Consider the following 141,675-nt stretch of genomic DNA (forward strand, 5'->3'; position numbering starts at 1 on the left):
ACCGTTGTCGGTACATTTCGGGGGTGAGTCCGTACCGGCCCACGAGGGCTTCCTTCATGTGGCTGTAGGAGTTCATGACCGTGGAGGGCAGATCTAGCAGAGTGTCTCTTCCTTCGCTTAAGAACCGGCCCCATAGGCCAGCCCCCCAATCCTTCTGCGGGACTCGGTGAGAGGTCATGGCGACTTCGTAGGCCTTAAACCACTGCTGGATATCATCGTTCTTGTAATACTCCTTTACCACATCCTTGGGGATGTGAACTTTGGTTTCCCCGGTGGGAGCGGACGGTGGATTCCCGGGTGGCTGTGACTTTTCGCTTCTAGCCCGCCACTCAATCTCCTTCAGGCCGCGTTCATGTTCTAGCTGGAGTTTCTTTTCGTCGTGCTCCCTTTGGAGTCTCTTCTCTTCGAGTTCCCCTCGTAGCCGTAACTGCTCGACGGCCAACTTCTTCACTGCCAGTTTTATTTCTCCCTCGATTTTTAGTTTTGCCAGTTCAAGTTCGTGGTTGCGGCTTCTCTCTCGGTCCGCTAGTTCCTCGGGGGACAGGTTCCCCTCTGGCCCGTTGTTTCTCGCCGGGATGCTTGGTGGTTCATGGGTAGGGTCTCCTTCCGTTTGGGTCGGGGGCGCCCCCGTCTCGACCCAGGTTTTCAGTACTTTCTGGAAGTCTTCCTTTGTGCTTAGTCCGGTGGTAGCGATGCCAAGGTCTTTGCAAAACTGTTTTAATTCTCTATGCGTGTAATAGTCCAATTGATCCTCTCGGAACGGTGAGCTTATTTCGGTACCTGCGGCACCCAGGGAGGTTTCTCCTTCCATCTCTGTTTGGTAGTGCGTCAGTCGTTCACTGCACGCTCTCTTTCGGTGTCGGCTCGGATCCCGTCGTCTGCCACCAAATGTTGGAAAGGCGTTCGCCGGAGGGGGGTTCGATACACGTCCTGCCCACCCCTTTGACCCACCTCTCCCAAGTAGGCCGAACCAGGCGCGCACACCCTGAGATACACTACGAACAGAGTGACACCACACGTGTTCTTTGTAGGACGAAGGTTCTTTTATCGATGATTTCAAGGGATCTTTATGATCCAAGATGCAAGCAGTACAGCAGTGGCACACGTACCACAAATCGGTCGGGGGGAATGGGGGTAGCGGGACAGTCTTTCAAGATAGTGTCTCTGTGAAATACCCTGCGGAAAGCTCACAATCCTCGAGCTGGAGGGTGTCGTGTCTCTGGGCGATCTCTTACCGAGTCATCCTCAAGGGGGAGCGCCGCGAGTCTCTCAGCAGGCACAGGTGGTCGGAGTTTGGGAGCCGCGATTCCGTCAGCAGGCTCAGATGGTTCAATAGCTGGGGGCCGCGAGTCACTCAGCAGGCCTAGGTGGTTCAGTGTTCGGGAGCCGCGACCTCGTCCGCAGGGCTCAGATGGTTCAATAGCAAGAGGCCGCGAGTCACTCAGCAGGCCCAGGTAACTTCAGCATTCAGGAGCCGCAACAGCGTCTGCAGGCTCGAATGGTTCCAGGTCTTCTCTGCACTCGTTTCTCCGGCACCCCTTGTTATACTCCGCTGGTTCTTTGAAGTCCGGAGTGCTCGCAGAGGGGGGACTGGGGTGACGGAGGGGGTTCGGCGGGATTTCCTGCCGCTCACTTCTTTGGTCTTTTCAGGTGGGTCTGGGAGGGACCCCAGACGCTCGGCAGGGGAGGCGCCCGCTCCCCAGGGGCCTGGTGGCCGGTCAAGTCCTCCCGGGGAAGGCGACCCGAGGTGTGACTGGGCTGGCGCCTCTGGGTCTGGCTCGAGGGTTCCCGCTCCCTCGGTTGGACATGCGTGGTAGGGTGTTGAGTCTGTCAGGCCTCTGGCCGGCCCGCGGATCGGGGGTGGCTGGGGCGGCCGGAGTCGGAGATGTCGTGTCTTGAGGGTGGTTGCAGGTTGGCTGGGTGATGGAGAGGGCAACGCCGTGAGGCCGGTCTCACAGGTGCGCTTCGCCGCGCTTCCCTCTTTCTTCTGTCAAGGATCGGCTCGGACCCTAACGTGGCTCACGCATCGGGCGTGAGCACGCCTGCGCCGCGTACGGCTCTTCCCAGCGGCTCGGAGGCAGAACTGGAGGCGAGACGGGCTTGCGGTGCGGTGGGGGCTACGGGGAGCAGGGCGCCTGTCAGAGGGCTCGAGGTCCCAGGAATGACGGCGGGGATATACACTCGCTCTCACTCACCCGGGGAGATTCTGCAGACAGCACAGCCCTCTGGCCCGATCGGCTCTGGATGACGGGGAAATAAGGCGTTGCGGGCCCCGAGCCCGATGCTGGAACTTTAAGGAACGTTGTAGTTGCTTTGGGAGTCGGCACGGGACAGTGCGACTCAGTGATGATGGGGGCACCTTTGGATCTTACGTCAGCGGGTGCATGCACTCAGGCAGGCGCGGCCCACGACCCTCAGCACGGCGGTGCGGGGGTCTCCACAGCGGGGGCGGCGCGGCCTGGTCCCAGTCCGGGTTAGCGAAGCGGGGTCACAGGGCATGGTCCGTGCAGCTGATGACCCGGCGGGGATCACAATCGTCGGGGAGGAATTCTGGCGGGAGGGGCGATAGCGCTTCAGCGTGCTCCAGTAGCGGACGGTGGCAGAGGAGCAGGTAGCCTAGCCCGGGGGCAGAGAGCGACTCCGGTCGGAGCGAGGCTCTCACGGGAACAAAGGCAGGCAAGCTCCCGAGTGTCACGGCCCTAGGAGGGGGCGATGAGGGGCGAAGTCTTTCTCCAGCTGGATGCACACACGGCTCGAGTTTCAGGACGAGCAAAGGCACAAAGAACCCACTGGTCCTGGGGTTCAGTTCAGGGGGCAAGCTCAGATCAAACCCTTGGAGAATGTTTAAAGCACAAAGCAGCAAAGTCTTTTCAGCAAGTCTCTTCCTCTCCTTTCTCAGCAAGGCAAGCAGCAGGCCAGTCCTTCCAGCGTCTTCTTCTCCTTCTAGTCGGGCAGAGGTTCTTTGTGGTAAAACAGGATTCTGATTTCTTAGGAGCCAGGCTCCTACTTTTATACAGTGATTCTTTTGTTCTTTAGCGCCAGGGGGCCTGGGCCTGGCTCAGTCCAGTTCTGGAGCACTTTGTTATGGTGACTCTGCTCTTTCCTTTCAGCAGCAGGGCAGAGACATCAGCCGCTCCACAGGGGGCGGAGCCGGCTTTGTGGTGGCAGAGCACAGGTCTATTCAAGAGTCAAGGTGTACTCCTCCCACCCATCCTGGTGTAATCTCTCTACCCACCACCTGGCAGCCAGCCTGTCTCTGGGGATTCCCCAACCCTGCTCCCTACTGTTGCTAGGCAGAACACACACACACAGCAGGCGGACTGAAATGGCCAGGTCAGTAAATACTAACTTTCTAAAAGTAGTATTTACAAACGCAGGACATTAAAATAAACTTTACTAAAAGAAGTATTTTATTATTCTGAGTTCAGGCATACTAAACTTGACATTCTACCATGCTCTATGAGTCCACTGGGGTCACAGCGTGTAGTGACTCCAGCAGCCCATTCTGGCCTATGGAGAGCAGGTAGCCTTCAATAGTGAAAAACGAAAATGGCTGTAATTCACTATTAGGACATGCCACACACTCAGGGCTTGTCCTACCTTACACCTACAATGCACCCTGCCCGTGGGCCTACCATAGAGGTGACTAACATGAGGCAAAGGGAAGGTTTGGAGGCTGGCAAGTGTGTGCACTTGCCCAGCCAGCATGACAGTACCAGACTGCACGCAGGTTCTGCAGTGGCAGACCCTAGACACATTTTACAAGGCCGCTTCAGTGGGTGGCACAACCAGTGCTGCAAGCCCACCAGCAGCATTCGTATTTACAAGCCCTGGCACTCCTGGTGCACTTTACTAGGGGCTGATAGTGAACCGAATAAGCCAAACATGGACACCAATCAATGTATACATTTTACCATAGGGAGAGCATATGCACCTTAGCACTGATCAGCAGTGGTAAGGTGCCCAGAGTCATAAAACAGCCAACAACAGGTCAGAAAAAATACTGGAGGAAGGCAAAAAGTTTAGGGATGACCCTGCAAAAAGGGCCAAGTCCAACAGCGCCTGCCTCCCTCTGGGTTGGGCTCTGCTTATTACTGGGTGAGTCTGCGCCTGCATCCCCCTAGTTTTGGCTTTGCTTGCTACTGGGTGAGTCTGCCCCTGCCTCCCTCTGGGTTGGGCTCTGCTCGCTACTGGGTGAGTAAGCGCCTGCCTCCCTCTGGTTTAGGCTCTGCTCATTACTGGGTGAGTCTGCGTCTGCATCCCCTAGTTTTGGCTTTGCTTGCTACTGGGTGAGTCTGTGCCAGCTTCCCCCTGGGTTGGGCTCTGCTCGCTACTCGGTGAGTCTGTGCAGCCTACCCCTGTGTTGGGCTCTGTTCGCTTCTGGGTGAGTCAGCGTCTGCCTCCCTCTGGGTTGAGCTCTGCTTGCTACTGGGTGAGTCTGTGCCAGCTTCCCCCTGGGTTGGGCTCTGCTTGCTACCGGGTGAGTCTGGTGCCAGCTTCCCCTTGAGTTGGGCTCTGCTTGCTTCTAGGTGAGACATTGCCTGATTCCCTCTGGGTTGGGCTCTGCTTGCTACTGTGGGAGTCTGTGCCCACCTACCCCTGGGTGGGGCTTTGCTCACTTCTAGGTGAGATAGCGCCTGCCTCCCTCTGGGTTGGGCTCTGCTTATTACTGGGTGAATCTGCGCTTGCCTTCCCCTGGGTTTGGCTCTGCTTTCTACTGGGTGAGTCTGTGCCAGCTTCCCCCTGGTTTGGGCTCTGCTCGCTACTAGGTGGGTCTGTGCCAGCCTACCTCTGTGTTGGGCTCTGTTTGCTTCTAGGTGAGTCAGCGGCTGCCTCCCTCTGGGTTGAGTTCTGCTTGCTACTGGGGGAATCTGTGCCTGCTTCCCCCTAGGTTGGGCTCTGCTTGCTACTGGGTGAGTCTGTGCCAGCTTCCCCCTGAGTTGGGCTCTGCTTGCTTCTAGGTGAGACAGTGCATGACTTCCTCTGGGTTGGGCTCTGCTTGCTACTGGGTGAGTCTGCGCCTGCCTCCCTCTGGGTGGGCTCTGCTCGCTACTGGGTGAGTAAGCGCCAGCCTCCCCCTGGGTGGGCTCTGCTCGCTACTGGAGGATTCTGTGCCCATCTCTCCCTGGGTGGGGCTCTGCTCACTTCTAGGTGAGACAGCGCCTGCCTCCCTCTGGGCTGGGCTCTGCTCATTACTGGCTGAGTCTGCGCCTGCATCCCACTAGTTTTGGCTTTGCTTGCTACTGGGTGAGTCTGTGCCAGCCTCCCCTTGGGTTGGGCTCTGCTCGCTGCTGGGTGAGACTGCGTCTGCCTACCCCTGGGTTTGGCTCTGTTCGCTTCTGGGTGAGTAAGAGCCTGCCTCCCTCTGGGTTGAGCTCTGCTTGCTACTGGGTGAGTCTGTGCCAGCTTCCCCCTGGGTTGGGCTCTGCTCGCTCCTTGGTGAGTCTGTGCAGCCTACCCCTGTGTTGGGCTCTGTTCGCTTCTGGGTGAGTCAGCGCCTGCCTCCCTCTGGGTTGAGCTCTGCTTGCTACTGGGGGAGTCTGTGCCCACCTACCCCTGGGTGGGGCTTTGCTCACTTCTAGGTGAGATAGCGCCTGCCTCCCTCTGGGTTGGGCTCTGCTTATTACTGGGTGAATCTGCGCTTGCCTTCCCCTGGGTTTGGCTCTGCTTTCTACTGGGTGAGTCTGTGCCAGCTTCCCCCTGGTTTGGGCTCTGCTCGCTACTAGGTGGGTCTGTGCCAGCCTACCTCTGTGTTGGGCTCTGTTTGCTTCTAGGTGAGTCAGCGGCTGCCTCCCTCTGGGTTGAGTTCTGCTTGCTACTGGGGGAATCTGTGCCTGCTTCCCCCTGGGTTGGGCTCTGCTTGCTACTGGGTGAGTCTGTGCCAGCTTCCCCCTGAGTTGGGCTCTGCTTGCTTCTAGGTGAGACAGTGCATGACTTCCTCTGGGTTGGGCTCTGCTTGCTACTGGGTGAGTCTGCGCCTGCCTCCCTCTGGGTGGGCTCTGCTCGCTACTGGGTGAGTAAGCGCCAGCCTCCCCCTGGGTGGGCTCTGCTCGCTACTGGAGCATTCTGTGCCCACCTCTCCCTGGGTGGGGCTCTGCTCACTTCTAGGTGAGACAGCGCCTGCCTCCCTCTGGGCTGGGCTCTGCTCATTACTGGCTGAGTCTGCGCCTGCATCCCACTAGTTTTGGCTTTGCTTGCTACTGGGTGAGTCTGTGCCAGCCTCCCCTTGGGTTGGGCTCTGCTCGCTGCTGGGTGAGACTGCGTCTGCCTACCCCTGGGTTTGGCTCTGTTCGCTTCTGGGTGAGTAAGAGCCTGCCTCCCTCTGGGTTGAGCTCTGCTTGCTACTGGGTGAGTCTGTGCCAGCTTCCCCCTGGGTTGGGCTCTGCTCGCTCCTTGGTGAGTCTGTGCAGCCTACCCCTGTGTTGGGCTCTGTTCGCTTCTGGGTGAGTCAGCGCCTGCCTCCCTCTGGGTTGAGCTCTGCTTGCTACTGGGGGAGTGTTGGACCCGGCCTCGTAGCATGGCTCGACTTGTCCCCGCACCACCTAACCTGGTACCTGCAGCCCCGAGCCCATGGCCTAGCCGATCCTTTCCACCAGAACACACGCACCCGACCCGGACATCCTCGTCCATGGCCTCTCTCCCTTCGGCCACCCCGGGCCCGCGTGCCCACTTCATGCACCAAGATGGCCGCCCGGCCCCAGCGCGACCCGGGCCTAGCGGCGCCACTCCGGCTGGAGGACACCACGCTTGCCAGGGGATGAGAGAGGGAGGAGCAGTTTCTATTGCACCTCTGAACTCCCCTGGGACGATGAGTTTCGATCGGCCCTCCGGCCTCCCTGAGAGCTGGCTCCACGCCTGCTGGGTGTCTGGGACTCCTTCCGACCCGGCCCTGAGAGGATCAAAAGACAATGGCAGGAAACCCCGACAAGCGACCCCCAGGTGACAAGACCCCTGCCTGCACAGACTCCGGACATCAAAGAGGGGTTGACCTATAACAAGGGGTGCTCTGAAACTGTCCGGCAGATTCGACGCTGGAACAACGAGAGCCTGCTGATGCGGTCGCGGCTCCTGGAACTTAGAACCCCCTGAGCCCTGCTGAGTGACTCGCGGCTCCCTGAAGATCGTAAGACCTCCGAACTGTAACTGAGCCCTGCTGAGTGACTCGCGGCTCCCTGAAGATTGTAAGACCTCCGAACTGTACCTGAGCCCTGCTGAGTGACTCGCGGCTCCCGGAAGATCGTAAGACCTCCGAACTTGTACCTGAGCCCTGCTGAGTGACTCGCGGCTCCCCGAAGATCGTAAGACCTCCGAACTTGTACTTGAGCCCTGCTGAGTGACTCGCGGCTCCCTGAAGATCGTAAGACCTCCGAACTTGTACCTGAGCCCGCTGAGTGACTCGCGGCTTCCACAGACTCCACTGGTCCCGCCGGACCCCAATGACAACAAGCCTACCCCCCAGCTCGAGGATTGTGAGCTGTGCGCCAGGTACGTCCTTGCCTTGAACCTTTTACCAGAGACTGTCCCGCTACCCCCTGTCCCTTCCGAGACTCGGTGAGCCCGCGCTCTCCTTGTACATATTTGCAGTGCTAACCTGTTTGATAAAGAGTGATTCCTAAGAACGCACGGTGTGGTGTTTCTGTGTCGTGTGGTGCCAGAAGTACGATCCTCGATACGGGATTCCTCCTCCTGAGGAGTCTCCCGCCAGTGCCTGGCTACGATACTTTGAGGATGGGTCTCAGGGTAGTCAGGACCTCCTTTCCGGGCTCCTCTGAGGTCGCCGTCTAACATTGGTGGCAAGCGACGGGATTCGGGCCCATCACCTAGAGATCGTACCGTGAACGACGGACGCACTACCGACAAAGATGGCAGAAGGAAACGCCATGATCCCCGCAGAAACCAACGCCAACAGGGTGTTCCAGGTGGAACAACTAGAAGAATACACGCACAAAGAACTAAAGCAATTCTGCAAAGAACTTAAAATCGCTACCACCGGTCTCAACACCAAAGAAGATTTGCAGAAAGCACTGAAAGCTTGGGTGGATGCCGGGGCCTCCCGCCCAGAAGGCATGGGGGAGCGCCCCGACGAAGCCGAACCCCCCCAAGGCGAAAGCAGCAGCAATCAGGTGCGAGGCATCGTACCAGACGGGGGCCTATCCCCGGAAGAACTCGCGGACAGAGAGAGAAGCCGCAATCACGAACTCGAGTTAGCCAAACTCAAAATCGAAGGCGAATTAAAGTTAGCGGAAAAAAAGCTAGCAGTAGAGCAAATGCGCGTGCAAGGCGAGCTAGAAGAGAAGAAGCTCCAACGGGAACACGAAGGAAGGAAGCTCCAACTAGAGCACGAACGCAGCTTGAAGGAAATCGAGCTCAAGGCCAGAAGCGAGGAAGGGAGGCCCCCGGGAAACCGAGAGGCGGCCTCCCCAGCGGAGCAGAAGGTCCACATCCCCAAGGACGTGGTCAAAGAATATTATAAAAACGATGACATTTAACAATGGTTCAGGGCCTACGAGGTCGCCATGACCTCCCATCGGGTCCCGCAGAAGGACTGGGGGGCAGGGTTGTGGGGACGGTTTCTGAGCGAAGGAAGAGACACCCTGCTCGACCTACCCCTCTCTCTGCAGACCTCCTACAGCCACATGAAAGAGGCTCAACTCACAAGGTACGGTCTCACCCCCGAGATGTACCGTCAGCGATTCCGGGACTGCAGGAAAATCCCGGGCACCACCTGGGTGGAATATGTAAACTTTTTCAGTCGGGCCTTTGATGGGTGGATCAAGGGCAGCAAAGTCACCACCCTTGAGGAACTCACCAATCTCATTTTGTGGGAACACCTGGCTGCGAACTGCTTTGTGGAACTACGCCAGCATCTGCTCGACAGCAAACTCACCGATCCCAGGAAGCTGGCGGTGGAAGCAGACCGCTGGACCAACACCCGGGTCCCCCGGGGCATGGTAGGAGAATACCCCCGAGCCAGTCAGGGACCACCCCGCCAGAGAGGAGGAGGGAACCAGGGAGGGCAGCGAGAGTCCCAGCCTAGCCCCCCAAAGACCCAACCTCCACCTTTTCCAGCGCCCCCCCCCACCAGTAACCGGACCCCCCGGGAGACGGGGACACCGGGTAACCGTCACTTGCTTTCGTTGCCAGAAGCCCGGGCACTACGCCAATGACCCAGAGTGCCCCATGGCCACCCAAATCACCCCTGCAAGACAGATAGCCAACATAGCTCTGGGGGAGGAGGTTGAGGAAACCGGGGAGTGGGAACCCGCAGCTATGGCCCTAGTATCCCTGGGAGATAGAGAGATGGTCCCTGGTAGCCTCCTGCCCTCCAACACGAAGAAATACGGGCAGCTCGTCAAGATCAATGGCCACCAAATAGAGGCCCTGCGGGACACCGGGCCAGCATCACCGGTGTCCTCAGGCACTTAGTCCCCGAGGAGCAGATCCTCCCCAACATCTTTTGCCCGGTAATTTACGCAGATAATAGAGAGAGTATGTGTCAGGTAGCCCTGGTGCCGTTTGAGTGGGGTGGGGTGACAGGTAAACTGAGGGTCGCCGTAAGAACCTCCCAGCCGGTCGACTGCCTCTTAGGGAACGACCTGGAGAGTTCTCCCTGGAAGCACGTTGAGCGCAAGGCCCACCTAGGAATGATGGGGCTCCCCGAGTGGGTGTGCGCCACCACCCGATCTATGTCAGCTCGACTTCCCCCCCTGGGAGAAGTCGAGGACGCCCCGACCGAAGAAGTCAGAACAGTAACCCCCGAGGGTCCTCCCGTCCCCCCATCGGAAGGGTCAGTCGCCAGCGACGAACCCTCACCGTCCGACACCGCCCCAGTCCCCGAGTTAGGCGATCTACCCGAATTGGCCCAATGGCGCCACGAGGGCGGGCCCACCCGGGAGGAATTTTGCCGGGAGCAAGCCACTTGTCCTTCCCTGGGCGGACTGCGGCGCCAGGCCGAGGGCCAAGCCGCAGGCGACCAAACTGGAACGCACCGAATTTATTGGGAGAATAACATTTTGTACAGTGAGCAGAAGTCGGTGGAGCTGGGATCCGGACGGGTGCTGGTGGTACCCCTCCGCTTCCGAGACTTCCTCCTGGGCTTAGCCCACGACATCCCCCTAGCCGGCCACCTGGGTCAAGACAAGACCTACAGCCGTCTCGTGACCCATTTTTACTGGCCTAGAATGAGAGCCGCTGTAGAAGCCCACTGTAAGTCCTGTCCCACGTGCCAAGCTAGTGGGAAGAATGGGGGGAAGCGCAAGGCTCCCCTCCAACCCTTCCCGGTCATCAGTACCCCCTTCGAACGAGTCGGGATCGACATCGTGGGGCCCCTGGACCCCCCCACCTCCCAAGGTCACCGTTTAATCCTTGTCCTAGTGGATCACGCCACCCGATACCCTGAGGCTATCCCCCTACGCACCGTCACGGCCCCCGTGGTGGGCCGGGCCCTGATGGGGATCTTTTCCCGGGTGGGTTTTCCCCGCGAGGTCGTGAGCGATCGCGGCACTAATTTTATCTCGAAGTACATGACGTCCCTGTGGCAACAATGTGGAGTGTCCTATAAGTTCACCACCCCGTACCATCCCCAAGGGAACGGCCTAGTAGAGAGGTTTAACAGGACTCTGAAAGGGATGATCACCGGCCTAGAAGAGCCCCTCCGGCGTAAGTGGGACGTCCTGCTCCCCTTCCTCTTGTTCGCTTACCGGGAAGTCCCCCAGAAGTCCCTAGGGTTCAGCCCGTTTGAGTTGCTCTATGGACACCCCGTCCGAGGTCCCCTCAGTTTGGTTAAGGAAGGGTGGGAGGCGGCACCCCAGACCACCCCACGAGATGTGTTCCAATATGTTCTGACCCTCCGGAACCAGACCAGGAAGTTCCGAGCACTGGCCGAGGCCAACCTAGAGGCAAGCCAAGAAGAGATGAAGCGCTGGTACGACCAGAATGCCACTCTGGTCGAGTTCCAGCCGGGCCAACAAGTATGGGTCATGGCCCCCGTGAAGCCAGGCGCCCTCCAGGACAGGTGGACCGGGCCCTACAAAGTGATTGAGCGGAAGAGTCAAGTCACATACTTGGTGGACGTCCAGTCGCCTCGGGATCCCCTTCGGGTCCTTCACGTGAACCGCCTCAAGCCTCACTTCGTGCGGACAGAACTGAGCCTCCTGCTGGCCACCGATGACAGGGCCGAAGAGGAGTCCGATCCCCTCCCGGACCTCCTGTGTGTCAAGGAGCAGGATGGCTCCATGGAAGGAGTGAACCTCTCCCCAGCTCTCACTGCCCAGCAACAAGGGGACTGCCGCCAGCTCCTAGGACAATTTGCCGACCTCTTCTCCCTGATCCCCCGAGTCACCTACTGGTGTGTCCATGACGTGGACACCGGGGACAGCCCGCCGGTGCGACACCGAACCTACCGGGTCCGGTCCTGCATTCAAGCTGAAGTCTCGAAGATGTTGACCATGGGGGTGATCGAGCCATCTGACAGTCCCTGGGCCAGCCCCGTGGTCCTAGTCCCGAAAGCAGCGGCCCCCGGTGTCGCCCCCGAGCTCCGATTCTGTGTGGACTACCGGGGGCTCAATGACGTCACCCGAGCCGATGCCCACCCCATTCCACGGGCCGACGAGCTCATTGACCGACTCGGGGCAGCCCGGTTCCTCAGCACATTCGACCTCACCTGCGGATACTGGCAGATTGCGCTCACCGAGGGAGCCAAGGAGCGGTCCGCCTTCTCCACCCCAGATGGGCATTACCGCTTCCGCGTAATGCCCTTCGGAATGAAAAATGCCCCGGCCACCTTCCAGCGACTGGTGAATAGAGTCCTGGCCGGGCTGGAACAGTTCAGCGCGGCCTATCTAGACGACATCGCCGTTTTCAGTTCCGAATGGAGTGAGCACCTCCAGCACCTCCGGAGGGTGCTAACCGCCCTGCGCCAGGCAGGCCTCACAGTAAAAGCCAGCAAGTGCCAGATTGGGCAAGGATCAGTAGTCTACCTGGGGCACCAGGTCGGGAGCGGTCAGGTCGCCCCTCTACAGCCAAAGATCGACGCCATCCTCGCCTGGGAACCACCCACCACCCAAACAGAGGTCCGAGCCTTCCTGGGCCTCACTGGCTACTACCGAAGATTCATCCGGGGGTATGGCAGCCTTGTCGGCCCCCTCACAGAACTCACATCCAAAAAACAGCCAAAGAAGGTGCAGTGGACGACTGCCTGCCAGGAGGCGTTCGATGCCCTAAAGAAGGCCATGTGTACTGCCCCCGTCCTCCAGGCTCCCGACTACTCCAAGGAGTTTGTAGTCCAAACCGATGCCTCTGAGCATGGCATTGGGGCCGTCCTGTCCCAGGTGAATGACCAAGGCCTAGACCAGCCCATCGCCTTCCTCAGCCGGCGGCTGTTGCCCAGAGAACAGAGATGGAGCACTATTGAGCGCGAAGCCTTTGCCGTGGTCTGGGCACTCAAGAAACTACGCCCCTACCTGTTCGGCACCCATTTCAAAGTCCAAACCGACCATCGGCCCTTGCGATGGCTCATGCAGATGCGAGGAGAAAACCCCAAGCTACTGCGGTGGTCAATCTCCCTCCAGGGGATGGATTTCACCGTAGAACATCGCCCTGGTACGGACCACGCCAACGCTGACGGCCTCTCCCGGTTCTTCCGCCTCAGCGAAGAGAACCCCCCAAGATGATGGGCAGTTCTCTCCGGCTTTCAGCTGGGGGGGGGACGCGTGTTGGACCCGGCCTCGTAGCATGGCTCGACTTGTCCCCGCACCACCTAACCTGCTACCTGCAGCCCCGAGCCCACGGCCTAGCCGATCCTTTCCACCAGAACACACGCACCCGACCCGGACATCCTCGTCCATGGCCTCTCTCCCTTCGGCCACCCCAGGCCCGCGTGCCCACTTCATGCACCAAGATGGCCGCCCGGCCCCAGCGCGACCCGGGCCTAGCGGCGCCACTCCGGCTGGAGGACACCACGCTTGCCAGGGGATGAGAGAGGGAGGAGCAGTTTCTATCGCACCTCTGAACTCCCCTGGGACGATGAGTTTCGATCGGCCCTCCGGCCTCCCTGAGAGCTGGCTCCACGCCTGCTGGGTGTCTGGGACTCCTTCCGACCCGGCCCTGAGAGGATCAAAAGACAATGGCAGGAAACCCCGACAAGCAACCCCCAGGTGACAAGACCCCTGCCTGTACAGACTCCGGACATCAAAGAGGGGTCGACCTATAACAAGGGGTGCTCTGAAACTGTCCGGCAGATTCGACGCTGGAACAACGAGAGCCTGCTGACGCGGTCGCGGCTCCTGGAACTTAGAACCCCTGAGCCCTGCTGAGTGACTCGCGGCTCCCTGAAGATCGTAAGACCTCCGAACTGTACCTGAGCCCTGCTGAGTGACTCGCGGCTCCCTGAAGATCGTAAGACCTCCGAACTGTGCCTGAGCCCTGCTGAGTGACTCGCGGCTCCCGGAAGATCGTAAGACCTCCGAACTTGTACCTGAGCCCTGCTGAGTGACTCGCGGCTCCCCGAAGATCGTAAGACCTCCGAACTTGTACTTGAGCCCTGCTGAGTGACTCGCGGCTCCCTGAAGATCGTAAGACCTCCGAACTTGTACCTGAGCCCGCTGAGTGACTCGCGGCTTCCACAGACTCCACTGGTCCCGCCGGACCCCAACGACAACAAGCCTACCCCCCAGCTCGAGGATTGTGAGCTGTGCGCCGGGTACGTCCTTGCCTTGAACCTTTTACCAGAGACTGTCCCGCTACCCCCTGTCCCTTCCGAGACTCAGTGAGCCCGCACTCTCCTTGTACATATTTGCAGTGCTAACCTGTTTGATAAAGAGTGATTCCTAAGAACGCACGGTGTGGTGTTTCTGTGTCGTGTGGTGCCAGAAGTACGATCCTCGATACGGGATTCCTCCTCCTGAGGAGTCTCCCGCCAGTGCCCGGCTACGATACTTTGAGGGTGGGTCTCAGGGTAGTCAGGACCTCCTTTCCGGTCTCCTCTGAGGTCGCCGTCTAACAGGGAGTCTGTGCCCACCTACCCCTGGGTGGGGCTTTGCTCACTTCTAGGTGAGATAGCGCCTGCCTCCCTCTGGGTTGGGCTCTGCTTATTACTGGGTGAATCTGCGCTTGCCTTCCCCTGGGTTTGGCTCTGCTTTCTACTGGGTGAGTCTGTGCCAGCTTCCCCCTGGTTTGGGCTCTGCTGGCTACTAGGTGGGTCTGTGCCAGCCTACCTCTGTGTTGGGCTCTGTTTGCTTCTAGGTGAGTCAGCGGCTGCCTCCCTCTGGGTTGAGTTCTGCTTGCTACTGGGGGAATCTGTGCCTGCTTCCCCCTGGGTTGGGCTCTGCTTGCTACTGGGTGAGTCTGTGCCAGCTTCCCCCTGAGTTGGGCTCTGCTTGCTTCTAGGTGAGACAGTGCATGACTTCCTCTGGGTTGGGCTCTGCTTGCTACTGGGTGAGTCTGCGCCTGCCTCCCTCTGGGTGGGCTCTGCTCGCTTTCTGGGTGAGTAAGCGCCAGCCTCCCCCTGGGTGGGCTCTGCTCGCTACTGGAGGATTCTGTGCCCACCTCTCCCTGGGTGGGGCTCTGCTCACTTATAGGTGAGACAGCGCCTGCCTCCCTCTGGGCTGGGCTCTGCTCATTACTGGCTGAGTCTGCGCCTGCATCCCACTAGTTTTGGCTTTGCTTGCTACTGGGTGAGTCTGTGCCAGCCTCCCCTTGGGTTGGGCTCTGCTCGCTGCTGGGTGAGACTGCGTCTGCCTACCCCTGGGTTTGGCTCTGTTCGCTTCTGGGTGAGTAAGAGCCTGCCTCCCTCTGGGTTGAGCTCTGCTTGCTACTGGGTGAGTCTGTGCCAGCTTCCCCCTGGGTTGGGCTCTGCTCGCTCCTTGGTGAGTCTGTGCAGCCTACCCCTGTGTTGGGCTCTGTTCGCTTCTGGGTGAGTCAGCGCCTGCCTCCCTCTGGGTTGAGCTCTGCTTGCTACTGGGTGAGTCTGTGCCAGCTTCCCCCTGGGTTGGGCTCTGCTTGCTACTGGGTGAGTCTGTTGCCAGCTTCCCCCTGAGTTGGGCTCTGCTTGCTTCCAGGTGAGACAGTGCCTGACTCCCTCTAGGTTGGGCTTTGCTTGCTACTGGGTGAGTCTGTGCCAGCTTCCACGTGATTTGGGCTCTGCTCGCTACTGGGGGAGTCTGTGCCCACCTCTCCCTGGGTGGGGCTCTGCTCACTTCTAGGTAAGACAGCGCCTGCCTCCTCTGGGTTGGGCTCTGCTCATTACTGGGTGAATCTGCGCCTGCATCCCCCTAGTTTTGGCTTTGCTTGCTACTGGGTGAGTCTGTGCCAGCCTCCCCTTGGATTGGGCTCTGCTCGCTGCTGGGTGAGTCTGCGTCTGCCTTCCCCTGGGTTTGGCTCTGTTCGCTTCTGGGTGAGTCAGCACCTGCCTTCCTCTGGGTTGAGCTCTGCTTGCTACTGGGTGAGTCTGTGCCAGCTTCCCCCTAGGTTGGGCTCTGCTCACTACTCGGTGAGTCTGTGCAGCCTATCCCTGTGTTGGGCTCTGTTTGCTTCTGGGTGAGTCAGCGCCTGCCTCCCTCTGGGTTGAGCTCTGCTTGCTACTGGGTGAGTCTGTGCCAGCTTCCCCCTGGGTTGGGCTCTGCTTGCTACCGGGTGAGTCTGGTGCCAGCTTCCCCCTGAGTTGGGCTCTACTTGCTTCTAGGTAAGACATTGCCTGACTCCCTCTGGGTTGGGCTCTGCTTACTACTGTGGGAGTCTGTGCCCACCTACCTCTAGGTGGGGCTTTGCTCACTTCTAGGTGAGACAGCGCCTGCCTCCCTCTGGGTTGGGCTCTGCTTATTACTGGGTGAATCTGCCCCTGCATCCCCCTGGTTTTGGCTTTGCTAGCTACTGGGTGAGTCTGCGCCAGACTCCCCCTGGGTTGGGTTCTCCTCGCTGCTGGATGAGTCTGTGCCTGCCTTCCCCTTGGTTTGGCTCTGTTCGCTTCTGGATGAGTCAGCATCTGCCTCCCTCTGGTTCGAGCTCTGCTTGCTACTGGGTGAGTCTGTGCCAGCTTCCCCCTGGGTTGGGCTCTGCTCGCTACTGGGTGAGTCTGTGCCAGCTTCCCCCCTGAGTTGGGCTCTGCTTGCTTCTAGGTGAGACAGTGCATGACTTCCTCTGGGTTGGGCTCTGCTTGCTACTGGGTGAGTCTGCGCCTGCCTCCCTCTGGGTTGAGTTCTGCTTGCTACTAGGTGAGTCTGTGCCAGCTTCCCCCTGGGTTGGGCTCTGCTTGCTACTGGGTGAGTGTGTGCCAGCTTCCCCCTGAGTTGAGCTCTGCTTGCTTCTAGGTGAAATAGTGCATGACTTCCTCTGGGTTGGGCTCTGCTTGCTGCTGGGTGAGTGTGCGCCTGCCTTCCCCTGGGTTTGGCTCTGTTAGCTTCTGGGTGAGTAAGCGCCTGCCTCCCTCTGGGTTGAGCTCTGCTTGCTACTGGTTGAGTCTGTGCCAGCTTCCCCCTGGGTTGGGCTCTGCTTGCTACTGGGTGAGTCTGTGCCAGCTTCCCCCTGGGTTGGACTTTGCTTGCTTCTAGGTGAGACAGTGCCTGACACCCTCTGGGTTGGGCTCTGCTCACTACTGGGTGAGTCTGTGCCTTCCTCTACGTGATTTGGGCTCTGCTCACTGCTGGGCGATTATGCGCCTGCCTCCCACTTGGTTGGGCTTTTCTCGGTGCTGGGTGAGTCTGCGCTTGCCTCCTCCTGGGTTGGGCCCTGCTCGCTACTGGGTGAGTCTGCACCAGCCTCCCCCTGGGTGGGCTCTGCTCGCTACTGGGGGTGTCTGTGCCCACCTCCCCCTGTTTGGGGAATCGCTCACTTCTAGGTGAGACAGCACCTGCCTCCATCTGGGTTGGGCTCTGCTTATTACTGGGTGAGTCTGAGCTTGCATCCCCCTAGTTTTGGCTTTGCTTGCTACTGGGTGAGTCTGCGTCTGCCTCCCTCTGGGTTGGGCTCTGCTCGCTACTGGGTGAGTAAGTGCCTGCCTCCCTCTGGGTTGTGCTCTGCTCATTACTGGGTGAGTCTGTGCCAGCCTCCCCTTCGGTTGGGCTCTGCTCGCTGCTGGGTGAGTCTACGCCTACCTTCCCCTGGGTTTTGCTCTGTTCGTTTCTGGGTGAGTCAGTGACTGCCTCCATCTGGGTTGAGCTCTGCTTGCTATTGGGTGAGTCTGTGCCAGCTTCCCCCTGGGTTGGGCTCTGCTTGCTACCGGGTGAGTCTGTGTCAGCTTCCCCCCGAGTTGGGCTCTGCTTGCTTCTAGGTGAGACAGTGCCTGACTCCCTCTGGGTTGGGCTCTGCTTGCTACTGGGTGAGTCTGTGCCAGCTTCCACGTGATTTGGGCTCTGCTTGCTACTGTGGGAGTCTGTACCCACCTACCCCTGGGTGGGGCTTTGCTCACTTCTAGGTGAGACAGCGCCTGCCTCCCTCTGGGTTGGGCTCTGCTTATTACTGGGTGAATCTGTGCCTGCATCCCCCTGGTTTGGGCTTTGCTTGCTGCTGGGTGAGTCTGCGCCAGCCTCCCCCTGGGTTGTGCTCTCCTCGTTGCTGGATTAGTGTGCGCCTGCCTTCCCCTGGGTTTGGCTCTGTTCGCTTCTGGGTGAGTCAGCACCTGCCTCCCTCTGGTTTGAGCTCTGCTTGCTACTGGGTGAGTCTGTGCCAGCTTCCCCCTGGGTTGGGCTCTGCTTGCTACTGGGTGAGTCTGTGCCAGCTTCCCCCTGAGTTTGGGCATCTGCTTGCTTCTAGGTGAGACAGTGCCTGACACCCTCTGGGTTGTGGTCTGCTCACTACTGGGTGAGTCTGTGCCTTCCTCTACATGATTTGGGCTCTGCTCACTGCTGGGCGATTATGCGCCTGCCTCCCACTGGGTTGGGCTTTAATCGGTGCTGGGTGAGTCTGCGCTTGCCTCCTCCTGGGTTGGACTCTGCTCGCTACTGGGTGAGTATGCACCAGCCTCCCCCTGGGTGGGCTCTGCTCGCTACTGGGGGAGTCTGTGCCCACCTCCCCCTGTTTGGGGAATCGCTCACTTCTAGGTGAGACAGCGCCTGCCTCCATCTGGGTTGGGCTCTGCTTATTACTGGGTGAATCTGCCCCTGCATCCCCCTGGTTTTGGCTTTGCTAGCTACTGGGTGAGTCTGCGCCAGACTCCCCCTGGGTTGGGTTCTCCTCGCTGCTGGATGAGTCTGTGCCTGCCTTCCCCTTGGTTTGGCTCTGTTCGCTTCTGGATGAGTCAGCATCTGCCTCCCTCTGGTTCGAGCTCTGCTTGCTACTGGGTGAGTCTGTGCCAGCTTCCCCCTGGGTTGGGCTCTGCTTGCTACTGGGTGAGTCTGTGTCAGCTTCCCCCTGAGTTGGGCGTCTGCTTGCTTCTAGGTGAGACAGTGCATGACTTCCTCTGGCTTGGGCTCTGCTTGCTACTGGGTGAGTCTGCGCCTGCCTCCCTCTGGGTGGGCTCTGCTCGCTACTGGGTGAGTAAGCACCTGCCTCCCTCTGGGTTGGGCTCTGCTCATTACTGGGTGAGTCTGCACCTGCATTCCCCTAGTTTTGACTTTGCTTGCTACTGGGTGAGTCTGCGCCAGCCTCCCCTTGGGTTGGGCGCTGCTCGCTGCTGGGTGAGTCTGCGTCTGCCTTCCCCTGGGTTTGGCTCTGTTCGCTTTTTTGTGAGTCAGCGCCTGCCTCCCTCTGGGTTGGGCTCTGCTCGCTGCTGGGTGAGTCTGCGCCTGCCTTCCCCTGGGTTTGGCTCTGTTCGCTTTTTTGTGAGTCAGCGCCTGCCTCCCTCTGGGTTGGGCTCTGCTTGCTACTGGGTGAGTCTGTGTCAGCTTCCCCCTGAGTTGGGCTCTGCTTGCTTCTAGGTGAGACAGTGACTGACACCCTCTGGTTTGGGCTCTGCTCACTACTGGGTGAGTCTGCGCCAGCCTCCACGTGATTTGGGCTCTGCTCACTGCTGGGCGAATATGCGCCTGCCTCCCACTGGGTTGGGGTTTTCTTGGTGCTGGGTGAGTCTGCGCTTGCCTCCTCCTGGGTTGAGCTCTGCTCGCTACTGGGTGAGTCTGCACCAGCCTCCCCATGGGTGGGCTCTGCTCGCTACTGGGGGAGTCTGTGCCCACCTCCCCCTGTTTGGGGAATCGCTCACTTCTAGGTGAGACAGGGCCTGCCTCCATCTGGGTTGGGCTCTGCTTATTACTGGGTGAGTCTGCGCTTGCATCCCTCTGGGTTGAGTTCTACTTGCTACTGGGTGAGTCTGTGCCAGCTTCCCCCTGGGTTGGGCTCTGCTTGCTTCTGGGTGAGTCTGTGCCAGCCTACCCCTGTGTTTGGCTCTGTTCGCTTCTGGGTGAGTCAGCGCCTGCCTCCCTCTGGGTTGAGCTCTGCTTGCTACTGGGTGAGTCTGTGCCAGCTTTCCCCTGAGTGGGGCGTCTGCTTGCTTCTAGGTGAGACAGTGCATGACTTCCTCTGGCTTGGGCTCTGCTTGCTACTGGGTGAGTCTGCGCCTGCCTCCCTCTGGGTGGGCTCTGCTCACTACTGGGTGAGTAAGCGCCTGCCTCCCTCTGGGTTGGGCTCTGCTCATTACTGGGTGAGTCTGCGCCTGCATCCCCCTAGTTTTGGCTTTGCTTGCTACTGGGTGAGTCCGCGCCAGCCTTCCCCTGGGTTTTGCTCTGTTTGCTTCTTTGTGAGTCAGCGCCTGCCTCCCTCTGGGTTGAGCTCTGCTTGCTACTGGGTGAGTCTGTGCCAGCTTCCCCCTGGGTTGGGCTCTGCGTGCTACTGGGTGAGTCTGTGTCAGCTTCCCCCTGAGTTGGGCTCTGTTTTCTTCTAGTGAGACAGTGACTGACACCCTCTGGGTTGGGCTCTGCTCACTACTGGGTGAGTCTGTGCCAGCCTCCACGTGATTTGGGCTCTGCTCACTGCTGGGCGAATATGCGCCTGCCTCCCACTGGGTTGGGGTTTTCTTGGTGCTGGGTGAGTCTGCTCATGCCTCCTCCTGGGTTGGGCTCTGATCGCTACTGGGTGAGTCTGCACCAGCCTCCCCATGGGTGGGCTCTGCTCGCTACTGGGGGAGTCTGTGTCCACCTCCCCCTGGTTGGGGAATCGCTCACTTCTAGGTGAGAGAGCGCCTGCCTCCCTCTGGGTTGGGCTCTGCTTATTACTAGGTGAGTCTGCGCCTGCATCCCCCTGGTTTTGGCTTTGCTTGCTACTGTGTGAGTCTGCGCCTGCCTTCCCCTGGGTTTGGCTCTGTTCGCTTCTGGGTGAGTCAGCATCTGCCTCCCTCTGGTTTGAGCTCTGCTTGCTACTGGGTGAGTCTGTGCCAGCCTACCCCTGTGTTGGGCTCTGTTTGCTTCTGGGTGAGTAAGCGCCTGCCTCCCCTTGGGTTGGTCTCTGCTCGCTGCTGGGAGAGTCTACGCCTGCCTTCCCCTGGGTTTGGCTCTGTTCGCTTCTGGGTGAGTCAGCTCCTGCCTCCCTCTGGGTTGAGCTCTGATTGCTACTGGGTGAGTCTGTGCCAGCTTCCCCCTAGGTTGGGCTCTGCTTGCTACTGGGTGAGTCTGTGCCAGCTTCCCCCTGGGTTGGGCTCTGCTTGCTACTGGGTGAGTTTGTGCCAGCTTCCCCCTGAGTTGGGCTCTGCTTGCTTCTAGGTGAGACAGTGCACGACTCCCTCTGGGTTGGGCTCTGCTCGCTACTGGGTGAGTCTGTGCCAGCTTCCCCCTGAGTTGGGCTCTGCTTGCTTCTAGGTGAGACAGTGCACGACTCCCTCTGGGTTGAGCTCTGATTGCTACTGGGTGAGTCTGTGCCAGCTTCCCCCTAGGTTGAGCTCTGATTGCTACTGGGTGAGTCTGTGCCAGCTTCCCCCTAGGTTGGGCTCTGCTTGCTACTGGGTGAGTCTGTGCCAGCTTCCCCCTGGGTTGGGCTCTGCTTGCTACTGGGTGAGTTTGTGCCAGCTTCCCCCTGAGTTGGGCTCTGCTTGCTTCTAGGTGAGACAGTGCACGACTCCCTCTGGGTTGGGCTCTGCTCGCTACTGGGTGAGTCTGCGCCGGCCTCCACGTGAGTTGTACTCTGCTCACTGCTGGGCGATTCTGCGCCTGCCTCCCATTGGGTTGGGCTTTTGTCGATGCTGGGTGAGTCTGCGCTTGCCTCCCCCTTGGTTGAACTCTGCTCGCTACTGGGTGAGTCTGCACCAGCTTTCCCCTGGGTGGGCTCTGCTCGCTATTAGGGTAGTCTGTGCCCACCTCCCCCTGGGTGGGGTCTGCTCACTTCTAGGTGATACAGCGCCTGCCTCCCTCTGGGTTGGACTCTGCTCGCTACTGGGTGAGTCTGCACCAGCCTCCCCCTGGGTTGGGCTCTGTTCGCTACTGGATGAGTCTATGCCAGCCTCCCCCTGGGTTGGGCTCTGTTCGCTTCTGGGTGAGTCTGCACCTTATACACTTGGTTTCGGCTCTGCTTGCTACTGGGTGAGTCTGCGCCAGCCTTCCTCTAGGTTGGGTTCTGCTCACTACTGGGTGAGTCTGCACCTCCCTCCCCTTGGGTTGGGCTCTGCTCGCTACTGGGTGAGTCTGTGCCTGAATTCCTCTGGGTTGGGCTCTGCTCGCTACTGGTTGTCTGCGCCAGCCTCTACGTGAGTTGGGCTCTGGTCACTGCTGGGCGATTCTGCGCCTGCTGCACACTGGGTTTGGCTTTTCTCGGTGCTGGGTGAGTCTGCGCTTTCCTCCCCCTGGGTTGGGCTTTGCTCACTACTGGGTGAGTCTGTGCCAGCCTCCCCCTGGGTTGGGCTCTGTTCGCTTCTGGGTGAGTCAGTGCCCGTCTCCCTCTGGGTTGAGCTCTGCTAGCTACTGGGTGAGTCTGTGCCAGCTTCCCCCTGGGTTGGGCTCTGCTCGCTACTGGGTGAGTCTGTGCCAGCCTCCCCCTGGGTTGGGCTCTGTTCTCTTCTGGGTGAGTCAGTGCCCGTCTCTCTCTGGGTTGAGCTCTGCTAGCTACTGGTTGAGTCTGTGCCAGCGTCCCCCTTGGTTAGGCTCTGCTTGCTACTGGGTGAGTTTGCGCCAGCCTCCACCTGAGTTGGGCTCTGCTCACTGCTGGGCGAGTCTTTGCCTGCCTCACCCTAGGGTTGGCTCTGCTCATGGCTGGGTGAGTCTGTGCCTGCCTCCCCCTGGGTTGGGCTCTGCTTGCTGCTGGGTGAGTCTATCCTTGTCTCCTTCTGGCTTAGGCTCTTTTTGCTACTAGGTGAGTCTGCCCCTGCATCCCCCTGGGTTGGGCCCTGCTCACTACCTGGTGAGTCTGCACCTGCCTCCCTCTACCTTAGGTTCTGCTCACTACTGGGTGAGTCTGTGCCTGGTTCCCCTTAGATTAGGCTCGGTTTGCTACTTGGTAAGTCTGTGCCTGTATCCCTCTGAGTTGGGCTCTGCTCGCTGCTGGGTGAGACTTTGCCTGCCTCACCCTAGGTTTGGCTCTGGTCATGGCTGGGTGAGTCTGCGCCTGCCTCCCCCTGGGTTGGGCTCTGCTCGCTACTGGGTGAGTCTGTGCCAGTATCCACCTGGTTTCAGCTCTGCTCGCTACTGAGCGAGTCTGCGCCAATATTCTCGTGGGTTGGTGCGCCAGTATTCCCGTGGGTTGGGTTCTGCTCGCTACTGGGTGAGTCTGCACGTGCGTCCCCTTGGGTTGGGCTCTGCTCGCTGCGTCTGCACCTTCCTTCCCCTGGGTTTGGCTCTTTTCACTTCTGGGTGAGTCAGCGCCTGTCTCCCTCTGGGTTGAGCTCTGCTTGCTACTGGGTGAGTCGGTGCCAGCTTCCCCCTGGGTTGGGCTCTGCTTACTACTGGGTGAGTCTGTGCCAGCTTCCACGTGATTTGGGCTCTGCTCACTGCTGGGCGATTATGCACCTGCCTCCCACTGGGTTGGGCTTTTCTCGGTGCTGGGTGAGTCTGCGCTTGCCTCCTCCTGGGTTGGGCTCTGCTCACTGCTGGGTGAGTCTGCGCCTGCTTCCCACTGGGATGGACTCTGTTAGCTTCTGGGTAAGTCAGTGCCTGCCTCACTCTGGGTTGGGCTCTACTCGCTACTGTGTGAGTCTGCGCCTTTATCCACCTTGTTTTGACTACTCTCTACTGGGTGAGTCAGTGCCAGCCTTCCCCTGGGTTGGGTTCTGCTCGCTACTGGGTGAGTCTGCATGTGCCTCCCCTTGGATTGGGCTGTGCTTGCTGCTGGGTGAGTCTGCACCTGCCTTTTGGCTCTGTTCGCTTCTGGGTGAGTCAGCGACTGCCTCCCTCTGGGTTGAGCTCTGCTTGCTGCTGGGTGAGTCTGTGCCTGCCTCCCCCTGGGTTGGGCTCTGGTCGCTACTGGGTGAGTAAGCTCCTTCGACCCCCTGGGTAGGGCTCTGCTTGCTGCTGGGTGAGTCTGTGCCTGCTTCCCCATAGATTAGGCTTGGTTTGCTTCTGGGTGAGTATGTGCCTGTATCCCCCTGAGTTGGGCTCTGCTCGCTGCTGGGTGAGACAGCATCTGCCTACCTCTGGGTTGGGCTTTGCTCGCTACTGGGTGAGTCTGACCCAGCTGTGCCTACCTCCTACTGGGTTGGGCTCTTCTCGCTGCTGGGTGAGTCTGCGCCAGTCTCCCCCTGTGTTGGGCTCTGCTCGCTGCTGGGTGAGACAGCATCTGCCTACCTTTGGGTTGGACTCTGCTCGCTACTGGGTGAGTCTGACCCAGTCGTGCCTACCTCCTACTGGGTTGGGCTCTTCTGGCTGCTGGGTGAGTCTGCGCCAGTCTCCCCCTGTGTTGGGCTTGCTTGTTACTTGTTATCTTTTTGCCAGTCTCCTCTGGGTTAGGCTCTGCTTGTTGCTGGGTGAGTCGGTGCCTGCCTCCCCCTGGCATGGGCTCTGCTCGCTACTGGGCGAGTATTCCCCTGGGTTGGGTTCTGCTAGCTACTGGTTGAGTCTCACGTGCCTCCCCTTGGGTTGGGCTCTGCTCGCTGCTGGGTGAATCTGCGCTTGCCTTCCCCATGGGTTGGGCTCTGCTCGCTACTGGGTGAGTCTGCCTCCCCTTGGTTAGGGCTGTGCTTGCTGCTGGGTGAGTCTATCCCTGTCTCCTTCTGGCTTAGGCTCTGCTCGGTACTAGGTGAGTCTGTGCCTGCATCCCCTTGGGTTGGGCCCTGCTCACTACTTGTTGAGTCTGCACCTGCCTCCCCCTAGCTTAGGTTCTGCACACTACTGGGTGAGTCTGTGCCTGCTTCCCCATATATTAGGCTTGGTTTGCCTCTGGGTGAGTCTCTGCCTGTATCCCCCTGAGTTGGGCTCTGCTTGCTGCTGGGTGAGACAGCATCTGCCTACCTCTGGGTTGGGCTCTGCTCGCTACTGGATGAGTCTGACCCAGCCGTGCCTACCTCCTACTGGGTTGGGCTCTTCTCGCTGATAAGTGAGTCTGCGCCAGTCTCCCCCTGTGTTGGGCTTTGCTTGTTACTTGTTATCTTTTTGCCTGTCTCCTCTGGGTTGAGCTCTGCTTGCTACTGGGTGAGTCTGTGCCAGCTTCCCCCTGGGTTGGGCTCTGCTTGCTACTGGGTGAGTCTGTGCCAGCTTCCTCCTGAGTTCGGCTCTGATTGCTTCTAGGTGACAGTGCTAGCTTCCCCCTGGTATGGGCTCTGCTCACTACTGGGTGAGTCTGTGCCAGCCTCCACGTGATTTGGGCTCTGCTCACTGCTGGGCGATTCTGCGCCTGCCTCCCACTGGGTTGGGCTTTTCTCAGTGCTGGGTGAGTCTGACCCAGCCGCGCCTACCTCCTTTGGGTTGGGTTCTACTTGCTGCTGGGTGAGTCTATCCCTGTCTCCTTCTGGCTTAGGCTCTGCTTGCTACTAGGTGAGTCTGCCCCTGCATCCCCCTGGGTTGGGCCCTGCTCACTACCTGGTGAGTCTGCACCTGCCTCCCGATAGCTTAGATTCTCCTCACTACTGGGTGAGTCTGTGCCTGCTTCCCCTTAGATTAGGCTCGCTTTGCTTCTGGGTGAGTCTGTGCCTGTATCCCACTGAGTTGGCCACTGTTCGCTGCTGGGTGAGACTTTGCCTGCCTCACCCTAGGTTTGGCTCTGCTCACAGCTGGATGAGTCTGCGCCTGCCTCCCCCTGAGTTGGGCTCTGCTTGCTTCTCGGTGAGTCAGTGCATGTCTCCCTCTGGGTTGAGCTCTGCTTGCTACTAGGTGAGTCTGTGCCAGCTTCCCCCTGGTTTGGGCTCTGCTCACTACTGGGTGAGTCTGTGCCAGCCTCCACGTGATTTGGGCTCTGCTCACAGCTGGGCGATTCTGCGCCTGCCTCCCACTGGGTTGGGCTTTTCTCTGTGCTGGGTGAGTCTGCGCTTGCCTCCCCCTAGGTTGGGCTCTGCTCGCTTCTGGGTGAGTCAGCACCAGCCTCCCCCTGGGTGGGCTCTGTTCGCTACTGGGGAAGTCTGTGCCCACCTCCCCCTGGGTGGGGCTCTGCTCACTTCTAGGTGAGACAGCGCCTGCCTCCCTCTGGGTTCGGCTCTGCTCATTACTTGGTGAGTCTGCGCCTGCATCCCCCTAGTTTTGGCTTTGCTTGCTACTGGGTGAGTCTGTGCCAGCCTCCCCTTGGGTTGTGCTCTGCTCGCTGCTGGGTGAGTCTGCGTCAGCCTCTACCTGAGTTGGGCTCTGCTCACTGCTGGGCGATTCTGAGCCTGCCTCACACTGGGTTGGGCTTTTCTTGGTGCTGAGTGAGTCTGCGCTTTCCTCCCCCTGGGTTGGGCTTTGCTCACTACTGGGTGAGTCTGCACCAGCCTCCCCCTGGGTCGGGCTTTGCTCGTTACTTGGCGAGTCTGTGCCAGCTTCCCCCTGGGTTGGGCTCTGCTCGCTACTGGGTGAGTCTGTGCCAGCCTCCCCCTGGGTTGGGCTCTGTTCGCTTCTGGGTGAGTCAGTGCATGTCTCTCTCTGGGTTGAGCTCTGCTTGCTACTAGGTGAGTCTGTGCCAGCTTCCCCCTTGGTTAGTGTTGGACCCGGCCTCGTGGCATGGTCCTTACCCCCGTGGATTGTGCCCGTTCCCCGCCCCGGCCTTCACGGGCCACCCTTCGAAACTGCACAGAGGCCCTTCATCCTGGGCTGCACGAGGTCGCATACCCCTCGTGGCTCCGCCATCTTGTTGGCACCCACGTGACTCTGTGCACCAGCCAGCGCGACCCCGCTCAACCCGGCCTCGACCCCAGCGAAGCCCCGACATCGAGGCACCACGAACTGGCCAGGGGGTGCCGCAGGTACCATTCATCGCCCCCGGCGGAGGACAGTATCGATGGGACCCCCAACTGTCCTCCCCTCTCGAGGTGTGATCGCCCTGCAACTCCCTTGGGCCTGGCGCCTCTCCTGCTGGGCGTCTGGCCACCTCCACCCGGCCTCTCCGCCCCCACCGGGCGCCTGGGTCCGGACATCAAAGGGCTCCAGACCTATATCTGGGGCGACCCCGCCACAGATCGGCAGTTGTATCCCGGAGTCGAGATCCCTGCTGATTGAATCGCGGCTGACCCTACGGAGAAGAACTCTTGTCGGAACCATCACGAGCCCTGCTGACTGCGTCGCGGCTCCTTCTTGAACACTTTGAAGCCACCTGGAACATCGGAGCCCTGCTGACGCTGTCGCGGCCCAACCTCGCTTAAACCTCCCTCGGAGCCCTGCTGACGACGTCGCGGCTCGAGCTGAGCAGAAACCATCTTGAGAGCCCTGCTGATTGGATCGCGGCTCTCCACGAACTGTACGCCGGAGCCCTGCTGACGCCGTCGCGGCTCGACCCCTCCGAGATCCGGAGGTCCTCCAGCTTGAGGATAAGAACTGGGCCCCAGGTACCCTCGTACCGCACTCCTGCCAAAGACTGTCCCGCTACCCCTACCCTTCCAAAGAGACACTGAGACTTTTGGTGGATCCCTCGATCCCTTCGTGTAAATATTGACCTCGTAACCTTTTTATTGCTGATAAAGAATTGCTTGTCTTGAGACAACCTCCTTGAGTCCTGTGTGGTGGTGTTACTGTGCTAGTACGTGATAGGAGAAGGATCTCTCAGGAGACTTCTCGGCAGCGCTCGGCTACTTCGTACCAGTGTGAGGGCCCCCCTTGGTGGTCTCGCCGACTCCTCGGGGTCCGCCTTCCAACAGTTAGGCTCTGCTCGCTACTGGGTGGATCTGTGTCCACATCCCCCTGGGTTGGGCTCTGCGCGCTTCTAGATGAGACAGTGCCTGCCTCCCTCTGGGTTGGGCTCTGTTCGCTACTGGGTGAGTTTGCACCAGCCGCCACCTGAGTTGGGCTCTGCTCACTGCTGGGCGAGTCTGCGCCTGCTTCCCACTGGGATGGATTCTGTTAGCTTCTGGGTAAGTCAGCACCTGCCTCACTCTGGGTTGGGCTCTGCTCGCTACTGTGTGAGTCTGCGCCTTTATCCACTTGGTTTCGGCTCTGCTTGCTACTGGGTGAGTCTGCACCAGCCTTCCTCTGGGTTGGGTTCTGCTCGCTACTGGGTGAGTCTGCACCTCCCTCCCCTTGGGTTGTGCTATGCTCCCTGCTGGGTGAGTCTGCACCTGCCTTCATCAGGGCTGGGCTCTGTTCGCTTCTGGGTGAGACCGCATCTGCCTCCCTCTGGGTTGAGCTCTGCTTGCTACTGGGTGAGTCTGTGCCTGTATCCCCCTGAGTTGGGCTCTGCTCACTGCTTGGTGAGTCTTTGCCTGCCTCACCCTAGGGTTGGCTCTGCTCATGGCTTGGTGAGTCTGAGACAGCATCTGCCTACCTCTGGGTTGGGCTCTGCTCGCTACTGGGTGAGTCTGACCAAGCCGCGCCTACCTCCTCTGGGTTGGGTTCTGCTTGCTGCTGGGTGAGTCTATCCCTGTCTCCTTCTGGCTTAGGCTCTGCTTGCTACTAGGTGAGTCTGCCCCTGCATCCCCCTGGGTTGGGCCCTGCTCACTACCTGGTGAGTCTGCACCTGCCTCCCGATAGCTTAGATTCTGCTCACTACTGGGTGAGTCTGTGCCTGCTTCCCCTTAGATTAGGCTCGCTTTGCTTCTGGGTGAGTCTGCGCCTGCCTCCCCCTGAGTTGGGCTCTGCTTGCTTCTCGGTGAGTCAGTGCATGTCTCCCTCTGGGTTGAGCTCTGCTTGCTACTAGGTGAGTCTGTGCCAGCTTCCCCCTGGTTTGGGCTCTGCTCACTACTGGGTGAGTCTGTGCCAGCCTCCACGTGATTTGGGCTCTGCTCACTGCTGGGCGAATCTGCGCCTGCCTCCCACTGGGTTGGGCTTTTCTCGGTGTTGGGTGAGTCTGCGCTTGCCTCCTCCTGGGTTGGGCTCTGCTTGCTACTGGGAGAGTCTGCAGCAGCCTCCCCCTGGGTGTGCTTTGCTTGCTACTGTGGGAGTCTGTGCCCACCCACCCCTGGGTGGGGCTTTGCTCACTTCTAGGTGAGACAGCGCCAGCCTCCCCCTGGGTTGGGCTCTCCTTGTTGCTGGGTGAGTCTGCGCCTGCCTTCCCCTGGGTTTGGCTCTGTTTGCTTCTGGGTGAGTCAGCACCTGCCTCCCTCTCGTTTGAGCTCTGCTTGCTACTGGGTGAGTCTGTGCCAGCTTCCCCCTGGTTTGGGCTCTGCTCACTACTGGGTCAGTCTGCGCCTGCCTCCCTCTGGGTTGGGCTCTGCTCGCTACTGGGTAGGCGCCTGCCTCCCTCTGGGTTGGGCTCTCCTCGCTGCTGGGTGAGTTTGCACCAGCCTCCCCCTGGGTTGGGCTCTCCTCGCTGCTGGGTGAGTCTGCGCCTGCCTTCCCCTGGGTTTGGCTCTGTTCGCTTCTGGGTGAGTCAGCACCTGCCTCCCTCTGGTTTGAGCTCTGCTTGCTACTGGGTGAGTCTGTGCCAGCTTCCCCCTTGTTTGGGCTCTGCTCGCTACTGGGTCAGTCTGCGCCTGCCTCCCTCTGGTTGGGCTCTGCTTGCTTCTAGGTGAGACAGTGCCTGACACCCTCTGGGTTGGGCTCTGCTCACTACTGGGTGAGTCTGTGCCAGCCTCCACGTGAAGGTGAGACAGTGCCTGACACCCTCTGGGTTGGGCTCTGCTCAATACTGGGTGAGTCTGTGCCAGCCTCCACGTGATTTGGGCTCTGCTCACTGCTGGGCGATTATGCGCCTGCCTCCCACTGGGTTGGGCTTTTGTCGGTGCTGGGTGAGTCTGCGCTTGCCTCCTCCTGGGTTGGGCTCTGCTCGCTACTGGGTGAGTCTGCACCAGCCTCCCCCTGGGTGGGCTCTACTCGCTACTGGGGGAGTCTGTGCCCACCTCCCCCTGGGTGGGGAATCGCTCACTTCTAGGTGAGACAGCGCCTGCCTCCCTCTGGGTTGGGCTCTGCTTATTACTGGGTGAGTCTGCGCCTGCATCCCCCTGGTTTTGGCTTTGCATGCTACTGGGTGTGTCTGTGCCTGCCTTCCCCTGGGTTTGGCTCTGTTTGCTTCTGGGTGAGTCAGCGCCTGCCTCCCCTGGGTTGGCCTCTGCTTGCTACTGGGTGAGTCTGTGCCAGCTTGCCCCTGGGTTGGGCTCTGCTTGCTACTGGGTGAGTCTGTGCCAGCCTACCCCTGTGTTTGGCTCTGTTCGCTTCAGGGTGAGTCAGCGCCTTCCTCCCTCTGGGTTGAGCTCTGCTTGCTACTGGGTGAGTCTATGCCAGCTTCCCCCTGGATTGGGCTCTGCTTGCTACTGGGTGAGTCTGTGCCAGCTTCCCCCTGAGTTGGGCTCTGCTTGCTACTGGGTGAGTCTGTGCCAGCTTCCCCCTGAGTTGGGCTCTGCTTGCTTCTAGGTGAGACAGTGCATGACTCCCTCTGGGTTGGGCTCTGCTCGCTACTGGGTGAGTCTGCGCCGGCCTCCACGTGAGTTGTGCTCTGCTCGCTGCTGGGTGAGTCTGCACTTGCCTCCCCCTGGGTTGGGCTCTGCTCATTAGCGGGTGAGTCTGCGCCTGCCTTCACCTGGGTTTGGCTCTGTTCGCTTCTGGGTGAGTCAGCACCTGCCTCCCTCTGGGTTGAGCTCTGCTTGCTACTGGGTGAGTCTGTGTTAGAATTGGGGGTCTCTGGTTGGCACAGGTAGGTACTTGTGACTAGCAGGGACCCTCTCCTCTAGTCAGCGTAAGGGGTTACACTCCTACCACAGCCCCAGCTCACCCTCTAGGTAGCTTGGCGCGAGCAGACAAGACTTATCTCAGAGCGTTATAGGTTAAGCATTTGTGACCACATACAGTAACTCAGTGACAACCCCACAAATGGACTCCACACTGGGATTATCAAAAATAAGTATTTTATATCAGGCTTAGCACAAGACCAAATAACGATAAAAAGGCCCACAATACTATGAGCAATAAACAGTTCTTTGTTACAGCGTACTTTAAAAGTTCTGTGCGCTTCGTTCTTTTTGGTTCGGCCCGTACAGGGATGAACTGGCCTACAGAATCAGTCTATAAGCGCTGCGGACGCTCCGGTGCGAAGCGTACACCCTACGGGGCGATACGTACACAGTACCTTAGCTTTGAAGAGTTCGTCACGGATGCTGCTGTGAAGGCAATATGTTGTACGCTGCGATGTCCTCCTTTCGCGGTGCGAGCTTACGGCTCGTTGGGGCCCTGAGTCGCGTTGCTTGAGGGGACGGGACGTTGCAAGCTCACTCACAAGCCCTTGGAGATCTTAAGCAAAGTTTCTTTGTAGTCTTTCTCCTCTCGTTCAGCAGCAAGGCAACCACTGCAGGCCAGTGTCCCATGGACAGTACTCCTCCTTACAGCTTTCCCAGTTCCTTCTCCTCAGGCAGAGGTCCTTCTTGTCAAGCAGGATCTAATTTCTTGGGAGCAGGGTCCCAATACTTATACCCCTAATTCCTTTGTTCCTCTGGGGTAGAGGGGCCTTTACCCAGCCAGAACCAGTTCCTGAGCACTTTGTTGACATGACTCTGACTTTCTATTCAAGGTGCAGGGCAATGACATCAGCCGCTCCACAGGAGGTGGAGCCAGCATTGTGGTGGCAGAGCACAGCCCTATTCAGAGTCCAGGTGTACTCCTCCCACCCATCTGGATGTTGTTGCAGGGATTCTGCATATGCACAAAACTATGCGCAGGAACCCAGGCCCTCAGTGAATTGTGGTGTACCAAAAATTCACCCCAGAACCCCTTATCCGACCAGCATCAGTGTCCCATTCGTTATCCGGGGTTTAGCTCGGCGGTCCCAATGTATTATCAACCCAGAACAAGCGACTTAGTGTATTTCTCAGGAATGGTGGGAATCAGAAATACCTGTTCATAAATATTCTCAGATCAGTCCGCAACAGAATAAACAGAGACACGGTAAAGTTTAAAGAGTTTATTTTATAAGCCTCGTGTCCTAAGATGTAGCAGTTTGGCTAACATAAGCAGACAAACTATTAAAATCAAAACCATCAGCATAGTTACAATACCATAGAGAATGAAAGGAGTACTCATACTAACATGACAGTGGATCTAAGCCACCTTCCTTTCGCTAGCAAACTAATAGTATTATATTAGACTAGTAAAAGGTCTCTAGGCTTAAATGGGGAACCCCATACCGTAAAGATCAGCTCAGTGAGATCACATCACAGGATCAGCTACGTTCTGCTCCTGGGAAAGCTCTTCTTCCGAATGTAATGAAAACATGTAACACTGCAATATTAAAAGCACCCGACTTTCAGGTATTTGCAGCTGCGTGCGTGTTATGGCTAAATAGTGGGCCGATCAACCGGAACCCAACAACATGCACCGTCTAGCGACCCAGACTGTTTCTTTACACTGTGTACAGACCAAGGTCGCTGCTCACTGTTTGGGATGTTAACAACAGACAGTTCTCATGTGAAACAAAGTCGAGTAAGCATTTCTCAATTTAATAACATGTGACTACAGTGTCGTGTGCAAAAGCAGCAAAAGCGGCAAGATGGCTTTCTCACATCTAACGCGGTTGTGCTAACTTAGCATTGTGTATATATTTAGATAACGATCTTCACTACACCCCCCCTTGATCGGACCACTAACCAGTAGGGGCGCACTTGCAAGAGTGCAGAGTTCAAGTATGATAGAACGGAACCAAGGGCATGAACTATAAGTCCATATAAGGTAAGTGAAAAAGTTTGAAGGAAAAAAATAAAGAAAAACTAAAAAGGAGTGGAAAAAAAAAACATGTAGAGGATAAAATAAAAAAAAACATCATTGAAGGATGTAGGACGAAATGATAGTACAAAAGTCAATCCATCAATGTATAAGCACAATAAGTTGCAACAGCTTCCAAGAGAAAATCATTGGAACGTTCCGCAATATTATCTTCCATCCAGTTCAGGACGGGGAAGGAACATACATGCTCCTCAACCACAGGAGCCTCCAGCACCAGACGAGGACAACTGGCGTGTTCTTCAAGATAACTTCTCGCTAAGAAGTCAATCGCAGCCGTTCCGATGTCCCAATTCCCAAGGACTCCATGTGCTGCTCCACAGGCCATAATCCCGACGCCAGAACAGTCCAACTCATGAGCCACTAAGGGGCTCATCAGCCGATCATAATCCGAGGCAGGAGACACCGAGTTCGACAGGCACAAATCCAGAGCCCATTGGAACGGACAATCTAGGCAATGAAAGACTGGCTGCACACAAGTAAAGTAGGAAAACCGGAAGGACAATCCATAGGCAATGCTTAGAGTCGCCAGTGGTAAAGTGCCATAGTATTCAAGCATCCGGTTACGAAGATGGAGCAGCCGGGACAGGTTGTCGTGTGGCGCAAGTTGTGCATCCATAGCGCAGTGCGCAGATCAACAAAAGTATTCCAGCTATGAGGGCGAGAAGTAAAGGGAGACCTCCGAAGACGCTGGAAAAAATAGAATGAAAAAATGCCGGGATCACACCAAAAATAGTTTGAAAGGAGGTCACGAGGCCGGAGCCCACAATTTTAAAAAAATGAGCCAGGCCACTTGTTGACGAGGCATTAAAGATAGTCTGAATCAGGGTCCCAAAATGAAGTGGGAGATCAGTATTCAAAAGCGCTTGCACCTCAGTGCGGGTGTTTGCTACGTGATGGACAAATGTTTCCCGGGACTTCTTTTTGAGACAATAGAGCCCTTATTCTGCTCATCTTGTTGAACTCTGCTTTCAAGGTTGGAATGGAAGGCCAGATGGATACATCGAGCCGGCCATGCGGGGGTGGGAAAAGGACGTTATTACAGAAAACTACCCTCTGTGATACAGTTACTATGTAGGGAATTCCCACTAACATCCCACAGCAAGCTTCATTATTTAATAGCAAATAACTACCGTTAGCAAGCAGCGTAAAAGACGGTGTTATAACTGGCACAGGAATCCCTTTCAGGACGCAAGCTAAATTAGGAGCGTGCACATTACACGCACCATGCAATTGAATGTGCCTACACACTACAGAGTGATCCGGAGTGGAAGTGCACTCTTCACCTTTCAAGTATACCTCTTTGCCGTCTCTCACACATCTATACGTGAATGGGAGTGACCAAACTACGTGCAGGAAGGCAGTACCAAGTTGTTCATATCTGCCTAGAGCATAATGTTTCATGCACGAACTGAACTTAAACAGGGGGAACGGTAACGTGATTAACCCATGTATAAAGCCACACAGCAGAATTCAATTCAGCAACAGAGAAAGGCAAAGGTTCTAATTTCTCAATGTGTAGTAATGAATATGTAGCGTCTTTCATGGACATGAACTGTTGTTTCGCAGTTAAATTAAAAGGAAGGAACAAAGATGAAGTGTTCATGTAATCCCAAGGGACTTACCCTGCCTTTAACGTTTGCAACGTCCATGCAAACTGCATAATAGAACGCAATTGATTTTGACCATGATACAATACAGACAAATCATCCTGCACAATGTCTACCACAGATGATACAATATTATCTAAGGTATAAATTCTAGAAGATAGGGTGTTAATACTATTATATATTACAGCCAACACCTTTTCCATATTGGCTTGATCAATAGCATGTAATCGTGATGCAGCCTCAATTTGTGGTAACTTCCAAACTTCGTTGTAAACAGCATACACCCATCTTTTGGACCTGCCAACTGCAGGACCCTTAACAAAATCATTCAAATCTATTTTGTTGTTTAATCGTGCTAAATGAAGTTTAACCGATGCTAAAGTGGAATGTTGCAGCCAGGACTGACATAACTTCCCTACTGAGTAGGTAGTTACAGTGTGAGAAGATTCAAAACGGGGGTCTACACAAACCTGTGTATACCCCTGCTTTAAATCCAAAAACCGATGTTGACAGGAGTCCGAACTCGTCTGCCACACCAACCACCCTTCCGTATTCAATTCAGAAATATTGAAGGATGTGTTGGAAACATATGTCTGCAACATAGCAAGGGACAGATCCGTATGATTACCCCAATTGGGATAAGCACCCAGACCCGGAATGGAGGGAGAATTTAATTTTTTAGACGTAGCCAATCCAAAACAGGTGGTCTGAAAAATGGACGAATTTAAAAAATAACATGTGATTCGGGATAAGACAGGCACGATGCAAAGCTTCTGTTCCCTGTACTTGGCACGGTTTGGAGCCCCAAACCGATTTGAGATCGATAGTAGCTTTCCACAGATCATACCCGCCAATTGCCAACTCGTCCATAAAGGACTTGGAATACAACAATTTGGTGTGTGTCAGTCTAACTTTAGAAGCAGACTCAGGCGCAACCTTAAAATAAAAAGAGGCCGGATTCGACACACTAAAATCAGAAAAATAGGTGAATTTGTCCACTAACGTGGCAGAGCTGCCCATCTTAGGGGCGGGACAGTGTTCCCATTGAGTATAATTTACCAAATTTCTAAACGTATTTGCTTTGTGCAGGAAATGCGTGCCATAATGTTGATAACAGAACTGTTCATCATAATTAGCAGTATCTAAATACAAATCCTCAGCATCAAATGCAGCATAATATTTCAAATCAGAAAACAGTGCTTCTATGGCTTGAACATCCCAGTCATCTGAGTGGATGTTCTGCTTAACGACATCACCCATAGAAACACAAAATACATTTGGCACATTAATTACTTCAGTGGGGCCATGAATTTGAAATTTAACAGCATCCCAAGCGATCCCATCACGTACAGGCCAGGCAGTAATGTTCACAAAAGTCTGGTCCCTTTTCATGATATGTGATGAGGAGTGGGGGGCCAAAGTTCCATCAATAAGTCGAATTGTAGACCTTTCTTTCCGGTAGTGTCCATTGATAAGTCTAAAAAACACTACCACAAAGCCAATGGACATAAACAAAAAAATACATATGAACACCAGCCAAATGTAAGTCCAAGGGGGAATTAAAAAATGCCTTTTGAACCAGGCCACAAAAATCGAAACTTTGGACGGGGCAATGGAAGTCATTGAATTAGAGTCAAAAGAGTCTTGTGAGTGGGCAACTGTGGTGGATTGTAAAACAGGCAATGTAACATCCGCAGGCAATAAAGGACCAGTAACTGTATGCATCTCGACGGCAACATCAGGCACGGTGTTAGAAGCTCGGGCCACAACAGAATTTCTCAGCATCGAAGGGCAAGAAAGCGCCGGTGTCATACTAAGAAGAATCGGCCACTCGCTGTAGCTTGACATTGTCAATAGAGATGTACCTGTTATCCTTACGACCAGGAAGTGGAGGTAAAATGACTGTTCGAGTACCCTGTACTCCAAGCACTGGAACTGGTGCACGATAAGAGGGGCCAAACTCCTTCTTGTTCTCCACCTTCTCACGGACCAGATCACCAACTCGAGGTAGCCAGCCGACTACCGGAACCTGAAGCGCAGCATCAGATGAGGGTACGTGCTCCTTCGCTAGACTGTCTCTGGCTTCTTGAAGATTCTGCAATACAGCACAGTGTTCATCTACGTCAAAGGGTGCGGCTGACGCCGCCATGTCTAGACCATCAAGGTCGGGGACAAACATTCGTACACCAAAGAGCATCATGTATGGGGTCCGCCCACCCAGAGACCTTCTAGTGAGATTATTAAGTGCACGTTGCACGTCATATAAGTGGGCTAGCCAGTTCCGGCCAGTACCTAAAACCCTGGCTGTCAAAGATTGCTTTAAGTCACGGTTCATTCGCTCCACCACATTATTACCCTCAGGTCGGTATGGAGACGAACATTTGACTTGGACCCCCAAATGTCTCATGGCTTCTTTGTACGCCTTAGAGGCGAACGCAGGGCCCTGATCAGAATGAAAGGTACCACATGCAAAACTTCCAACAAAGACACGCAAATCCTTTGACAGTGCGAGAATCAGCACTCCTTTGTGACCACACCCACAGAAAACGTGTGCACGAATCAACTGCAACCAAGATGTATTTGTACGCAGTATCAGAGGTAAATGGACCGCAATGATCTAAATAAACACAACCCATTGGCTTATTAGATATGTGCAACTGAGTTTGTGGTGGGCGCGCCGCAGTTGAAGGTTTAATCTGCTGGCAAATGTCACAATTAAGAACATAAGCTCTGGCTTGTTTATACAAACCGCACCACCAGTAATGTTGTTGTAGCAGAGATACAGTAGGTGCAACGCCGGCATGCGCGGACGCCATGCCCTCGTGAGCTGCTAATATCAAAGATGGTCTGCAGTCCGCGTTGGGAATCAATCTGTCACCAACGTCATTAATCCTCACTAATGGGACGTTATCAGGACTTAAGCGATAATGGTAACGAGAAGGGAAACTTCTTGGAAATTTAGTTCCCTGCTCTGTAGCAGCAATAGCTGCCAAGATGTCATCATCGATCTTACTTTTGGATCTTGTAACTGCTGCTACTAAGTATGTTGCCACTGCTGTTCTTGCTGCCTCGTCAGCCAGGCTGTTGCCGACAGCATGGACACCAACTCGTTGGTGACCAAGAGTGTGAATAACATTCACGAGAGGCAGATAGTCTTTAAGATCTGCCACTCGAACCCAAAGCAGTTTATGCTTAATCGTGCTACCTTTGGAATCATGGTAGTCATTCTGAGACCAAAAATGTAGATTGTCGTTGTAAGATTGAACACAATAAAAGGAGTCACTCACTATAAGGGTAGTGACTCGGGGATCAGCAAACTCTAGCGCTAGCACTAGAGCACGAAGCTCCGCCAACTGTGCGGTACAATCACCCAATGACTGAGTATGCACGACATCAGACTGGAATTCACCATTCACGAAAGTACCGACTACAATTGCGCAAGCTGCTGAATAGGCGTGCTTTGATCCAGTTGCCGGTTGCGCAGAACCGTCAGTGTAAATGACACAATGGTAATCCTCGAGTGGGCGCAAGGACAGAGGAGCCGGATGAACGAATTCATACAGCAACTGGGTGCACTTGCCCAGTCAGCATGACAGTACCAGACTGCACGCAGGTTCTGCAATGGCAGACCCTAGACACATTTTACCAGGCCGCTTCTGTGGGTGGCACAACCAGTGCTGCGAGCCCACTGGCGGCATTTGTATTTACACGCCCTGTCACTCCTGGTGCACTTTACTGGGGTCTGACAGTAAACCAAATAAGCCAATTATGGAATCCAACTAACATAGCAATTTACATCATGTTTAGGAAAAAACTGAAAACCTTCCTATTCTGATTCTCCGCGATTGGATCTCTCTAACTCTTCCCGCTCACGCCTTTTTTTTTTGTTTTTTCTCCATTTCCTTTCCCTTAGTACAGCGCCGAGATGCCCCAGGGTGATTTGCTGCGCTCTAGAAATAATCATAACATAACATAACGTAACATAACAATGGGGAGAGCATATGCACTTTAGCACTGATCAGCAGTGGTAAAGTGCCCAGAGTAATAAAACAGCCAACAACAGGTCAGAAAAAATGCAGGAGGAAGGCAAAAAGTTTAGGGCTGACCCTGCAAAAAGGGCCAAGTCCAACACTGCCTCCCCCTGGGTTGGGCTCTGCTCACTTCTGAGTGAGTCTGACCCAGCCGCGCCTACCGCCCCCTGGGTTGGGCTCTGCTTGCTGCTGGGTGAGTCTATCCCTGTCTCTTTCTGGCTTAGGCTCTGCTTGCTACTAGGTGAGTCTGCCCCTGCATCCCTCTGGGTTGGGCCCTGCTCACAACCTGGTGAGTCTGCACCTGCCTCCCGATAGCTTAGATTCTGCTCACTACTGGGTGAGCCTGTGCCTCCTTCCCCTTGGATTAAGCTCGCTTTGCTTCTGGGTGAGTCTGTGCCTGTATCCCACTGAGTTGGGCTCTGCTCGCTGCTGGGTGAGACTTTGCCTGCCTCACCCTAGGTTTGGCTCTGCTCACAGCTGGGTGAGTCTGCGCCTGCCTCCCCCTGAGTTGGGCTCTGCTTGCTTCTAGGTGAGACAGTGCCTGACTCCCTCTGGGTTGGGCTCTGCTCGCTACTGGGTGAGACCGCACCTGCCTCCCTCTGGGTTGAGCTCTGTTCGCTTCTGGGTGAGTCAGCACCTGCCTCCCTCTGGTTTGAGCTCTGCTTATTACTGGGTGAATCTGCGCCTGCATCCCCCTGGTTTTGGCTTTGCATGCTACTGGGTGAGTCTGCGCCAGCCTCCCACTGGGTTGGGCTCTCCTCGCTGCTGGGTGAATCTGCGCCTGCCTTCCCCTGGGTTTGGCTCTGTTCGCTTCTGGGTGAGTCAGCACCTGCCTCCCTCTGGTTTGAGCTCTGCTTGCTACTGGGTGAGTCTGGGCCAGCTTCCCCCTGGGTTGGGCTCTACTCGCTACTGGGTGAGTCTGTGCCAGCCTACCCCTGTGTTGGGCTCTGATCGCTTCTGGGTGAGTCAGCGCCTGTCTCCCTCTGGGTTGAGCTCTGCTTGCTATTGGGTGAGTCTGTGCCAGCTTCCCCCTGGGTAGGGCTCTGCTTGCTACTGGGTGAGTCTGTGCCAGCTTCCCCTTGAGTTGGGCTCTGCTTGCTTCTAGGTGAGACAGTGCATGACTTCCTCTGGGTTGGGCTCTGCTTGCTACTGGGTGAGTCTGCGCCTGCCTCCCTCTGGGTTGGGCTCTGCTCGCTACTAAGTGAGTAAGCGCCTGCCTCCCTCTGGGTTGGGCTCTGCTCATTACTGGGTGAGTCTGCACCTGCATCCCCCTAGTTTTGGCTTTGCTTGCTACTGGGTGAGTCTGTGCCAGCTTCCCCGTGAGTTGGGCTCTGCTTGCTTCTAGGTGAGACAGTGCCTGACACCCTCTGGGTTGGACTCTGCTCACTACTGGGTGAGTCTGTGCCAGCCTCCACGTGATTTGGGCTCTGCTCACTGCTGGGCGATTATGCGCCTGCCTCCCACTGGGTTGGGCTTTTCTCGGTGCTGGGTGAGTCTGCGCTTGCCTCCCCCTGGGTTGGGCTCTGCTCGCTACTGAGTGAGTCTGTGCCATTTTTCCCATGGGTTGGGCTCTGCTCGCCACTGGGTGAGTCTGTGCAGCCTACCCCTGTGTTGGGCACTGTTCGCTTCTGGGCGATTCTGCGCCTGCCTCCCACTGGGTTGGGCTTTTCTCGGTGGTGGGTGAGTCTGCGCTTGCCTCCTCCTGGGCTGGGCTCTGCTCGCTACTGGGTGAGTCTGCAGCAGCCTCCCCCTGGGTGGGCTCTGCTTGCTACTGGGTGAGTCTGCAGAAGCCTCCCCCTGGGTGGGCTCTGCTTGCTACTGTGGGAGTCTGTGCCCACCTACCCCTGGGTGGGGCTTTGCTCACTTCTAGGTAAGACAGCGCCTGCCTCCCTCTGGGTTGGGCTCTGCTCATTACTGGGTGAGTCTGCGCCTGCATCCCCCTAGTTTTGGCTTTGCTTGCTACTGGGTGAGTCTGTGCCAGCCTCCCCTTGGGTTTGGCTCTGCTCGCTGCTGGATGAGTCTGCGTCAGCCTCTACGTGAGTTGGGCTCTGCTCACTGCTGGGCGATTCTGTGCCTGCCTCCCACTGGGTTGGGCTTTTCTCAGTGCTGGGTGAGTCTGCGCTTGCCTCCTTTGGGTTGGGCTCTGCTCGCTACTGGGTGAGTCTGCACCAGCCTCGCCCTGGGTGGGCTCCGCTTGCTACTGTGGGAGTCTGTGCCCACCTCCCCCTGGGTGGGGCTTTGCTCTTTTCTAGGTGAGACAGCGCCTGCCTCCCTCTGGGTTGAGCTCTGCTTATTACTGGGTGAATCTGCACCTGCATCCCCCTGGTTTTGGTTTTGGCTTTGCTTGCTACTGGGTGAGTCTGCGCCAGCCTCCCCCTGGGTTGGGCTCTCCTCGCTGCTGTTTGAGTCTGCGCCTGCCTTCCCCTGGGTTTGGCTCTGTTCGCTTCTGGGTGAGTCAATACCTGCCTCCCTCTGGTTTGAGCTCTGCTTGCTACTGGGTGAGTCTGTGCCAGCTTCCCCCTGGGTTGGGCTCTGCTCGCTGCTGGGTGAGTCTGTGCCAACCTACCCCTGTGTTGGGCTCTGTTCGCTTCTGGGTGAGTCAGCGCCTGCCTCCCTCTGGGTTGAGCTCTGCTTGCTACTGGGTGAGTCTGTGCCAGCTTCACCCTGGGTTGGGCTCTGCTTGCTACTGGGTGAGTTTGTACCAGCTTCCCCCTGAGTTGGGCTCTGCTTGCTTCTAGGTGAGACAGTGCATGACTTCCTCTGGATTGAGCTCTGCTTGCTACTGGGTGAGTAAGCACCTTTCTCCCTCTGGGTTGGGCTCTGCTCATTACTGGGTGAGTCTGCGCCTGCATCCCCCTAGTTTTGGCTTTGCTTGCTACTGGGTGAGTCTGTGCCAGCTTCCTCGTGAGTTGGGCTCTGCTTGCTTCTAGGTGAGACAGTGCCTGACACCCCTTGGGTGGGGCTCTGCTCACAACTGGGCGAGTCTGTGCCAGCCTCCACGTGATTTGGGCTCTGCTCACTTCAGGGCGATTATGCGCCTGTCTCCCACTGGGTTGGGCTTTTCTCGGTGCTGGGTGAGTCTGCGCTTGCCTCTCCCTGGGTTGGGCTCTGCTCGCTACTTGGTGAGTGTTGGACCCGGCCTCGTGGCATGGTCCTTACCCCCGTGGATTGTGCCCGTTCCCCGCCCCGGCCTTCACGGGCCACCCTTCTGAACTGCACCGAGGCCCTTCATCCTGGGCTGCACGAGGTCGCATACCCCTCGTGGCTCCGCCATCTTGTTGGCACCCACGTGACTCCGTGCACCAGTCAGCGCGACCCCGCTCAACCCGGTCTTGACCCCAGCGAAGCCCCAACATCGAGGCACCACAAACTGGCCAGGGGGTGCCGCAGGAACCATTCATCGCCCCCGGCGGAGGACAGTATCGATGGGACCCCCAACTGTCCTCCCCTCTCGAGGTGTGATCACCCTGCAACTCCCTTGGGCCTGGCGCCTCTCCTGCTGGGCGTCTGGCCACCTCCACCCGGCCTCTCCGCCCCCACCGGGCGCCTGGGTCCGGACATCAAAGGGCTCCAGACCTATATCTGGGGCGACCCCGCCACAGATCGGCAGTTGTATCCCGGAGTCGAGAGCCCTGCTGATTGAATCGCGGCTGACCCTACGGAGAAGAACTCTTGTCGGAACCATCACGAGCCCTGCTGACTGCGTCGCGGCTCCTTCTTGTGAACACTTTGAAGCCACCTGGAACATCGGAGCCCTGCTGACGCTGTCGCGGCCCAACCTCGCTGAAACCTCCCTCGGAGCCCTGCTGACGACATCGCGGCTCGAGCTGAGCAGAAACCATCTGGAGAGCCCTGCTGATTGGATCGCGGCTCTCCCCGAACTGTACGCCAGAGCCCTGCTGACGCCGTCGCGGCTCGACCCCTCCGAGATCCGGAGGTCCTCCAGCTTGAGGATAAGAACTGGGCCCCAGGTACCCTCATACCGCACTCCTGCCAAAGACTGTCCCGCTACCCCTACCCTTCCAAAGAGACACTGAGACTTTTGGTGGATCCCTCGATCCCTTCGTGTAAATATTGACCTCGTAACCTTTTTATTGCTGATAAAGAATTGCTTGTCTTGAGACAACCTCCTTGAGTCCGGTGTGGTGGTGTTACTGTGCCAGTACGTGATAGGAGAAGGATCTCTCAGGAGACTTCTCGGCAGCGCTCGGCTACTTCGTACAGTATGAGGGCCCCCCCTTGGTGGTCTCGCCGACTCCTCGGGGTCCGCCTTCCAACATTTGGTGGCCAGCGACGGGATCCGAGCCGAACGCAGTACGTAACAGCCAGTACCCACTAGCTTCCCATCCAAACGTACAGTAATCATGAGCAGCCAGGAAAACAACGCGACAATGGAGTTCCAGCCCGAACGGCTGGAAGAATATACGCACAAAGAGTTAAAACAGTTCTGCAGAGACAAAGGCATTGCAACCACCGGCCTAGGTACCAAAGAGGACATGCAGAAAGCTCTGAGGACATGGCTGGAGGCCGGGGCAGGCCCCTCCCAGGAAGAAGGTCCCTTGCCCCTGACTGAGACCCCATCAACCGCACTGACTCCGGCAACCGGAGGAAGAAAGAGCCTAGAAACTGGCCTCTCCGAAGAAGAAATTCGAGAGCGGGAGAAGGTCCGGAACCACGAGCTAGAGCTCGCACGACTGCGGCTGGACGGCGAACTCCAGCTGGCGGAAAAGAAACTGGCCCTAGAGCAGCTATGGCTTCAAGAGGAGATAGAGGAGAAGAGGCGACACCGGGAGTTGGAGGAAAAGAAACTGACCGTTGAGCACGAGCGCAGTCTCAAGGAGCTCGAGATCAAGGCCAAGAACGGAGGGACCAACGCCCCCAGTACTAGAGACACTCTACTGCCTGCCGAGACCAAGGTACATATCCCGAAAGAGGTCGTCAAGGAGTACTACAAGAATGACGACATCCAACAATGGTTCAAGGCCTACGAGGTGGCCATGACCTCTCATCGGGTGCCCCGAAAAGACTGGGGCGCGGGCCTGTGGGGGCGGTTCCTGAGTGAGGGTCGAGACACACTGCTCCAGCTGCCGGAGGAGGTGATGACCTCCTACGATCACATGAAGGAGGCTCTGCTCACCCGCTACGGGCTAACCGCAGAAATGTACCGCCAGCGGTTCAGAGACTGCAAGAAAATCCCGGGCACCACCTGGGTGTAATATGTGGACTTTTTCAGTCGGGCCCTAGAAGGGTGGATCAGAGGTAGCAAAGTAACCACCTATGGCGAGCTGGTCGACCTCATCGTGTGGGAACATCTCTCCAACAATTGCTTCGTGGAACTGAGGCAGCACCTCCTCGACAGCAAAATGACCGACCCGCGAAAACTCGCGGTCGAGGCCGATCGATGGGTCAACTCCCGGGTCCCCCGGAACTCAATGGGGGAGTACCAGAGGAACCCCACCGGACCCCCCCGCCAACGCGGTGGAGGGGGAGGGCCGAACAGGAACCGAGACCCTCCCGCCGGGGCCCCCAGGAGCCCCCCTCGAGGGCCACCGCAGCAACAACTCTCCCCGAGCCTAGCCCGAAGGGGGGCGCCCCCGGCCAGGCCCGGACCACGACCACCAGTAACGTGCTACGGCTGCCAACAAACAGGACACTATGCCAGCGATCCGGTCTGCCCCCTGAACCGAAGAAGCGGGGCCGGCGGGCCCCCGCCCCGACAGCTGGCGGCCGCCGCCCTGGGAGAAGGAAAAGCGGAAGAGGAGACCCTCGACCGAGGGACCACTGAATGGGAGCCGGCAGCCATGTCCCTGGTCTGCCTGGGTAGCCGAGAAATGGTACCCTGCACCCCCATCCCAAGCAACACCCAGAAGTACCGGCAGCAGGTCACGGTCAATGGACAACGGGCCGAAGCCCTTCGTGACACCGGCGCCAGTGTCACCGCTGTCCGCTGCCACATGGTGACCCCCGAACAGATCCTACCGAATGTGCTGTGTCCCGTCCGGACGGCCGACAACAGCGAAAGCCTGTGCCAGATGGCCCTGGTCCCCTTCGAGTGGGGAGGGGTGACGGGCCTGCTGAAGGTGACGGTACGCGACGACGCCCCCGTCGACTGCCTCCTGAGGAACGACTTGGAGAGTTCCCCCTGGGCTCAAGTAGAGCGACGAGAGCACCTCCGAATGCTGGGACTATCTGACTGGGCCTGTGCCATCACCCGGTCCATGACCGCCCGGGCCCCCCGCTCATCCTCGGCCTCCGGGGCCGCCCAGCCCGAGGGGCTCGCACCACCTCCCGCCAGCAGCGAGGGGGAGGCGGACGCCGACCCTGGACCTAGTGAATCCTCCCCCAAAGAGATGGCTTCCCCGTGCGCCCTACCAGAGCTGACACAATGGCGACACGAAGGGGGCCCCACCCGGGAGCAGTTCCAACAAGAGCGGCAGTCCTGCCCCACTCTCGAAGGGGTCCGCCAACAAGCATCCGCCCAAACCAACGGGGACCAGACCGGCACCCACTGGGTCTACTGGGCCGAGGGCCTGCTATACAGTGAGCAGAAAGTGGCAGAACTCGGGGCCAGCCGAGTGTTGGTGGTCCCCCTCCGCTTCCGGGAGTTCCTGCTCAACCTGGCACATGATGTGCCCCTCGCCGGACACTTGGGGCAAGACAAAACGTACAGCCGTCTGGTGACCCACTTCTACTGGCCCCGGATGCGGAGAGACGTGGACAACCACTGCCGGTCCTGCCAGACCTGCCAAGCCAGCGGGAAGACGGGGGGTCGGGTCAAGGCCCCCCTCCAACCCTTTCCAGCTGTCAGCACCCCGTTCGAACGGGTCGGAATCGATATCGTGGGGCCCCTGGACCCCCAGACCGCCCTGGGCCACCGCTTCATCCTGGTCCTCGTGGACCACGCCACCAGGTACCCGGAGGCGGTCCCGCTAAGAACTATAACGGCCCCGTGGTAGGCCGGGCCTTAATGGGGATCTTCTCCCTAGTGGGATTTCCCCGCGAAGTGGTGAGCGACAGAGGCACGAACTTTATTTCCAGATACATGCGGTCCCTGTGGCAGCAGTGCGGGGTCACGTACAAGTTCACGACCCCCTATCACCCTCAGGGGAACGGACTGGTTGAGCGGTTCAACAGAACATTAAAGGGAATGATCCAGGGCCTAGAAGAGCCCCTCAGGCGGAGATGGGATGTCCTGCTGCCGTGCCTCCTGTTTGCCTATCGGGAGGTCCCGCAGAAGTCCCTGGGGTTCAGCCCGTTTGAACTATTGTACGGACACCCGGTCCGCGGACCGCTCAGCCTGGTCAAAGAGGGCTGGGAGACGTAGCCCCAAGGCGCCCCTCCTGACATCTACCGATACCTCCTGACCCTCCGAAACCAGACCCGCAAGTTCCGAGCCATGGCCGAAGCCAACCTCGAGGCCAGCCAGGAGGACATGAAGCGGTGGTACGATCGGAACTCCTCCACCATAGAATTCGAGCCAGGTCAGAAGGTATGGGTCATGGCCCCGGTTGAACCCGGCGCCCTCCAGGACAAATGGACCGGGCCCTTCAAGGTAGTGGAGAAGAAAAGTCCCGTCACCTACCTGGTCCACCTGGAGTCCCCCCGGAACCCCCTCCGGGTCATACATGCTAACAGGCTAAAACCCCACTTTGCCCGGACCGAACTGAGCCTGCTACTGGCGACCGGCGAGGGGGGCGAGGACGACTCCGAGCCCCTGCCCGACCTCTTGCAGTCCAACGTCCATGATGGAACAATCGAGGGTGTCCAACTCGCCTCTTCCCTGACTCCGGAACAGCGCAACGACTGCCAGCAACTGCTGCAGGACTACGCAGCCCTCTTCTCCCTCACCCCGGGGGTGACCCACTGGTGCGTCCACGACGTCGACACCGGGGAGAGCCCCCCCGTGCGACACAGAGCCTACCGGGTACCCGACCGAGTGCGGGCATGCATCCAGGCCGAAGTAACGAAGATGCTGGCCCTGGGGGTCATCGAACCCTCCGACAGCCCGTGGGCCAGTCCTGTCGTCCTGGTGCCAAAGGCCGCAGCTCCCGGCCGCCCCCCGGAGTTGCGATTCTGCGTGGACTACCGAGCCCTGAATGCAGTGACCAAGACGGACGCCCACCCTATACCCAGGGCCGACGAACTCATCGACCGCTTAGGGGCCGCTCGCTACTTGAGCACGCTGGACCTCACCGCCGGGTACTGGCAGATCCAGCTCACCCCCGGCGCCCAAGAAAGATCCGCCTTTTCAACCCCGGATGGGCATTACCACTTTCGGGTGATGCCCTTCGGAATGAAGAACGCCCCGGCCACTTTTCAAAGACTGGTAAACAGGGTTTTGGCCGGGCTTGAGGCCTTCAGCGCGGCCTACCTAGATGACATTGCCGTGTACAGCAACCACTGGGCAGAGCACCTCCTTCACATTAAAGCCGTCCTGGCCGCCCTCCAGCGGGCCGGGCTCACAATCAAGGCCAGCAAATGCCAGATCGGCCACGGATCCGTGACCTACCTGGGCCATCAAGTGGGGAGCGGGCAGGTGGCCCCTCTCCAACCGAAAATAGATGCCATCCAGGCCTGGGAACCCCCCACTACCCAGACCGCTGTCCGGGCCTTCCTGGGTCTCACCGGATACTACCGGCGGTTTATCCGGGACTATGGAAGCATTGTTGGCCCCCTCACAGAGCTAACGTCCAAAAAGCAGCCCAAAAAGGTGCACTGGACACCCCGCTGCCAAGCAGCCTTCGACACCCTAAAGACCGCAATGGGTACTGCCCCGGTGCTACAGGCCCCTGACTACAATAAGGAGTTCGTGGTGCAGACGGACGCCTCCGAGTATGGGATCGGGGCCGTCCTGTCCCAGGCCGATGAAAAGGGGCTCGACCGACCAGTGGCCTTCATCAGCCGACGGCTACTGCCCCGGGAGCAACGATGGAGCACCATCGAGCGTGAGGCCTTCGCTGTGGTGTGGGCCCTCAAGAAACTCCTACAACCTATATTGCTCAGTGGTTAAGCCAAACCCATCTATCAGAGCACTCTTCAGGACTTTGTAATTGTTTGCATCCTCATCACTGACTGTGAGGAGCTTGTCTCTACCTTTGTCAGAAAAGGAGAGCCACAAGATAGCTGCCCACTGACTCTGGGGAACCTGCTGTACTTTGCAGGCCCTCTCCAAAGCAGTCATCCACTTGTGGATGTCATCCCCATTCTGATATGGGGGGACTATCTTGCTTAGGTTTCTATGGTCATAAGACCTATCCCTATCTCTAGGAATGTTGCTGCCACCAGTGGGTTCTAACCCACTTAACTTTTGTTCTCTAGCCAGAGCAAGCTTCTCTTTGGCAAGGGCAAGTTCTTCCCTCTGAATCCTCAGATTAGCTTCCCTCATTCTGGCTTCATGCTCCTTTCTCTCATGGGAAGTCATTCCCCTGTGAGAGGAAGCATTAGAGATGTTAGAGACATGGGAGTGGATGGATTCCCTTGAAGGGGATCTGTCCCTCCTGCTTCTCTGTGTAAGCCTACTTGGGGTCTGTAAGGGGGGACCCCATGCAAACTCCAATGTAAGCTTAGGTTAGCCTGGCTAAGTCTTCCTACTTGGCCCTGGCTGTCTACCTCTTCATCTGAAGTCTCCTCTGACTCCTCTGTGGTGGGTAGACCCTCCTCTGTACCTAGGGTACCTGCCTGAGATGCCCTAATAATGTCATACTCCTCTAGGAGTTGTCTTAACTGAAGAAGGGTAGGGTTTGCACCCTGTTTTATTCCTCTGGAGGTACACAAGTGTCTCATCTCCTGGAATGTTAAGGTATCATATCTAGAGGGGGTCTTTTGCAGACCTGATCCTCCTGAGGGAGCATCTACTTGATCTCCTCTCAGAGACATGATCTAGTGAGGGTGTGGTGTGTGCACCTACCTACACTAGTTGTATCTACTAAACCTCTCTAGTAGTTGTAGTCAGGGTGTGTTACTCCCTTCAACCTACAACTACAAAGTCCAGTAGGACTTAAGTATTATAATCTATGTTATATGTACCTAGACAATATCTGTGTGATCTTTCAATTTAGTATCTCAAGATTACAATGGTATTACAACAGCAAGCTCAGATCCCAACCGCTGCTCACCAATGTGAGAAGTTGGCCTGATGTATGATGTCACTAGTTCTAGTGTACACCTTATATCAGTCCAAATACCCTTATGGTGATTGGTTGTAAAGTCAACCTTATAGACCAGCTATCCTAGTGGTAGCATGGACAAGAGCAGTCTTAGGCTAAACTCTGAATGGCATGTGAAGCCAGCTGTGATACCATATATAATCCCTTGAATACCAAATGAAAGGACACCACAACAGATATATATATTTATATAAAGTGTATTTATTCTAGTCAAACCCTCAGCACTCTTTATGAGATTAGAGGTAAGTACAACACAGTCTTATTTAAGCATACATTAAGTCACAAAGGTAATACAGTTAGGCCCTAGGGGCCACGCAAACCATATACTAAGTAAGTGGTATAAGAACCACTGTCACGGAAATAGAATAGGCCTAGGCCTAGGGAATCGCTGGGGCTACACTACACTAGCGTTAGTTAGGAAGTGGGAGGCCCACGGGATTCGTGTGCAGAGTGGAAACACTCACGCGTAATGCGTAAAAGTCAATAGCAATAGTACAGTTTAGAAAACGGTAGATTTAGGACACTTCCGGAGTAGCTAGGAAGTTGAGACTTGAAAACTAGACACTAGGATAGTCACTATCCTGATGAGCACCGGAGTACCCAAGTTACCTAGCCCACAGGCTGCGGGTGCATAGGGGTGAAGATGCGTCGTTTTCGTCGTCGACTCCTATGGATGCCTGAAGAAAGATGCTGACAGGCAGTCAGTGAAGAGTGTCCGGTGGATCCCAAGGCTGGGATCAAGAAGAGAGGAAACCTGCAAGCAGAAGGGACAGAGTCAAGGTCACTAGCCAGTGACCACGTGGAACCAGGAAGGAACCAGGCGATGTCGTGAAGATTGTAGGTGAAGGTGAAGCTTGTCGCTGCAGCCAGGAGGACCAGGAAGCGTCGAGGACGACCAGGACCAGGAGGCGAGCTGTCCCACGAAGGCTCTTGCTGTCGGCGGCGTCAAAGTTGGACTAGGACTCACCAAGCCTTGGCAAGCGGAACCCACGAAGAACGGAGGACTTGCTTCTGGTGCAGACCAGGAAGGTCTGGGGTGCTTCTTCTTTGCAGAGAAGCGGGAGCCAGTCTGGAGGAGCCAAACCAGCGCAGAAGATTTCAGGGAGCGTCGTCACAAAGGCCACTAGCCAGCGGGCAAGCAACCGGACAGACGCGGCAAGCAGGAAAATGCAGAAGGGCCCCACGCAGGACTCGTGGAGTGTGGGGGGCTGATCTTCGGTGCAGATGGTGCTTGGGGTTGGGGCTTCTCAATCCCCGGTGCACAACTTCGAGGGTACCTCAGAAGCTGCGCTTTAAGTTACTAGCCACTTTTTCCAGGTAGCCGGTCCCACGTCGCTCGTCGCCTCCACGGATCTCAGCTTTGCTGTCGATGTGGATCAGGGTCGGAGAAGTCTGGAAGTCAAGGCTCTGGTCGGGCTCTGCAGTCGGTTCCTCGTAGAACGTGGGCAAAGCAAAGGGTAGTCTCTTGATGGTGCCTGTTTGCACAGGGTAGCCACTCCTTGGCTACAAGGGAGATTCTTCAGTCTTCTTCTTTCGTCGAATGTCGAAGGTCCAGAGTTTCTGTTCAGTTTTGCAGGTTCAGGATAATCTAAAGTCTTGAGGCCCAACTCCCACTCTTATACTAATCTGGGGGGCTGGGATACCTGCTAGGTCACGCCTTATGGGTGGGACCTGGGAGGGGGTGGTTACACCCACTTCCCTTTGTCCAGTTTCGCGCCAGAGCTGGGGCTGGAGTGCCCCAGCGCCGGTTTGAACTGGACTATGCAAGGAACACCTTGTGTGCCCCAGGCATGTCTCATTCCTTTCAGCCCACCCTGCCCCAATACACTAAAGGCTGTCTGGGGAGGTGCTAGCACCTCCCCAAGCAGGAAACCTATTGTCCAGGCCTCCCTGGCTGGGATCACTCCCAGCTGCAGGAGGTCAGACTTGTGTCTGTGGCAGCAGCATCCATTTTGTGATGCTGAGGCTTTGGTTAGAGTTAAACAGCAAAGTAGGATTTTAACATGTCTCTCCCTCTAGAAGGGAGGAATAATATCCTCATCACCAGAAATGGTATGGGGGTATTATTCCAAAGTGTTAGACACCTTACACGACATGTTTTGATAAAGCCAAACCATAGTTACCATAACCGTTTAAGATTATAAGGCACTTTAAGAGTATATGGTAGGCTATATCATAGAACAGCTATAAGGACTTGGTTCCGAAAACTGCAGACAGGCTCAGCTCATGCTAGAGCACCATCTCACATGTTACCAAGCACTCTGCCTCCAGGATTGTTAAGGCCTGCCATAGGAGTGACTGATAGGTACACATGTGTCTATATATAAGGGTAGATATAGGCATACTATATCTAAGCAAGGGGTGATTACACAACCTTGCCCCAGCTGAGTGATCAGCCAGTTGTGTCTGATTGGAAGGCCAGACCAGGGGTGGCATAATACATGCTGCAGCCCCTGGGAGGCCTAGGGTACACCTATGCCCTGGGTACCTAGGGTACACTGTACAGGGTCCAATAAGGTGATCCTTACCAATTGGTTATGTACCTAGGGTACATGGAGTCCATTTTAAAGAGAGAGCAGACAGCCTGAGATCCTGAATGGCAGGATCTCAGGCCAACTAAGTCGAAAAACCAGCTAGACACTAGGCAAAAAGTTGGGGGTAACCATAGTCAGATATCCACCTTCCTACAGTGAGTCTGCGCCGGCCTCCACGTGAGTTGTGCTCTGCTCGCTGCTGGGCGATTCTGTGCCTGCCTCCCACTGGGTTGGGCTTTTCTTGGTGCTGGGTGAGTCTGCGCTTGCCTCCTCCTGGGTTGGGCACTGCTCGCTACTGGGTGAGTCTTCACCAGCCTCCCCTTGGGTGGGCGCTGCTCGGTGGGGAATCGCTCACTTCTTGGTTAGACAGCGTCTGCCTCCCTCTGGGTTGGGCTCTTGTTAGAAATGAGGGGACTCTGGTTGGCGCAGGCAAGTACCAGCGACAAGCAGGGACTCTTTACTTCTAGTCAGGGCGAAGGATGGCTCCTTAGAAAAACCCCTGCTCACCCTCTAGGTGCGTGGTGCGAGCAGTCATGGCTAAACTTCAGGGCGTACACGGTTAAGCACTTGCAATTATACACACAGTAAACACTTTGCATGCACCACAAACGGACACCAATCAGGTTGTATACAAAAATACGGCTTTTATATCTTTTCAGCAGATTTAGTACAAGGCCCAGTAACGGTGAAACGGTGGGGCCACAATCTCTATGAATACGGAAAGTTCTCTTTATACGGAAAGTTCTTATGCGGGCAACAAGGTGACTATGGGCCTTAGCGCACTTCGCACTGGGGCGGCAACCGGGAGGCACGCGTCAGACGACAGGGAAAACAGAACGTTGCGGACCCTGGATCCGATGCGAGCTTGTGGTCGAGTTCGTAAGTACAGTACCTTGTCTCTTTTCGTGAAGGCGGGTGCGGGACTTCAGTGGCTCTTTTAGAAGGGCGAGGCGGCGTCCGGGGCTCCCATACTTCCCGAGGGGTGGGACTGGTCCTTCAGGCTCACAGCAAGAGCGGGGTGTTAGTGGCAAGTGAACAAAGCGGGGCAGCCAGGCACGCTGTCTACGTCCGGGCCGTCCGAGGCTTGAAGATGCTCACAACGCCGATTCCGGCGGGAGGGGTGAAGGTGCGCAGCGAGCCTCCGGCGAGCGAGGTGACGGGGGCAGCCCAGCACGGCGTCGGGGGAGCGGCTCAGATCGAGCGAGGCTCTTCCCAAGGCATGGGCGGCTAAGCAGTCCGGTCACGGCTCAAGGAGGGGCTGGGGGGCACGAGAGTCACGGCTCCAGCGAGGGAAGGAACACCACAGTCCAGCGGTGGGCGAGTGAAGGTCAGGTTGAGCCCAATGGTCCTGGGGCTCAGTTCAGGGAACAAGCTCGCTTCCAAGCCCTTGGAGATCGTTTTGAAAAGCACAAGTTTCTTGAAAGTAAAAATAAAGCAAAGTCTCTAGCAAAAGGTTCCTCTTCTCTCATTTGGCAGCAAGGTCACCACTGCAGGCCAGTTCCCCAGGATAGGAACAGTCTTCCTCCTTACAGCTTTCCTGGCGCCTCCTCCTCAGGCAGAGATTCTTCTTGGGTCAAAAGCAGATCTGATTTCTTAGGGGCAGGGCTCCTAAATTTATACTACATTTCTCTTGTTCTCCCAGGCCAGGGGGGCCCTTGCCTAGTTCAGTCCAGTTCTGGAGCACTGGAACAGCATGTATTAACCTCTTCAGCGCTGCGCGGATTCCCGCGCAGTGCTGAAAGATCTGAGCGCGGGCGGGGCCATGACGGAACGGTTCCGTCATAAGCACAGCCCAACCGGCGTGCATGACGGAACCGTTCCGTCATCGGCATCGAAGAGGTTAAAGTCCCTGTCCCTGTATCTGGAGTCTCACCATCTACTCCATGAGCGACAGGCAGGGTTCCGAGCTCATCACAGCACCGAGTTGGTGATGTTCTCGGTGCTGGATGAATTAAGAGGCATGGCTGACTGTAAGAAACCGAGCTCCCTGATTTTGTTAGATCTATCAGCGGCGTTCGATACGGTCAGTCATACCTTACTCTTGGATAGACTGAATGACTTTGGGATCAAAGGCCTGGCCTTTAAATGGTTGCAATCCTTCCTTTTGGGAAGGACACAAAGGATACAACTGGGGGATGAAACATTTGAGGTGGGGACTTTGGAATGTGGGGTGCCGCAGGGCTCTGCCTTATCCCCACTTCTATTCAATCTCTACCTACAACCTCTGATTGCATCATTGGCCAGCAGGGGCTGTAGAGTCTTTAATTATGCGGACAACACGCAGCTGTTGCTGAGTGTCGACAATACAAGGACCGCACAACTCAAAGCCCAGAACATCTTGAGGTACACTGTACAATGGATGACCGAAAATCTGTTGAAGATCAATACTGAGGTATTGGTGATTCCATCCACCGCCTCACCTTGGAGTGACCTCTATTGGCCGGCGGAGTTAGGCCTTGCTCCAAAACCAAGTCTGACTGTAAAGAGCTTGGGGATCAAGCTGGATTGTGACCTGTCAATGGCCAGTCAAATTTCTTCCGTGGTGGGAAGCTGTACAAATATCATCCGACAGCTGCGGAAGTTAGCCCCTGTCCTCTCTCAATCGATGATGCGCTCAATCGTAGCAGCAACTGTCATGTCAAGGATAGATTACGGAAACGCCCTCTATCTCGGCCTACCTAAAACTCTGACTAACAGATTACAGGTCGTGATGAATCACGCTGCACGACTTATTTTTAGACTCCTAAGGAGAACTAAGGCCTCCCCCCTGCTACATAGCCTGCATTGGCTCCCCATTAAAGAGCGAGTGGAATTTAAGAACTTATGCACGGCTCATAAGGCAATTTACGGTCAGGCACCTGCCTACATTACAGATCGTTTGGAGGTGTACAGCCCAATGAGAACACTTAGATCCTCAGATTCTCAGCTATTGGTCTGTCCCCATTACAAACTTGTAACTAAGGGAGGAAGAGCCTTCTCTGTGTTAGTTCCTCAACTATGGAACACATTGCCTGAGGTGCTGCGCAGGGAGGGGAACCTCCTGCGGTTTCGAAAGATGTTACAAGTCTACAACATTTACATTTAAAAACATTGCTGTTTAGAAGAATCCTGAGTGTAATCTAGACCAGGGAGTGTCTTTTACTCTGTGTTCCTTTGCCAAGTTTATTGTTGATACCATCGATTTCCGAGCGCCTAGAGACCTGCAGGTGATTGGCGCGATATAAATCCAATATAACAATAACAATAACAATAACTTTGTTGACGCAATGCAGGCTTCTTCTTTCAGAGTGCAGGGCAGAGTCATCAGACGCTCCACAGGGGGCGGAGCCGGCATTGTGGTGGCAGAGCACAGTCCTATTCAGAGTCCAGGTGTACTCCTCCCACCCATCTACTTGTCAATCTTTCTATTCACCACCAGGCTACCTAGCCCTGCCCATCTGGGTTTCCCCAGCCCTGTCACTCACACAAGCCAGACAGCAGATACACATCACGCAGAGGCGGGCTGAAATGGTTAGGCAAGCAAAGGCCAACTTTCTAAAAGTGGCATTTGCAAACGCTGAATATTAAAATAAACCTTACGAAAAGATGTACCTTATTATTCTGAGTTCAAGCATACTAAACTCGATCTTCAACCATGTTTCCTGGGCCTGCTAGGGTCATAGGATGTAACAATCTTAACAGCCCATTCTGGCCTATGAGAACAGGGTAGCCTTACAATAGTGAAAAACAAAAATGGCTGTAATTCACTATTAGGACATGCCACACACATCAGGGCTTGTCCTACCTTATGCTTACAACGCACCCTGCCCTTGGGCCTACCATAGGGGTGACTAACATGAAGTTAAGGGAAGGTTTAGGGACTGGCAAGTGTGTGCACTTGCTAGTCAACATGTCAGTACAAGGCTGCACGCAGGTTCTGCAATGGCAGACCCTAGACACATTTTACCAGGCCGCTTCTGTGGGTGGCACAACCAGTGCTGCAAGCCCACCAGCGGCATTTGTATTTACAGGCCCTGGCACTCCTGGTGCACTTTACTGGGGTCTGACAGTAAACCAAATAAGCCAATCATGGAATCCAACCAACATATACATTTACAATGGGGAGAGCATATGCACTTTAGCACTGAACAGCAGTGGTAAAGTGCCCAGAGTCATAAAACAGCCAACAACAGGTCAGTAAAAATGCAGGAGGAAGGCAAAAAGTTTATGGATGACCCTGCAAAAAGGGCCAAGTCCAACAGCTCTGCTTATTACTGGGTGCGTCTGTGCCAGCCTACCCCTGTGTTTGGCTCTGTTCGCTTCTGGGTGAGACAGTGCATGACTTCCTCTGGGTTGGGCTCTGCTTGCTACTGGGTGCGTCTGCGCCTGCCTCCCTCTGGGTCTGGCTCTGCTTGCTACTGGGTGAGTCTGTGCCAGCTTTCCCCTGGGTTGGGCTCTGCTTGCTACTGGGTGAGTCTGGTACCAGCTTCCCCCTGAGTTGGTGTTAGAAATGAGGGGGCTCTGGTTGGTGCAGGCAAGTACCAGCGACAAGCAGGGACCCTCTACTTCTAGTCAGGGCGAAGGATGGCTCTTTAGAATAACCCCTGCTCACCCTCTAGGTGCGTGGCGCTAGCAGTCCAGGCTAACTTCAGGGCGTACACTGTTAAGCACTTGCAATAATACACGCAGCAAATACCTTGCATGCACCACAAACGGACACCAAGCAGGTTGTATACAAAAATAAGGCTTTTATATTTTCAGAAGATTTAGTACAAGACCCAGTAACGGTGAAACGGTGGTGCCACGATCTCTATGAATACGGAAAGTTCTTTTATACGGAAAGTCTTCTTATGCGGGGCAACAAGGGGAACTGTGGGGAGGCACGTGTCAGACGGCAGGGAAAACAGAACGTTGTGGACCCTGGATCCGATGCGAGCTCGCGGTCGAGTTCGTAAGTACAGTACCTTGTTTCTTTCAAAAGGCGGGTGCGGGACACTCAGCGGATATTCAGAAGGGCGAGGCGGCATCCGGGGCTCCCACGCTTTACGAGGGGGGTCTGGTCCTTCAGGCTCACAGCAAGAGCGGGGTGTTTCAGGTTGGCAAGTGAGCAAGGCGGGGCAGCCGGGCACGCTTTCCACATCCGGGCCGTCCGAGGCTTGGAGATGCTCACAGCGCCGATTCCGGCGGGAGGGGTGTAGGTGCGCAGCGGGCCTCTGGCGAGCGAGGTGACGGGGGCAGCCCAGCACGGCATAGGGAGAGCGGCTCAGATCGAGCGAGGCTCTTCCCAAGGCAGGGGCTGCTAAGCAGTCCGGTCACGGCTCAAGGAGGGGCTGAGAGGCACGGGAGTCACGGCTCCGGCGAGGGAAGGAACACCACAGTCCAGCGGTAGGCGAGTGAAGGTCAGGATGAGCCCAATGGTCCTGGGGCTCAGTTCAGGGGCAAGCTCGCTTCCAGGCCCTTGGGGATCGTTTTTGAAAGCACAAGTTTCTTGAACATAAAAATGAAGCAAAGTCTTTAGTAAAAGTTTCCTCTTCTCTCCTTTGGCAGCAAGGTCACCACTGCAGGCCAGTCCCCCAGGATAGGGACAGTCTTCCTCCTTACAGCTTTCCTGGCGCCTCCTCCTCAGGCACAGATTCTTCTTGGTTTAAAGCGGATCTGATTTCTTAGGAGCAGGGCTCCTACATTTATACTACATTTCTTTTGTTCTCCCAGGCCAGGGGGGCCCTTGCCTAGTTCAGTCCAGTTCTCGAGCACACTGTTGACGCGATGCAGGCTTCTTCTTTCAGAGTGCAGGGCAGAGTCATCAGACGCTCCACAGGGGACGGAGCCGGAATTGTGGTGGCAGAGGACAGTCCTATTCAGAGTCCAGGTGTACTCCTCCCACCCATCTACCTGTCAATCTTTCTATTCACCGCCAGGCTACATAGCCCTGCCCGTCTGGGTTTCCCCAGCCCTGTCACTCACACAAGCCAGACAGCAGATACACATCACGCAGAGGCGGGCTGAAATGGTTAGGCAAGCAAAGGTCAACTTTCTAAAAGTGGCATTTGCAAATGCAGAATATTAAAATAAACCTTACGAAAAGATGTACCTTATTATTCTGAGTTCAGGCATACTAAACTCGATCTTCTACCATGTTCCCTGGGCATGTTAGGATTATAGGATGTAATAATCTTAACAGCCCATTCTGGCCTATGAGAACAGGGTAGCCTTACAATAGTGAAAAATGAAAATGGCTGTAATTCACTATTAGGACATGCCACACACATCAGGGCTTATCCTACCTTATGCTTACAACGCACCCTGCCCTTGGGCCTACCATAGGGGTGACTAACATGAAGTTAAGGGAAGGTTTAGGGACTGGCAAGTGTGTGCACTTGCCAGTCAGCATGTCAGTACCAGACTGCACGCAGGTTCTGCGATGGCAGACCTAGACACATTTTACCAGGCCGCTTCTGTGGGTGGCACAACCAGTGCTGCAAGCCCACCAGCGGTATTTGTATTTACACGCCCTGGCACGCCTGGTGCACTTTGCTGGGGTCTGACAGTAAACCAAATAAGCCAATCATGGAATCCAACCAACATATACATTTTACATAGGGAGCACTTGCACTGTGGCACTGATTGGCAGTGGCACAGTGCGCTGAGCGGCCAACACCATAACAATACATGAGGCACAGCGACAAAAAGTGGAAGGGAGACTCACGCCAGGTCTAACAGTTGGGCTTCTAGGTGAGACAGTGCCTAACTCCCTCTGGGTTGGGTTCTGCTTGCTACTGTGGGAGTCTGTGCCCACCTACCCCTGGCTGGGGCTTTGCTCACTTTTAGGTGAGACAGCGCCTGCCTCCCTCTGGGTTGGGCTCTGCTTATTACTGGGTGAATCTGCGCCTGCATCCCCCTGGTTTTGACTTTGCTTGCTACTGGGTGAGTCTGCGTCAGCCTCCCCCTGAGTTGGGCTCTGCTCGCTGCTTGGGGAGTGTTTGCCTGCCTCACCCTATGGTTGGCTGTGCCTGCCTGTTAGAAATGAGGGGGCTCTGGTTGGCACAGGTAAGTACCAGCGACAAGCAGGGACCCTTTACTTCTAGTCAGGGTGAAGGATGGCTCTTTAGAATAACCCCTGCTCACCCTCTAGGTGCGTGGCGCGAGCAATCAAGGCTAAACTTCAGGGTGTACACAGTTAAGTATTTGCAATCATACACACAACAAATACATTGCATGCACCACAAATGGACACCAGGCAGGTTTTATATAAAAATAAGGCTTTTATATATATATCTTTTATGCAGACTTATTACACGACCCAGTAACGTTTGAAAGGTTGGGCCACGACATCTAATACTGCGGAAAGTTCTTTAGTGCGGAGCAACAAGGTGAACTGTGGGTCTTGGCGCGCTTCGCGCTGGTGCGGCGACCTGGTGGAACGTGTAGGACGACAGGGAAAACAAACGTTGGGGACCCTGGATCCGATGCGAGCTCGCGTCGAGTTCGTGTGTCACAGTACCTTGTTTCTTTGTAAAGGCGGGTGTGGGGCATCCAGCAGCTCTTCAGAAGGGCGAGGCGGCGTCCGGGGCTCCCAAGCTTTACGGGGGGATCTGGTCCTTCAGGCTTACAGGGGGAGTGGTGTGTCCAGGTGGCAGGTGAGCAGAGCGGGGCAGCCTGGTACGTTTTCCACGTCCGGGCCGTCCGAGGATTTTGGGATGCTCACAGCGCAGATTCCGGCGGGTGGGGTGAAGGTGCACAGCGGGCCTCCAGCGGGCGAGGTGACGGGGGGCAGCCCAGCACGGCGTAGAGAGAGCGGCTTGGATCGAGCGAGGCTCTTCTCAAGGCAGGGGCGGCCAAGCAGCCCGGTCACGGCCCACGGAGGGGCTGAAGAGCACCAGAGTCACGGCTCCGGCGAGGGAAGGAACACCACAGTCCAGCATTAGGCGGGCGAAGGTCAGGATGAGCCCAATGGTCCTGGGGCTCAGTTCAGGGGGCAAGCTCGCTTCCAGGCCCTTGGAGATTGTTTTGAAAGCACAAGGTTTTTGAAATAAAAATGGAGCAAGTCTTAGTAAAGGGTTCTTCTTCTCTCCTTTGGCAGCAAGGTCACCACTGCAGGCCAGTCCCCCAGGATAGGGACAGTATTCCTCCGTACAGCTTTCCTGGTGCCTCCTCCTCAGGCAGAGATTCTTCTTGGTTCAAAGCAGATCTGATTTCTTAGGAGCAGGGCTCCTTCTTTTATACACCATTTCTTTTGTTTTTCCAGGCCAGGGGGCCTGCGCCTGGTTCAGTCCGGATCTGGAGCACTTTGTTGACAGGACTCTGGCTTCTCCATTCAGGGTGCAGGGCAGAGACATCAGCCGCTCCGCAGGGGGGGAGCCAGCATTGTGGTGGCAGAGCACAGCCCTATTCAGAGTCAAGGCGTACTCCACCCACCCATCCTGGTGTAATCTCTCTATTCATCACCTGGCAGCCAGCCTGTCTCCTGGAATTCCCCAGCCCTGCCCCTCACTGAAACCAGACAGCACATACACACTCGAGCAGAGGCGGACTGAAATAGTTAGGCAAGTAAATACTAACTTTCTAAAAGTAGCATTTACAAACGCAGTGTTAGAATCCGGGGTCTCTTGTTGGCGCAGGTATGCACTTGCGACAAGCAGGGACCCTTTTCATCTAAGTCAGGGCGTAGGATTACCTCTTTAAAAATAACCCCTACTCACCCTCTAGGTAACGTGGCGCGAGCAGTCAGGCTAGATTCCAGAGGGCATTAGGTTAAGCATTCAAGGTGTCCCACACAATAACCACCAACCCACCACACAGAGACACAAGGCTGTATTTATGTAAAAATAAAGTTCTTTATATATAAGATTTCTTTACGAAGGCTTTCAAAAATACAGTTCTCTACTTAAATGAGGTTCCAGTTACTTGTATTGCTTTTGGGCAGTCCACAGTTCTTAAAATGGCACTTTTCTACTTAAAATAGGCTTCTTTGGGGTGTTGTGCGCTTCGTAGTGCCTCCGGTATGCTTCGTACCGCTGTTTGGACGCGTCGTGCCGTTTCTCACGCTTCTCGCGTGAGCACGTGTACGCTGGACGTGAACCATACAGACCGTACCCTCGTAGGTACACGTCCGGTACGCCTCTTGCCGAACCTCACCCTTCCCGCGTGAGCACCGTCAATGTATTTAATGCTGTACGGGCCGTACCTTCGTCGGGACGCCTCGTACACCTGGTTCGCACGTTGCCAAAGTTCACGCTTCACGTGTGTGAAGCGAAGCGGCACGATCGCCGTACACAGCGAAGGAAGCTGCGTACAGGGGCGCTGCACTGCACAGTACCTTTGCTTGGGGGCGATGTTCGTAGCGGCTCCAGAAGTCCGTCGAGGGGTGTCCCACGTCGCGGTGCTGTCCCTTGAGGTCAGTGGATGGCGATGCTTCGTGGGGCACTTCCAGGCTTCCAGGCACACAACAAACTTCAGAAGCAGGAGGGGCAGCTCGGGGGTAATCTTTCAGCGCGGCGCGCTGTCGGCGTCGCTCAGGTGACGAACAATGCGTCGCAGGTCCTTACAATGAACTCCACGGCCAGGGGACGCAGAGGCTCGGCGCTTGGAGCCTGGTCAGTCTCTTCCTTACTTTGCGGGCTACGGCTCTGGGGGCAGTTGCTTGCTGTGCTCGGGCCAGGCAGGCAGGCCTTTACTGTGCTCACAGCAGCCCCGGTGGCAGAAGTCGCGGAGCTCAGATGAGGGACACACAGGTTCTCTGGGGTCAGCGTTTGCAGAATCACCTCCAGCAGCTTCTCTTCTTCCAGGAGAAAGGTAGCGCCCACTGTTCCTGGGGCGCAGTTCAGGGGGCAAGTTCACAAGCAAGCCCTTGGAGATTGTTTGTAAAGCACAAGTTGATCAAAAGTCTTTCTCAGTCTTTTCTTCCTCTCCTTCCAGCAGTAAGGCACCCACCGCAGGCCAGTCTCTCAGGCTTAGAGACAGTACTCCTCCATACAGCTTTTCCAGGTCCTTCTCTTCAGGCAGAGTTTCTTCTTGGCGCAAACAGGATCTGATTTCTTAGGAGCAGGGCTCCTTCTTTTATAGCAAGTTTCTTTTGTTCTTTGTCGCCAGGGGGCCTGGGCCTGGCTCAGTCCGGTTTTGGAGCACTTTGTTGTGGTGACTCTGCTCTTTCCTTTCAGTAGCAGGGCAGAGACATCAGCCGCTCCACAGGGGGCGGAGCCGGCATTGTGGTGGCAGAGCACAGGTCTATTCAGAGTCAAGGTGTACTCCTCCCACCCATCCTGGTGTAATCTCTCTACCCACCACCTGGCAGCCAGCCTGTCTCCTGGAATTCCCCAGCCCTGCTCCTTACTGTTACTAGGCAGAACGCACACACACAGCAGAGGCGGACTGAAATGGCCAGGTCAGTAAATACTAACTTTCTAAAAGTAGTATTTACAAACACAGGATATTAAAATAAACTTTACTAAAAGAAGTATTTTATTATTCTGAGTTCAGGCATACTAAACTTGACTTTCGACCATGCTCTCTGAGTCCCCTGGGATTACAGCGTGTAGTAATTCCAGCAGCCAATTCTGGCCTATGGAGAGCAGGTAGCCTTCAATAGTGAAAAACGAAAATGGCTGTAATTCACTATTAGGACATGCCACACACATCAGGGCATGTCCTACCTTATGCCTACAATGCACCCTGCCCTTGGGCCTACCAGAGGGGTGACTAATATGTAGTTAAGGGAAGGTTTAGGGACTGGCAAGTGGGGGCACCTGCGCAGTCAGCGCGACAGTACCAGACTGCACGCAGGTTCTGCAGTGGCAGACCTTAGACACATTTTACTAGGCCGCTTCTGTGGGTGGCACAACCAGTGCTGCAAGCCCACCAGCAGCATTTGTATTTACAAGCCCTGGCACTCCTGGTGCACTTTACTAGGGGCTGATAGTAAACCAAATAAGCCAAACATGGACACCAATCAATGTATACATTTTACCATAGGGAGAGCATATGCACCTTAGCACTGATCAGCAGTGGTAAGGTGCCCGGAGTCATAAAACAGCAAACACCAGGTCAGAAAAAATATAGGAGGAAGGCAAAAAGTTTAGGGATGACCCTGCAAAAAGGGCCAGGTCCAACACGCAGGATATTAAAATAAACTTTACTGAAAGAAGTATTTTATTATTCTGAGTTCAGGCATACTAAACTTGACGTTCTACCATGTTCCCGGAGTCTGCTGGGATTATAGATTGTAATAATTCCAGCAGCCCATTCTGGCCTATGAGAGCAGGTAGATTACCAATAGTGAAAAACGAAAATGGGTGTAATTCACTATTAGGACATGCCACACACATCAGGGCTTGTCCTACCTTATGCTTACAATGCACCCTGCCCTTGGGCCTACCATAGGGGTGACTCATATGAAGTAAAGGGAAGGTTTAGGGACTGGCAAGTGGGTGCACTTGCCCAGTCAGCATGTGTTGGACCCGGCCTCGTAGCATGGCTCTACTGGTCCCCGCACCACCTCACCTGGTACCTGCAGCCCCGAGCATACGGCCTAACCGATCCTTTCCACCAGAACACACGCACCCGACCCGGACATCCTCGTCCATGGCCTTTCCCCCTTCGGCCACCCCGGGCCCGCGTGCCCACTTCATGCACCAAGATGGCCGCCCGGTCCCAGCGCGACCCGGGCCTAGAGGCGCCACTCCGGCTGGAGGACATCACGCTTCCAGGGGATGAGAGAGGGAGGAGCAGTTTCTGTCGCACCTCTGAACTCCCCTGGGACGATGGGTTTCGATCGGCCCTCCGGCCTCCCTGAGGGCTGGCTCCACGCCTGCTGGGTGTCTGGGACTCCTCCCGACCCGGCCCTGAAAAGATCACAAGACAATGGCAGGAAACCCCAACAAGCGACCCCCAGGTGACAAGACCCCTGCCTGCACAGACTCCGGACATCAAAGGGGGGTCGACCTATAACAAGGGGTGCTCTGGGACTGTCCGGCAGATTCAACGCTGGAACAACGAGAGCCGGCTGACGCGGTCGCGGCTCCTGGAACTTAGAACCACCTGAGCCCTGCTGAGTGACTCGCGGCTCCCTGAAGATCGTAAGACCTCCGAACTGTACCTGAGCCCTGCTGAGTGACTCGCGGCTCCCTGAAGATCGTAAGACCTCCGAACTGTACCTGAGCCCTGCTGAGTGACTCGCGGCTCCCTGAAGATCGTAAGACCTCTGAACTCGTACCTGAGCCCTGCTGAGTGACTCGCGGCTCCCTGAAGATCGTAAGACCTCCGAACTTGTACCTGAGCCCTGCTGAGTGACTCGCGGCTCCCCGAAGATCGTAAGACCTCTGAGCTAGTACCTGAGCCCGCTGAGTGACTCGCGGCTTCCACAGACTTCACCGGTCCCGCCGGACCCCACGACAACCAGCCTACCCCCCAGCTCGAGGATTGTGAGCTGTGCGCCGGGTACGGCCTTGCCTTGAACCTTTACCAGAGACTGTCCCGCTACCCCCTATCCCTTCCGAGACTCATTGAGCCCCTGCTCTCCTTGTACATATTTGCAGTGCTAACCTGTTTGATAAAGATTGATTCCTAAGGACACACGGTGTGGTGTTTCTGTGTCGTGGGGTGCCAGAAGTACGATCCTCGATATGAGATTTCTCCTCCTGAGGAGTCTCCCGCCAGTGCCCGGCTACGATACTTTGAGGGTGGGTCTCAGGGTAGTCAGGACCCCCTTTCCGGGCTCCTCTGAGGTCGCCGTCTAACATTGGTGGCAAGCGACGGGATTCGGGCCCATCACCGAGAGATCGTACCGTGAACGACGGACGCTCTACCGACAAAGATGGCAGAAGGAAACGCCATGATCCCCGCAGAAACCAACGCCAACAGGGTGTTCCAGGTGGAACAACTGGAAGAATACACACACAAAGAACTAAAGCAATTCTGCAAAGAACTTAGAATCGCTACCACCGGTCTCAACACCAAGGAAGATTTGCAGAAAGCACTGAAAGCCTGGGTGGATGCCGGGGCCTCCCGCCCGGAAGACACGGGGGAGCGCCCCGACGAGGCCGAACCCCCCCAAGGCGAAAGCAGCAGCAATCAGGTGCGAGGCATCGTACCAGACGGGGGCCTATCCCCGGAAAAACTCGCGGACAGAGAGAGAAGCCGCAATCACGAACTCGAGTTAGCTAAACTCAAAATCGAAGGCGAATTAAAGTTAGCGGAGAAAAAGCTAGCAGTAGAGCAAATGCGCGTGCAAGGCGAGCTAGAAGAGAAGAAGCTCCAACGGGAACACGAAGGAAGGAAGCTCCAACTAGAGCACGAACGCAGCTTGAAAGAAATCGAGCTCAAGGCCAGAAGCGAGGAAGGGAGGCCCCCGGGAAACCGAGAGGCGACCTCCCCAGCGGAGCAGAAGGTCCACATCCCAAAGGACGTGGTCAAGGAATATTATAAAAACGATGACATTCAACAATGGTTCAGGGCCTACGAGGTCGCCATGACCTCCCATCGGGTCCCGCAGAAGGACTGGGGGGCAGGGTTGTGGGGACGGTTTCTGAGCGAAGGAAGAGACACCCTGCTCGACCTACCCCTCTCTCTGCAGACCTCCTACAGCCACATGAAAGAGGCTCTACTCACAAGGTACGGTCTCACCCCCGAGATGTACCGTCAGCGATTCCGGGACTGCAGGAAAATCCCGGGCACCACCTGGGTGGAATATGTAAACTTTTTTAGTCGGGCCTTCGATGGGTGGGTCAAGGGCAGCAAAGTCACCACCCTTGAGGAACTCACCGACCTCCTGTTGTGGGAACACCTGGCTGCGAACTGCTTTGTGGAACTACGCCAGCATCTGCTTGACAGCAAACTCACCGATCCCAGGAAGCTGGCGGTGGAAGCAGACCGCTGGACCAACACCCGGGTCACCCGGGGCATGGTAGGAGAATACCCCCGAGCCAGTCAGGGACCACCCCGCCAGAGAGGAGGGGGGAACCAGGGAGGCCAGAGAGAGTCCCAGCCTAGCCCCCCAAAGACCCAACCTTCACCTTTCCCAGCGCCCCCCCCACCAGTAACCGGACCCCCCGGGAGACGGGGACACAGGGTAACCGTCACTTGTTTCCGTTGCCAGAAGCCCGGGCACTACGCCAATGACCCAGAATGCCCCATGGCCACCCAAAACACCCCTGCAAGACAGATAGCCAACATAGCTCTGGGGGAGGAGGTTGAGGAAACCGGGGAGTGGTAACCCGCAGCCATGGCCCTAGTATCCCTGGGAGATAGGGAGATGGTCCCTGGTAGCCTCCTGCCCTCCAACACGAAGAAATACGGGCAGCTCGTCAAGATCAATGGCCACCAAATAGAGGCCCTGCGGGACACCGGGGCCAGCATCACCGGTGTCCTCAGGCACTTAGTCCCCGAGGAGCAGATCCTCCCCAACGTCTTTTGCCCGGTAATTTCCGCAGATAATAGAGAGAGTATGTGTCAGGTAGCTCTGGTGCCGTTTGAGTGGGGTGGAGTGATAGGTAAACTGAGGGTGGCCGTAAGAACCTCCCAGCCGGTCGACTGCCTCTTAGGGAACGACCTGGAGAGTTCTCCCTGGAAGCACGTCGAGCGCAAGGCCCACCTAGAGATGATGGGGCTCCCCGAGTGGGTGTGCGCCACCACCCGATCTATGTCAGCTCGACTTCCCCCCCTGGGAGAAGTCGAAGACGCCCCGACCGAAGAAGTCAGAGCAGTAACCACCGAGGGTCCTCCCGTCCCCCCATCGGAAGGGCCCGTCGCCAGCGACGAACCCTCACTGTCCGACACCGCCCCGGTCCCCGAGTTGGGCGATCTACCCGAGTTAGCCCAATGGCGCCACGAGGGCGGGCCCACCCGGGAGGAGTTTTGCCAGGAGCAAGCCACTTGTTTTTCCCTGGTCGGACTACGGCGCCAGGCCGAGGGCCAAGCCGCAGGCGACCAAACTGGAACGCACCGAATTTATTGGGAGAATAACATTTTATACAGTGAGCAGAAGTCGGTGGAGCTGGGATCCGGACGGGTGCTGGTGGTACCCCTCCGCTTCCGAGACTTCCTCCTGGGCTTAGCCCACGACGTCCCCCTCGCCGGCCACCTGGGTCAAGACAAGACCTACAGCCGTCTTGTGGCCCATTTTTACTGGCCTAGAATGAGAGCAGCTGTAGAGGCCCACTGCAAGTCCTGTCCCACGTGCCAAGCTAGTGGGAAGAGTGGGGGGAAGCGCAAGGCTCCCCTCCAACCCTTCCCGGTCGTCAGTACCCCCTTCAAACGAGTCGGGATCGACATCGTGGGGCCACTGGACCCCCCCACCTCCCAAGGTCACCGTTTCATCCTGGTCCTGGTGGATCACGCCACCCGATACCCTGAGGCGATCCCCCTACGCACCGTCACGGCCCCCGTAGTGGGCCGGGCCCTGATGGGGATCTTTTCCCGGGTAGGTTTTCCCCGCGAGGTCGTGAGCGATCGCGGCACTAATTTTATCTCGAAGTACATGACGTCCCTGTGGCAACAATGTGGAGTGTCCTACAAATTCACCACCCCGTACCATCCCCAAGGGAACGGCCTAGTAGAGAGGTTTAACAGGACTCTGAAAGGGATGATCACCGGCCTAGAAGAGCCCCTCCGGCGTAAGTGGGACGTCCTGCTCCCCTGCCTCTTGTTCGCTTACCGAGAAGTCCCCCAGAAGTCCCTAGGGTTCAGCCCGTTTGAGTTGCTCTATGGACACCCCGTCCGAGGTCCCCTCAGCTTGGTTAAGGAAGGGTGGGAGGCGGCACCCCAGACCACCCCACGAGATGTGTTCCACTATGTTCTGACCCTCCGGAACCAGACCAGGAAGTTCCGAGCACTGGCCGAGGCCAACCTAGAGACAAGCCAAGAAGAGATGAAGTGCTGGTACGACCAGAATGCCACTCTGGTCGAGTTCCAGCCGGGCCAACAAGTATGGGTCATGGCCCCGGTGAAGCCAGGCGCCCTCCAGGACAGGTGGACCGGGCCCTACAAAGTGATTGAGCGGAAGAGTCAAGTCACATACTTGGTGGACGTCCAGTCGCCTCGGGATCCCCTTCGGGTCCTTCACGTGAACCGTCTCAAGCCTCACTTCGTGCGGACAGAACTAAGCCTCCTGCTGGCCACCGATGACGGGGCCGAAGATGAGTCCAATCCCCTCCCGGACCTCCTGTGTGTCACGGAGCAGGATGGCTCCGTGGAGGGAGTGAACCTCTCCCCAGCTCTCACTGCCCAGCAACAAGAGGACTGCCGCCAGCTACTAGGACAATTTGCCGACCTCTTCTCCCTGATCCCCCGAGTCACCGACTGGTGTGTCCATGACGTGGACACCGGGGACAGCCCGCCGGTGAGACACCGAGCATACCGGGTCCCAGACCGGGTCCGGTCCTGCATTCAAGCTGAAGTCTCAAAAATGTTGACCATGGGGGTGATCGAGCCATCTGACAGTCCCTGGGCCAGCCCCGTGGTCCTGGTCCCGAAGGCAGCGGCCCCCGGTGTCGCCCCCAAGCTCCGGTTCTGTGTGGACAACCGGGGGCTCAATGACGTCACCCGAGCCGATGCCCACCCCATTCCACGAGCCGACGAGCTCATTGACCGACTCGGGGCAGCCCGGTTCCTCAGCACCTTCGACCTCACCTGCGGATACTGGCAGATTGCGCTCACCGAGGGAGCCAAGGAGCGGTCCGCCTTCTCCACCCCAGATGGGCATTACCGCTTCCGCGTAATGCCCTTCGGAATGAAAAATGCCCCGGCCACCTTCCAGCGACTGGTGAATAGAGTCCTGGCCGGGCTGGAACAGTTCAGCGCGGCCTATCTAGACGACATCGCCGTTTTCAGTTCCGAATGGAGTGAGCACCTCCAGCACCTCCGGAGGGTGCTAACCGCCCTGCGCCAGGCAGGCCTCACCGTAAAAGCCAGCAAGTGCCAAATTGGGCAAGGATCAGTAGTCTACCTGGGGCACCAGGTCGGGAGTGGCCAGGTCGCCCCTCTACAGCCGAAGATCGACGCCATCGTGCCCTGGGAACCCCCCACCACCCAAACGGAGGTCCGAGCCTTTCTGGGCCTCACTGGCTACTACCGAAGATTCATCAAGGGGTATGGCAGCCTTGTCGGCCCCCTCACAGAACTCACATCCAAAAAACAGCCAAAGAAGGTGCAGTGGACGACCGCCTGCCAGGAGGCGTTCGATGCCCTAAAGAAGGCCATGTGCACGGCCCCCGTCCTCCAGGCTCCCGAATACTCCAGGGAGTTTGTAGTCCAAACCGATGCCTCCGAGCATGGCATTGGGGCCGTCCTGTCCCAGGTGAATGACCAAGGCCTAGACCAGCCCGTCGCCTTCCTCAGCCGGCGGCTGTTGCCCAGAGAACAGCGATGGAGCACCATTGAGCGCGAATCCTTTGCCGTGGTCTGGGCACTCAAGAAACTACGCCCCTACCTGTTCGGCACCCATTTCACAGTCCAAACCGACCATCGGCCCTTGCGATGGCTCATGCAGATGCGGGGAGAAAACCCCAAGCTACTGCGGTGGTCAATCTCCCTCCAGGGGATGGATTTCACCGTAGAACATCGCCCTGGTACGGACCACGCCAACGCTGACGGCCTCTCCCGGTTCTTCCGCCTCAGCGAAGAGAACCCCCCAAGATGATGGGCAGTTCTCTCCGGCTTTCAGCTGGGGGGGACGCGTGTTGGACCCGGCCTCGTAGCATGGCTCTACTGGTCCCCGCACCACCTCACCTGGTACCTGCAGCCCGAGCACACGGCCTAACCGATCCTTTCCACCAGAACACACGCACCCGACCCGGACATCCTCGTCCATGGCCTTTCCCCCTTCGGCCACCCCGGGCCCGCGTGCCCACTTCATGCACCAAGATGGCCGCCCGGCCCCAGCGCGACCCGGGCCTAGAGGCGCCACTCCGGCTGGAGGACATCACGCTTCCAGGGGATGAGAGAGGGAGGAGCAGTTTCTGTCGCACCTCTGAACTCCCCTGGGACGATGGGTTTCGATCGGCCCTCCGGCCTCCCTGAGGGCTGGCTCCACGCCTGCTGGGTGTCTGGGACTCCTCCCGACCCGGCCCTGAAAAGATCACAAGACAATGGCAGGAAACCCCAACAAGCGACCCCCAGGTGACAAGACCCCTGCCTGCACAGACTCCGGACATCAAAGGGGGGTCGACCTATAACAAGGGGTGCTCTGGGACTGTCCGGCAGATTCGACGCTGGAACAACGAGAGCCTGCTGACGCGGTCGCGGCTCCTGGAACTTAGAACCACCTGAGCCCTGCTGAGTGACTCGCGGCTCCCTGAAGATCGTAAGACCTCCGAACTGTACCTGAGCCCTGCTGAGTGACTCGCGGCTCCCTGAAGATCGTAAGACCTCCGAACTGTACCTGAGCCCTGCTGAGTGACTCGCGGCTCCCTGAAGATCGTAAGACCTCCGAACTCGTACCTGAGCCCTGCTGAGTGACTCGCGGCTCCCTGAAGATCGTAAGACCTCTGAACTTGTACCTGAGCCCTGCTGAGTGACTCGCGGCTCCCCGAAGATCGTAAGACCTCCGAGCTAGTACCTGAGCCCGCTGAGTGACTCGCGGCTTCCACAGACTTCACCGGTCCCGCCGGACCCCACGACAACCAGCCTACCCCCCAGCTCAAGGATTGTGAGCTGTGCGCCGGGTACGGCCTTGCCTTGAACCTTTACCAGAGACTGTCCCGCTACCCCCTATCCCTTCCGAGACTCATTGAGCCCCTGCTCTCCTTGTACATATTTGCAGTGCTAACCTGTTTGATAAAGATTGATTCCTAAGGACACACGGTGTGGTGTTTCTGTGTCGTGGGGTGCCAGAAGTACGATCCTCGATACGAGATTTCTCCTCCTGAGGAGTCTCCCGCCAGTGCCCGGCTACGATACTTTGAGGGTGGGTCTCAGGGTAGTCAGGACCCCCTTTCCGGGCTCCTCTGAGGTCACCATCTAACAGCATGACAGTACCAGACTGCACGCAGGTACTGCGATGGCAGACCCTAGACACATTTTACCAGGCCGCTTCTGTGGGTGGCACAACCAGTGCTGCGAGCCCACCGGCGGCATTTGTATTTACACGCCCTGGCACTCCTGGTGCACTTTACTGGGGTGTGACAGTAAACCAAATAAGCCAATTATGGTGTTGGAAACGGGTAGCGTGGTGCAGAGCGGGCGGGCCAAACTCCGGAGGAAATGTGCAAAGCATCCACGCAGTACACACAGGCGACACACAAGGCACACTACAAAAAGAGACACCACACCAGTTTAGGTAAAAAGAACTTTTGTATTGTCCAAAACTACAAGGTGTCAATAGGCAATCTCTGTACCGCGCCAACTGGCGCTCGGTTAACATTTACAGGGGGGGGGGGGGAATTATGTACAGGGCAGGGCCAATCGGGCCCCTGCCGGAATCATTGCGATTTAGAAGATAGTAAAAGTAAGTCCATTAGCTGCAACCTGCAATGAAGTCAACTCAGGGCATAACCTTATGCGTTAGTCCGGACCACCTGTAATAAAACACATCATGACCTGACCATATCCCTTAACAACCTGAAGGTCCCCTGAGGCAGGAATCAAAATAGGCAGTTCATTCACATCACAACCTGGCCTTTAAACACCGTGCTGCACATAACAAATTCTTAGTGCTTCACATATGGCCTGCTAACATGGCGCGGCACATAACACATTCTTAGTGCTTCACATATGGCCTGCTAACATGGCGCTGCACAGGGCAATTGAATAGCACTTTAAATCAGGCATTTACCCTAGCGCTGCACCTATCATAACATTAGGCCAGCCATCAAAGCTCTACCCCGGCACTTCAACTATGGCAAGGCATTAAGGCCTGAAACGTGGCATCACATAGGCACCGTCCCCAGAGCTGGTCCTTGAAGCACTCTCTAGGGATTCCCTGGAGCCTTAACCTCGCACGCTCGGGGAGCATCAAACCTTGCAAGTTCTGGGCCAGACCTCGAAGCTCTTAGGCGGGGTCTTTACAGTCTACATGACCCACTGTCAAGCGGGGCCGGGGGGTACAGCCAGTCCAGGTTGGGCACGGTCCCGTGGAAAGCCCCTCCGCTGGGGCTTACGAATCAGGGATGCCCCTTCGTCGCAACTGCCGCTTCAGCGATGCAACTATGTCAGGCCCAAGAAGGAGCTGTCCCAAAACAAGTATGGCCCCCACGGGCCCCTTTTGTGCAGGTCCCGGGGCGGGCACCGACTCTGTACCCCGACACACCCTCCAAGTGCGCCCCCACAAGGTCCCAAAAAGGTGAAGGATCCCCGGGGCGGGCAACGATAATGTGCCCAGTTGCCCCCTCCACGCCACTGGTTCCCCCAATGCCCCACTCACCGGGCTCTCGGCTGCAGGCGTCTCGGCGGCCTCCCGGCAGCAGGCTGTCACTCTCTCCGGCTGCAGGCACAGCCACACGCAGGCAGGGTGGGCTCCCGCCCGGGCTCTCCCCCAGCTCCTGGGGAGCTCCGCACCACAGCGCTTCCTCCGACTTCGCCCGGGCCCCCGCCTGGGACCCGGGACTTCTACCATGGGGCTCTCCTCTCCTCACGGGGAGCCCCCACCGTCACTGGGGCCCTTCCTCGCCAGGGGGGGGAGACGGGGTAGGCTCCCCCTCTCCCCGGACTTCTTCGACCGGCGTCCTCCGGCCTCGACCGTCTCCGGGGCTGCCTCCTGGCTTCACGGGGGCGCGGCTGATGACGCGGCCGGCGCCCTGGTTGCTGGGCAACGCACACTCGCGCGGCCCCGGACCGGCACCTCCTTCCCACAGCGCCCGGGCGGCGGCGGTGATTTTTCCTCAATTCAAAGCACGGGGTAGGCTCCCGCGATAATTCTAATCAGCAGAAGGGCGGCAATACCGCGGGGTGGGCACCCGCTTCCCTGGCAACGCGGCGACAATCACGCGTGTGGGCACCCGCTCAGTTACCGGAGCCTGCGAAACGCTGCCATTACGCGGGGTGGGCACCCGCGGCACTGGCACATCACCAAATCTTCCGGGCCACACAGCGCCTCACCCCCTTTGGGCCACGAGGTATAGCGCTTTGCAGGCGCAAGGTGGTCCCACCAGCCTTAGGGGCAGTGCACAGTCACTTCAAAGATAGCGCTCACCAAATCCAGCGCTCTCCTTCCAGGGGCAGCTTGTAAATAGCGCTCTCCTTCCAGGGGCAGCTTGGAAATAGCGCTCTGCTTTGTAAATAGCGCTCTCCTTCCAGGGGCAGCTTGTAAATAGCGCTCTCCTTTGTAAATAGCGCTCTCCTTCCAGGGGCAGCTTGTAAATAGCGCTCCCCTTTGTAAATAGTGCTCTCCTTCCAGGGGCAGCTTGGAAATAGCGCTCTCCTTCCAGGGGCAGCTTGGAAATAGCGCTCTCCTTTGTAAATAGCGCTCTCTGGTTCCTGCCCCTTTCTTGAGGGTTTCTTGAGGGGGGGAAATTGCGTTGGTGGCTGAAGGCGGACTAATGAGTCTCTGCCTGTCGTCCCTGGGATCTCCTCTCGCCGGGCCAGATCAGCGGGTAGTTCAGGATCCCTCACTCACTTGAAAGGCAGCACCTAAGTCCTGTCACTTCCAGAGGCATAGATCCCTGACTGATCCTACCGCCTAAAACTCCTGCGAGGGCTTCTCCAGGTTTGCGTTGCCCCAACTATATCTTTCCCTCGCCCTGTGGACAGTAGGGGGGGGTAGGTAGGCTCAGGGCCCAGCAAACAAGCCCATGTGGCGGTAACCCCTGGCAGCAGGTCCCCTCTCTCTCTGGTCCACCCTCTGACTGACTGCATGGCAACCCAGCTCCGCCCTTTAGACGCCCCTCACCCCACCTTCCAGACAGTGCCAGAAGCTTCTAGAAGCGTCTGGGGAAACTGGCTCTAACTGGCCTAGGGGGAGGGGTAGAGCACCCTGGGTGCCAGGCTTCCCTCCAAAAGCTGGGGCTGCTGGGAAATAACGCCTAGACTGTCAACCTAGCTCAGTCAAACGGCGCAACCACACAGCTTTGGCATCCATTTTAAGTTATATTTTTAAAATGGGGAAACTCAGTCTGCACACATTCATACAGCATTCATATATCATTTAGTTTCCCCGAAAAGCGAAAAATTTCGGGAAAAAGGGCCACGTCCAACATATGGAATCCAACTAACATAGCAATTTACATCATGTTTAGGAAAAAACTGAAAACCTTCCTATTCTGATTCTCCGCGATTGGATCTCTCTAACTCTTCCCGCTCACGCCTTTTTTTTTTTCCTTTTCATTTCCCTTAGCTTCTACCAGGTACAGCGCCGAGATGCCCCAGGGTGATTCGCTGCGCTCTAGAAATAATCATAACATAACATAACATAACAATGGGGAGAGCATATGCACTTTAGCACTGATCAGCAGTGGTGAAGTGCCCAGAGTCATAAAACAGCGAACAACAGGTCAAAAAAAATGCAGGAGGAAGGCAAAAAGTTTAGGGATGACCCTGCAAAAAGGGCCAAGTCCCCCTGGGTTGAGCTCTGCTCACTTCTGGGTGAGTCTGACCCAGCCGCGCCTACCTCCCCCTGGGTTGGGCTCTGCTTGCTGCTGGGTGAGTCTATCCCTGTCTCTTTCTGGCTTAGGCTCTGCTTGCTACTAGGTGAGTCTGCCCCTGCATCCCCCTGGGTTGGGCCCTGCTCACAACCTGGTGAGTCTGCACCTGCCTCCCGATAGCTTAGATTCTGCTCAATACTGGGTGAGTCTGTGCCTCCTTCCCATTAGATTAGGCTCGCTTTGCTTCTGGGTGAGTCTGTGCCTGTATCCCACTGAGTTGGGCTTAGCTCGCTGCTGGGTGAGACTTTGCCTGCCTCACCCTAGGTTTGGCTCTGCTCACAGCTGGGTGAGTCTGCGCCTGCCTCCCCCTGAGTTGGGCTCTGCTTGCTTCTAGGTGAGACAGTGCCTGACTACCTCTGGGTTGGGCCCTACTCGCTACTGGGAGGAGTCTGTGCCAGCTTACACGTGATTTGGGCTCTGCTCACTGCTGGGCGATTCTGTGCCTGCCTCCCACTGGGTTGGGCTTTTCTTGGTGCTGGGTGAGTCTGCGCTTGCCTCCTCCTGGGTTGGGCACGGCTCGCTACTGGGTGAATCTTCACCAGCCTCCCCCTGGGTGGGCTCTGCTTGCTACTGTGGGAGTCTGTGCCCACCTCCCCCTGGGTGGGGCTTTGCTTGCTACTGGGTGAGACCGCACCTGCCTCCCTCTGGGTTGAGCTCTGTTCGCTTCTGGGTGAGTCAGCACCTGCCTCCCTCTGGTTTGAGCTCTGCTTATTACTGGGTGAATCTGCGCCTGCATCCCCCTGGTTTTGGCTTTGCATGCTACTGGGTGAGTCTGCGCCAGCCTCCCCCTGGGTTGGGCTCTCCTCGCTGCTGGGTGAATCTGCGCCTGCCTTCCCCTGGGTTTGGCTCTGTTCGCTTCTGGGTGAGTCAGCACCTGCCTTCCTCTGGGTTTGAGCTCTTCTTGCTACTGGGTGAGTCTGGGCCAGCTTCCCCCTGGGTTGGGCTCTACTCGCTACTGGGTGAGTCTGTGCCAGCCTACCCCTGTGTTGGGCTCTGTTCGCTTCTGGGTGAGTCAGCGCCTGTCTCCCTCTGGGTTGAGCTCTGCTTGCTATTGGGTGAGTCTGTGCCAGCTTCCCCCTGGGTAGGGCTCTGCTTGCTACTGGGTGAGTCTGTGCCAGCTTCCCCTTGAGTTGGGCTCCGCTTGCTTCTAGGTGAGACAGTGCATGACTTCCTCTGGGTTGGGCTCTGCTTGCTACTGGGTGAGTCTGCGCCTGCCTCCCTCTGGGTTGGGCTCTGCTCGCTACTAGGTGAGTAAGCGCCTGCCTCCCTCTGGGTTGGGCTCTGCTCATTACTGGGTGAGTCTGCACCTGCATCCCCCTAGTTTTGGCTTTGCTTGCTACTGGGTGAGTCTGTGCCAGCTTCCCAGTGAGTTGGGCTCTGCTTGCTTCTAGGTGAGACAGTGCCTGACACCCTCTGGGTTGGACTCTGCTCACTACTGGGTGAGTCTGTGCCAGCCTCCACGTGATTTGGGCTCTGCTCACTGCTGGGCGATTAAGCGCCTGCCTCCCACTGGGTTGGGCTTTTCTCGGTGCTGGGTGAGTCTGCGCTTGCCTCCCCCTGGGTTGGGCTCTGCTCGCTACTGAGTGAGTCTGTTCCATTTTCCCCATGGGTTGGGCTCTGCTCGCCACTGGGTGAGTCTGTGCCACCTACCCCTGTGTTGGGCTCTGTTCGCTTCTGGGCGATTCTGTGCCTGCCTCCCAGTGGGTTGGGCTTTTCTCGGTGGTGGGTGAGTCTGCGCTTGCCTCCTCCTGGGCTGGGCTGGGCTCTGCTCGCTACTGGGTGAGTCTGCTGCAGCCTCCCCCTGGGTGGGCTCTGCTTGCAACTGGGTGAGTCTGCTGCAGCCTCCCCCTGGGTGGGGCTTTGCTCACTTCTAGGTAAGGCAGCGCCTGCCTCCCTCTGGGTTGGGCTCTGCTCATTACTGGGTGAGTCTGCGCCTGCATCCCCTAGTTTTGGCTTTGCTTGCTACTGGGTGAGTCTGTGCCAGCCTCCCCTTGGGTTGGGCTCTGCTCACTGCTGGGCGATTCTGTGCCTGCCTCCCACTGGGTTGGGGTTTTCACAGTGCTGGGTGAGTCTGCGCTTGCCTCCTCCTGGGTTGGGCTCTGCTCGCTACTGGGTGAGTCTGCACCAGCCTCGCCCTGGGTGGGCTCTGCTTGCTACTGTGGGAGTCTGTGCCCACCTCCCCCTGGGTGGGGCTTTGCTCAGTTCTAGGTGAGACAGCGCCTGCCTCCCTCTGGGTTGAGCTCTGCTTATTACTGGGTGAATCTGCGCCTGCATCCCCCTGGTTTTGGCTTTGCTTGCTACTGGGTGAGTCTGCACCAGCCTCCCCCTGGGTTGGGCTCTCCTCGCTGCTGGTTGAGTCTGCGCCTGCCTTCCCCTGGGTTTGGCTCTGTTCGCTTCTGGGTGAGTCAGCACCTGCCTCCCTCTGGTTTGAGCTCTGCTTGCTACTGGGTGAGTCTGTGCCAGCTTCCCCCTGGGTTGGGCTCTGCTCGCTGCTGGGTGAGTCTGTGCCAACCTACCCCTGTGTTGGGCTCTGTTCGCTTCTGGGTGAGTCAGCGCCTGCCTCCCTCTGGGTTGAGCTCTGCTTGCTACTGGGCGAGTTTGTGCCAGCTTCCCCCTGAGTTGGGCTCTGCTTGCTTCTAGGTGAGACAGTGCATGACTTCCTCTGGATTGGGCTCTGCTTGCTACTGGGTGAGTCTGCGCCTGCCTCCCTCTGGGTTGGGCTCTGCTCGCTACTGGGTGAGTAAGCACCTTTCTCCCTCTGGGTTGGGCTCTGCTCATTACTGGGTGAGTCTGCAACTGCATCCCCCTAGTTTTGGCTTTGCTTGCTACTGGGTGAGTCTGTGCCAGCTTCCCCGTGAGTTGGGCTCTGCTTGCTTCTAGGTGAGACAGTGCCTGACACCCCTTGGGTGGGGCTCTGCTCACAACTGGGCGAGTCTGTGCCAGCCTCCACGTGATTTGGGCTCTGCTCACTTCAGGGCGATTATGCGCCTGTCTCCCACTGGGTTGGGCTTTTCTCGGAGCTGGGTGAGTCTGCGCTTGCCTCCCCCTGGGTCGGGCTCTGTGCGCTACTGGGTGAGTCTGTGCCCACCTCTCCCTGGGTGGGGTTCTGCTCACTTCTAGGTAAGACAGCACCTGCCTCCCTCTGGGTTGGTCTCTGCTCATTTCTGGGTGAGTCTGTGCCTGCATCCCCCTAGTTTTGGTTTTTCTTGCTACTGGGTGAGTCTGTGCCACCCTCCCCTTGGGTTGGGCTCTGCTCGCTGCTGGGTGAGTCTGTGTCTGCCTTCCCCTGGGTTTGGCTCTGTTCACTTCTGGGTGAGTCAGCACCTGCCTCCCTCTGGTTTGAGCTCTGCTTGCTACTGGGTGAGTCTGTGCCATTTTCCCCCTGGGTTGGGCTCTGCTCGCTACTGGGTGAGTCTGTGCAGCCTACCCCTGTGTTTGGCTCTGTTCGCTTCTGGGTGAGTCAGCGCCTGCCTCCCTCTGGGTTGAGCTCTGCTTGCTACTGGGTGAGTCTGTGCCAGCTTCCCCCTGGTTTGGGCTCTGCTCACTACTGGATGAGTCTGCACCTGCCTCCCACTGGGTTGGGCTTTTCTCGGTGGTGGGTGAGTCTGCAGCAACCTCCCCCTGGGTGGGCTCTGCTTGATACTGGGTGAGTCTGCAGCAGCCTCCCCCTGGGTGGGCTCTGCTTGATACTGTGTGTTGGAAGGCGGACCCCGAGGAGTCGGCGAGACCACCAAGGGGGGCCCTCACACTGTACGAAGTAGCCGAGCGCTGCTGAGAAGTCTCCTGAGAGATCCTTCTCCTATCACGTACTAGCACAGTAACACCACCACACAGGACTCAAGGAGGTTGTCTCAAGACAAGCAATTCTTTATCAGCAATAAAAAGGTTACGAGGTCAATATTTACACGAAGGGATCGAGGGATCCACCAAAAGTCTCAGTGTCTCTTTGGAAGGGTAGGGGTAGCGGGACAGTCTTTGGCAGGAGTGCGGTACGAGGGTACCTGGGGCCCAGTTCTTATCCTCAAGCTGGAGGACCTCGGGATCTCGGAGGGGTCGAGCCGCGACGGCGTCAGCAGGGCTCCGGCGTACAGTTCGTGGAGAGCCGCGATCCAATCAGCAGGGCTCTCAAGATGGTTTCTGCTCAGCTCGAGCCGCGACGTCGTCAGCAGGGCTCCGAGGGAGGTTTCAGCGAGGTTGGGCCGCGACAGCGTCAGCAGGGCTCCGATGTTCCAGGTGGCTTCAAAGTGTTCACAAGAAGGAGCCGCGACGCAGTCAGCAGGGCTCGTGATGGTTCCGACAAGAGTTCTTCTCCGTAGGGTCAGCCGCGATTCAATCAGCAGGGCTCTCGACTCCGGGATACAACTGCCGATCTGTGGCGGGGTCGCCCCAGATATAGGTCTGGAGCCCTTTGATGTCCGGACCCAGGCGCCCGGTGGGGGCGGAGAGGCCGGGTGGAGGTGGCCAGACGCCCAGCAGGAGAGGCGCCAGGCCCAAGGGAGTTGCAGGGCGATCACACCTCGAGAGGGGAGGACAGTTGGGGGTCCCATCGATACTGTCCTCCGCCGGGGGCGATGAATGGTTCCTGCGGCACCCCCTGGCCAGTTCGTGGTGCCCCGATGTCGGGGCTTCGCTGGGGTCGAGGCCGGGTTGAGCGGGGTCGCGCTGGCTGGCGCACAGAGTCACGTGGATGCCAACAAGATGGCGGAGCCACGAGAGGGATGCGACCTCGTGCAGCTCAGGATGAAGGGCCTCGGTGCAGTTCAGAAGGGTGGCCCGTGAAGGCCGGGGCGGGGAACGGGCACAATCCCCGGGGGTAAGGACCACGCCACGAGGCCGGGTCCAACAGGCGTCCCCCCCAGCCGAAGGCATGGAGAGTCACCCATCTCTTTGGGGATTCTCCTCGTCAAGGCGGAAGAAGCGGGACAGGCCGTCGGCGTTGGCGTGGTCATTGCCGGGCCGGAGTTCAACGTCAAAGTCCATCCCTTGTAGCGAGATGGACCATCGCAGCAGCTTGGGGTTCTCGCCCCGCATTTGCATTAACCACCGCAGGGGCCGGTGGTCGGTCTGGACCCGGAAGTGGGTACCGAAGAGGTAGGGCCGGAGCTTCTTGAGGGCCCACACTACAGCGAAGGCCTCACGCTCGATGGTGCTCCATCGTTGCTCCCGGGGCAGTAGCCGTCGGCTGATGAAGGCCACTGGTCGGTCGAGCCCCTTTTCATCGGCCTGGGACAGGACGGCCCCGATCCCATACTCGGAGGCGTCCGTCTGCACCACAAACTCCTTATTGTAGTCAGGGGCCTGCAGCACCGGGGCAGTACACATGGCTGTCTTTAGGGTGTCGAAGGCTGCTTGGCAGCGGGGTGTCCAGTGCACCTTCTTGGGCTGCTTTTTGGACGTTAGCTCTGTGAGGGGGCCAACAATGCTCCCATAGTCCCGGATAAACCGCCGGTAGTATCCGGTGAGACCCAGGAAGGCCCGGACAGCGGTCTGGGTAGTGGGGGGTTCCCAGGCCTGGATGGCATCTATTTTCGGTTGGAGAGGGGCCACCTGCCCGCTCCCTACTTGATGGCCCAGGTAGGTCACGGATCCGTGGCCGATCTGGCATTTGCTGGCCTTGATTGTGAGCCCGGCCCGCTGGAGGGCGGCCAGGACGGCTTTAATGTGAAGGAGGTGCTCTGCCCAGTTGTTGCTGTACACGGCAATGTCATCTAGGTAGGCCGCGCTGAAGGCCTCAAGCCCGGCCAAAACCTTGTTCACCAGTCTTTGGAAAGTGGCCGGGGCGTTCTTCATTCCGAAGGGCATCACCCGAAAGTGGTAATGCCCATCCGGGGTCGAAAAGGCGGATCTTTCTTGGGCGCCGGGGGTGAGCTGGATCTGCCAGTACCCGGCGGTGAGGTCCAGCGTGCTCAAGTAGCGAGCGGCCCCTAAGCGGTCGATGAGTTCGTCGGCCCGGGTTATAGGGTGGGCGTCCGTCTTGGTCACTGCATTCAGGGCTCGGTAGTCCACGCAGAATCGCAACTCCGGGGGGAGGCCGGGAGCTGCGGCCTTTGGCACCAGGACGACAAGGCTGGCCCACGGGCTGTCGGAGGGTTCGATGACCCCCAGGGCCAGCATCTTCGTTACTTCGGACTGGATGCATGCCCGCACTCGGTCGGGTACCCGGTAGGCTCTGTGTGTGTCGCACGGGGGGGCTCTCCCCGGTGTCGACGTCGTGGACGCACCAGTGGGTCACCCCCGAGGTGAGGGAGAAGAGGGCTGCGTAGTCCTGCAGCAGTTGCTGGCAGTCGTTGCGCTGTTCCGGAGTCAGGGAAGAGGCGAGTTGGACACCTTTGATTGATCGATCATGGACGTTGGACTGCAAGAGGTCGGGCAGGGGCTCGGAGTCGTCCTCGCCCCCCTCGTCTGTCGCCCGTAGCAGGCTCAGTTCGGTCCGGGCAAAGTGGGGTTTTAGCCTGTTAGCATGTAGGACCCGGAGGGGGTTCCGGGGGGACTCCAGGTCGACCAGGTAGGTGACGGGACTTTTCCTCTCCACCGCCTTGAAGGGCCCGGTCCACTTGTCCTGGAGGGCGCCGGGTTCAACCGGGGCCATGACCCATACTTTCTGACCTGGCTCGAATTCTATGGTAGAGGAGTTCCGATCGTACCACCGCTTCATGTCCTCCTGGCTGGCCTCGAGGTTGGCTTCGGCCATGGCTCGGAACTTGCGGGTCTGGTTTCGGAGGGTCAGGAGGTATCGGTAGACGTCAGGAGGGGCGCCTTGGGGCTTCGTCTCCCAGCCCTCCTTGACCAGGCTGAGCGGTCCGCGGACCGGGTGTCCGTACAATAGTTCAAACGGGCTGAACCCCAGGGACTTCTGCGGGACCTCCCGATAGGCAAACAGGAGGCACGGCAGCAGGACATCCCATCTCCGCCTGAGGGGCTCTTCCAGGCCCTGGATCATTCCCTTTAGTGTTCTGTTGAACCGCTCAACCAGTCCGTTCCCCTGAGGGTGATAGGGGGTCGTGAACTTGTATGTGACCCCGCACTGCTGCCACAGGGACCGCATGTACCTGGAAATAAAGTTCGTGCCTCTCTCGCTCACCACTTCGCGGGGAAATCCCACTCGGGAGAAGATCCCCATTAAGGCCCGGCCTACCACGGGGGCCGTTCTAGTTCTTGGCGGGACCGCCTTCGGGTACCTGGTGGAGTGGTCCACGAGGACCAGGATGAAGCGGTGGCCCAGGGCGGTCTGGGGGTCCAGGGGCCCCACGATATCGATTCCGACCCGTTCGAACGGGGTGCTGATGGCTGGAAAGGGTTGGAGGGGGGCCTTGACCTGACCCCCCGTCTTCCCGCTGGCTTGGCAGGTCTGGCAGCACCGGCAGTGGTTGTCCACATCTCTCCGCATCCGGGGCCAGTAGAAGTGGGTCACCAGACGGCTGTACGTTTTGTCTTGCCCCAAGTGTCCGGCGAGGGGCACATCATGTGCCAGGTTGAGCAGGAACTCCCGGAAGCGGAGGGGAACCACCAACACTCGGCTGGCCCCGAGTTCTGCCACTTTTTGCTCACTATATAGCAGGCCCTCGGCCCAGTAGACCCAGTGGGTGCCGGTCTGGTCCCCGTTGGTTTGGGCGGACGCTTGCTGGCGGACCCCTTCGAGAGTGGGGCAGGACTGCTGCTCTTGTTGGAACTGCTCCCGGGTGGGGCCCCCTTCGTGTCGCCATTGTGTCAGCTCTGGTAGGGCGCACGGGGAAACCATCTCTTCGGGGGAGGATTCACTAGGTCCAGGGTCGGTGTCCGCCTCCCCCTCGCTGCTGGCGGGAGGGGGTGCGAGCCCCTCGGGCTGGGCGGCCCTGGAGGCCGAGGATGAGCGGGGGGCCCGGGCGGTCATGGACCGGGGGATGGCGCAGGCCCAGTCAGATAGTCCCAGCATTCGGAGGTGCTCTCGTCGCTCTACTTGAGCCCAGGGGGAACTCTCCAAGTCGTTCCCCAGGAGGCAGTCGACGGGGGCGTCGTCGCGTACCGTCACCTTCAGCAGGCCCGTCACCCCTCCCCACTCGAAGAGGACCAGGGCCAGCTGGCACAGGCTTTCGCTGTTGTCGGCCGTCCGGACGGGGCACAGCACATTCGGTGGGATCTGTTCGGGGGTCACCAGGTGGCAGCGGACAGCAGTGACACTGGCGCCGGTGTCACGAAGGGCTTCGGCCCGTTGTCCATTGACCGTGACCTGCTGCCGGTACTTCTGGGTGTTGCTTGGGATGGGGGTGCAGGGCACCATTTCTCGGCTACCCAGGCAGACCAGGGACATGGCTGCCGGCTCCCATTCAGTTGTCCCTCGGTCGAGGGTCTCCTCTTCCTCTTCTTCTCCTCCCAGGGCGGCGGCCGCCAGCTGTCGGGGCGGGGGCCCGCCGGCCCCGTTTCTTCGGTTCAGGGGGCAGACCGGATCGCTGGCATAGTGTCCGGTTTGTTGGCAGCCGTAGCACGTTACTGGTGGCCGTGGTCCGGATCTGGCCGGGGGCGCCCCCCTTCGGGCTAGGCTCGGGGAGAGTTGTAGCTGCGGTGGCCCTCGAGGGGGGCTCCTGGGGGCCCCGGCGGGAGGGTCTCGGTTCCTGTTCGGCCCTCCCCCTCCACCGCTTTGGCGGGGGGGCCCGGTGGGGTTCCTCTGGTACTCCCCCATTGGGTTCCGGGGGACCCGGGAGTTGACCCATCGATCGGCCTCGACGCGAGTTTTCGCGGGTCGGTCATTTTGCTGTCGAGGAGGTGCTGTCTCAGTTCCACGAAGCAATTGTTGGAGAGATGTTCCCACACGATGAGGTCGACCAGCTTCCCGTAGGTGGTTACTTTGCTACCTTTGATCCACCCTTCTAGGGCCCGACTGAAAAAGTCCACATACTCCACCCAGGTGGTACCCGGGATTTTCTTGCAGTCTCTGAACCGCTGGCGGTACATTTCCGCGGTTAGCCCGTAGCGGGTGAGCAGGGCCTCCTTCATGTGATCGTAGGAGGTCATCACCTCCTCCGGCAGCTGGAGCAGTGTGTCTCGACCCTCACTCAGGAACCGCCCCCACAGGCCCGCGCCCCAGTCTTTTTGGGGCACCCGATGAGAGGTCATGGCCACCTCGTAGGCCTTGAACCATTGTTGGATGTCGTCATTCTTGTAGTACTCCTTGACGACCTCTTTCGGGATATGTACCTTGGTCTCGGAAGGCGGTAGAGGGTCTCTAGTACTGGGGGCGTTGGTCCCTCCGTTCTTGGCCTTGATTTCGAGCTCCTTGAGACTGCGCTCGTGCTCAAGGGTCAGTTTCTTTTCCTCCAACTCCCGGTGTCGTCTCTTCTCCTCTATCTCCTCTTGAAGCCGTAGCTGCTCTAGGGCCAGTTTCTTTTCCGCCACCTGGAGTTCACCGTCCAGCCGCAGTCGTGCGAGCTCTAGCTCGTGGTTCCGGACCTTCTCCCGCTCTCGTATTTCTTCTTCGGAGAGGCCGGTTTCTAGGCTCTTTCTTCCTCCGGTTGCCGGAGTCAGTGCGGTTGATGTGGTCTCAGTCAGGGGCAAGGGACCCTCTTCCTGGGAGGGGCCCGCCCCGGCCTCCAGCCATGTCCTCAGAGCTTTCTGCATGTCCTCTTTGGTACCTAGGCCAGTGGTTGCAATGCCTTTGTCTTTGCAGAACTGTTTTAACTCTTTGTGCGTATCTTCTTCCAGCCGTTCGGGCTGGAACTCCATTGTCGCGTTGTTTTCCTGGCTGCTCATGATTACTGTACGTTTGGATGGGTAGCTAGTGGGTACTGGCTGGTACGTACTGCGTTCGGCTCGGATCCCGTCGCTGGCCACCAAATGTTGGAAGGCGGACCCCGAGGAGTCGGCGAGACCACCAAGGGGGGGCCCTCACACTGTACGAAGTAGCCGAGCGCTGCTGAGAAGTCTCCTGAGAGATCCTTCTCCTATCACGTACTAGCACAGTAACACCACCACACAGGACTCAAGGAGGTTGTCTCAAGACAAGCAATTCTTTATCAGCAATAAAAAAGTTACGAGGTCAATATTTACACGAAGGGATCGAGGGATCCACCAAAAGTCTCAGTGTCTCTTTGGAAGGGTAGGGGTAGCGGGACAGTCTTTGGCAGGAGTGCGGTACGAGGGTACCTGGGGCCCAGTTCTTATCCTCAAGCTGGAGGACCTCCGGATCTCGGAGGGGTCGAGCCGCGACGGCGTCAGTAGGGCTCCGGCGTACAGTTCGTGGAGAGCCGTGATCCAATCAGCAGGGCTCTCAAGATGGTTTCTGCTCAGCTCGAGCCGCGACGTCGTCAGCAGGGCTCCGAGGGAGGTTTCAGCGAGGTTGGGCCGCGACAGCGTCAGCAGGGCTCCGATGTTCCAGGTGGCTTCAAAGTGTTCACAAGAAGGAGCCGCGACGCAGTCAGCAGGGCTCGTGATGGTTCCGACAAGAGTTCTTCTCCGTAGGGTCAGCCGCGATTCAATCAGCAGGGCTCTCGACTCCGGGATACAACTGCCGATCTGTGGCGGGGTCGCCCCAGATATAGGTCTGGAGCCCTTTGATGTCCGGACCCAGGCGCCCGGGGGGGGTGGAGAGGCCGGGTGGAGGTGGCCAGACGCCCAGCAGGAGAGGCGCCAGGCCCAAGGGAGTTGCAGGGCGATCACACCTCGAGAGGGGAGGACAGTTGGGGGTCCCATCGATACTGTCCTCCTCCGGGGGCGATGAATGGTTCCTGCGGCACCCCCTGGCCAGTTCGTGGTGCCCCGATGTCGGGGCTTCGCTGGGGTCGAGGCCGGGTTGAGCGGGGTCGCGCTGGCTGGCGCACAGAGTCACGTGGATGCCAACAAGATGGCGGAGCCACGAGAGGGATGCGACCTCGTGCAGCTCAGGATGAAGGGCCTCGGTGCAGTTCAGAAGGGTGGCCCGTGAAGGCCGGGGCGGGGAACGGGCACAATCCCCGGGGGTAAGGACCACGCCACGAGGCCGGGTCCAACACTGTGGGAGTCTGTGCCCACCTCCCCCTGTGTGGGGAATCGCTCACTTCTAGGTGAGACAGCACCTGCCTCCCTCTGGGTTGAGCTCTGCTTATTACTGGGTGAATCTGTGCCTGCATCCCCCTGGTTTTGGCTTTGCTTGCTACTGGGTGAGTCTTCGCCAGCCTCCCCCTGGGTTGGGCTCTCCTCGCTGCTGGTTGAGTCTGCGCCTGCCTTCCCCTGGGTTTGGCTCTGTTCGCTTCCGGGTGAGTCAGCACCTGCCTCCCTCTGGTTTGAGCTCTGCTTGCTACTGGGTGAGTCTGTGCCAGCTTCCCCCTGGGTTGGGCTCTGCTCGCTACTGGGTGAGTAAGCGCCTGCCTCTCTCTGGGTTGGGCTCTGCTCGTTACTGGGTGAGTCTGCGCCTGCATCTCCCTGGTTTTGGCTTTGCTTGCTACTGGGTGAGTCTGCGCCAGCCTCCCCTTGGGTTGGGCTCTGGTCACTACTGGGTGAGTCAGCTCCTGCCTCCCTCTGGGTTGAGCTCTGCTTGCTACTGGGTGAGTCTGTGCCAGCTTCCCCCTGAGTTGGGCTCTGCTTGCTTCTAGGTGAGACAGTGCATGACTCCCTCTGGGTTGGGCTCTGCTCGCTACTGGGTGAGTCTGCGCCGGCCTCCACGTGAATTGTACTCTGCTCGCTGCTGGGCGATTCTGCGCCTGCCTCCCACTGGGTTGGGCTTTTCTCGGTGCTGGGTGAGTCTGCGCTTGCCTCCCTCTGCGTTGGGCTCCGCTCGCTGCTGGGTGAGTCTGCACCAGCCTCCCCTTGGGTGGGCTCCGCTTGCTATTGGGGGAGTCTGTGCCCACCTCCCCCTCGCTGGGGAATCGCTCACTTCTTGGTTAGACAGCGTCTGCCTCCCTCTGGGTTTGGCTCTTGTTAGAAATGAGGGGACTCTGGTTGGCGCAGGCAAGTACCAGCGACAAGCAGGGACTCTTTACTTCTAGTCAGGGCGAAGGATGGCTCCTTAGAAAAACCCCTGCTCACCCTCTAGGTGCGTGGCGCGAGCAGTCAAGGCTAAACTTCAGGGCGTACACGGTTAAGCACTTGCAATTATACACACAGTAAACACTTTGCATGCACCGCAACCGGACACCAATCAGGTTGTATACAAAAATACGACTTTTATATCTTTTCAGCAGATTTAGTGCAAGGCCCAGTAACGGTGAAACAGTGGGGCCACAATCTCTATGAATACGGAAAGTTCTCTTTATATGGAAAGTTCTTATGCGGGCAACAAGGTGACTGTGGGCCTTAGCGCACTTCGCGCTGGGGTGGCAACCGGGAGGCACGCGTCAGACGACAGGGAAAACATAACGTTGCGGACCCTGGATCCGATGCGAGCTTGTGGTCGAGTTCATAAGTACAGTACCTTGTCTCTTTTCGTGAAGGCTGGTGCGGGACTTCAGCGGCTCTTTTAGAAGGGCGAGGCGGCTTCCGGGGCTCCCACACTTCCCGAGGGGTGGGTCTGGTCCTTCAGGCTCCCAGCAAGAGCAGGGTGTTACAGGTGGCAAGTGAACAAAGCGGGGCAGCCGGGCACGCTGTCTACGTCCGGGCCGTCCGAGGCTTGAAGATGCTCACAACGCCGATTCCGGCGGGAGGGGTGAAGGTGCGCAGCGAGCCTCCGGCGAGCGAGGTGACGGGGGTAGCCCAGCACGGCGTCGGGGGAGCGGCTCAGATCGAGCGAGGCTCTTCCCAAGGCAGGGGTGGCTAAGTAGTCCGGTCACGGCTCAAGGAGGGGCTGGGGGGCACGAGAGTCACGGCTCCGGCGAGGGAAGGAACACCACAGTCCAGCGGTGGGCGAGTGAAGGTCAGGTTGAGCCCAATGGTCCTGGGGCTCAGTTCAGAGGGCAAGCTCGCTTCCAAGCCCTTGGAGATCGTTTTGAAAAGCACAAGTTTCTTGAAAGTAAAAATAAAGCAAAGTCTCTAGCAAAAGGTTCCTCTTCTCTCCTTTGGCAGCAAGGTCACCACTGCAGGCCAGTCCCCCAGGATAGGAACAGTCTTCCTCCTTACAGCTTTCCTGGCGCCTCCTCCTCAGGCAGAGATTCTTCTTGGGTCAAAAGCAGATCTGATTTCTTAGGATCAGGGCTCCTACATTTATACTACATTTCTCTTGTTCTCCCAGGCCAGGGGGGCCCTTGCCTAGTTCAGTCCAGTTCTTGAGCACTTTGTTGACGCGATGCAGGCTTCTTCTTTCAGAGTGCAGGGCAGAGTCATCAGACGCTCCACAGGGGGCGGAGCCGGCATTGTGGTGGCAGAGCACAGTCCTATTCAGAGTCCAGGTGTACTCCTCCCACCCATCTACTTGTCAATCTTTCTATTCACCACCAGGCTACCTAGCCCTGCCCATCTGGGTTTCCCCAGCCCTGTCACTCACACAAGCCAGACAGCAGATACACATCACGCAGGGCGGGCTGAAATGGTTAGGCAAGCAAAAGCCAACTTTCTAAAAGTGGCATTTGCAAATGCAGAATATTAAAATAAACCTTACGAAAAGATGTACCTTATTATTCTGAGTTCAAGCATACTAAACTCGATCTTCTATCATATTCCCTGGGCATGTTAGGATCATAGGATGTAACAATCTTAACAGCCCATTCTGGCCTATGAGAACAGGGTAGCCTTACAATAGTTGTTGGACCCGGCCTCGTAGCATGGCTCTACTGGTCCCCGCACCACCTCACCTGGTACCTGCAGCCCCGAGCTCACGGCCTAACCGATCCTTTCCACCAGAACACACGCACCCGACCCGGACATCCTCGTCCATGGCCTCCCCCCCTTCGGCCACCCCGGGCCCGCGTGCCCACTTCATGCACCAAGATGGCCGCCCGGCCCCAGCGCGACCCGGGCCTAGAGGCGCCACTCCGGCTGGAGTACATCACGCATCCAGGGGATGAGAGGGAGAGGAGCAGTTTCTATCGCACCTCTGAACTCCCCTGGGACGATGGGTTTCGATCGGCCCTCCGGCCTCCCTGAGAGCTGGCTCCACGCCTGCTGGGTGTCTGGGACTCCTCCCGACCCGGCCCTGAAAAGATCACAAGACAATGGCAGGAAACCCAGACAAGAGACCCCCAGGTGACAAGACCCCTGCCTGCACAGACTCCGGACATCAAAGAGGGGTCGACCTATAACAAGGGGTGCTCTGGGACTGTCCGGCAGATTCGACGCTGGAACAACGAGAGCCTGCTGACGCGGTCGCGGCTCCTGGAACTTAGAACCACCTGAGCCCTGCTGAGTGACTCACGGCTCCCTGAAGATCGTAAGACCCCCGAACTTGTACTTGAGCCCTGCTGAGTGACTTGCGGCTCCCTGAAGATCGTAAGACCTCCGAACTCGTACCTGAGCCCTGCTGAGTGACTCGCGGCTCCCCGAAGATCGTAAGACCTCCAAACTTGTGCTTGAGCCCTGCTGAGTGACTCGTGGCTCCCTGAAGATCGTAAGACCTCCGAACTAGCACCTGAGCCCGCTGAGTGACTCGCGGCTTCCACAGACTCCACCGGTCCCGCCGGACCCCACGACAACCAGCCTACCCCCCAGCTCGAGGATTGTGAGCTGTGCGCCGGGTACGTCCTTGCCTTGAACCTTTTACCAGAGACTGTCCCGCTACCCCCTATCCCTTCCGAGACTCATTGAGCCCGTGCTCTCCTTGTACATATTTGCAGTGCTAACCTGTTTGATAAAGATTGATTCCTAAGGACACACGGTGTGGTGTTTCTGTGTCGTGTGGTGCCAGAAGTACGATCCTCGATATGAGATTTCTCCTCCTGAGGAGTCTCCCGCCAGTGCCCGGCTACGATACTTTGAGGGTGGGTCTCAGGGTAGTCAGGACCCCCTTCCCGAGGTCGCCGTCTAACATTGGTGGCAAGCGACGGGATTCGGGCCCATCACCGAGAGATCGTACCGTGAACGACGGACGCACTACCGACAAAGATGGCAGAAGGATACGCCATGATCCCCGCAGAAACCAACGCCAACAGGGTGTTCCAGGTGGAACAACTAGAAGAATACACACACAAAGAACTAAAGCAATTCTGCAAAGAACTTAGAATCGCTACCACCGGTCTCAACACCAAGGAAGATTTGCAGAAAGCACTGAAAGCCTGGGTGGATGCCGGGGCCTCCCGCCCGGAAGACACGGGGGAGCGCCCCGACGAGGCCGAACCCCCCCAAGGCGAAAGCAGCAGCAATCAGGTGCGAGGCATCGTACCAGACGGGGCCTATCCCCGGAAGAACTCGCGGACAGAGAGAGAAGCCGCAATCACGAACTCGAGTTAGCTAAACTCAAAATCGAAGGCGAATTAAAGTTAGCGGAGAAAAAGCTAGCATTAGAGCAAATGCGCGTGCAAGGCGAGCTAGAAGAGAAGAAGCTCCAACGGGAACACAAAGGAAGGAAGCTCCAACTAGAGCACGAACGCAGCTTGAAAGAAATCGAGCTTAAGGCCAGAAGCGAGGAAGGGAGGCCCCCGGGAAACCGAGAGGCGACCTCCCCAGCGGAGCAGAAGGTCCACATCCCCAAGGACGTGGTCAAGGAATATTATAAAAACGATGACATTCAACAATGGTTCAGGGCCTACGAGGTCGCCATGACCTCCCATCGGGTCCCGCAGAAGGACTGGGAGGCAGGGTTGTGGGGGCGGTTTCTGAGCGAAGGAAGAGACACCTTGCTCGACCTACCCCTCTCTCTGCAGACCTCCTACAGCCACATGAAAGAGGCTCTACTCACAAGGTACGGTCTCACCCCCGAGATGTACCGTCAGCGATTCCGGGACTGCAGGAAAATCCCGGGCAACACCTGGGTGGAATATGTAAACTTTTTTAGTCGGGCCTTCGATGGGTGGGTCAAGGGCAGCAAAGTCACCACCCTTGAGGAACTCACCGACCTCCTGTTGTGGGAACACCTGGCTGCGAACTGCTTTGTGGAACTACGCCAGCATCTGCTTGACAGCAAACTCACCGATCCCAGGAAGCTGGCGGTGGAAGCAGACCGCTGGACCAACACCCGGGTCACCCGGGGCATGGTAGGAGAATACCCCCGAGCCAGTCAGGGACCACCCCGCCAGAGAGGAGGGGGGAACCAGGGAGGCCAGAGAGAGTCCCAGCCTAGCCCCCCAAAGACCCAACCTCCACCTTTCCCAGCGCCCCCCCCACCAGTAACCGGACCCCCCGGGAGACGGGGACACAGGGTAACCGTCACTTGTTTCCGTTGCCAGAAGCCCGGGCACTACGCCAATGACCCAGAATGCCCCATAGCCACCCAAAACACCCCTGCAAGACAGATAGCCAACATAGCTCTGGGGGAGGAGGTTGAGGAAACCGGGGAGTGGGAACCCGCAGCCATGGCCCTAGTATCCCTGGGAGATAGGGAGATGGTCCCTGGTAGCCTCCTGCCCTCCAACACAAAGAAATACGGGCAGCTCGTCAAGATCAATGGCCACCAAATAGAGGCCCTGCGGGACACCGGGGCCAGCATCACCGGTGTCCTCAGGCACTTAGTCCCCGAGGAGCAGATCCTCCCCAACGTCTTTTGCCCGGTAATTTCCGCAGATAATAGAGAGAGTATGTGTCAGGTAGCTCTGGTGCCGTTTGAGTGGGGTGGAGTGATAGGTAAACTGAGGGTGGCCGTAAGAACCTCCCAGCCGGTCGACTGCCTCTTAGGGAACGACCTGGAGAGTTCTCCCTGGAAGCACGTCGAGCGCAAGGCCCACCTAGAGATGATGGGGCTCCCCGAGTGGGTGTGCGCCCCCACCCGATCTATGTCAGCTCGACTTCCCCCCCTGGGAGAAGTCGAAGACGCCCCGACCGAAGAAGTCAGAGCAGTAACCACCGAGGGTCCTCCCGTCCCCCCATCGGAAGGGCCCGTCGCCAGCGACGAACCCTCACTGCCCGACACCGCCCCGGTCCCCGAGTTAGGCGATCTACCCGAGTTAGCCCAATGGCGCCACGAGGGCGGGCCCACCCGGGAGGAGTTTTGCCGGGAGCAACACTTGTCCTTCCCTGGTCGGACTACGGCGCCAGGCCGAGGGCCAAGCCGCAGGTGACCAAACTGGAACGCACCGAATTTATTGGGAGAATAACATTTTATACAGTGAGCAGAAGTCGGTGGAGCTGGGATCCGGACGGGTGCTGGTGGTACCCCTCCGCTTCCGAGACTTCCTCCTGGGCTTAGCCCACGACGTCCCCCTCGCCGGCCACCTGGGTCAAGACAAGACCTACAGCCGTCTCGTGACCCATTTTTACTGGCCTAGAATGAGAGCAGCTGTAGAGGCCCACTGCAAGTCCTGTCCCACGTGCCAAGCTAGTGGGAAGAGTGGGGGGAAGCGCAAGGCTCCCCTCCAACCCTTCCCGGTCGTCAGTACCCCCTTCGAACGAGTCGGGATCGACATCGTGGGGCCACTGGACCCCCCCACCTCCCAAGGTCACCGTTTCATCCTGGTCCTGGTAGATCACGCCACCCGATACCCTGAGGCTATCCCCCTACGCACCGTCACGGCCCCCGTAGTGGGCCGGGCCCTGATGGGGATCTTTTCCCGGGTAGGTTTTCCCCGCGAGGTCGTGAGCGATCGCGGCACTAATTTTGTCTCGAAGTACATGACGTCCCTGTGGCAACAATGTGGAGTGTCCTACAAGTTCACCACCCCGTACCATCCCCAAGGGAACGGGCTAGTAGAGCCCCTCCGGCGTAAGTGGGACGTCCTGCTCCCCTGCCTCTTGTTCGCTTACCGAGAGGTCCCCCAGAAGGACCTAGGGTTCAGCCCGTTTGAGTTGCTCTATGGACACCCCGTCCGAGGTCCCCTCAGCTTGGTTAAGGAAGGGTGGGAGGCGGCACCCCAGACCACCCCACGAGATGTGTTCCACTATGTTCTGACCCTCCGGAACCAGACCAGGAAGTTCCGAGCACTGGCCGAGGCCAACCTAGAGACAAGCCAAGAAGAGATGAAGCGCTGGTACGACCAGAATGCCACTCTGGTCGAGTTCCAGCCGGGCCAACAAGTATGGGTCATGGCCCCGGTGAAGCCAGGCGCCCTCCAGGACAGGTGGACCGGGCCCTACAAAGTGATTGAGCGGAAGAGTCAAGTCACATACTTGGTGGACGTCCAGTCGCCTCGGGATACCCTTCGGGTCCTTCACGTGAACCACCTCAAGCCTCACTTCGTGCGGACAGAACTGAGCCTCCTGCTGGCCACTGATGACGGGGCCGAAGATGAGTCCGATCCCCTCCCGGACCTCCTGTGTGTCAAGGAGCAGGATGGCTCCGTGGAGGGAGTGAACCTCTCCCCAGCTCTCACTGCCCAGCAACAAGAGGACTGCCGCCAGCTACTAGGACAATTTGCCGACCTCTTCTCCCTGATCCCCCGAGTCACCGACTGGTGTGTCCATGATGTGGACACCGGGGACAGCCCGCCGGTGAGACACCGAGCATACCGGGTCCCAGACCGGGTCCGGTCCTGCATTCAAGCTGAAGTCTCAAAGATGTTGACCATGGGGGTGATCGAGCCATCTGACAGTCCCTGGGCCAGCCCCGTGGTCCTGGTCCCGAAGGCAGCGGCCCCCGGTGTCGCCCCCGAGCTCCGGTTCTGTGTGGACTACCGGGGGCTCAATGACGTCACCCGAGCCGATGCCCACCCCATTCCACGAGCCGACGAGCTCATTGACCGACTCGGGGCAGCCCGGTTCCTCAGCACCTTCGACCTCACCTGCGGATACTGGCAGATTGCGCTCACCGAGGGGGCCAAGGAGCGGTCCGCCTTCTTCACCCCATATGGGCATTACCGCTTCCGCGTAATGCCCTTCGGAATTAAAAATGCCCCGGCCACCTTCCAGCGACTGGTGAATAGAGTCCTGGCCGGGCTGGAACAGTTCAGCGCGGCCTATCTAGACGACATCGCCGTTTTCAGTTCCGAATGGAGTGAGCACCTCCAGCACCTCCGGAGGGTGCTAACCGCCCTGCGCCAGGCAGGCCTCACCGTAAGAGCCAGCAAGTGCCAAATTGGGCAAGGATCAATAGTCTACCTGGGGTACCAGGTCGGGAGTGGCCAGGTCGCCCCTCTACAGCCGAAGATCGACGCCATCGTGGCCTGGGAACCCCCCACCACCCAAACGGAGGTCCAAGCCTTTCTGGGCCTCACTGGCTACTACCGAAGATTCATCAAGATTCATCAAGGGGTATGGCAGCCTGGTCGGCCCCCTCACAGAACTCACATCCAAAGAAGGTGCAGTGGACGACCGCCTGCCAGGAGGCGTTCGATGCCCTAAAGAAGGCCATGTGCACGGCCCCCGTCCTCCAGGCTCCCGACTACTCCAAGGAGTTTGTAATCCAAACCGATGCCTCCGAGCATGGCATTGGGGCCGTCCTGTCCCAGGTGAATGACCAAGGCCTAGACCATCCCGTCGCCTTCCTCAGCCGACGGCTGTTGCCCAGAGAACAGCGATGGAGCACCATTGAGCGCGAAGCCTTTGCCGTGGTCTGGGCACTCAAGAAACTACGCCCTTACCTGTTCGGCACCCATTTCAAAGTCCAAACCGACCATCGGCCCTTGCGATGGCTCATGCAGATGCGGGGAGAAAACCCCAAGCTACTGCGGAGGTCAATCTCCCTCCAGGGGATGGATTTCACCGTAGAACATCGCCCTGGTACGGACCACGCCAACGCTGACGGCCTCTCCCGGTTCTTCCGCCTCAGCGAAGAGAACCCCCCAAGATGATGGGCAGTTCTCTCCGGCTTTCAGCTGGGGGGGACGCGTGTTGGACCCGGCCTCGTAGCATGGCTCTACTGGTCCCCGCACCACCTCACCTGGTACCTGCAGCCCCGAGCTCACGGCCTAACCGATCCTTTCCACCAGAACACACGCACCCGACCCGGACATCCTCGACCATGGCCTCCCCCCCTTCGGCCACCCCGGGCCCGCGTGCCCACTTCATGCACCAAGATGGCCGCCCGGCCCCAGCGCGACCCGGGCCTAGAGGCGCCACTCCGGCTGGAGTACATCACGCTTCCAGGGGATGAGAGGGAGAGGAGCAGTTTCTATCGCACCTCTGAACTCCCCTGGGACGATGGGTTTCGATCGGCCCTCGGCCTCCCTGAGAGCTGGCTCCACGCCTGCTGGGTGTCTGGGACTCCTCCCGACCCGGCCCTGAAAAGATCACAAGACAATGGCAGGAAACCCCGACAAGTGACCCCCAGGTGACAAGACCCCTGCCTGCACAGACTCCGGACATCAAAGAGGGGTCGACCTATAACAAGGGGTGCTCTGGGACTGTCCGGCAGATTCGACGCTGGAACAACGAGAGCCTGCTGACGCGGTCGCGGCTCCTGGAACTTAGAACCACCTGAGCCCTGCTGAGTGACTCGCGGCTCCCTGAAGATCGTAAGACCCCCGAACTTGTACTTGAGCCCTGCTGAGTGACTCGCGGCTCCCTGAAGATCGTAAGACCTCCGAACTCGTACCTGAGCCCTGCTGAGTGACTCGCGGCTCCCCGAAGATCGTAAGACCTCCGAACTTGTGCTTGAGCCCTGCTGAGTGACTCGCGGCTCCCTGAAGATCGTAAGACCTCCGAACTAGCACCTGAGCCCGCTGAGTGACTCGCGGCTTCCACAGACTCCACCGGTCCCGCCGGACCCCACGACAACCAGCCTACCCCCCAGCTCGAGGATTGTGAGCTGTGCGCCGGGTACGTCCTTGCCTTGAACCTTTTACCAGAGACTGTCCCGCTACCCCCTATCCCTTCCGAGACTCATTGAGCCCGTGCTCTCCTTGTACATATTTGCAGTGCTAACCTGTTTGATAAAGATTGATTCCTAAGGACACACGGTGTGGTGTTTCTGTGTCGTGTGGTGCCAGAAGTACGATCCTCGATACGAGATTTCTCCTCCCGAGGAGTCTCCTGCCAGTGCCCGGCTACGATACTTTGAGGGTGGGTCTCAGGGTAGTCAGGACCCCCTTCCCGGGCTCCTCTGAGGTCGCCGTCTAACAATAGTGAAAAACGAAAATGGCTGTAATTCACTATTAGGACATGCCACACACATCAGAGCTTGTCCTACCTTATGCTTACAACGCACCCTGCCCTTGGGCCTACCATAGGGGTGACTAACATGAAGTTAAGGGAAGGTTTAGGGACTGGCAAGTGTGTGCACTTGCTAGTCAACATGTCAATACCAGGCTGCACGCAGGTTCTGCAATGGCAGACCCTAGACACATTTTACCAGGCCGCTTCTGTGGGTGGCACAACCAGTGCTGCAAGCGCACCAGCGGCATTTGTATTTACACGCCCTGGCACTCCTGGTGCACTTTACTGGGGTCTGACAGTAAACCAAATAAGCCAATCATGGAATCCAACCAACATATACATTTACAATGGGGAGAGCATATGCACTTTAGCACTGAACAGCGGTGGTAAAGTGCCCAGAGTCATAAAACAGCCAACAACAGGTCAGTAAAAATGCAGGAGGAAGGCAACAAGTTTATGGATGACCCTGCAAAAAGGGCCAAGTCCAACAGCTCTGCTTATTACTGGGTGAGTCTGTGCCAGCCTACCCCTGTGTTTGGCTCTGTTCGCTTCTGGGTGAGACAGTGCATGACTTCCTCTGGGTTGGGCTCTGCTCACTACTGGGTGAGTCTGTGCCATCCTCCACGTGATTTGGACTCTGCTCACTGCTGGGCGATTATGCGCCTGCCTCCCACTGGGTTGGGCTTTTCTCGGTGCTGGGTGAGTCTGCGCTTGCCTCCCCTGGGTGGGCTCTGCTTGCTACTGGGTGAGTCTGCGCCTGCCTCCCTCTGGGTTGAGCTCTGCTTATTATTGGGTGAATCTGCATCTGCATCCCCCTGGTTTTGGCTTTGTTTGCTACTGTGTGAATCAGCCCCATCCTCCCCCTGGGTTGGACTCTCCTCGCTGCTGGGTGAGTCTGTGCCAGCTTCCCCTTGAGTTGGGCTCTGCTTGCTTCTAGGTGAGACAGTGCATGACTTCCTCTGTGTTGGGCTCTGCTTGCTACTGGGTGAGTCTGCGCCTGCCTCCGTCTGGGTTGGGCTCTGCTTGCTACTGGGTGAGTAAGCGCCTTCCTCCCTCTGTGTTGGGCTCTGCTCATTACTGGGTGAGTAAGCCCCTGCCTCCCTCTGGGTTGGGCTCTGCTCATTACTGGGTGAGTCTGCACCTGCATCCCCCTAGTTTTGGCTTTGCTTGCTACTGGGTGAGTCTGTGCCAGCTTCCCCCTGAGTTGGGCTCTGCTTGCTTCTAGGTGAGACAGTGCCTGACACCCTCTGGGTTGGACTCTGCTCACTACTGGGTGAGTCTGTGCCAGCCTCCACGTGATTTGGGCTCTGCTCACCGCTGGGCGATTATTCGCCTGCCTCCCACTGGGTTGGGCTTTTCTCGGTGCTGGGTGAGTCTGCGCTTGCCTCCCCCTGGGTTGGGCTCTGCTCGCTACTGGGTGAGTCTGCACCAGCATCCCCCTGGGTGGGCTCTGCTCGCTACTGGGGGAGTCTGTGCCCACCTCTCCCTGGGTGGGGCTCTGCTCACTTCTAGGTGAGACAGCGCCTGCCTCCCTCTGGGTTGGTCTCTGCTCATTACTGGGTGAGTCTGCGCCTGCATCCCTCTAGTTTTGGCTTTGCTTGCTACTGGGTGAGTCTGTGCCAGCCTCCCCTTGGGTTTGGCTCTGTTCGCTTCTGAGTGAGTCAGCACCTGCCTCCCTCTGGGTTGAGCTCTGCTTGCTACTGGGTGAGTCTGTGCCATTTTCCCCCTGGGTTGGGCTCTGCTCGCTACTGGGTGAGTCTGTGCAGCCTACCCCTGTGTTGGGCTCTGTTCGCTTCTGGGTGAGTCAGCGCCTGCCTCCCTCTGGGTTGAGCTCTGCTTGCTACTGGGCGAGTCTGTGCCAGCTTCCCCCTGGTTTGGGCTGTGCTCACTACTGGGTGAGTCTGTGCCAGCCTCCACGTGAGTTGGGCTCTGCTCACTGCTGGGAGATTCTGCGCCTGCCTCCCTCTGGGTTGGGCTTTGCTTATTACTGGGTGAATCTGCGCCTACATCCCTCTGGTTTTGGCTTTGCTTGCTACTGGGTGAGTCAGCGCCTGTCTCCCTCTGGGTTGAGCTCTGCTTGCTATTGGGTGAGTCTGTGCCAGCTTCCCCCTGGGTAGGGCTCTGCTTGTTACTGGGTGAGTCTGTGCCAGCTTCCCCTTGAGTTGGGCTCTGCTTGCTTCTAGGTGAGACAGTGCATGACTTCCTCTGGGTTGGGCTCTGCTTGCTACTGGGTGAGTCTGGGCCAGCTTCCCCCTGGGTTGGGCTCTACTCGCTACTGGGTGAGTCTGTGCCAGCCTACCCCTGTGTTTGGCTCTGTTCGCTTCTGGGTGAGTCAGCACCTGCCTCCCTCTGGGTTGAGCTCTGCTTGCTATTGGGTGAGTCTGTGTCAGCTTCCCCCTGGGCAGGGCTCTGCTTGCTACTGGGTGAGTCTGTGCCAGCTTCCCCTTGAGTTGGGCTCTGCTTGCTTCTAGGTGAGACAGTGCATGACTTCCTCTGGGTTGGGCTCTGCTTGCTACTGGGTGAGTCAGTGCCTGCCTCCCTCTGGGTTGAGCTCTGCTTGCTACTGGGTGAGTCTGTGCCAGCCTACCCCTGTGTTTGGCTCTGTTCGCTTCTGGGTGAGACAGCGCCTGCCTCCCTCTGGGTTGAGCTCTGCTTGCTACTGGGTGAGTCTGTGCCAGCTTCCCCCTGGGTTGGGCTCTGCTTGCTACTGGGTGAGTCTGTGCCAGCTTCCCCCTGAGTTGGGCTCTGCTTGCTTCTAGGTGAGACAGTGCCTGACACCCTCTGGGTTGGGCTCTGCTCACTACTGGGTGAGTCTGTGCCAGCCTCCACGTGATTTGGACTCTGCTCACTGCTGGTTGATTATGTGCCTGCCTCCCACTGGGTTGGGCTTTTCTCAGTGCCGGGTGAGTCTGCGCTTGCCTCCTCCTGGGTTGGGCTCTGCTCGCTACTTTGTGAGTCTGCACCAGCCTCCCCCTGGGTGGGCTCTGCTCGCTACTGGGGGAGTCTGTGCCCACCTCTCCCTGGGTGCGGCTCTCCTCACTTCTAGGTGAGACAGAGCTTGCCTCCCTCTGGGTTGGGCTCTGCTCCTTACTGGGTGAGTCTGCGCCTGCATCCCACTGAGTTGGGCTCTGTTCGCTGCTGGGTGAGACTTTGCCTGCCTCATCCTAGTTTAGGCTCTGCTCACAGCTGGTTGAGTCTGCGCCTGCCTTCCCCTGAGTTGGGCTCTGCTTGCTTCTAGGTGAGACAGTGCCTGACTTCCTCTGGGTTGGGCTCTGCTCGCTACTGGGTGAGTCTGTGCCAGCTTCCACGTGATTTGGGCTCTGCTCACTGCTGGGCGATTCTGTGCCTGCCTCCCACTGGGTTGGGCTTTTCTTTGTGCTGGGTGAGTCTGCGCCTGCCTCCCCCTGGGTGGGCTCTGCTTGCTACTGTGGGAGTCTGTGCCCACCTCCCCCTGGGTGGGGCTTTGCTCACTTCTAGGTGAGACAGCGCCTGCCTCCCTCTGGGTTGAGCTCTGCTCATTACTGGGTGAATCTGCGCCTGCATCCCCCTGGTTTTGGCTTTGCTTGCTACTGTGTGAGTCTGCGCCAGCCTCCCCCTGGGTTGGGCTCTCCTCGCTGCTGGGTGAATCTGCGCCTGTCTTCCCCTAGGTTTGGCTCTGTTCGCTTCTGGGTGAGTCAGCACCTGCCTCCCTCTGGTTCGAGCTCTGCTTGCTACTGGGTGAGTCTCTGCCAGCTTCCCCCTGGGTTGGGCTCTGCTCGCTACTGGGTGAGTCTCTGCCAGCTTCCCCCTGGGTTGGGCTCTGCTCGCTACTGGGTGAGTCTGTGCCAGCTTCCCCCTGGGTTGGGCTCTGCTCATTACTGGGTGAGTCTGCGCCTGCATCCCCCTATTTTTGGCTCTGCTTGCTACTGGGTGAGTCTGTGCCAGCCTCCACGTGATTTAGGCTCTGCTCACCGCTGGGCGATTATGCGCTTGCCTCCCTCTGGGTTGGGCTTTTCTCGGTGCTGGGTGAGTCTCCGCTTGCCTCCCCCTGGGTTGGGCTCTGCTCGCTACTGGGTGAGTCTGTGCCAGCCTCCCCCTGGGTTGGGCTCTCCTCGCTGCTGGGTGAATCTGCGCCTGCCTTCCCCTAGGTTTGGCTCTGTTCGCTTCTGGGTGAGTCAGCACCTGCCTCCCTCTGGTTTGAGCTCTGCTTGCTACTGGGTGAGTCTGTGCCAGCTTCCCCCTGTGTTGGGCTCTACTTGCTACTGGGTGAGTCTGTGCCAGCTTCCCCCTGGGTTGGGCTCTGCTTGCTACTGGGTGAGTCTGTGCCAGCCTCCCCCTGGGCGGGCTCTGCTCGCTACTAGGGGAGTCTGCTCACCTCTCCCTGGGTGGGGCTCTGCTCACTTCTAGGTGAGACAGCGCCTGCCTCCCTCTGGGTTGGTCTCTGCTCATTACTGTGTGAGTCTGCGCCTGCATCCCCTTAGTTTTGGCTTTGCTTGCTACTGGGTGAGTCTGTGCCAGCCTCCTCTTGGGTTTGGCTCTGTTCGCTTCTGGGTGAGTCAGCACCTGCCTCCCTATGGATTGAGCTCTGCTTGCTACTGGGTGAGTCTGTGCCTGTATCCCCCTGAGTTGGGCTCTGCTCACTGCTTGGTGAGTGTTTGCCTGCCTCACCCTAGGGTTGGCTCTGCTCATGGCTTGGTGAGTCTGTGCCAGCCTTCCTCTGGGTTGGATTCTGCTCGCTTCTGGGTGAGTCGGTGCCTGCCTCCCTCTGGGTTGAGCTCTGCTTGCTACTGGGTGAGTCTGAGCCAGCTTCACCCTGGGTTGGGCTCTGCTCTCTACTGGGTGAGTCTGGGCCAGAGTCCCCCTGGGTTGGGCTCTGCTTGCTTCTAGGTGAGACAGTGCCTGCCTCCCTCTGGGTTGGGCTCTGCTTGCTACTGGGTTAGTTTGTGCCAACTTCCCCCTTGGTTGGGCTCTGCTCACTGCTGGGCTAGTCTGCGGCTGCTTCCCACTGGGTTGGCCTCTGTTCGCTTCTGGGTAAATCAGCACCTGCCTCACTCTGGGTTGGGCTCGCTACTGTGTGAGTCTGCACCTTTATCCACTTGGTTTCGGCTCCGCTTGCTACTGGGTGAGTCTGCGCCAGCCTTCCTCTGGGTTGGGTTCTGCTCGCTACTGGGTGAGTCTGCACCTCCCTCCCCTTGGGCTCTGCTCTCTGCTGGGTGAGTCTGCACCTGCCTTCCCTAGGGTTGGGCTCTGGTCGCTTCTGGGTTGAGCTCTGCTTGCTACTGGGTGACTCTGTGCCAGCTTCATCCTGGGTTGGGCTCTGCTCGCTACTGGGTGAGATTGCGCCAGCCTCCCCCTGGTTTTTGCTCTACTTGCTACTGCGTGAGTCTGCACCTTCTTCCCCCTGGGTTGGGCTCTGCTGGCTGCTGGGTGAGCCTGTCCCTGTCTCCTTCTGGCTTAGGCTCTGCTCGCTACTAGGTGAGTCTGTACCTGCATCCCCCTGGGTTGGGCCCTGCTCACCACCTGGTGAGTCTGCACCTGCCTCCCCTTAGCTTATGTTCTGCTCACTACTGGATGAGTCTGTGCCTGCCTCCCCTTTGAGTAGGCTATGTTTGCTTCTGGGTGATTCTGTGCCTGTATCCCCCTGATTTGGGCGCTGCTCGCTGCTGGGTGAGTCTTTGCCTGCCTCACCCTAGGTTTGGCTCTGCTTACGGCTGGGTGAGTCTGCGCCTGCCTCCCCCTCGGTTGGGCTCTGCTCCCTTCTGGGTGAGACAGCATATGCCTACCTCTGGGTTGGGCTCTGCTCGCTACTGGGTAAGTCTGACCCAGCCTACCCCTGGGTTGGGCTCTGCTTGCTGATGGGCGAATCTGTGCCTGCCTCCCACTGGGCTGGGCTCTTCTCACCTAGAAGCAAGCAGAGCCCAACCCAGGGGGAAGCTGGCACATACTCAACGTTAGAAATGAAGGGACTCTGGTTGGCGCAGGCAAGTACCAGCGACAAGCAGGGACCCTTTACTTCTAGTCAGGGCGAAGGATGACTCCTTAGAATAACCCCTGCGCACCCTCTAGGTGCGTGGCGCGAGCAGTCAAGGCTAAACCTCAGGGCGTACACGGTTAAGCATTTGCAATTATACACACAGTGAACTCTTTTGTATGCACCACGAACGGCACCAAGCAGGTTGTATACAAGAATAAGGCTTTTATATATTTTCAGCAGACTTAGTACAAAACCCAGTAACGGTGAAACGGTGGGGCTACGATCTTTATGAATACGGAAAGTTATTTTATACGGAAAGTCTTCTTATGCGGGCAACCAGGTGAACTGTGGGCCTTGGCGCACTTCGCGCTGAGACGGTATCCGGGAGGCACGCATCAGACGGCAGGGAAAACAGAACGTTGCGGACCCTGGATCCGAAGCGAGCTCGCGGTCGAGTTCGTAAGTACAGTACCTTGTTTATTTTCATGAAGGCGGGTGCGGGACACTCAGCGGCTCTTTTAAAAGGGAGAGGCGGCGTCCGGGGCTCCCACGCTTTACGAGGGGGGGGGGTCTGATCCTGGTTCAGTCCGGATCTGGAGCACTTTGTTGACAGGACTCTGGCTTCTCTGTTCAGGGTGCAGGGCAGAGACATCAGCCACTCCGCAGGGGGTTGAGCCAGCATTGTGGTGGCAGAGCACAGCCCTATTCAGAGTCAAGGTATACTCCTCCCACCCATCCTGGTGTAATCTCTCTATTCACCACCTGGCAGCCAGCCTGTTTCCTGGAATTCCCCAGCCCTGCCCCTCACTGAAACCAGACAGCACGCAGGTTCTGCGATGGCAGACCTTAGACACATTTTACAAGGCTGCTTCTGTGGGTGGAACAACCAGTGCTGCAGGCCCACAGCAGCATTTGGATTTACAAGCCCTGGGCGCTCCTGGTGCACTTTACTGGGGCCTGACAGTAAGCCAATCATGGAATCCAACCAACATATCAATTTACAATGGGGAGAGCATACGCACTTTAGCACTGAACAGCAGTGGTAAAGTGCCCAGAGTCTTAAAACAGCCAACAACAGGTCAGAAAAAAATGCAGGAGGAAGGCAAAAAGTTTAGGGATGACCCTGCAAAAAGGGCCAAGTCCAACAGTCAGCATCTGCCTCCCTCTGGGTTGAGCTCTGCTTGTTACTGGGTGAGTCTGTGCCAGCTTCCCCCTGGGTTGGGCACTGCTCGCTACTGAGTGAGTCTGTGCCCGCCTACCCCGGGTTGGGCTCTGCTTGCTTCTAGGTGAGACAGTGCATGACTTCCTCTGGGTTGGGCTCTGCTCGCTACTCGGTGAGTCTACGCAAGCCTCCCCCTGGTTTGGGCTCTGCTTGCTACTGGGTGAGTCTGCACCAGTATCCACCTGGTTTTGGCTCTGCTCTCTACTGGGTGAGTAAGTGTCAGCCTTCCCCTGGGTTGGGTTCTGCTTGCTACTGGGTGAGTCTGCACGTGCCTCCCCTTGGTTTGGGCTGTGCTTGCTGCTGGGTCAGTCTGCGCCTGCGTTTTGGCTCTGTTTGCTTCTGGGTGAGTCACCGCCTGCGTCCCTCTGGGCTGAGCTCTGCTTGCTACTGGGTGAGTCTGTGCCAGCTTCCCCCTGGGTTGGCCTCTGTTCGCTACTGGGTGAGTATGTGCCAGCCTACCCCTGGGTTGAGCTCTGATTGCTACTGGGTGAGTCTGAGCCAGCTTCCCCCTGGGTTGGGCTCTGCTCGCTACTGGGTGAGTATGTGCCAGCCTACCCCTGGGTTGGGCTCTGTTCGCTTCTGGGTGAGTCTGCGCCAGCCTCCCCCTGGGTTGGGCTCTGGTCGCTGCTGGGTGAGTCAGCTCCTGCGACCCCTAGCTTAGGTTCTGCTCACTACTGGGTGAGTCTGTGCCTGCTTCCCCTTAGATTAGGCTCTGTTTGCTTCTGGGTGAGTGTGTGTCTGTATACCCCTGAGTTGGACGCTGCTCACTGCTAAGGTGAGTCTTTGCCTGCCTCCCCTTTGGGTTGGGCTCTGCTCGCTACTAGGTGAGTCTGACCCAGCCGCGCCTACCTCCCACTGGGTTGGGCTCTTCTCCTTGCTGAGTGAGTCTGAGCCAGAATCCCCCTATGTTGGTCTTTGCTCGTTACTTGTTATCTTTGTGCCTGTCTCCTCTGGGTTAGGCTCTGCCGGTTTCTGGGTGAGTGAGTGCCTGCCTCCCTCTGGCATGGGCTCTGCTCGCTACTGGGTGAGTCTGCGCCGGTATCCACCTGGTTTCGGCACTGCTCGCTACTGGGCGAGTCTGCACCAGTATTCCCCTGGGTTGGGTTCTGCTCACTACTGGGTGAGTCTGCGCCTGCCTTCCCCTTGGGTTGGGCTCTGCTTGCTTCTGGTTGATTCTGTGCCAGCTTCCCCCTTGGTTGGGCTCTTCTCGCTACTGGGTGAGTCTCTGCCCACATCCCCCTGGGTTGGGCTCTACTCGCTACTGGGTGAGTCTGCGCCAGCCTCCACCTGAGTTGGGCTCTGCTCACTGCTGGGCGAGTCTGCGCCTGCTTCCCCCTGGGTTGGGCTCTGCTCGCTACTGGGTGAGTCTGCTCCAGTATCCACCTGGTTTCGGCTCTGCTCGCTACTGGGTGAGTCTGCGCTGGTTTCCACCTGGTTCCGGCTCTTCTCGCTACTGGGCGAGTCTGCGCCAGCCTTCCTCTGGGTTGGGTTCTGCTCGCTACTGGGTGAGTCTGCACATTCCTCCCCTTGGGTTGGGCTCGGCACACTACTGGGTGAGTCTGTGCCAGCCTACCCCTGGGTTGGGCTCTGTTCGCTTCTGGGTGAGTTAGTGCTTGCCACCCTCTGGGTTGACCTTTTCTCGGTGCTGGGTGAGTCTGCGCTTGCCTCCCCCTGGGTTAGGCTCTGCTCACTACTGGGTGAGTCTGCGCCAGCCTTCCCCTGGGTTTGGTTCTGCTCACTACTGGGTGAGTCAGCGCCAGCCTTCCCCTGGGTTTGGTTCTGCTCACTACTGGGTGAGTCTGCGCCAGCCTTCCCCTGGGTTTGTTTCTGCTCACTACGGGGTGAGTCTGCGCCAGCCTTCCCCTGGGTTTGGTTCTGCTCACTACTGGGTGAGTCTGCACTTGCCTCCCCCTTGGTTGGGCTCTTAGCGCTACTGGGTGAGTCTGTGCCAGCCTCCCCCTGGGAGGGACTCTGTTCGCTTCTAGGTGAGTCAGCGCCTGCCTCCCTGTGGGTTGAGCTCTGCTTGCTACTGGGTGAGTCTGTGCCAACTTCCCCCTGGGTTGGGCTCTGTTCGCATCTGGGTGAGTCTGTGCCAGCTTCCCCCTGGGTTGGGCTCTGCTCGCTTCTAGGTGAGACAGTGCCTGCCTTCCTCTGGGTTGGGCTCTGCTCACTACTGAGTGAGTCTGCGCCAGCCTCCACGTGAGTTGGACTCTGCTCGCTGCTGGTTGATTCTGCACCTGCCTCCCACTGGGTTGGGCTTTTCTCGGTGCTGGGTGAGTCTGCGCTTGCCTCCCCCTGGGTTGGGCTCTGTTCTCTTCTGGGTGAGTCAGCACCTGCTTCCCTTTGGGTTGGGCTCTGCTCGCTACTGGGGGAGTCTGCACCAGCCTCGCCTAGGGTTGCGATTTGCTCGTTACTTGGAGTTTGTGCCAGCCTCCTCTGGGTTGGGCTCTGCTCGCTACTGGGTGAGTCTGCACCGGTATCCACCTGGTTTCGGCTCTGCTCGCTACTGGTCGAGCCTGCGCCAGCCTTCCCCTGGGATGGGTTCTGCTCGCTACTTGGTGAGTCTGCACGTGCCTCCCCTTGGGTTAGGCTTTGCTCGCTACTGGGTGAGTCTGTGCCAGCTTCCCCCTGGGTTGGGCTTTGCTTGCTACTGGGTGAGTCTATGCAAGCTTCCCCCTGGGTTGGGCTCTGCTCGCTACTGGGTGAGTCTGTGCCAGCTTCCCCCTGGGTTGGGCTCTGCTCGTTTCTAGGTGAGACCGTGCCTGCCTCCCACTGGGTTGGTCTCTTCTCGATGCTGGGTGAGTCTACGCCTGCCTCCATCTGGGTTGGACTCTGTTCGCTTCTGGGTGAGTCAGTGCCTGCCTCCCCCTGGGTTTGGTTCTGCTCACTACTGGGCGAGTCTGCGCCAGCCTTCCACTGGGTTTGGTTCTGCTCACTTCTGGGGGAGTCTGTGCCAGCTTCCCCCTGGGTTGGGCTCTGCTCGCTTCTAGGTGAGACCGTGCCTGCCTCCCACTGGGTTGGGCTCTTCTCGATGCTGGGTGAGTCTACGCCTGCCTCCATCTGGGTTGGACTCTGTTCGCTTCTGGGTGAGTCAGTGCCTGCCTCCCCCTGGGTTGTTCTCTGCCCGGTACCGGGTGAGTCTGCACCAGCCTCCCCCTGCGTTGTGCTTTGCTCGTTACTGGTTATCTTTGTGCCAGTCTCCTCTGGGTTAGGCTCTGCTTGCTGCTGGGTGAGTCAGTACCTGCCTCCCCCTGGCATGGGCTCTGCTCGCTACTGGGTGAGTCTGCGCCGGTATCCACCTGGTTTTGGCTCTGCTCTCTACTGGGTGAGTCAGTGCCAGTCTTCCCCAGGGTTGGGTTCTGCTCGCTACTGTGTGAGTCTGCACGTGCCTCCCCTTGGGTTGGGCTGTGCTTGCTGCTGGGTGGGTCTGAGCCAGCTTCCCCCTGGGTTGGACTCTGCTCGCTTCTAGGTGAGACAGTGCCTGACTCCCTCTGGGTTGGGCTCTGCTACCTACTGGGTGAGTCTGTGCCAGCCTACACGTGATTTGGGCTCTGCTCACTGCTCGGCGATTCTGCGCTTGCCTCCCACTGGATTGGGCTTTTCTCGCTGCTGGGTGAGTCTGCGCCTGCCTCCCCTTGGTTTTGGCTTTGCTTGCTACTGGGTGAGTCTGCGCCAGCCTCCCCCTGGGTTGGGCTCTGCTTGCTGCTGGGTGAGTCTGTGCCTGTGACCCCCTGGGCTCTGCTTGCTGCTGGGTGAGTCTATCCCGGTCTCCTTCTGGCTTAGGCTCTGCTCGCTACTAGGTAAGTCTGCGCCTGCATCCCCCTGGGTTGGGCCCTGCTCACTACTTGTTGAGTCTGCACCTGCCTCCCCCTAGCTTATGTTCTGCTCAATACTGGGTGAGTCTGTTCCTGTTTCCCCTTAGATTAGGCTCTGTTTGGTTCTGGGTGAGTCTGTGCCTGTATCCCCCTGAGCTTGGCTCTGCTCGCTGCTGGGTGAGTCTTTGCCTGCCTCACCCTAGGGTTGGCTCTGCTCATGGCTTGGTGAGTCTGCGCCTACCTCACTCTGGGTTGAGCTCTTCTTGCTACTGGTTGAGTCTGTGCCAGCTTCCCCCTGTGTGGGCCAAGATCGCTACTAGGTGAGTCTGTGCCCACCTCCCCCTGGGTGGGGATTTGCTCACTTGTAGGTGATACAGCGCCTGCCTCCCTCTGAGTTGGGCTCTGCTCATTACTGGGTGAGTCTGCACCTGCATCCCCCTGGTTTTGGCTTTGCTTGCTACTGGGTGAGTCTGCACCAGCTTTCCCCTGAGTTAGGCTCTGCTCGCTGCTGGGTGAGTCTTTGCCTGCCTCACCCTAGGTTTGGCTCTGCTTACGGCTGGGTGTGTCTGCGTCTGCCTCCCCCTGGGTTGGGCTCTGCTCACTTTTGGAGATACAGCATCTGCCTGCATCTGGGTTTGGCTCTGCTCGCTACTGGGTGAGTCTGACCCAGCCTACCCCTGGGTTGGGCTCTGCTTGCTGTTGGGCGAGTCCATACCTACCTCCCATTGGGCTGGGCTCTTCTCGCTTCTGGGTAAGTCAGCACTTGCCTCCCTCTGGGTTGGGCTCTGCTCGCTACTGGGTTAGTCTGCGCAAGCCTCCCCTGGGTTGGGCTCTGCTCGCTACTGGGTGAGTCTGTGCCAGCCTCCCCCTGTGTTGGGCTTTGCTCGTTACTGGTTACCTTTGTGTCAGTCTCCTCTGGGTTAGGCTCGGCTTGCTGCTGAGTGAGTCAGTACCTGCCTCCCCTTGGGTTGGGCTGTTCTTGCTGCTGGGTGAGTCTGCGCCTGCCTTTTGGCTCTGTTCGCTTCTGGGTGAGTCAGCATATGCCTCCCTCTGGGTTGAGCTCTGCTTGCTACTAGGTTAGTGTTAGACCTGGCACCTTGGCGTGAGTCTCCCTTCCACTTTTTTGTCGTTGTGCCTCATGTTTTTGCTGGTGTTGGCTGCTCACAGCACTGTGCCACTGCCAACCAGTGCCACCGTGCAAGTGCTCCCTATATAAAATGTATATGTTGGTTGGATTCCATGATTGGCTTATTTGGTTTACTGTCAGACCCCAGTAAAGTGCACCAGGAGTGCCCAGGGATTGTAAGTGCAAATGCTGCTGGTGGGCTTGCAGCACTGGTTGTACCAGGCCACCCACAGAAGCAGCCTGATAAAATGTGTCTAGGGTCTGCCATTGCAGAACCTGCGTGCAGTCTGGTACTGTCATGCTGACTGGGCAAGTGCACCCACTTGCCAGTCCCTAAACCTTCCCTTTACTTCATATGAGTCACCCCTATGGTAGGCCCAAGGGCAGGGTGCATTGTAAGCATAAGGTAGGACAAGCCCTGATGTGTGTGGCATGTCCTAATAGTGAATTACAGCCATTTTCGTTTTTCACTATTGTAAGGCTACCTGTTCTCCATAGGGCAGAATGGGCTGTTAGAATTGTTACATTCTATGATCCTAACAGACCCAGGGAACATGGTAGAAATTCGAGTTTAGTATGCCTGAACTCAGAATAATAAAATGCATCTTTTAGCAAAGTTTATTTTAATGTTCTGTGTTTGCAAATGCCACTTTTAGAAAGTTGGCATTTACTTGCCTAACCATTTCAGCCCGCCTCTGCGCTGATGTGTATCTGCTGACTGGTTTGTGTGAGTGATAGGGCTGGGGAATTCCAGGAGACAGTCTGGGCAGCCAGGTGGTGAATAGGAAGATTACACCAGGATGGGTGGGAGGAGTACACCTGGACTCTGAATAGGGCTGTGCTCTGCCACCACAATGCTGGCTCCACCTCTTGTGGAGCGTCTGATGTCTCTGTCCTGCACACTGAAAGCAGAAGCCTGCATCATGTCAACAAAGTGCTCAGAAACCAGACCGAACTAGGCAAAGGCCCCCTGGCCTGCAAGAACAAAATAATTGCACTATAAGTATTGGGACCCTGCTCCCAAGAAATTAGATCCTGCTTGACAAGAAGAACCTCTGCCTGAGGAGAAGGAACCGGGAAAGCTGTAAAGGAGGAGTACTGTCCCTGACCTGGGGGACTGGCCTGCAGTGGTTGCCTTGCTGCTGAAGGAGGGGAGAAAGATTACCAAGAAACTTTATTTCAACTTGTGCTTTAAGATCTCCGAGGGCTTGTGACTGAGCTTGCCCCTGAACGAAGTCCCAGGACCAGTGGAATTCACCGCCTTGAGAAACGCTGCTGAGAACCGCTGTTCTCACCGTAGCGCCGAAGCCGAGAGAAGTGTGCGTCTCGAAGATCGACCCGTACACTGGAAAGCCTGTGCCAAGCTGTCCGACCCGAACAACGCGACGTTGTGGCCCCCTACGAGCCAGAGCTCGCACCGTGAAGGAAGGACTGCGCACCGCCCTTTGTTTTCCCCTCTTCGAACCGTACTACTCAGCGTGCCCCCCTACCCCTGTTGTGGGCAGGCTACGGCACGTAGAGTGGCTGGGTACGTCGCTCACCATCGGAGCGTACTGCCTGCTTCGCACCGCACTTACGGAAAAGGCGCCGTTCTCAAGGTACGGCTCGTACGCCGCAACGAACAGCAAGCGCACCGTACCTACGCACCGTCCCCTCGAGCAACATGACTAAGGCCCCCAACGAGCCGTAGCTCGCACCGTAACAGGAGGACATCACAACGTACAACGCGCTTGTTCTCACCGCATCGTCTGTGACGAACTCTCCAAGACAAGGTACTGTGTAGTTTCGCACCGCAGGGTGTACACTTCGCACCAGAGCGTCTGCAGCTTTTGTGAGACCCGTTCTTAAGCATCTCCCATCCCCGTACAAACCGTACGAAGAGGAACGAACTGCACAGAACTGTGAAATTACGCTTGAATCAAGAACTGCTTATTGGTAATAGTACTGTGGGCCTTTCTTTCTCGTTATTGGTCTTGTGCTAAGCTTGATATATAAAACATACTTATTTTGATAATCCCAGTGTGGAGTCCATTTGTGGTGTTGTCGCTGAGTTACTCTATGTGGGCACAAATGCTTAACCGGTACGCTCTGAGATAGGCCTTGTCTGCTCGCGCCAAGCTAGCTAGAGGGTGAGTGGGGGTTATTGTTAGAGTGTAACCCCTTGCCCTGACTGGAAGAGAGGGTCCCTGCTTGCCACAAGTACCTACTTGTGCCAACCAGAGATCCCCGATTCTAACATTGGTGGTCAGCGGTGAGGATCCTGAATTTGCATTTGTGATTCATGTACAGTGACTAGGTGAACACTACGTAGTGAGTTCAGAACATAACGCAGCACCGTACTGTTTTTGATTTTTTGCCAAGAGATCTCCATTTTTGAAAAATCATGCCTGGTTCAGTCATTGTTGAGAAAGCAGCATCTGTAGTCTCTGAGAGCGAAGAAGTAGAATGGGAAGAGGAGAGACTAGAGAGCTACACCAAGGCCCAGCTGAAGGGCTTCTGCAAAAAATTCAAAGTTCCTCTGGTTGGATGTAAGGTCAAGGCAGACCTACTCAAGGCGCTGAGGGCCTGGATTGAGTCAAGGTCACCTGAGGATGTGGTATTAGTTGAACCAGCAGAAAGCGTCCATAGCTTTGGCAGAGGCCTGTCGCCAGAGGAGTTGGCAGACAGGAAAGAAACCAGGATGCATGAAATGGAGATGGCAAAGCTCAAATTGAATGGGCAAATGGAGCTGGAAAGCAAAAAGCTGGCTCTGGAAGAAAGAAGAATCCAAATGGAGCATGACATGAAGTTGAGGGAATTAGATCTAAAAGCTAAAAGTTTAGAGTCTACTCCCTCTGGTGCATCACACCGTCAGTGCAGGTAGAATCAAGGGTGTACATACCAAAGGATGTGGTGAAATAATTTTTTAAGAATGATGACATAGGGCAGTGGTTCAAAGCCTATGAGGTAGCCATGTCTTCCCACCTGGCCCCTGAGAAAGATTGGAGAGCGGGGATGTGGGGACGGTTCCTTAGTGAGGGGCGGGACACACTGCTAGACTTGCCTTCAGATATTTATAATTCTTATCCCCATATGAAGGAAGCTTTGATGACTAGGTATGGGTTAACCCCTGAGTTGTATAGGCAAAGGTTCAGGGGTTGCACAAAGATTCCAAACAGTACGTGTTAGAATTGGGAATCTCTAGTTGGCACAGGTATGCACTTGCGACAAGCAGGGACTCTCAATTCTAAGTCAGAGTAAGGGGATCACCCTTTCAAATAACCCCTGCTCACCCTTTAGGTAGTGTGGCGCAAGCAGTCAAGACTATTCTCAGGGCGTCATAGGTTAAGCATTTGTGAACACATACAGTAATACAATGATACACCACAGATGGACACCAGTCAAGGTTATAAGGCTTAGCACAAGACCAGAATAACGATTAAAATGACCACAGTATTATTTTAAACTTCAATGTTCTTGTAAAAAAGGCTTAAAATACAAAAATAGGCTTCTTTTAGTCAATACTGCTTCTTTTCAGGCTTTGTACGGTTCGTACCTCGGTGTGCGACTCGTCCGCATTAAAAACAAGGAAAGTACGAGTCAAACAATCGGTGCGAACTCCGGGGTCCGTGACGCGCACGCTGCGGTGTGAACAGAACAAAGTACCTTAAGTTCGTGGGGTCCGTGACGGACAGTGCGGGACAAGTTGATGGGTCCGGGTCGTAGTTCGGCAGCGTATTCAGATGCTGGTCGGGTCGCGGCGTTGGGACGTGGCGTTGGTACGGGACCTTCAGGGATACGTGCGGATGGCCCGGATCAGCTTGCAGAGTCCGTGGTGTTCGGCGTTCGAGCCATACCTTCGGTGCGGATAGGCGGTGACACTTCTCTGCGCCGTACAGCGTACGGGCAGGATCAGCGTGATGCGGCTTCTCGGCTCTGAGTACAGCACGGTGCAGTACGTTAGCAGCGTACGGACCGTACCTGCGGGACAGCGAAGCTTGAGTCCGGCGTACAGGGTTCGGCAGCCAGGGCTGTACGTCTCGAATCGGCGGGGAAGGTTAGGTGCGATGCGGCCGGGAGGGATACGGTGCGTACTAATGCTTTTGGATCAGCGTAGACACACGGTGCCGGGCGGCAAAGACACGGCTTCGCGGCGGATGGGGTATGAGTCATACTGGGGCCAAATCCAGCGGGAAACAAGCACAGATCGTCCAGGCAACTCAATTTTTGAAGGCAGATGAGTCCAATGCTCCTGGGACTCAGTTCAGGGGGCAAGCTCTTCTTCCAAGCCCTTGGAGATAGTTGAAAAACAAAGTGCAAAGTCTCTTTCAGTCTTTTCCTCTCCTTTCTCAGCAAGGCACTGTTGGAAGGCGGACCCCGAGGAGTCGGCGAGACCACCAAGGGGGGCCCTCACACTGTACGAAGTAGCCGAGCGCTGCCGAGAAGTCTCCTGAGAGATCCTTCTCCTATCACGTACTAGCACAGTAACACCACCACACAGGACTCAAGGAGGTTGTCTCAAGACAAGCAATTCTTTATCAGCAATAAAAAGGTTACGAGGTCAATATTTACTCGAAGGGATCGAGGGATCCACCAAAAGTCTCAGTGTCTCTTTGGAAGGGTAGGGGTAGCGGGACAGTCTTTGGCAGGAGTGCGGTACGAGGGTACCTGGGGCCCAGTTCTTATGCTCAAGCTGGAGGACCTCCGGATCTCGGAGGGGTCGAACCGCGACGTCGTCAGCAGGGCTCTGGCGTACAGTTCGTGGAGAGCCGCGATCCAATCAGCAGGGCTCTCAAGATGGTTTCTGCTCAGCTCGAGCCGCGACGTCGTCAGCAGGACTCCGAGGGAGGTTTCAGCGAGGTTGGGCCGCGACAGCGTCAGCAGGGCTCCGATGTTCCAGGTGGCTTCAAAGCGTTCACAAGAAGGAGCCGCGACGCAGTCAGCAGGGCTCGTGATGGTTCCGACAAGAGTTCTTCTCCGTAGGGTCAGCCGCGATTCAATCAGCAGGGCTCTCGACTCCGGGATACAACTGCCGATCTGTGGCGGGGTCGCCCCAGATATAGGTCTGGAGCCCTTTGATGTCCGGACCCAGGCGCCCGGTGGGGGCGGAGAGGCCGGGTGGAGGTGGCCAGATGCCCAGCAGGAGAGGCGCCAGGCCCAAGGGAGTTGCAGGGCGATCACACCTCGAGAGGGGAGGACAGTTGGGGGTCCGATCGATACTGTCCTCCGCCGGGGGCGATGAATGGTTCCTGCGGCACCCCCTGGCCAGTTCGTGGTGCCTCGATGTCAGGGCTTCGCTGGGGTCGAGGCCGGGTTGAGCGGGGTCGCGCTGGCTGGCGCACAGAGTCACGTGGGTGCCAACAAGATGGCGGAGCCACGAGGAGTATGCGACCTCGTGCAGCTCAGGATGAAGGGCCTCGGTGCAGTTCAGAAGGGTGGCCCGTGAAGGCCGGGGCGGGGAACGGGCACAATCCACGGGGGTAAGGACCATGCCACGAGGCCGGGTCCAACAGGCGTCCCCCCCAGCCGAAGGCATGTAGAGGCACCCATCTCCTTGGGGATTCTCCTCGTCAAGGCGGAAGAAGCGGGACAGGCCGTCGGCGTTGGCGTGGTCATTGCCGGGCCGGTGTTCAACGTCAAAGTCCATCCCTTGTAGCGAGATGGACCACCGCAGCAGCTTGGGGTTCTCGCCCCGCATTTGCATTAACCACCGCAGGGGCCGGTGGTCGGTCTGGACCCGGAAGTGGGTACCGAAGAAGTAGGGCCGGAGTTTCTTGAGGGCCCACACCACAGCGAAGGCCTCACGCTCGATGGTGCTCCATCGTTGCTCCCGGGGCAGTAGCCGTCGGCTGATGAAGGCCACTGGTCGGTCGAGCCCCTTTTCATCGGCCTGGGACAGGACGGCCCCGATCCCATACTCGGAGGCGTCCGTCTGCACCACGAACTCCTTATTGTAGTCAGGGGCCTGTAGCACCGGGGCAGTACACATTGCGGTCTTTAGGGTGTCGAAGGCTGCTTGGCAGCGGGGTGTCCAGTGCACCTTCTTGGGCTGCTTTTTGGACGTTAGCTCTGTGAGGGGGCCAACAATGCTCCCATAGTCCCGGATAAACTGCCGGTAGTATCCGGTGAGACCCAGGAAGGCCCGGACAGCGGTCTGGGTAGTGGGGGGTTCCCAGGCCTGGATGGCATCTAATTTCGGTTGGAGAGGGGCCACCTGCCCGCTCCCCACTTGATGGCCCAGGTAGGTCACGGATCCGTGGCCGATCTGGCATTTGCTGGCCTTGATTGTGAGCCCGGCCCGCTGGAGGGCGGCCAGGACAGCTTTAATGTGAAGGAGGTGCTCTGCCCAGTGGTTGCTGTACACGGCAATGTCATCTAGGTAGGCCGCGCTGAAGGCCTCAAGCCCGGCCAAAACCTTGTTCACCAGTCTTTGAAAAGTGGCCGGGGCGTTCTTCATTCCGAAGGGCATCACCCGAAAGTGGTAATGCCCATCCGGGGTCGAAAAGGCGGATCTTTCTTGGGCGCCGGGGGTGAGCTGGATCTGCCAGTACCCGGCGGTGAGGTCCAGCGTGCTCAAGTAGCGAGCGGCCCCTAAGCGGTCTGTGGTAAATAATTTAATTACCGGGACTTAATTTGATACAGAACATAATAAAAATAGCTCAGTAAATAAGAGGCAGAATCCGTGGTATTAGAGGTTCGGAATGGGCTTTATTCTAATGGACGATTTCGAAATCGTGGCCTCCAAGTTCCATCACCACGGAGGTTCAGGAAGTGAAGTACATACATTATTGATAATTATTCACTTTTATACAATAGGCATTACAGTGAAGTAAATGCAAGAGGCGTAACAATTGATAGCAAAGATAACATTTCACATGCGTAGCTGAAAAAGGCGTAATTGGGAGTAACAAGGAAAACGTCATTGGTTATGATGTCACATATGGGTGGACCTATGAAATAATTTCGCAATGTCAGCAGAAATACTTGGCAGAGATGCGCGCGCAGCAGCATGACGTGTGATTGACGTGCAGCTAGGGGGTGGAGGGGACTTGACATTTAGCTCTACATGTGGCGACAGAAGTCTGGAGGGTCAAGTCAACCTAATCCCAAATCATATCTAACATCCTATGTTTAAAGAACTATGTTATCCAAAAGAGAGGTCTCTTAGAGTAGAATCTTATTCTATACTGACTATACTGACTGTTAGTGCGTGTACAAGCGTCTAAGTGTCTACACTAGATGCGAGGGCAGGAATCTTCCATAGTAACAGGGCTATGAATTACTTGCATGAAGACAGAGAAGCCGGGCCTTTGCTCGGTAGCTGGAAGAATGTTTACTGAAACTACTAGACAGGAATGCATTGGGCAGGGATCGGAGCAGATAATTTCGAAGGTGAAATACAGTTCTTGGCAGGCAGCAAGCTGATGTCAGGCATCGTGAGCCGCGCAGGGAATGAGACAAAGTTCATGGTCACAGATGCAGGCTCGGACTGGAGCTTCAGAGACAGAAAGCAAGAAAAGCTTGATGACAGAATCAGGGCCTACTTGCCTGGACTGTAAAAATGGCATAAGTGAACCATATAAAGGCGGTGGCCTTTTGTACTTAGGAATGGAATATCCGGCCCATTCATGGCGGATCTGAAAGAGGACATGTTAACGGTGGACGCACATGTATTTGCGTCTTCATAACTGGAACTGGAGGGAACATACATGTACTTGTAACATGCACATAGAACCGTTGGGGTCCAAGATAGGGGACATAACTGACCAGAAAAATCCATATTTCCACATTCCCTCCTTGTCCCCTACTTGCCCGTCAAGAGACATCAATCTTCATCAATCCATTGATCTGTTCATATAGCATCATTTGTTCTTCTTTCTTCTTCCGGGATTTTGAACGAAAATCTTGATGTGGAATGCACGATGTGGCACACAGACCACAAATCGCTGGTCCACATTGCAGGCATAAGCAGCAACTGAATAGTATGAGAAGGCCAATACCTAGGAAGGATAGAACTCTCCATCCCCAGGCTGATAACACGCTCCAAAACCAACCGGACCAAGTCCAGGTGCCTGGATTCTGGTGTATCTGGCTTACAATCTTATGAAGGCGGGTTATGGCTTTATATACAGATGGCGAATTTTCTGGTATGAATACACAGCAGCTTGATCCGATGACCCTACAAGCTCCGCCCCTATCGGCCAGGATGACGTCAAGGACAAGACGATTTTGAAGCACAACAATCCGCATAGCAGACTGCTCTTCTGTTAAATTGCCTAAGGCGGAAATAGTTTCGTTCACTACTGCTTCAAGGGTTCTAGTTAATCTACGTATCAGTTTACTATTAGTAACGGTACCTATATAGGGAAAGAGACCTTTATTGAAATCTGTGTATTTTTCCCATGCTGTTTCAGTGTAATCGACATTTGGGAGATCTCTCCTTTCTCTATTGTGTACTAAATGAGTATTTCTGTGATAATCAGGAGGAGCTAGGAAAACAGGTGGCAAAAGGAATCCAATGTAGCAGGTACCATCCCAATCTAGAGGCAAACGTACATATGCCGTCTGACCACATATAAAATAGGAATGGCGGGAAGCTCTAAATGTCGACTTGCCTTGATCACTAAATTCTATTACAGTGGTGCATCTACTATGGCCCATATGTATGGAACCATTCTTTCTTACACATAATTCACCTTTTACTGGAAATACTGACATGGCGGGCAAACTTGGAGTGACTTCGGATTCGACATTCAAGATCAAGAGATTAAGCGTAAAATTACCTAATCCATATACTTCGTTTTCTAGATCAGTTCCTGTTCTTTTGGGAAGTCCCTCCTTGTTGGGGTGGCAGACTTTAAGTAAAACTAAGTTCAGATTTCCCCATACCCAGTTGTCTTGATAAACTGCAGAATTTGAATCTAAGGAATTAATTAAGCTAAACCATGCTCCACAGGAGCCGTTGTGTGTGAACGGGTATGGAAAAAGAGGTAGAATTCCTTTATAGTTCTGATAGGGAGGGAGTCGGCCACATATCCAACAATTTGTAGCATTGCTAACCTGATGGGAATGATGTAACATACTAATAAAAGTGTTATTGCGCAGCGCAAATCTGTATGACAATTCATGCGGAGGTAATTCACTAAAAGAATGTTCAGCAGTAATATTATAAACATGTCTAGAAATAGGATAATATATGTGCAACAATATACTTGCAATAATTATAAAAAGACTTAAGGAAAACAAAATTAATAACGTCACTGTGCAATGACTACGCAGTGATTTACAATACGCATGTCGTTTCAACATTTTTCGGGTTTTTTCTCTATTCAGATCTAAGGGATACATGTCAGAGACAAATTCAACCGCTTCACCTTGGAGAGGACTTAAACAATCGAATTGCCCGACGGATTAGATCTGAGTTTTAGTTTATAATGTTCGTGACTACTGGTTTCAACCAAAGGAAGTTTTGAGTCAATGGGTGAAGACACGCGAGGTGTAGTTTTTATATCCGATGGTAGTCCATAAAATTTCTTGATATGACTTGAATGTACCCAGCCTTTTCTGCCTTCGATCTTCACGGCTGTCCTTGTGGTGAGCAAGACCAATTGTGGCGACCTCCACCTAGGATCCAGCTGAGTCTTTCGATCAAAGTTCCTCACTAAAACGAGATCCCCCGGAATTACGTCATGGGGTTTCACTTCAGTGTTGTCAGGAAAAGCTGCAGCTACCTGTGAACGACAAGATTGTAGTGCAGACATCAAGGAAGCCAAATAATCTGTCAGCATATTACAGTCAATATCAGTTATTTTACGTGGTATAGGCGTCCCCCACATATTTGGTGGTCTGCCAAAGATCACCTCATACGGAGATAGCCCTGTTCGAGAGTGTGCTACCATTCTCATGTAAAAGAGCGCAACTGGTAATGCTACTACCCAGTCGACACCTTTCTCCCTGCATATTTTGGACAATCTAATTTTCAGGGTCTGATTATGTCTTTCCACAAGACCTGCTGCCTCGGGGTGTCGGACACAGTGGAATTTCCACTGATAGCCTAACAAAAGTGAAACGTGTTTCATGAGTTCGGATGAGAACGGCTGGCCTTTATCTGAGTAGACAGCACGTGGTAAACCGTACCGTGGGAAGAATTCTCGAACTAGCTGTTTGGCAGTAGTCGGGGCAGTGTAATCTGAAACCGGGTATGCCTCTGTCCAACGGGAAAGAGCACAGACAACTACGAGAACATATTTGAATCCTCGACATCGTTCCATCTGGATATAATCCATCTGGAGGATTTCAAAAGGGTGATCAGGAGGCTGAAATCCACCCTGCTCTACGGGGATGCTTTTTCCTGGGTTGAACTGACAACAGATCATACAGGTACGAACTTTTTGTTTCGCTGCTGCTCGTAAATGCTTGTTGAACCAGATATGTTGAATGCTGTCTAGCATAGCTTTCTCTCCTAGATGCGCTAGACTATGGACAGTGTTAATAATGACTTGGACCATTGAATCAGGAAGGAACCATACAGATTTTTCCTTCGTCATCCATCCTTGATCCGTTTGGATCCCTCCTAATTCAGTCCATTTCCCTATTTCGTCTGGAGTAGCATGTGTCTGTATGTCAATTACATCAAGAGTGGGATCCTTAACCATCATGCAATGTGTTGGTGTCTGGACTATTGTCTTTGTCATGTCGGATGTTTGAGTTTGAGCAGTCTGTTTAGCTGTTCTGTCAGCTAGATCATTGCCTTGAGAAATGATATCAGTAATTTTCGTATGAGCTTTGCATTTCATAATCGATATTGCAATGGGTAGATGTATTGCATCTAATAAGGCATGAATGAGGGGTCCGTGCTGAATGTGGGCACCGTGAGAAGTTAAATAACCTCTCTCTCGCCACAGCACGCCGAAGTCATGTACAACTCCGAATGCATAACGTGAATCAGTGTATATGTTGACTTTTTTATTTGTGGCTTGAATACAGGCCTGTGTCAGAGCGACGAGCTCTGCTGCTTGAGCGGACAAGGTATTTATACACTTGGTTTCAATAATTTCGGTGTCTGTTGTGACTGCATAAGCGGCCACTAACTCTCCTGTACTTGTTCTCATACATGAACCATCTACATACAACGTCAGGTCTGGGTCTGACAATGGAACATCTGTCAAGTCTTGTCTGGGTTTCGTCGTGATTGTAATAACGTCAATGCAGTCATGGGCTAGTGGGTCTGTTCCAATTACGGGTAAAAGTGTGGCAGGATTCAATGTGTTGCAACGTCTGATTTCTATATGTGGCTGAAACAATGTTAATTCGTAACCTGTAAGTTGCGCTATAGTTAAATGTTGTGTTTGCGTTCGATTCAAAAGAACCTCTACTGCATGTGGTACTTGTACTGTCAATGGATGTCCTAACACTATGGCATCGCTTTGTCTGATTGCTAAAGCTGTCGCTGCCACTGATTTCAGGCACGCAGGCAGAGCCTGAGCTACGGGATCTAATGTACTAGAAAAATAAGCACACGGTTTGTGTGATCCTGCTTGTTCCTGTGTGAGTACTGACAAGGCAGTACCTTCTCGTTCTGTAACAAAGAGTGTAAAATGTTTTCTGTAACATGGTGTTGCTAAAACAGGTGCTTGGCATAGAGCTTTCTTTAAGCTTTCAAAAGCTAGTGTGTGTTCCTGAGTCCAAGGGAGGACAGTCGATGTGGCTGCCTCCTGTGTTGTTAATTGAATGAGTGGTTTTGCTAGAAATGCATACTGAGGGATCCACTGCCTACAATATGAAGTGAGGCCTATGAAAGCCCGCACCTCCTTTTGCGTCTTGGGTATTGGCATGTTAGCTATTAACTGAATGCGATCTGGTGTAAGCTGCCTTCCCTCCTTGGACAGCGAGTGACCAAGGTAAATAACTCGCTGGACACAGAATTGCAGCTTAGAAGGGGACACCTTGTGCCCCTTTTCGGCTAGAAATTGTAAAACCGTCAGTGATGCTTTTTCACATTCAGGTTCGCTTCGGGCGGTGATCAGCAGATCATCGACATATTGAAGCAGAGCAGTGTTGACTGGCATGTGTATACTGTCAAGTTCTCGTTTCAGTGCTTGGCTATAGATCCTGGGGCTTTCTGTAAATCCTTGAGGTGCGCGTGTGAATTTAAAGCTACGTCCATTTAAACTAAATCCGAACAAGTATTGGCTTTCCGGATCTATTGGGACGCTGAAAAAGGCATTTTTGAGATCAATTACAGTAAAGAATGTTGCTTCGGAATCAATAGCTGTCAGTAATGAAGAGATGTCTGGAACTACGGGGTATTGTGGTACAATACATTTATTTAATTCACGCAGATCAATAACCAATCGATATACTGGGGGAGCCTTTGGATCAGTTCGTTTAAGAATCGGAATTATCGGTGAATTACATACATTGGAGTCGGTCTCCACAACCACTCCTTGGCCGATAAGCTCGTCAATGATTTGCAGTAAAGCCATTACAGCATCTGGGGGTAACTTGTATTGTCGCATTCGTGGTAGTACCACTCCTGCCTTTAGTGTGACTCGATATGGTGTAATGTTCATGCAACCAACATCAGTAGGGCCTTGTGCCCATAGATGTGTAGGTAAAGTCTGCAGTCGGGGATCCATGTCTCGAGACACATAATGACCTTTGAAATCACGTAAAAACAATCTTACTCCTTCCGGAGAACAACATATTATAGCTCCTAGAGCTTTCAGTGTTTTTATACCTAACAAGTTTTCTGGACATGATTTAGTAAGCAATAAATCTGTAGTTCTGGTCAAGGGTCCTATCGTAAGTGGAAGAGGCTGTGATACTTCATTAACAATAGGTTTTCCTGAAAAACCAAGGGAAATATTCTGTGAGCCTGAGAGGGGTGCCCCTGGAACTTCACTACGTTTTATAGTTGTTCGACTTGCCCCTGTATCAAGTAAAAATTTTCTATCTTGGCCTAATAATTCACTATGTACATAAGGTCCTTCTTGATCTACAGGGACCTCGATAAGGGGTAAGTCAACTTCCCTCTCTAGGCTGGTTCATGCGTATCGTTGGTAATCAGGATAGTCATACTGTGCGGTCTGGTACAGCTGTCGTGTCGTGGTTTGTGTGGCAGCAGCAGGCAACGCTGGTGCGGCCGGCACAAACTGTATAGACTGTTGTGGAGCTGGCATGGCCTGTGCATGCTGCGGTGCTCCTTGTTCATTCTGATCCTGTCTAGGTGGCCGTGGTCTTTCTTTTGTAATACCTGTGGCGATATTACGCTTCAGGACTGGGCAATCGTGTATATAATGACCTGGTTGTTTACAGTAGTTGCATGTCCCTTTTACAGGTCCTGCTGAATCACCGGAATGTGTCGTACCCTTTTTATGTCCTTCAGCTGGAACTGTCTGGGAGACTAGCATTTTCATTTTCGTGTCTTTCATGCGTCTTTGTTCATGTTCTTGTTCTTCTCTAATTCTATTGTAATGGTACTGTAACATTTGTAACATTTGTGATGGGGTATTACCTTGCCAGGTACTCTCGAATTTTAATACTCTATTCTTCACTTGGGGCAAAGAATTTTCAACTAATTTTGTCACAAACAGATGTGGGTATGACTCGCTACTTGCTTTTATACCACTATTTATACCAAAACACTTTTCGAATCGGGCATAGAAATCACTAGTGTCTTCATCTTGCTTTTGTTTACAGGCTGAGATTGCACCCCAGTCTTCCTTTTTCGTGGTTAATAAACGTGGCAGTACCTGTACTAATAAACCTGGTAGTGCTTTAGTTTTGTCCCCAAGCCCCGAACCTGGACCTCGGGCCTTTTCTTCATTTTCTAATGCTGTCCAATCTATCTTTTGGTCTCCCACTTCCCACTCTTTTTCCTTGAGTTTTTCATAAATGCCAGCAGGCATCAATACCTTTAATATTGTCATAATGTCGGGATAGGTATACTCTCCCATGAGTAACATGTCTTTAATTTCTCGGTGAAAACCCGCTGGGTCTTTGTCATGACTGGGTACCACTTTCTTCATTTCCAACAATTCTATTTTTGATATGGGCGTATATACATATACACGTTTAAACTGATTGTCCTCGCCCTTTATTGGGTGCACTTCTCGTAAGGGATTCTGTCTGTCCATGTAATACATCGGTCTTTCCTTGATGGCCAGTGAATCATGTTCTGGACATACAAAAAGAATGTACTGCTTTCTGGATTCTAGTATTTCCTTAATTAACTTAGTACCTGAACCTTTCCATCTATTCGTGAGTAATTCAGTCAATTCAATTTAAAGCTTTTATTCGATTTGTACATACAAATCATACAAGCAAAGGAATACATAATTAAAAATGTGAAAAATCACCATATGGCCACTTATAAGAAACAGTAAAGAGACATTGTACAAAAGGCTAAAGTGCAACAATTAGGTAATTATGCCAGTTTGGGTCAACATGCTGTTATGAAAGGAAAGCGTAAATGAGTAAACAAACAGGTAATCAGTGGGAATTCCTCAATGGGCCTATCCTAGCAGCTGTACATCAAAATTTATAAATAGTCATAAAATACTGTGGTCAAAAAAAAAAAATAAATAATACCCTAATTACAAAGAAGTTATAAAACTTAAAACTTATATATACAAGCAAAAATGTAAACAGTAATAGCAGCATAATACGATACCTGGCAACTGTATAACATAAGTACAGACAGGTAAGTATAAAAATCTTATAGTACAATACTTTCCCTGGCAGCTGTACATTTCAAGATAAAAGTAGCCAGGAAAAAACAAATCTCCTCGTACTCTAATGAGAATAAAAGTATCAATGCTGTTTCTGTAGTACGAGTATTATATTTAATAAAAATTGGCTTAAGGTATTTTAACCTAAGAGAATGATAAAATTTACAAAAAAGTAAAAAGTGGCGACTATTCTGTCGGGAAATACTATCACACGGACAGGGTATATCTGAACTGGTTCTTGGGTTTGGAAATGCAACCAGATGGTGAGCAATACCCAATCTAACGCGTGTTAAAACATACTGATGGGAAGGACGGGTTACATACGCAAGATAGTGTTGGAACCCCGAAGTTAAATTTAGATCTTTATAAAATTTCACGGTGACAAGATTGCCAGAAATTTTATCTCGCTCTGCCTTTCGAAGGTTTAAAAACATTGTCTTGATTTCTTTCTTTGAAACAGAAACAACCTCCTCTGGCTTGCGGAGTGCATCTATATTGAAAAGAAGAAGATACCAGCGGTGGATGTATCTCAACCACTGTATGCGTGAGGAGTGGTCCAGGCCTATACAATCAAGAATGATATCCTGAGTGAATCGGGTCTCTGGTTTAGCCCAAATAGAACGCCACAATAAAAGTGGCCGGACTGCTGCTAAATCAGAGATAAACTCGATCCCAACTTCTTCGTGAATCAGCAGAGTGGAAGCAGAAGGGGGAACACATAACAACCTTCTTAAAAACTTGTTTTCCTCCTTCTGCAGAGATGTACCCACACTATGGCCCCATACACCTGCCCCATACAGTGCGGAGGAGACACAACGAACATTGTATATGTTCATCATGTCTAAAATGCTACGTGAGCCGAGTTTAGAGGCAAAACGAAAAATACTGCCAGTAGATCGCAGCATTTTTAGTCTTATGGAATCAAATTCCGAGGTCCAAGACCCGATATTATTAAATGTAATACCTAGATAACAAAAGGACTTGACAGGAGTCAACTTTTCCTTATCCAGAAAAAAGGTATGCTTTACCTGCTTAGCTACCCGACCGCATGACATAACATACGTCTTAGTTTTATTCACGCGTAGCCGCCTAACTTGAATAAAATGAATAAAATTATCAATTAGGCGCTGAAGGCCCAACTGTGTACGGGATATGAGAACAGCGTCGTCCGCGTAAAGTAACAGCGGAACAGGTTTACCACCAATCAAGGGGGCATCTGCTGGGATGTCAACCAGTGAACGGTCGACGTCATTAATAAAAAGGGAAAATAGCAACGGGGCCAAAACGCATCCCTGGCGTATGCCCCGAGACACTTTGAAAAACGGGGTACATTCGCCATGGGTGCCATAGCGGACTTTGCAAGAAAGTTTTTCGTAGATGTGGGTATGACTCGCTACTTGCTTTTATACCACTATTTATACCAAAACATTTTTCGAATCGGGCATAGAAATCACTAGTGTCTTCATCTTGCTTTTGTTTACAGGCTGAGATTGCACCCCAGTCTTCCTTTTTCGTGGTTAATAAACGTGGCAGTACCTGTACTAATAAACCTAGTAGTGCTTTAGTTTTGTCCCCAAGCCCCGAACCTGGACCTCGGGCCTTTTCTTCATTTTCTAATGCTGTCCAATCTATCTTTTGGTCTCCCACTTCCCACTCTTTTTCCTTGAGTTTTTCATAAATGCCAGCAGGCATCAATACCTTTAATATTGTCATAATGTCGGGATAGGTATACTCTCCCATGAGTAACATGTCTTTAATTTCTCGGTGAAAACCCGCTGGGTCTTTGTCATGACTGGGTACCACTTTCTTCATTTCCAACAATTCTATTTTTGATATGGGCGTATATACATATACACGTTTAAACTGATTGTCCTCGCCCTTTATTGGGTGCACTTCTCGTAAGGGATTCTGTCTGTCCATGTAATACATCGGTCTTTCCTTGATGGCCAGTGAATCATGTTCTGGACATACAAAAAGAATGTACTGCTTTCTGGATTCTAGTATTTCCTTAATTAACTTAGTACCTGAACCTTTCCATCTATTCGTGAGTAATTCAGTCAATATATCAGGTAAGGGACCAGGATCTGAATGTTGGCTTTTATATAGTATAAGAAGTTGTTGAATCATATAAATCCCAGCTAAACGCTGTTCATCTGGGGTGAGGTTCAAAAATGTGTGTGCTACTGTATCATCATCATACTTTCCGGGACTGTCAATCCAATGAACGGCTGACCTGGCTAATTCTTGTTCATCCATAGAATCAAGAAAATGATAACCCCTTCGTTCTCGCAGTAATTTGTCAGCGGCTTGGAACGAATGCTCGGGGGACCTCATATTTATTATAGGTGTTTGGAAATTCCTGTTATTATCTGGACATATCGGACGTATCGGGTCAGTAAAGTATCTAGTACTATTACAAGATCTTCCTCTACCTACATAGGCTATGGTTTCTGACTGTCCTGTGGACAGTCCTGATCCTTCCTCCTCCTCGTTTTGTTCAAACTGGTCTACCGCTAATCTCTCTTCGTGTAGGCGTTCTATTTCTTTACGGATCTTTCTGCACATGGCTATTATACATTTTTGCCTGTCATGTCTCCCTTCTGATATGTTCTGGCTCCATCTGGTAAGAGTTTCCATTGTTTCCGGGTCTACCCCCGGTCGGTCTTGATTTCTGATCACACAATTTATGAGGAAACGTAACAGTTCCCCCTGTATCTCCACTTTCTGGTATTCCATAGCTCTGTTAATACTTTCAGAATCTCGCCCTGTTTGGACAAAATGATATATATTATCTAGATGCATAGTCATTCCTGGTAACTTCCCTAAATACACCGCGGCTCGTCTGATACGTAATGATGCCAGGATCATTTCGTCCTCTTTGCCGGGCACAGGGTCATATCTACAATCTACAAGAAGTTCCTTAAGCGTGCGGGAATTTATGAGTTTGGGGGTACGTGGATGTGCTGACTCTTGAAAGGTAAGTTTATTTATTCTGGGTGGCGTAGAAAAAATGTTGGTAGCCCCTCCCGTAGCCCCGTCTGGGGTATCGGGCGTGAAAGGATTCGTTGAACGCGATACAGCAACTATAGGTGTGGACATAGCTATAGAAGTAGCTGTAGGAACAGATGAGGAAACAGATGTGCTTGCCGGAACTTGTGTCAGGATTTGTTGTTGTAGAGATACAGATACAGGATCTTGGCGTTGAACCTCCCCGGCCGACGGTCTATGTGGGGCGGGGTTAGCATACTCGGGAGCTGCGTCATCTAAATATGAGGAAAGAAAAACATCTTCTGCGGTTCTAGGATGCCCCTTGGGATGTACTTTTATTGGAAATAATGGGGGTGGCAAGTCTTTTGGTATCCCCGCAGTAGCCTTAGGTAATCCCTCGGCCAGAAGGGGATACATACCCTTCATAAGGGCATGTCTTTGTCTGTCTACTTGTTCTGATTTCACTCGTGTACCTTCTTCAATTAATAGATTTTCTCGGACTTCATTTGAATTCTCTTTACTCTTCTCTTCCTGTCTACGTGCTTTTTCTGTACGTCTATACGATTCTTTACGCCATAATTCAATGGCGTCTTTCTGTGATTGTCTAGCTTTCTTTTTCCATAATTCTTCCTCTACTTTCACGATGCACTCTGCATCCCAGGTCCCAGCTGCGGGCCACCTCTGACTTTCTGGTAATTCCTTAGTGTAGTCTACCCATAGATCAAGAAATAATATGGCGTCTAAGCCGTGTTTATGATACATGAAGTACCCTGGAGTGTCCCTAGGAGGAATAGGAACAGCTTCTTCGAGTACCCCTTTTCTAGTTGTGATCTGTCTTAGTTTCGAAAAGAGCGGCATATTGAGAACTGATCTGATACTTGATCTTGAACAAACTTAATACAATAAACACGATAATGAACAGTCATTCATACCACAATATGCAGAACGTATTAACACATTTAACATTTAACATTTAAATGAGCAAACAATGATGATGACGATCTAAGGAAAACTTAATCACTTTAAACATAATACTCGGCATTATCTGAATTATTCTGAATTTATATACTTGATATACTAGATATACTGCTAAACAGTACAGATACACTGCTAAAACAGTGCAGACCGGATTTGTGTACCCAAACCCGTCTGGACCGGCACAACTTATGTGCACGCCAGAACGCCTCCCCAGTAATGGTACTCACTGGGTAGCTCGGAACGGAAGGCCTCGGAACGGGACTGAACCGAACTGGACCGGACTGGACTCGACTCGACTCGAAAACTTCGGACACGTCAGGACATCGGAAACCTGGTGGGCCTCTGTATACCTCGGATCTTGCTCTCTCAGCTAGGCTCTGGTCGGGATACTTCGCACTTCTCACCGCCTCGTCTGGGTGTTGATCGCAGCCTCAGTCGCCCCCGCTTGACCGGAGGGAGATACAGGAAATCCTGCTGGTACGCGTTGTTGTCCGTCCAGCTGTGGCAGGAGACCGGGCCTGCAACGCACCGCCGGCGCGTGAGATGAGAAAGTGTCCCTGTTCGGGCGCCATTTATGTGGTAAATAATTTAATTACCGGGACTTAATTTGATACAGAACATAATAAAAATAGCTCAGTAAATAAGAGGCAGAATCCGTGGTATTAGAGGTTCGGAATGGGCTTTATTCTAATGGACGATTTCGAAATCGTGGCCTCCAAGTTCCATCACCACGGAGGTTCAGGAAGTGAAGTACATACATTATTGATAATTATTCACTTTTATACAATAGGCATTACAGTGAAGTAAATGCAAGAGGCGTAACAATTGATAGCAAAGATAACATTTCACATGCGTAGCTGAAAAAGGCGTAATTGGGAGTAACAAGGAAAACGTCATTGGTTATGATGTCACATATGGGTGGACCTATGAAATAATTTCGCAATGTCAGCAGAAATACTTGGCAGAGATGCGCGCGCAGCAGCATGACGTGTGATTGACGTGCAGCTAGGGGGTGGAGGGGACTTGACATTTAGCTCTACATGTGGCGACAGAAGTCTGGAGGGTCAAGTCAACCTAATCCCAAATCATATCTAACATCCTATGTTTAAAGAACTATGTTATCCAAAAGAGAGGTCTCTTAGAGTAAAATCTTATTCTATACTGACTATACTGACTGTTAGTGCGTGTACAAGCGTCTAAGTGTCTACACTAGATGCGAGGGCAGGAATCTTCCATAGTAACAGGGCTATGAATTACTTGCATGAAGACAGAGAAGCCGGGCCTTTGCTCGGTAGCTGGAAGAATGTTTACTGAAACTACTAGACAGGAATGCATTGGGCAGGGATCGGAGCAGATAATTTCGAAGGTGAAATACAGTTCTTGGCAGGCAGCAAGCTGATGTCAGGCATCGTGAGCCGCGCAGGGAATGAGACAAAGTTCATGGTCACAGATGCAGGCTCGGACTGGAGCTTCAGAGACAGAAAGCAAGAAAAGCTTGATGACAGAATCAGGGCCTACTTGCCTGGACTGTAAAAATGGCATAAGTGAACCATATAAAGGCGGTGGCCTTTTGTACTTAGGAATGGAATATCCGGCCCATTCATGGCGGATCTGAAAGAGGACATGTTAACGGTGGACGCACATGTATTTGCGTCTTCATAACTGGAACTGGAGGGAACATACATGTACTTGTAACATGCACATAGAACCGTTGGGGTCAAAGATAGGGGACATAACTGACCAGAAAAATCCATATTTCCACAGGTCGATGAGTTCGTCGGCCCGGGGTATAGGGTGGGCGTCCGTCTTGGTCACTGCATTCAGGGCTCGGTAGTCCACGCAGAATCGCAACTCCGGGGGGTGGCCGGGAGCTGCGGCCTTTGGCACCAGGACGACAGGGCTGGCCCATGGGCTGTCGGAGGGTTCGATGACCCCCAGGGCCAGCATCTTCGTTACTTCGGCCTGGATGCATGCCCGCACTCGGTCGGGTACCCGGTAGGCTCTGTGTCGCACGGGGGGGCTCTCCCCGGTGTCGACGTCATGGACGCACCAGTGGGTCACCCCCGGGGTGAGGGAGAAGAGGGCTGCGTAGTCCTGCAGCAGTTGCTGGCAGTCGTTGCGCTGTTCCGGAGTCAGGGAAGAGACGAGTTGGACACCCTCGATTGTTCCATCATGGACGCTGGACTGCAAGAGGTCGGGCAGGGGCTCGGAGTCGTCCTCGCCCCCCTCGTCGGTCGCCAGTAGCAGGCTCAGTTCGGTCCGGGCAAAGTGGGGTTTTAGCCTGTTAGCATGTAGGACCCGGAGGGGGTTCCGGGGGGACTCCAGGTCGACCAGGTAGGTGACGGGACTTTTCTTCTCCACTACCTTGAAGGGCCCGGTCCACTTGTCCTGGAGGGCGCCGGGTTCAACCGGGGCCATGACCCATACTTTCTGACCTGGCTCGAATTCTATAGTAGAGGAGTTCCGATCGTACCACCGCTTCATGTCCTCCTGGCTGGCCTCGAGGTTGGCTTCGGCCATGGCTTGGAACTTGCGGGTCTGGTTTCGGAGGGTCAGGAGGTATCGTTAGACGTCAGGAGGGGCGCCTTGGGGCTTCGTCTCCCAGCTCTCTTTGACCAGGCTGAGCGGTCCGCGGACCGGGTGTCCGTACAATAGTTCAAACGGGCTGAACCCCAGGGACTTCTGCGGGACCTCCCGATAGGCAAACAGGAGGCACGGCAGCAGGACATCCCATCTCCGCCTGAGGGGCTCTTCTAGGCCCTGGATCATTCCCTTTAATGTTCTGTTGAACCGCTCAACCAGTCCCTTCCCCTGAGGGTGATAGGGGGTCGTGAACTTGTATGTGACCCCGCACTGCTGCCACAGGGACCGCATGTATCTGGAAATAAAGTTCGTGCCTCTGTCGCTCACCACTTCGCGGGGAAATCCCACTCGGGAGAAGATCCCCATTAAGGCCCGGCCTACCACGGGGGCCGTTATAGTTCTTAGCGGGACCGCCTCCGGGTACCTGGTGGCGTGGTCCACGAGGACCAGGATGAAGCGGTGGCCCAGGGCGGTCTGGGGGTCCAGGGGCCCCACGATATCGATTCCGACCCGTTCGAACGGGGTGCTGACGGCTGGAAAGGGTTGGAGGGGGGCCTTGACCCGACCCCCCGTCTTCCCGCTGGCTTGGCAGGTCTGGCAGGACCGGCAGTGGTTGTCCACGTCTCTCCGCATCCGGGGCCAGTAGAAGTGGGTCACCAGACGGCTGTACGTTTTGTCTTGCCCCAAGTGTCCGGCGAGGGGCACATCATGTGCCAGGTTGAGCAGGAACTCCCGGAAGCGGAGGGGGACCACCAACACTCGGCTGGCCCCGAGTTCTGCCACTTTCTGCTCACTGTATAGCAGGCCCTCGGCCCAGTAGACCCAGTGGGTGCCGGTCTGGTCCCCGTTGGTTTGGGCGGACGCTTGTTGGCGGACCCCTTCGAGAGTGGGGCAGGACTGCTGCCCTTGTTGGAACTGCTCCCGGGTGGGGCCCCCTTCGTGTCGCCATTGTGTCAGCTCTGGTAGGGCGCACGGGGAAGCCATCTCTTCGGGGGAGGATTCACTAGGTCCAGGGTCGGTGTCCGCCTCCCCCTCGCTGCTGGCGGGAGGTGGTGCGAGCCCCTCGGGCTGGGCGGCCCCGGAGGCCGAGGATGAGCGGGGGGCCCGGGCGGTCATGGACCGGGTGATGGCACAGGCCCAGTCAGATAGTCCCAGCATTCGGAGGTGCTCTCGTCGCTCTACTTGAGCCCAGGGGGAACTCTCCAAGTCGTTCCCCAGGAGGCAGTCGACGGGGGCGTCGTCGCGTACCGTCACCTTCAGCAGGCCTGTTGGACCCGGCCTCGTGGCATGGTCCTTACCCCCGTGGATTGTGCCCGTTCCCCGCCACGGCCTTCACGGGCCACCCTTCTGAACTGCACCGAGGCCCTTCATCCTGGGCTGCACGAGGTCGCATACCCCTCGTGGCTCCGCCATCTTGTTGGCACCCACGTGACTCTGGGCACCAGCCAGCGTGACCCCGCTCAACCCGGCCTCAACCCCAGCGAAGCCCCGACATCGAGGCACCACAAACTGGCCAGGGGGTGCCGCAGGAACCATTCATCGCCCCCGGCGGAGGACAGTATCAATGGGACCCCCAACTGTCCTCCCCTCTCGAGGTGTGATCGCCCTGCAACTCCCTTGGGCCTGGCGCCTCTCCTGCTGGGCATCTGGCCACCTCCACCCGGCCTCTCCGCCCCCACCGGGCGCCTGGGTCCGGACATCAAAGGGCTCCAGACCTATATCTGGGGCGACCCCGCCACAGATCGGCAGTTGTATCCCGGAGTCGAGAGCCCTGCTGATTGAATCGCGGCTGACCCTACGGAGAAGAACTCTTGTCGGAACCATCACGAGCCCTGCTGACTGCGTCGTGGCTCCTTCTTGTGAACCCTTTGAAGGCACTTGGAACATCGGAGCCCTGCTGACGCTGTCGCGGCCCAACCTCGCTGAAACCTCCCTCGGAGCCCTGCTGACGACGTCGCGGCTCGAGCTGAGCAGAAACCATCTTGAGAGCCCTGCTGATTGGATCGCGGCTCTCCACGAACTGTACGCCAGAGCCCTGCTGACGCCGTCGCGGCTCGACCCCTCCGAGATCCGGAGGTCCTCCAGCTTGAGGATAAGAACTGGGCCCCAGGTACCCTCGTACCGCACCCCTGCCAAAGACTGTCCCGCTACCCCTACGCTCCCAAAGAGACACTGAGACTTTTGGTGGATCCCTCGATCCCTTCGTGTAAATATCGACCTCGTAACCTTTTTATTGCTGATAAGGAATTGCTTGTCTTGAGACAACCTCCTTGAGTCCTGTGTGGTGGCGTTACTGTGCTAGTACGTGATAGGAGAAGGATCTCTCAGGAGACTTCTCGGCAGCGCTCGGCTACTTCGTACAGTGGGAGGGCCCCCCTTGGTGGTCTCGCCGACTCCTCGGGGTCCGCCTTCCAACATTTGGTGGCCAGCGACGGGATCCGAGCCGAACGCAGTACGTACCAGCCAGTACCCACTAGCTTCCCATCCAAACGTACAGTAATCATGAGCAGCCAGGAAAACAACGCGACAATGGAGTTCCAGCCCGAACGGCTGGAAGAATATACGCACAAAGAGTTAAAACAGTTCTGCAAAGACAAAGGCATTGCAACCACCGGCCTAGGTACCAAAGAGGACATGCAGAAAGCTCTGAGGACATGGCTGGAGGCCGGGGCAGGCCCCTCCCAGGAAGAAGGTCCCTTGCCCCTGACTGAGACCACTTCGACCGCACTGACTCCGGCAACCGGAGGAAGAAAGAGCCTAGAAACCGGCCTCTCCGAAGAAGAAATACGAGAGCGGGAGAAGGTCCGGAACCACGAGCTAGAGCTCGCACGACTGCGGCTGGACGGCGAACTCCAGCTGGCGGAAAAGAAACTGGCCCTAGAGCAGCTACGGCTTCAAGAGGAGATAGAGGAGAAGAGGCGACACCGGGAGTTGGAGGAAAAGAAACTGACCCTTGAGCACGAGCGCAGTCTCAAGGAGCTCAAAATCAAGGCCAAGAACGGAGGGACCAACGCCCCCAGTACTAGAGACACTCTACCGCCTGCCGAGACCAAGGTACATATCCCGAAAGAGGTCGTCAAGGAGTACTACAAGAATGACGACATCCAACAATGGTTCAAGGCCTACGAGGTGGCCATGACCTCTCATCGGGTGCCCCGAAAAGACTGGGGCGCGGGCCTGTGGGGGCGGTTCCTGAGTGAGGGTCGAGACACACTGCTCCAGCTGCCGGAGGAGGTGATGACCTCCTACGATCACATGAAGGAGGCTCTGCTCACCCGCTACGGGCTAACCGCAGAAATGTACCGCCAGCGGTTCAGAGACTGCAAGAAAATCCCGGGCACCACCTGGGTGGAATATGTGGACTTTTTCAGTCGGGCCCTAGAAGGGTGGATCAGAGGTAGCAAAGTAACCACCTACGGGCAGCTGGTCGACCTCATCGTGTGGGAACATCTCTCCAACAATTGCTTCGTGGAACTGAGACAGCACCTCCTCGACAGCAAAATGACCGACCCGCGAAAACTCGCCGTCGAGGCCGATCGATGGGTCAACTCCCGGGTCCCCCGGAACTCAATGGGGGAGTACCAGAGGAACCCCACCGGACCCCCCCGCCAACGCGGTGGAGGGGGAGGGCCGAACAGGAACCGAGACCCTCCCGCCGGGGCCCCCAGGAGCCCCCCTCGAGGGCCACCGCAGCAACAACTCTCCCCGAGCCTAGCCCGAAGGGGGGCGCCCCCGGCCAGGCCCGGACCACGACCACCAGTAACGTGCTACGGCTGCCAACAAACCGGACACTATGCCAGCGATCCGGTCTGCCCCCTGAACCGAAGAAACGGGGCCGGCGGGCCCCCGCCCCGACAGCTGGCGGCCGCCGCCCTGGGAGAAGGAGAAGAGGAAGAGGAGACCCTCGACCGAGGGACCACCGAATGGGAGCCGGCAGCCATGTCCCTGGTCTGCCTGGGTAGCCGAGAAATGGTACCCTGCACCCCCATCCCAAGCAACACCCAGAAGTACCGGCAGCAGGTCACGGTCAATGGACAACGGGCCGAAGCCCTTCGTGACACCGGCGCCAGTGTCACCGCTGTCCGCTGCCACCTGGTGACCCCCGAACAGATCCTACCGAATGTGCTGTGTCCCGTCCGGACGGCCGACAACAGCGAAAGCCTGTGCCAGATGGCCCTGGTCCCCTTCGAGTGGGGAGGGGTGATGGGCCTGCTGAAGGTGACGGTACGCGACGACGCCCCCGTCGACTGCCTCCTGGGGAACGACTTGGAGAGTTCCCCCTGGGCCCAAGTAGAGCGACGAGAGCACCTCCGAATGCTGGGACTATCTGACTGGGCCTGTGCCATCACCCGGTCCATGACCGCCCGGGCCCCCCGCTCATCCTCGGCCTCCGGGGCCGCCCAGCCCGAGGGGCTCGCACCACCTCCCGCCAGCAGCGAGGGGGAGGCGGACGCCGACCCTGGACCTAGTGAATCCTCCCCCGAAGAGATGGCTTCCCCGTGCGCCCTACCAGAGCTGACACAATGGCGACACGCAGGGGGCCCCACCCGGGAGCAGTTCCGACAAGAGCAGCAGTCCTGCCCCACTCTCGAAGGGGTCCGCCAACAAGCGTCCGCCCAAACCAACGGGGACCAGACCGGCACCCACTGGGTCTACTGGGCCGAGGGCCTGCTATACAGTGAGCAGAAAGTGGCAGAACTCGGGGCCAGCCGAGTGTTGGTGGTCCCCCTCCGCTTCCGGGAGTTCCTGCTCAACCTGGCACATGATGTGCCCCTCGCCGGACACTTGGGGCAAGACAAAATGTACAGCCGTCTGGTGACCCACTTCTACTGGCCCCGGATGCGGAGAGACGTGGACAACCACTGCCGGTCCTGCCAGACCTGCCAAGCCAGCGGGAAGACAAGGGGTCGGGTCAAGGCCCCCCTCCAACCCTTTCCAGCCGTCAGCACCCCGTTCGAACGGGTCGGAATCGATATCGTGGGGCCCCTGGACCCCCAGACCGCCCTGGGCCACCGCTTCATCCTGGTCCTCGTGGACCACGCCACCAGGTACCCGGAGGCGGTCCCGCTAAGAACTATAACGGCCCCCGTGGTAGGCCGGGCCTTAATGGGGATCTTCTCCCGAGTGGGATTTCCCCGCGAAGTGGTGAGCGACAGAGGCACGAACTTTATTTCCAGATACATGCGGTCCCTGTGGCAGCAGTGCGGGGTCACATACAAGTTCACGACCCCCTATCACCCTCAGGGGAACGGACTGGTTGAGCGGTTCAACAGAACATTAAAGGGAATGATCCAGGGCCTAGAAGAGCCCCTCAGGATGAGATGGGATGTCCTGCTGCCGTGCCTCCTGTTTGCCTATCGGGAGGTCCCGCAGAAGTCCCTGGGGTTCAGCCCGTTTGAACTATTGTACGGACACCCGGTCCGCGGACCGCTCAGCCTGGTCAAAGAGAGCTGGGAGACGAAGCCCCAAGGCGCCCCTCCTGACGTCTACCGATACCTCCTGACCCTCCGAAACCAGACCCGCAAGTTCCGAGCCATGGCCGAAGCCAACCTCGAGGCCAGCCAGGAGGACATGAAGCGGTGGTACGATCGGAACTCCTCCACCATAGAATTCGAGCCAGGTCAGAAGGTATGGGTCATGGCCCCGGTTGAACCCGGCGCCCTCCAGGACAAATGGACCGGGCCCTTCAAGGTAGTGGAGAAGAAAAGTCCCGTCACCTACCTGGTCGACCTGGAATCCCCCCGGAACCCCCTCCGGGTCCTACATGCTAACAGGCTAAAACCCCACTTTGCCCGGACCGAACTGAGCCTGCTACTGGCGACCGACGAGGGGGGCGAGGACGACTCCGAGCCCATGCCCGACCTCTTGCGGTCCAACGTCCATGATGGAACAATCGAGGGTGTCCAACCCGCCTCTTCCCTGACTCCGGAACAGCGCAACGACTGCCAGCAACTGCTGCAGGACTACGCAGCCCTCTTCTCCCTCACCCCGGGGGTGACCCACTGGTGCGTCCACGACGTCGACACCGGGGAGAGCCCCCCCGTGCGACACAGAGCCTACCGGGTACCCGACCGAGTACGGGCATGCATCCAGGCCGAAGTAACGAAGATGCTGGCCCTGGGGGTCATCGAACCCTCCGACAGCCCATGGGCCAGCCCTGTTGTCCTGGTGCCAAAGGCCGCAGCTCCCGGCCGCCCCCCGGAGTTGTGATTCTGCGTGGACTACCGAGCCCTGAATGCAGTGACCAAGACGGACGCCCACCCTATACCCAGGGCCGACGAACTCATCGACCGCTTAGGGGCCGCTCGCTACTTGAGCACGCTGGACCTCACCACCGGGTACTGGCAGATCCAGCTCACCCCCGGCGCCCAAGAAAGATCCGCCTTTTCAACCCCGGATGGGCATTACCACTTTCGGGTGATGCCCTTCGGAATGAAGAACGCCCCGGCCACCTTTCAAAGACTGGTGAACAAGGTTTTGGCCGGGCTTGAGGCCTTCAGCGCGGCCTACCTAGATGACATTGCCGTGTACAGCAACCACTGGGCAGAGCACCTCCTTCACATTAAAGCCGTCCTGGCCGCCCTCCAGCGGGCCGGGCTCACAATCAAGGCCAGCAAATGCCAGATCGGCCACGGATCTGTGACCTACCTGGGCCATCAAGTGGGGAGCGGGCAGGTGGCCCCTCTCCAACCGAAAATAGATGCCATCCAGGCCTGGGAACCCCCCACTACCCAGACCGCTGTCCGGGCCTTCCTGGGTCTCACCGGATACTACCGGCGGTTTATCCGTGACTATGGGAGCATTGTTGGCCCCCTCACAGAGCTAACGTCCAAAAAGCAGCCCAAAAAGGTGCACTGGACACCCAGCTGCCAAGCAGCCTTCGACACCCTAAAGACCGCAACGTGTACTACCCCGGTGCTACAGGCCCCTGACTACAATAAGGAGTTCGTGGTGCAGACGGACGCCTCCGAGTATGGGATCGGGGCCGTCCTGTCCCAGGCCGATGAAAAGGGGCTCGACCGACCAGTGGCCTTCATCAGCCGACGGCTACTGCCCCGGGAGCAACGATGGAGCACCATCGAGCGTGAGGCCTTCGCTGTGGTGTGGGCCCTCAAGAAACTCCGGCCCTACCTCTTCGGTACCCACTTCCGGGTCCAGACCGACCACCGGCCCCTGCGGTGGTTAATGCAAATGCGGGGCGAGAACCCCAAGCTGCTGCGGTGGTCCATCTCGCTACAAGGGATGGACTTTGACGTTGAACACCGGCCCGGCAATGACCATGCCAACGCCGACGGCCTGTCCCGCTTCTTCCGCCTTGACGAGGAGAATCCCCAAGGAGATGGGTGACTCTCCATGCCTTCGGCTGGGGGGGACGCCTGTTGGACCCGGCCTCGTGGCATGGTCCTTACCCCCGTGGATTGTGCCCGTTCCCCGCCACGGCCTTCACGGGCCACCCTTCTGAACTGCACCGAGGCCCTTCATCCTGGGCTGCACGAGGTCGCATACCCCTCGTGGCTCCGCCATCTTGTTGGCACCCACGTGACTCTGGGCACCAGCCAGCGCGACCCCGCTCAACCCGGCCTCGACCCCAGCGAAGCCCCGACATCGAGGCACCACAAACTGGCCAGGGGGTGCCGCAGGAACCATTCATCGCCCCCGGCGGAGGACAGTATCGATGGGACCCCCAACTGTCCTCCCCTCTCGAGGTGTGATCGCCCTGCAACTCCCTTGGGCCTGGCGCCTCTCCTGCTGGGCGTCTGGCCACCTCCACCCGGCCTCTCCGCCCCCACCGGGCGCCTGGGTCCGGACATCAAAGGGCTCCAGACCTATAATCGGGGGCGACCCCGCCACAGATCGGCAGTTGTATCCCGGAGTCGAGAGCCCTGCTGATTGAATCGCGGCTGACCCTACGGAGAAAACTCTTGTCGGAACCATCACGAGCCCTGCTGACTGCGTCGCGGCTCCTTCTTGTGAACCCTTTGAAGCCACCTGGAACATCGGAGCCCTGCTGACGCTGTCGCGGCCCAACCTCGCTGAAACCTCCCTCGGAGCCCTGCTGACGACGTCGCGGCTCGAGCTGAGCAGAAACCATCTTGAGAGCCCTGCTGATTGGATCGCGGCTCTCCACGAACTGTACGCCAGAGCCCTGCTGACGCCATCGCGGCTCGACCCCTCCGAGATCCGGAGGTCCTCCAGCTTGAGGATAAGAACTGGGCCCCAGGTACCCTCGTACCGCACCCCTGCCAAAGACTGTCCCGCTACCCCTACGCTCCCAAAGAGACACTGAGACTTTTGGTGGATCCCTCGATCCCTTCGTGTAAATATCGACCTCGTAACCTTTTTATTGCTGATAAGGAATTGCTTGTCTTGAGACAACCTCCTTGAGTCCTGTGTGGTGGTGTTACTGTGCTAGTACGTGATAGGAGAAGGATCTCTCAGGAGACTTCTCGGCAGCGCTCGGCTACTTCGTACAGTGGGAGGGCCCCCCTTGGTGGTCTCGCCGACTCCTCGGGGTCCGCCTTCCAACAAGGCCCGTCACCCCTCCCCACTCGAAGGGGACCAGGGCCATCTGGCACAGGCTTTCGCTGTTGTCGGCCGTCCGGACGGGACACAGCACATTCGGTAGGATCTGTTCGGGGGTCACCAGGTGGCAGCGGACAGCGGTGACACTGGCGCCGGTGTCACGAAGGGCTTCGGCCCGTTGTCCATTGACCGTGACCTGCTGCCGGTACTTCTGGGTGTTGCTTGGGATGGGGGTGCAGGGTACCATTTCTCGGCTACCCAGGCAGACCAGGGACATGGCTGCCGGCTCCCATTCAGTGGTCCCTCGGTCGAGGGTCTCCTCTTCCTCTTCTCCTTCTCCCAGGGCGGCGGCCATCAGCTGTCGGGGCGGGGGCCCGCCGGCCCCGTTTCTTCGGTTCAGGGGGCAGACCGGATCGCTGGCATAGTGTCCGGTTTGTTGGCAGCCGTAGCACGTTACTGGTGGCCGTGGTCCGGGTCTGGCCGGGGGCGCCCCCCTTCGGGCTAGGCTCGGGGAGAGTTGTTGCTGCGGTGGCCCTCGAGGGGGGCTCCTGGGGGCCCCGGCGGGAGGGTCTCGGTTCCTGTTCGGCCCTCCCCCTCCACCGCGTTGGCGGGGGGATCCGGTGGGGTTCCTCTGGTACTCCCCCATTGAGTTCCGGGGGACCCGGGAGTTGACCCATCGATCGGCCTCGACGGCGAGTTTTCGCGGGTCGGTCATTTTGCTGTCGAGGAGGTGCTGTCTCAGTTCCACGAAGCAATTGTTGGAGAGATGTTCCCACACGATGAGGTCGACCAGCTGCCCGTAGCTTTGAGGGTCCCGGCTACTAGAAGAAAGGATATGAAAATAAAGAACAATCTTAAAACAAACAAATTGGATGGACTTGTATTTTGCGTATGAGTGCGGATCAAAATCCTTTATATTGCTTTGAAGTGAAAGTTTTCTTCCACTTTTTGGGAAGCGGAGGGGTCTTGCTTCTCTGATCCTTACACCATAAATTCACTGACATTCCCGAGACAGGGATAAGTGCTGTACCTATATCCTAGACCTCTTTTGTAAATCCTTTGCTGTTTTTGGATAACTTGCACTATTCGTCTGGGATCTATATAATTGATATTAACTATGAATTTTGAAGACAATCGAGAAGCCATGCTTGGCGATTTATTTAATAAAAATCCAGGCACGATAGTCAATACCAATTTGAGGGTCCCGGCTACTAGAAGAAAGGATATGAAAATAAAGAACAATCTTAAAACAAACAAATTGGATGGACTTGTATTTTGCGTATGAGTGCGGATCAAAATCCTTTATATTGCTTTGAAGTGAAAGTTTTCTTCCACTTTTTGGGAAGCGGAGGGGTCTTGCTTCTCTGATCCTTGCACCATAAATTCACTGACATTCCCGAGACAGGGATAAGTGCTGTACCTATATCCTAGACCTCTTTTGTAAATCCTCAGCTGCCCGTAGGTGGTTACTTTGCTACCTTTGATCCACCCTTCTAGGGCCCGACTGAAAAAGTCCACATATTCCACCCAGGTGGTACCCGGGATTTTCTTGCAGTCTCTGAACCGCTGGCGGTACATTTCTGCGGTTAGCCCGTAGCGGGTGAGCAGAGCCTCCTTCATGTGATCGTAGGAGGTCATCACCTCCTCCGGCAGCTGGAGCAGTGTGTCTCGACCCTCACTCAGGAACCGCCCCCACAGGCCCGCGCCCCAGTCTTTTCGGGGCACCCGATGAGAGGTCATGGCCACCTCGTAGGCCTTGAACCATTGTTGGATGTCGTCATTCTTGTAGTACTCCTTGACGACCTCTTTCGGGATATGTACCTTGGTCTCGGCAGGCGGTAGAGTGTCTCTAGTACTGGGGGCATTGGTCCCTCCGTTCTTGGCCTTGATTTCGAGCTCCTTGAGACTGCGCTCGTGCTCAAGGGTCAGTTTCTTTTCCTCCAACTCCCGGTGTCGCCTCTTCTCCTCTATCTCCTCTTGAAGCCGTAGCTGCTCTAGGGCCAGTTTCTTTTCCGCCAGCTGGAGTTCGCCGTCCAGCCGCAGTCGTGCGAGCTCTAGCTCGTGGTTCCGGACCTTCTCCCGCTCTCGTATTTCTTCTTCGGAGAGGCCGGTTTCTAGGCTCTTTCTTCCTCCGGTTGCCGGAGTCAGTGCGGTTGATGTGGTCTCAGTCAGGGGCAAGGGACCCTCTTCCTGGGAGGGTCCCGGCCTCCAGCCATGTCCTCAGAGCTTTCTGCATGTCCTCTTTGGTACCTAGGCCGGTGGTTGCAATGCCTTTGTCTTTGCAGAACTGTTTTAACTCTTTGTGCGTATATTCTTCCAGCCGTTCGGGCTGGAACTCCATTGTCGCGTTGTTTTCCTGGCTGCTCATGATTACTGTACGTTTGGATGGGTAGCTAGTGGGTACTGGCTGGTACGTACTGCGTTCGGCTCGGATCCCGTCGCTGGCCACCAAATGTTGGAAGGCGGACCCCGAGGAGTCGGCGAGACCACCAAGGGGGGCCCTCACACTGTACGAAGTAGCCGAGCGCTGCCGAGAAGTCTCCTGAGAGATCCTTCTCCTATCACGTACTAGCACAGTAACACCACCACACAGGACTCAAGGAGGTTGTCTCAAGACAAGCAATTCTTTATCAGCAATAAAAAGGTTACGAGGTCAATATTTACACGAAGGGATCGAGGGATCCACCAAAAGTCTCAGTGTCTCTTTGGAAGGGTAGGGGTAGCGGGACAGTCTTTGGCAGGAGTGCGGTACGAGGGTACCTGGAGCCCAGTTCTTATCCTCAAGCTGGAGGACCTCCGGATCTCGGAGGGGTCGAGCCGCGACGGCGTCAGCAGGGCTCTGGCGTACAGTTCGTGGAGAGCCGCGATCCAATCAGCAGGGCTCTCAAGATGGTTTCTGCTCAGCTCGAGCCGCGACGTCGTCAGCAGGACTCCGAGGGAGGTTTCAGCGAGGTTGGGCCGCGACAGCATCAGCAGGGCTCTGATGTTCCAGGTGGCTTCAAAGTGTTCACAAGAAGGAGCCGCGACGCAGTCAGCAGGGCTCGTGATGGTTCCGACAAGAGTTCTTCTCCGTAGGGTCAGCCGCGATTCAATCAGCAGGGCTCTCGACTCCGGGATACAACTGCCGATCTGTGGCGGGGTCGCCCCAGATATAGGTCTGGAGCCCTTTGATGTCCGGACCCAGGCGCCCGGTGGGGGCGGAGAGGCCGGGTGGAGGTGGCCAGACGCCCAGCAGGAGAGGCGCCAGGCCCAAGGGAGTTGCAGGGCGATCACACCTCGAGAGGGGAGGACAGTTGGGGGTCCCATCGATACTGTCCTCCGCCGGGGGCGATGAATGGTTCCTGCGGCACCCCCTGGCCAGTTTGTGGTGCCTCGATGTCGGGACTTCGCTGGGGTCGAGGCCGGGTTGAGCGGGGTCGCGCTGGCTGGTGCACAGAGTCACGTGGGTGCCAACAAGATGGCGGAGCCACGAGGGGTATGCGACCTCGTGCAGCTCAGGATGAAGGGCCTCGGTGCAGTTCAGAAGGGTGGCCCGTGAAGGCCGGGGCGGGGAACGGGCACAATCCACGGGGGTAAGGACCATGCCACGAGGCCGGGTCCAACAGGCACCAACTGCAGGCCAATCCCCCAGGTCAGGGAAAGTTACTCCTCCTTCAGCTTCTTCCAGGTCCTTCTAGTCAGGCAGAGTTCCGTCGTGGTTCAATCAGGATCTGATTTCTTAGGAGCAGGGCTCCTACATTTATACTAAGTTTCTTTTGTCTTTACAGGCCAGGGGGGCCTTTGCATAATCCCAGTCCAGTTCTTTTCAGTGAGGAGCACTTTGTTGTTGGGACTCGGTTTCTTCTTTCATCAGGCAGGGCAGAGACATCAGACGCTCCCCAGGGGGTGGAGCCAGCATTGTGGTGGCAGAGCACTGCCCTATTCAGTGTCAAGGTGCACTCCTCCCACCCATCCTGGTGTAATCTCTCTATTCACCACCTGGCAGCCCCAGCCTGTCTCCTGGAACTTCCCAGCCCTGTCACTCAAGCTACACACAAAGAAGATAGGCCTCCCCTCCAGAGGCGGACTGAAATGGTTAGGCACGCAAAGGCTAACTTTCTAAAAGTAGCATTTGCAAACCCAGGATATTAAAATAACCTTTGCTAAAAGATGTATTTTATTATTCTGAGTTCAGGCATACTAAACATGAATTTCTACCATGCTTCCTGGGCCTGCTAGGATTATAGAGTGTTATAATCTAGCAGCCCATTCTGGTCTATGGAGAGCAGGTAGCCTTACAATAGTGAAAAACGAAAATGGCTGTAATTCACTATTAGGACATGCCACACACTTCAGGGCATGTCCTACCTTATCCTTACAATGCACCCTGCCCTAGGGCCTACCATAGGGGTGACTAACAGGAAGGTAAGGGAAGGTTTAGGGACTGGCAAGTGGGGACACTTGCCCAGTCAGCATGACAGTCCCAGACTGCATGCAGGTTCTGCAATGGCAGACCTTAGACACATTTTACCCGGCTGCTTCTGTGGGTGGCACAACCAGTGCTGCAAGCCCACTAGCAGCATTTGGATATACAAGCCCTTGGCACCCCTGGTGCACTCTACTAGGGACTGATAGTAAGCCAAACATGGAAGTCAATTCACATAATACATTTTACCGTAGGGAGAGCATATGCACCTTAGCACTGGGCAGCAGTGGTAAGGTGCCCAGAGTCATAAACCAGCCAACACCAGGTCAGAAAAAATACAGGAGGAAGGCAAAAAGTTTAGGGATGACCCAGCAAGAAGGGCCAAGTCCAACAGTACGTATGTGGAGTATGTAACTTTTTTCTGCAGAGCACTGGATGGTTGGGTAAAGGGTAGCAAGGTTGATGATTTTCAAGGGCTTTTTGACTTAATGGCATGGGAGCACTGTAGGAAGGTGGAATCTGACTATATGGTTGCCCCCACTTTTTTCCTGGTGTTTGAATGGTTTTTGACTAGTCTTGCTGGGATCCTGCTATCCAGGACCCCAGCCTATCTGCTTACCCCCTTAAATGATTGGTGTGCATATTAGATGCACTAGTGATTGGATACTGTGGTACCTTATGAGCCCCTAGTATATGGTACCTTAGGTACCTAGGGCATTGGTACTTCACAGGCCTACCAGGGGCTGCAGCATGTATTATGCCACCCCTGGGAAGCACTCACAATCTGACACCACAGGCCTGCTACTGCAGCCTGTGTGAGGTAGTGTTAACACTCCTCACTGAGGTATAGGTTCCTATATCTCACCATACACACACATATAAACCTATCAGTCACCCCTATGGTAGGCCCTATCAATCCCAAGGGCAGGGTGCTTGGTTTACTATGTGAGGGGGGTGCTTCTGCCTGAGCAGGACCCCTCTGCAGCTGGCAGAGTCTATTCTCTGCTGCTGTTTGTGGATGCGGTTAAACCATTTACTCTTAAGTGCATTATAACTAGGGCTCCCGGTTTTCCGTATTTACGGATTTATACATATAAATACAGACGGAAATCGATATTTCCTTTGTCTGTATTTATATTTATAAACGGTAAAATACGAGTAAATGTTGCCGCGCTAGTCTCCCGCCTCCCGATTCCTGCAAGCAAAAACCCGATGCCTCTGGGTTTCAGCTGACAGGGCAGTATTGTGTAACGTGCTAATTCTTCCAGCAATAGTCAGAGTGGCGATGCAGGGGCTCTAGAAGGGGTGAACAACCAACAACCAACAAATCCCCATTAACAAGCGAATGGTCTTTTAAAGACCTGTGAAGTGCTCGGGGGGGGGGCGGCTGTGTGTG

Source organism: Triturus cristatus, chromosome 10 (assembly GCF_964204655.1).
Source record: "Triturus cristatus chromosome 10, aTriCri1.1, whole genome shotgun sequence".
NCBI classification, from domain to species: Eukaryota; Metazoa; Chordata; class Amphibia; order Caudata; family Salamandridae; genus Triturus; species Triturus cristatus.